Source organism: Lygodium microphyllum, chromosome 23 (genome assembly GCF_053477565.2).
Source record: "Lygodium microphyllum isolate KBCC chromosome 23, Lygodium_microphyllum_v1.1.10, whole genome shotgun sequence".
Classification (NCBI taxonomy): Eukaryota; Viridiplantae; Streptophyta; class Polypodiopsida; order Schizaeales; family Lygodiaceae; genus Lygodium; species Lygodium microphyllum.
In genome coordinates this window covers 5,043,469-5,187,647 of record NC_141157.1, presented here as the reverse complement: position 1 = coordinate 5,187,647, position 144,179 = coordinate 5,043,469, and the positions used below count along the sequence as shown (strand labels likewise).

The following is a 144,179-nucleotide window of genomic DNA, read 5'->3' as shown; positions in this document are numbered from 1 at the left end:
CTGCCCCTTCCTATTGTACCCTGAAAATTGAAATAAACACTCAAAATAATGCTTCAATACCTATAAAGGAATGCCCTAAGGGTTCCCAAATGGGTCCAGGTAGGTGCTTAAGAAGCCGAGGAGTGATCAGAGCTTGAAGGAGTCACATATGGTTGTCGGGAGAATGCACCAATAGTATAGGGATTCAATGGGATGCTGATGGAGTCACGAACCATGCTTGAATGCTCAAGTAACCATGCTTTGATACCAGTTGAAAAGTGAGAAGGATCGAAGCTTGCACGGGAGAGCTATGGTAAGAGAGCAAGAGCAAGCGAGAGAGAGACTCACAATGTGGGAACTCCAACAGTCACAATGTGTGACCGGCCTTCTCTTTATTCATCTGTCAGTCACTAAAAGAATAAAGAATGAAGTGACGATGATGGGTGCCTGTCACTTGTAGTATGCAAGTGCGGGTACTGTCAGTGTACTAATACACAAGTGGTTAGGCAGAGGTGCTTTTACCCCCAACAAAGTGATCATCTAACAAGTAAGCTTCTTGAATCTCTTTAATCCAATCACTGTGCAATGCTAAAATAGAGGATACTCTGAATGCCCACATCCAAGAGAGTGAATCAGCCACGATATTATCTTTACCTCGAGTGTGAGAAATGTCAAAGTCATAGTTTTGTAATGTTATCACCCATCACCTTTGCTTAGGAGTCAAAGTGGACTAAGTCAAGAAGTATTGGAGGACTCAGAGGTCGCTTTTTACTTGGAAGCGGCTGCCATACAAATAGTGGTGTAATTTCTTAATAGCATGGAGGATGGCCCACATCTCTTGGTCATATACATCCATCTACATCTCCTTCTCATCAAGCTTGCAGCTCTCAAATGCAATCACGCCATGCTCTTGCAACAATACTGCACCAATACCCCTACCACTTGCATCACAATGAATGGTAAACAGCTTAGAGAAGTCAAGGCAGACAAGGATGGAGGCGAAAGTAAGCGCGTTCTTTAACTACTTGAAGCTATGATCACTAATGGAATCCCAAAAGAATGACTCCTTTTTTCATTGATCAATCAAAGGTGCTGCAATGGTGGCATAATGCTTAATAAAGTGTCTATAGAATGAAGAGAGATCAAGGAAGCCACGGAATGAAGTGGTGGTGGATGGAGTGGGTGGGCTAGCCCCTAACACATTGCACCTTTTTCAGGTCACATGTATGCTATTTTTGCTCACAATGTGTCCCAAGTACTCCGTAAATGTTTGCATGAAGGTGCATTTGCTCTCCTTAACAAAGAGTTGATACTCTCTCAATATGTCAGACACCCTTTTGACATGTGCCAAGTGCTTCTTTGGTGACTTGTTGTAAATGAGGATGTCGTCAAAGAAAACCAGCACAAACTTGAACAAAAAGGGTTGAAGGATTTTGTTCATGAGGCTCTGAAATGTGGTGGGGGCGTAATTCAACCCAGAAGGCATCATTAGAAAATGATAAAGCCCAGGATCAGTCCTGAAGGCTATTTTGAACTCATCTCCCTCCCTCTTACGAATCTGATTGTAGCCAAAGTGTAAGTCAATCTTAGTGAAAAATCATACCCCTTTCAACTCATCTAGCAAGTGATCAATCTGTGGGATGGGGTAGCGGTTCTTCACTATGATTATGCCACCATTGCACATACAGAAAGAGTCATCTTTCTTCTTAACTAACAAGACAGGGGATGCATAAGGGGAAGAACTCGATTCAATGAAATCCATCTCCAATAGTTCATTGACTTGCTTTGCAACCTGTTCATGTTCACACTTGGAGAGCTTGTAAGGTGGCTTATTTACTAGCTTGGAGTGGGGCTCTAAATCAAGTGGGTGGTCCACTTGCCTCTTAGGGGGAAGGGTTGTAGGCATCTGAAATAGATCACTATACTCCTCAAGGAGGGCTTGAAAGGCTAAATCATTAGATACTGTAGAGGGCTGACCTAAATTGTCCTTATTCAATTGCAAGACAAAGATTTGTGCGCATTTCTTAAACTCCCTTTTGAGTTGCTTTGTTGTAATGAGTTGAAAATTGGCATGATCTTGAACTCCCTCTAGGTGAATGGGCTGTCCATGCATCATAAACTCCATGTAGAGTTGAGAGAAGTCCATAGCAATTTTCCTCGATTGTTTCAGTCAATCACAACCCAAGATAACATCAATGGGGCCCATATCTAGGGCAATTAGATCAACTAATGCCAAGTAATATTCAACGAAGCATAAGGGGACTGCGGGACATACATGTGTGCTGATTTCTTCTTCTCCATTTGCTACTTGGACCTTCAAGGGGTTGTGTAATTTTCATAGGGGTGCATTTCAACCGATCAATGGCTGATTTATTAACAAAATTGTGAGTGCTACCACTGTCCACAAGGATGAAGACATGCTTTCCATGGATACTTCCTTGAATGCGTAGGGTGTTGGGGCTCCAAGAACTCTCATCCAAGCATCCAAGGAGATGGAGAAAAGGGAAGGTAAGCAGGTGGGATGTCAAATCAAGTGTCTATGATGGGGAAACCCATCCTCTGGGTCATAGAACTGGTCATGATCTACATCCTCAACAAGCTCAACATGGTTGGTGGGTAGATCATCCTCATCATTGTGCCAATTTTCCATGACATGCATGCTATGGACCTTGACCTTAGCTGTCTTGTAAGGGCATTTGGAGGCATGGTCATTCAGTGTACTTATCCCCACATTCAAAGCATAGGCCTTTTTCCTTCTGTTCCTTCACGACATCCATAGAAATGAAGCATTGGCCATTGGAGCCATGGGAAGGTGATGCAGTGGACTATTTATTTTCAGCATACGTATTCTCAGCATTAGAGCCAAATGTTGTCCCAAAAGTGCCCTATTTTCTTTCAACATGGAAGGTGGGGTAGGTTGATATTCTTGGGCCGTTATTAGGCACAGAGGTGCCTTGAAAACCACCTCCATATGGGGCTGATCTTGAAGGGATACGAGGCTATCTAGAACCTTACTGAAAATGTTCATTATTACGGTACTTCCTTCCATATCTCTCAGCCAATTCAATTGCTTCATATAGTGTGGTAGGCTTTTGGGCCATGACATCTACCGATAGGCTCGGTTCCAACCCATAGATATACTTGTGTGCTCTCCACATACATGGTCAAGTTCATAAACTAATTTGTATACTCACATACAGTGAGGTTACATTGGTCAAGAGTGTACCACCATCTTGCCAACTGCTCTTTTTCCATAGAAGACACAAATACTTGGACCATTTGCATTTTAAAATCTTCCTAGTCAATGAGCTGATGATTCTCTCGATTAATATAGCGCCACCATGTGTGGGCAAATCCTTCCAAGTGGAGAGAAGCAAAGATTATTTTCTAATCATCAGTGCGGGGGTCAATATTGAAGTAGAACTCCAACTTGGATGTCCATTCCTCCAAGTCGGATGGTGAGGGAGATTGCCCATTGTACTTAGTGAGAATGATGTTGTCACGTAGATCATGAGGGCCATGATGCCCGTGAAACCCTTGTTGTCCATACATTGCATGGTGGCCATACATACCTTACTGTCCATACATACCATGTGATGCATTTATCCCATGTTTTCCATTATAGCCATGCTACCCATGATTGCCATGCTGGCCATTGGTACCATACTATCCATGAGGGGGCTGATTCATATAGGTTGCATGGGGGCTCCTAGGGAGAGTGGGGAAATTTCTACCAATGGTGGGAAAGAGCCTCAATGGGGTGTTGGCCACATGGTTGATGGGGGAGCTCAACAGAGGCTCATCATGTGCATGAGAGGGTCCACCAATCTCATAGGTAGAAGAGGGGATTACCTTAGCACCAAGTATGCCCTATGGACCATGCAATGGCTCTTGAGGTAATGGACATCTAGACTCATGCCTAGAGTCATTGGCCTTCTCTTGGGATGAAGTTGTAGCTAACTAAGCAACAAGAGTAGTGAGTTGCTCCAAGGTCTGTTGAGTCCTCGATTTTGAGAGGGCCATGTGCTCAATCGTTTCATCAAAACTCGGCATCGTTTGGCAATGGTTGGTGACCATGTCATTATGTTGTTCCATATGGCAAAGCTCATGCTAACATAGGGTGTGATTGAGCAGGTTATGGGGATCTGTGTCAGACATTTCCTCCTGCAAATCACCATGGTAATCTTGTGCCAAGCTTGGTTCATCATTCATGGAGGTCCTCGAGTCTCTAATCTCCCTCTAGAGTTCCTCATGGGCCTTACTTTGCCTTTCTGGCTAGCCATCTCGATTCAGTCAGGTTCTGCTATCAATAAATGGGGCGTAACTTTTGGTAAGAAACTCCGATTGGTGAGATTTTTGATTCAAATAGGAGCGAACAAAGTCCTCTTTGAGATGAGCTATTAATATTTATGACAAAAAATGATGGAAATTTTTTGCAATGGAATTAATGTGCCTGTCCCGGAGGCCTGTCCACAGTGACCCTAGTGCACAAAAATGGGGATAACTTTCAAAAGGTAGCTCTGATTGGGGAGATTTTTTATTAAAATCCGAGGGAACAAAGCCCTCTTTGAGATGAGCTATGGGGTTTACTCCCAGATGCAATACAAAATTTTCTGTAATAGGATCTTTATGACTGTCCTACTTGACTGTGACCAAAAACATTGCATGTCTCTTAGTGCAAAAGCATTATATGGATGAGTCATATGCTGAGAGACCTGATCAATAACACAAATAGCATCTTGAGAATATTGAGCATTATCCCAAGCAGCATTGCATATCCATCTGCTCTATCATCAATGCAAAAGTGAATTTACTGCCATATATCTCTTTTGATTGCATGCACTTCAATGTCATATATGGGTGACATTAGCATTTAAAGGGTGTCCAAGGGGGATCATTGCATCAGGGGGAGGTGGTGATCATGGAAAATTACATGCATCTACATGCAAGTATCGGGCTCTAGATCACAGAGAGGTGTGCAAAGTTTCCCCCGGGCTGGGTTGCGCACCCCTTCAAGGTCTTAAGTAGTAAGGGAGGGTCACCTCTCTTTTGTCTTACCACCTCACTTGGCATCGGCCTTTTTCCTCAGTCGGAGTATACATGGCATACATTTTTATTAAGCAATCAGCATGAGATGCATTGGAAAGGAGACATTGGGTTGTTTCATGAGATGTAAGGAATGAATAAAGGCTTGGGTAGGGGTTACCTTGGTAGTACAATGACTCATTGGCTGCTACTTACCCAAACTACAAAGGCTATTACTCACTTTGAGGCTTATCCAAGGCACACAAGTCAAGATGGGGGTTAATGTCAACCAATACAATTAATTCAAGATTAGTTATTATGCATGGATGCAAGAGGGATTAAACTACTAAGCCTATGCAATCTTAATCTCTCCAACAATTAAGCTTAGTAAGTGGATAAACTTAAGAGGTTAAAATCTGATTGACATGCCTCTTCAATGCTTGGGGAGATGGTTAAAGCATAGCTCATTATGATGCCCATTTGCTCCATCAAGCAAGCTTGGTTGGTTGGGGCATTCCCATGGAAGAAGACTTCAGCATTTGAATGCTTCCACTGATGATGAGGGCTCATGTGCTTGTTCCCAAGCTTGAACTTCAAAGATGGAAAGATTCAAATGAAGCTTTCATGGCTACCTACAAGAACTCTCTGCATGCTAAGCTCCATGTCTTCAATCCGGGTAAAAGAGATCATTCAAGGGCTGAAGGACTTGTGGGGGCTTGAGCTCTCAAAGATAGGGGGGATTAGGCTGGGTTCCAATGGTCTGAGATAGCTTCAGTTGAAGAGTCCATGCCTGCCCAAACTGTCTAGCTACTCTCCATCTTAGAGGTTGATTCCCGGGGCCAAGAGTGTCAAGAAGGAAGAGAGAGGTGTATTGAGTCAGTGCCCATGAGTGGCAGGAGTGCCAAGAGTCAACAAGCGAGGGAAGGCAGGAGGGCTGGAGCAAGCAGGGTAGCCATTGCAAAATGCATCAAAATTTGCAGGGGTCACAACCCCCCCACTCCATTGCTTGATTTGGAGCTAGTGGGGTCACAAACAAGGTCCCAAGACTAGCTGATGCTGGAGATCATCCTCAACCAAGATCTTGAAGGTTTTTGGGGCAAGCAGCCACGGTAGCTTGCAAGAGAAGAGAGAGAAGGAGGGCTGAGGCAAAAAGTAACTAGGGTTTTTTCCCTCTTCCAACTCTTGGAACTCTAAACTTGGCATGAAACCCCTAAAATTTGCATGAAAAGAAGTGATGACCTGCTATTTTAACCATTTTACCTTCAGATATATCTGAGTCTCCAATCATAGCTCCTACTTGCTCCAAAAAGTTGGGGTTAACTGTAGTCCTTCTTGTTGTACCTGTACCTATAGCTGAGTAACTAAGGTTTTTGGGATTTGAAAATGAAGAAAGGGGAAAGAAGAAAAGAACGAAATCCTGAAGCTCTGATACCACTTGTAATGAATGAAGCTAAGAGGAGAGAAAAAGAGCTGAAGAGAGAGAAAGAGAGCAAGAAGAAGAGAGAGAAAACTAGAAGAGGAGAGAAGGAAGGAGGCAGCCATGGAAACTAAAAATGAAGGTGAAAAGTATGTTCTTGATAATAATTGTTTGCCCTAATCTATGACTCTTACACTTTCTATACCCTAGTCAGTGTGACTGGGTGTCTAACCCCTAGTTTCTATGTATCCCGCTTATTACATTACTGTATATCTTGGTTGCCCAAATGTCATGAGCATTATGTATTGAGTTTGCTTGCTCTTGGACATCCCAAATTCACTTCCAAATGGCAACACTTGTACTTTCTTTACAGAGGTTGGTTCTTTAGAGATAGTAGGAGTCTCTTGCTTGTATATATGCTCAGTTGATCTAGCACACATTGTTCTTGCAGATACTGACTCTAATGGGCTGATTTGGTTTTGAGTACTTGGATACCCTATACCTATCATTCTCAGTGGTTGTCAATGGTGGATGCTTGATACACATTGGTTGTATGCATCTATGTATCTAACACCCTATATATTTTGACAATTCTTGGTATTTAGCTACTACATTGCTAGTTGCATTTTATATATATCTCGATTGCTACCTAGTTATTCTTAGTAGTGGGAGCCTATTCCATTGGTCATTTGCCTATAGATCTATGCTCATTTACTACAATTTTATAAACAACAATGCTGAATATTGTTTATGAGTAGTCTCTTTGAGTATATATGCCTTGTTTGAGCACTCTAATGCCTACCATTTGTGGACAACTATATACTCTTTTGTTTTTCACCTATTTTTCCACTCCCTTTTGGCCCAATTTTTGGGGCTCTTTTGTTGTGATTACAACAACCTATACTCTTTACTTTGTAGTCATTTGTAGACATAATGGCATGTACTTCAAATGCAACAAATGATAATGCCATTTTTAACATTGAAAAGTTGGATGGTAACAACTTTTAATATTGAAAGATGGAAATCAAGGGTATAAAGTTAAAAATTTGAGACAGAGATGATTGGATTGAACTTGATGAGTTGTACATGTATCTACTATCATACTCTCTTTATCTAATGTAAAAAAGCCAAACTCCATGGCCAAAAAATACAAGAAATAGACTCAAAAAAATATAAAATCCATGATCAAGATTATCATAGCCGATAAAGTGAATTATCAATCTGAGGTATTATACAATGAAAGTTATTAATGGCAATAAGGAACTCACCCCTTGCAACAGTGGAACAATGTACTCACCCCTTAACTATGGTGGGAGGTCCACACAAGGAATCCTCAAGAAGGAAGTTTGATTAATGGCAAAAAGATAATGGACATGAGTTTCTCTCAACCTTATATATCCCCCCCCCCCCTTTCTTTACCACTGAGTACAATGCTTTATTTACAAGCCTACCCAACCTAAAGAAGCTTTGTCCTCAAAGCTTAGAATGAAGAGAAAATTCATAATGAATATACAAAAGAGCTTACAAGGAAGTAGATCCATATGAACAGAGAAGGCCATAACTTGAAGAAGATTCTTCATGAAGCATAATGCTGAAGGAAGTGAAAGAAATACAACTATTGTAACTATCCAAACAAGATAGTCAGTAGGAAAAGTGCCATAACTTGGTGGTGTAGACTCGTCCAAATCAATCAAATGACATATAATTATAAAATAAACACCATAAAAAAGCCGATTCTAAGTTAGGCCAACTAATTTCACCATAGAATGTTAATACAATGAGGTGCCTTGTTTTGAAATTCATTGTTCTTCATGTAAAAACCATCGAAAAGAATCAAGATAAGAGGATGGCTGCCAAGTAGATTCTTCAAGGGGCAAACCCCTCATTCAATTTTTAGCTCATAAATGACACTACAAGGGTACAGGGGTATAGCGACGCTACTCTGAAAAAAAAAAGCGGGCAAAACCCGAGCATGGCATTTTGCCACAAAGGGTTGAGAGAGAGTGAAGAGATAGTACTATGGCTTTGGGAAGGAGAGGGAGAGGAATAGAGAAAGAAAGAGAAGGATAGCTTCTTGCCACCGTCATTCATGCGAAGAAGAGGAGGAAGTGCACAAAGGGAAAAGAGGAGACGAAGAATCCATCCTTGGGCCTTTGGGGTGAGTACATTGCCTCCTCTTGGTTTGTTCTTGTTCTTTCTTCTTTTCTTTTGTTTATTTTTCTTGAGAATGAGGTGCATCAAGGGAGAAAGAGAGGAAATGAGAGAGGGAGAAGAAGAAAGGAAAAGGAAGAGAGAACGAGAGAGAGAGAGAGAGAGAGAGAGAGAGAGAGAGAGAGAGAGAGAGAGAGAGAGGGAGAATAAACATGAAATATAACAAAGAAAGAGAGAAAGAGAGAGACAAAGGGAGGGAGGGAGAGAGGAGAATGAGTGAGAAAACACGAGGGGATGAAGAGAAACAAAGAGAGGGGCAAACAAAGAAAGGGAAAGAAAGAGAAGGGGGAGAGAACATGAAATGAAGAGAGCAGAGAGAGGTGGATAGATTGTGTTAGGTTAGTTAGAAAACTAAAGCTACTCTTCGAGGGAAGGGGGTGTTTAAATTGCCCATGGATTTTTTATACAACAAAGTGGTCTTGGTTATCCAAGAGAATTCCATTAAAAATCTAAAATACTAGACTAGGTCAAGTTAGGAATGATCGAATATCGACTATCCTAGTGTGTCATCCTAGATCCAAATCAATGTTACTTTAGGGGGCCTAAGTTAAGACTATACCTTATTAATAAAGTGGTTGATGCATATTACTCCCCATCATTTATCACTCTCTTTAAACCAATGTAATGTTCTACTTAAGTTTGAGAGATGATAGCAAAGTAGTTATTTTAAGCTAATATTAGATAACCATGGTAGGAGACTATAGTCACGATTAAGGCTTGCTTTAGGTTGAGATCCTTGTGGGGTTGAGGTGGAACTTTCCCTACGAGGTAGATTTAAGTAGTTTCAGGTAATGTAGTTTGATTATTACAAGGGAGTTTTAAGCGGAAGTTACATTGATTATCTCTTGATAAATTTGTGCCATTAGGATTCGGTGGATAGGCATGTTACAAATATAGATATGCACCTAGATATGACTATAGTCTCTAGATTTGCAAGGCCATACACTCTCTAGAATTTGGATGAAAAGGGATCAATTTGTGCACACCTTAGATTAACTTCATGGTATTTCTACATTATGAAAGGTGTTGGATATGGAATGGCATGTATTGATTTATCAATGCTGATCATCTTCCCTATATTAGAACTAACCTTAAGTAGATATAGTGGATGGAAAATCTAAAAGTTGTTTAATGTTCATTTTGAAGAAATCTATGGTTAACCATAATATTAATGTATCTAATTTCCATGGGTAAATATTTATAATAGGATTCTTATCATGATGTAATATCTCTTAGCTATTGGAAAAACGTAAATAAAAGATGACTCTTTACCTTCTACTTGTATAAGCTCAATAGCTTCTAAAAAATTATGTTAAATGTAAGAAGGTTTATATGGAATATTTGTAATTTATATTAAACTAGTTTGTTATGTATTGTAAACTAAGACATTTTAGTTGACATTAATTCTATTGAGTAACAAGAGAAGAAATCCCTTCTCGAATAAATTAAAAAAGAAAAAGAGAATAAGAACCAAAACCAGTTGTTCGTCTAACGTAGACAAAATGGAAAATGAAAATGGTCGTGATGTTCAAGATCGCGAGACAGACAACCTTTCGGACCTTCCTCCAATCTTGGAGCCTATGATGGAGGCAATGATCAATGATTGATTGCCATGGATGCCGAGACATCTGATCCACTAAGAGAGGAAGCATCCATACCATTATATGATGGGTGCTGAGTATCTCACTTGAAGACGTTGCTTGCACTCCTAAGTGTGTAAGCAAAATACAGGTGGAACGATGCGAGTGTAACCGAGTTGTTTAGGTACATTCTACATACGCTTCATGGATTTCTTTTTGGCACCATTATAAAAAACAATTGTGCTTTTTCAAGGTGTTTTATGATTTCTTTTCAGGTTGCTAAAGTATTATATATTACCACTTGGAAATACCATGCATGAGTCTCATGATGATGCGCGACATGTTTTACGAAAGCTTGGCATGGACTACAACAATATCCATGCATGTGTCAACGATTGCATGCTGTTTCAAGGAGAGTATGGGACTATGGAGACATATTCAAAGTGTGGTTCTCACAAGTATCGATAGGACTTGCAAGGGCAAACTATCCCTCAAAAACTTCTTAAACACTTTCCACTTATTCCCCGTATACATCACATGTTTCATACATCGGGCACAATGAGCTTGACAACGTGGCATGCACAGAATAGATTCACAGATGGAGTCCAATGAATATCAGTGGATTCACACACATGGAGCCACATTGACTCTACCTTTCCAAGCTTTGCATGAGAGCCAAGGAATCTTTGGCTCGGTCTTGCTATGCATAGTGTGAACCCATTTAGTCTCCGGTCAACTTCTTACAGTGTGTTGCCTATAGTCTTTATTAACTACAACATCCTGCCATGGCTTTCTACGAAGAAAGGACACCTGATCCTTAGCTTGCTCATTCCTAGCCGCTACAAAGTCAAGAATATGAGCGTCTATCTCCATCCATTAGTCAATGAGCTTAAGATTTTGTGGGAGGAGGAGATCATTGTGGAAGATATGAGCAAGCACGATGGTTGACGGTCCACTAATATACGAGCCATTCTCATGTGGACCATGCATGACTTTCTGGGATTCAGGGAATGCTCAGGTAAGTAGGCTTCTATTCTTGTTGGTAATATCTATCATATCTCGTTCAAGTTTGTGTTCACTAAATAGGGGTGTAGATTACCTCAAGTTATCATGCATATCCATTGTGTGGGCCATAGTTAGACTCCGGAAGGTCACGAACCATGAAGAAGATGGTATATCAAGGACATGCCACTTTCTTGTTGGAGGGTCATGAACTCAGCGAAGTTTTTCTTGGATGACCTCCAGCACAAATGAATGCCCAAACTTGGTATGAGTTGAAAATGGTCCACATAGAGTCACATCCAAATACAATGCAACGGTTCTCAATTTTCTACAAGTTGTCGTATTGGACCCACTTACAGATCAACCACTTGTTGGATCCCATGCATATTTTCAAGAATGTGGGCAGCTTACTATGGGACCACATCATAGGAAAGAGAGACACTACATGGGCACAAATGGATTTGAAGGAGGTAGGCAAGATGGAGGCGCTTTTTTAGCCATAGTCGAGTGCTAATGGTCACTTACAACTACCTCGTGCTCCTTGGGTTTTGTCCACAAAAGAAGAGTGCATTGTGAAGCAAATTATCATGTCTATCCACACTCCTATGGGTATGATGCGTTCCCTCATATCCACTTTTTCTAAAGACGACCAACTATCATGGCTAAAATCCCATGATTGGCATAAGATATGTTAGGTTTGTACTAGCCTCGATTATAAGCGGCCTGCGTATTTTGCTATGTTAAGTCTAGTCGGTGTTCGTAATGCTTCTTCATTTGTGGCAGTTTATCCTATCGATCACAATCACAGGATGCCTCACTCCAGAAATACGCAAGGTGATTTACAGGTTGACAAATTTAGTGCAATGGATCTCACAGAAGGAGATCAAGATATCCTCTATTGAATCAGCAAGGTGAGGAGTAGTAGAGATGGTCTATCTCTTTGAGAAGTACTTGCCCACCAACATGCTCACGATACAAACCCTCCTCCTAGTGCACCTTGTAGATGAAGTGGAGATTCTGGGACTTGTCCATATGCAATGGATGTTCTTCTTGGAGCGCTTCATGAAAACCCTGAAAGGCTTTGTGTGACAATGAGCTCAATTAGAAGGTAGCATGGCTAAAGGTTAGCTTGTGTCGAAGGTGTTTGTGCATATTTCATAATGGCTACCATTGGTGGCTTTAGACAACAGTATGATATGGTCGTTGAATGACAATGATAGGCTGACCGGAGATGTAGTGGTTGAAAATGGGGTAGAAAAAAGAATGGATGCTGTAATGGAGGAGAAAGTGAATCATTTTTGTATGTTACACCATACATCCATGGAGACATGGCTCGTTAGGTATGAGCAAGCCAGGAAAGATCAGGAAGAAGCGTGATCGGAATTTCAACGCAATACATGCCATTGACCAATTTGATATCTTGAGGGCATGGAGGAGATGCCACAGTTTATGTCTATGCGATGGGATGAGGTGCATTTGGATTTCTCGAAATAGATTCCGACAAAAGATAGACAGATCTACGCGACACGTTTGTCTTGTCAACCCATTGTGAACATGTGCATGAACTTTTTTTTAAAAAAAATTAATGACACAGATATGTCACAAATGTTGAATCTCTCTTATATGTGATTTTGAACATGTAATTTTCTATCCAAGCTCCTGACAATCTCAATGGTAGTATGTTGTGCCTTCAACTCCCCGAAGTGCAAGGGTGTATGATGAAAGCAATGTTTCCAATGTAGATGAGGACAATATGCAGATGAAGGGGTCAATATTGCAAGGGGTGGAGGTCGAAGATGGCTTGGAGTGTGTAGAGGAGGCAAAATTGGGTAACAATGACTAAAAGACAGGAAGCCAAGAATTCTTTGAGAATGAGGTGAACTCATCCTTTTGTGGTGACCTATCTTTCGACCTTCCAATGTATGTGGAGTTGTGCCAGGAGATTGACATGGGACCATAGGCTACGTCATACTTGCAGCATCCGCCTACTCAATTCATTAATGAATCGCTTATAAGGGTACTCTAGAATATTCATTTTAAGTAACATCATTTTTTTCAGAGTTATATTATCGTGCTTTGCTTGAATCTTTATATTGATTATGCTAACATCACTTTCTGTTTGTGTGCAAGTGACCTTTGATGATATTTGGAGAGCAGGATGAGCCAAGAGATGAGCAACGAGGAGTTGCAGGAGATATTCACACGTATATCTCCAAATCAGATGGCTCAATTCAGAGATACAACGGACTAAGAGCTGTCTCAGAAACCATCAGGCAATTCCATTAGATCTACTTTAGCATGCTCTGATGCTTTAGTTTCTAGTAGACAAGGTTGATGCTCCAAACTAGGCCTGGAGAGAGTGGTTCTGGGGGGTGCTGCAGAGACATGGATGTTGTGAGCCTGCAGTCAACTCAAGATATAGGTGCTACTCCTCACTCTCGTGCAGGTTCGAGAGAGGGTAGCTCAAGTGGTTATTGTGGAGGCACCGATGCAATATCTTTGTTCGCCACCTGTAGGATTTGTCACACCTATGGAGACATCTACTCTAGTGACCCCAGCTTTTGTTCAACCGTCCACAGGTGGCACCCATGGGTGCTACCCCAAGAGATACCACCCCCGTGGGTACACCAGATGCACATGGGTCTCCTAGTTATGCCCAGAAGCGTGGTTGTAGGTGGGAGAGAACACATCTTAGACATACCCCAAAGGGGTATGGATACCTTGTAGATGACAAGACATGAGCTGTGATCATGAATGATGAGGGGAGGAAGGTGATGTCTCGTATGAGAGAGTTGTGCCAACAAGTATTTCGACACAACATCTTGGACCATTAGAAGAAGATATCCAAGGGGAGCAAGGACTACATAGTAGCATCCTTGCATGAGAAGTTTCCAATACCCACTGTGACAAAGAGGTTTTCCACAGGCTGGATGATGGAGTGTATGCATGCATACATGTTACACAGATAATTGGATACACGTAAGGCACTCAAGAGTGGTGCCTCAAAGCCCGAGTGGCTAGACACAAATGACTGGCAGAGACTTAGGGAGAAGGCTACAGATTCTCCAAGACGTTGGCATATAGCAGCAGGAGGTAGCGAGGGCATGACTCGAGGCAAGGGGTGGTCCATCATCTTGGGAGTGGCGGCCACAAGACTTATCTGGAGAACTTTGTAAGTTTTTCTTTTGTTCTTCTTGCTTTCTTATTTGCAATATCGCTTGTACTAACAATTGTATTCTATTTTCTTTGCATCACTCCATTACAAACCGCGATCCCACTGGCCTGGAAACTCGATATGCAGAGAGACACGGTCTCATTACATTGCGATAAGACTATATGTACATGACAGCCTAGTAAGTCACACATCTTTCTTATCCATAGTTACTATTTTTATTAAAATGCATTATGTATGGTGGATTGATGTGTAGTTGTTCATTTTGCAGACTCCGTTCGATGCTCCTTTGCATTGGGACAAGCTTTTGGATGGCAAGGATCTATAACTCGCGCTTGGATTCATGGAGCGCACATCCTCTTTCTTTTTCGTCATGTGATTTATGCATGCATCTTCTATGTACTATGTTATTAGTATCCTTGTATCTTACCATAATTCCATGAGTTTTCATCAGTGATTTTGTATTTATTCTATGTATTAGTCTTGTGGATTGTTCAAGTACATTTTGTGCTCATCTTAATGACCATTGCACACTTAACATGTAATCCATTTGTAGAATATAAATACAGCATATAGTGCCACAAAAAAAAAATTCCTCTATAACTGTCGCTATTAGTGTTGCAAATTTATTGCACGCATCGCTATTGGTGTCGCAATACACGTCGCAAACCGTTGGTATTTATGTCTCAAAACCAACGCAAATTGCAATGCAAATTGTGATGATTTTATGGAGACACTGATACCGAGGCATTTAGCGATGATGGGGGCAATTTTTTGAATGAACATTTTTGTCACTTTGAACGTCAATATGAGGCCTGTATCTTGTAGTGTGATACGACCATCTTCATCGATTGGAGACAACTCTTCCAAAATTATAATGGATGGACCCACAAGAGTTCACTTAGTATCCATAAAAGAGAAAAAGACCACAAAAATTTGTCCATAAATTTAGTATCACGGTTGGATATTATCCTTAGTGGCATTCCATGAAGCTTGAATACACTCTCCATAAATTGATCAGTTGGCTATAAATTGGACTTTAGTAGTGGGGATGAAATGGGCAAATTTTGTCAATTAATCAACGATCACATAAATGCTATTCCAACCATGCTGTGTTGTTGGCAATCCCATCATGAAATCCATACTAATATCACTTTATTTGCCTTAAGGAATAGATAATTTCTAAAGTAATCCACCAAGTAGAGGCATGGAATCTTTATCTTATTGACATATTAGACATTGCATGACATAATATTTGGCATCTCTCCAAATACCCTTCCAATAAAAACTCTTATTGATAGTGTCAAATATCTGATCCACCAAATGTGAAAAATGCATTATTTGCAAAATGTGGTGCATGAAAGATATTTGACACATCAAATAAACCCAACCTTTGTACTACAATAATCCATTATGCCATGCAAAGATTGAATACTCTTCACCTCTTTCTTGCTAAAATGCTCTAATCATAGTGATAGCATTTTCATCAAGCAAATACTTTTCTTGTATATCATGAATCCATTCTTTGTATAAAGTAAAAATAGAAGAAAGTGAACATGCCCAAATCCTTGATAAAGCATTTGCCAAAATATTATCTTTACCTGCCATATAGAATATATCAAAATCATAGCCTTGAAGTGTAGACAACCATTGCCATAGATTTAGCACTCTACGATCGCCCTTAACCTTAAAATGGTTGCCATAGATGTAGTGATCATAGAGCGATCATAAAGTGTTGAAATATTCAGAACTCTATGATTGCTTTTCACTTTAAAATGGTTGACATAGATGTAGTGATGCTACTTTTTGATTGCATGAAGAAAGGCTAGCATTTCTTACTCATAAATAAGGAGTTGTCATTTCTTTTCATCGAATTTTTTGCTCTCAAAAGCAATTACTCCATGATCCTGATATAGAATAGTCACAATACCTCTTCCATTGGCATCCCCACATATAGTGAATACTTTAGAAACATCTAGACACACTAGAATGGATACTAAAACTAACATAGATTTCAACTCATTGAAGCTTTTGTCTGCTATGGAATACCAAAAGAAAGACTCTTTCTTCAACTGATCAATTAATGGACTTAAAATATGAGCATAATTTTTAATGAACCGCCTATAGAAAGAAGATAATCAAATAAAACATCTCAAATATGTAGAAGTCATAGGGATAGACTAATTCTTGATAGATTGCACATTCTTTGGGTCCACTCATTAACATTGTGGCCCAAATATTCCAAGTCATCCTGCATAAAGGAACACTTAAATTCTTTTGCAAAAAATTTGTGCTTCCTCAATGTGTCAAATACCTCCCTTATATGGTTTAAATTGTAAAATCTTATCCATGAAAGCCTGGAAAGTGATTGGACCATTTGATAGACCAAAAGGCATCACAAGAAACTGATACAATCCCCTATCAATTTTGAATGTGTTCTTGTACTTATCCCCCTTTTCATGTGAATCTAATGGTATCTTGAACATACATCAATCTTCATAAAGACCTTGGCATCCTTGAGTTCATCCAAAAGATCATCAATGTGTGGAATGGGATACTACCTAGTTTTAATGATAGACTTATTTAGCTATCTGTAATCAATACACAAGTAGAATGCCCCATCTTTCTTCTTCATTGAAAGTACCAAAGAAGCAAAAGATGACTAACTAGGTTGTACCAAACCCATTTGTAGCAACTCTTTAACATGTCTCTCCACCTCTTCATGCTTAAAGTTTGACAATCTATAAGGAGATTTATTAATGGGCTTGGTATTAAGAACCAAGTCAATCAAGTGGTCAACCTCTCTCTTGAGTGGCAATGAAGATGGGAACCAAAATATGTCTTTATATTTATCCAACAATTTACTTGATGTTGGATTCTTCTTCTTTTGAGTAGGTGTGGGTTGATCTTTGTTCTCTTTAGAAAGAAGAATAGTGAATACATGAGACTTGACATTGATTTTTCTCTTTAATTTCTTCATGGAAATGAGCTCCATGTACTTATGATTCACTCCATCCAAGGTACTTGGCTATTCATCCTAAGAAAATTCCAATTGCATGGCATTTAAGTCTATGGTAAATCTTCCAATTGTTTTTAGCCAATTACATCCAAGTATTATGTCAATGGCTCCCATTTTCAAGGCTACCAAATCAGCTTGTATAGTGCATGACAATAAAATATCAATAAGAGTACATGACCACTCTTTATGGCTAGTTTTAATAGCCCCATTGGCAACCTATACTCTCAATGGCACCTTCATATCATTAGGTATTAGCTTCAACCCTTCCAAAGATTTTGTATTCACAAAACTATGTGTGCTATTTATATCCATAAGAATATAGGAGGCAACCTTGCCATTGATAAGCCCTTTCAGCCGAAGAGTATTTTCACCTCTCCTACCCATCCATGCATCATGAGATATTTAACAAATCACATAAGAATGACCCAAGTCAAAAGGAAACCCATCCATCAGATCACAAAACTCCTAATTTCCAATTTCTTCATCTTCATGTGGCTCCTCTATTGTATATAAAGCTAACACTTGGAAGAGTTTACTCTCATTCATTTCATCATCCAATCCCTCTTCTATGATCATGCTGATTTTTTCCCTTTGACTTGCACTTTGTCTTATAGTCAAGGGTTCATTTCTCCTCACACAATGCATAAACCTTTGCTATGCATCTCTTTCATTTTATCGTTAGATACATGCTTTCCTTTTGAGTTATTTGCTGTAGGTTTTCCTTCAAATTTTATCCTTTTAAAATCTGATTTAAAATTAACATTAGACCTTGGATTCATTCCATGTTTTGTGTCATAAACTATTGAAGATTGATTTGAAAGTGGATTTTCCATGATTTTGGACCAAAATGATAGCATGTCTCCATGATACTTTTGGTTGTTTCATTCAACAAGCTAAATTGCTTCATGAATATTCTTGGGTTCTATTGCACCCACCTCAAAGAGAAATGTAAATCAAGCCTATAGATGTACTTATTCCTCTTGGCTATATCCATGATACCTTCTACATACATGGACAAATTCAAAAATATGTTGGAGTAATCCCATTTGGGCATCCCCCTTTGCTTCAAGTCATACCATTTTCTTTGCACCTCTTCCTCCTCCATTGGAGAGACAAATACATCAAACATTACCTGCTTGAATTCATCCCATGTACCAAACTCTTCCCCAATCCTTTGCATATATCTCCACCAAGTGTAGGCAGAACCTTCAAGGTGAAGGGTTACATAATAAATATTGGATTCATCACTCCTTGGGTAAAGAGTAAAGTACATTTCAAGCTTGTTAATCTATTCTTCCCTTTCCATAGACAAAGAATTATCTCAAAGTTGGTAATATCGATCTTCTCCTTATACTCACGGTCATTGTTTGGTGACTTGGGCAATCCAAAGGATTGTTACCTCCAAGAATCTTTATTCCATGAATATTGCATTTGATAGGGCTATCCATTTTGATTGCTACCAAACCCTTGGTGAGGTGATGGACCATTGCCATGATTAGAAGGACTTTCAAATTATTGTCACTCTCTTGGAGATTGATTGTGCATAGATCTTTATGCACCCTCATATCTATCATCAAGATTGGCCTCTACTCTTCTTGGCATGATAGCAGGATGAGGATAGAATGACTAAAAGAAGAGATCACATCGATGCACATCATCTTCCATGTGTGCGTCCTCCTCTTCATACCTAGTGTCATTCCTTTGGTTGAAATGAGGTCTTGGGTTATGCTTCGACTAATACGTATCTCTAATTTTAGAAGGCTCTCCTCTCTCAAAAATTATGGGATCAAGAAGTGGAGTGGAATTTGGATCCTTTGGGGGTGGAACACTATCAATTGTAGGTTGTGTTTCTTACGTTTTGCTTGATCAAATGTATTGTCCACCATTGACTTGTTAAGCATGTATATATCCCCAAGAATCCCCTCATTCATGCTGCTCAACTCCTTAGGCAATTGTTGGTATCCATTAGAACCTTGAGATGCATTAAAATCTACATTTTTAGGATGACTCAATTGAGCATTAATAGCACTAGTACCATCATCATCTTCTTGGTGTTGGTTTAGTCCAACGTTGGATCCATTAGGCTTAGTTTAGTAATTCTTAAAAGAGCAATGAAGGTCCACAGACCTTCTAATTGGCATCAACGTGTGAAATCACCTTGTGCCTCAAGACCCCATAGTAGGAGTAAAGAATGCACTTGAAATCCTCGTGAATGGTTCCAAGATATGGTCTTTTCTCTTCTTCTTGGCCATCTTGAATGCAAATCTATCTACAGTGACCAGCAGTCACAAAACAATGGTATTTATTGGAGTGTCCAAACGAGATTATTTTTGTCTTGAGACCTTGGCAACAAAGTCTTCTATCCATATATGATCACCTATTTTCATTAGAATCACTTTTACTGATCCTAGAACCAAATCCAATACTCTATCTAAAACTTTTCAAACACTTTTCTAGACCCTATTTGCACTTGTAAGACCACCTATAAGTGGCCTTTCTTGTACCAAAACCTTGGGAATACTGAATTGAACTTGTAGGGTACTTATATGACTTGTATTACCACTCTCAAAAGTGATAGAGTACCTACAAATACTTGTACAAGTCTATAATACTTGTCTAAAATTTCTTATTTAGTCTTATTTGGCTAGAGAAACCACTTGTAAAGGGTAAATACCACCTACAAGTGGTTGTACCAATCTAAGAAAACCCTCTAAAGTGCAATAAATGCCCTATTTTAGCTCTATCAAGTTGAAATCACCTTGTAAAATTTTCAATGCCATGGTATTATCTTCAGTCCTCCACTATGTTGTACATGTGTGAGGGATAAAACGGTGAGATGGGCACCTACATGGGCTCTAAGACTTGGGGGGTGTGCAAGTTTTCTCCCTAACCTGGGTTGTGCACCCCTTTGGGATCTTCGATGGGATCACCTCTCTTTTGGCTCACATCTCACTATATATATATATATATATATATATATATATATATATATATATATATATATATTATATGTTATATCTTTTTTTTTTACTGCTATGCGCTACAGGCACGACAATACTGTGTTTTTATAGATATCAATTCAACTTCTTTTTTTCTATAATCAATAGAATATGATTAATATCATAATGTAAAATTAATGACAAGGGTGGACTGCCAGGTAAACTAACCCCCCCATAAAATATTTTGAAGTGTTTTCAAAAATTCTTATTATAACTAATAAGAAAAAAATATGGTAATAATAAAGGGTTTAGCCTTTTCCGCTATTCCTTACCTGACCATCTTTTTCCCATGACCATTTTAACATGGGAATATCATGCTAGACTAATCAAACACGAGTGATATATAGGGGCAAAAATAAACCTTTGTTTCTTTTAATAAATGCAAGTGAAAATTGGGTAATGGATTGAAATTAAAAAGGAAAAGGATAGGGTTGTTACCCTTTTGCAATAACTCACTACATTATAATGATTTTTTTGCTTACCAACTGCATGATTTTCTCACAAGATACATAAATGGATAAATCAAGCCAAGAAAAGTTTTCTTAGAGCACATAATGACACCATTCAATCAATGTATTACATCAATTAGATTCAAGCATTCCATAGAAATGATAAAAGGAATGAAAGTATTGCTTCAAATAGTCCTAGGTAGATTCTATATGCTACCCAATCATGAAGATTATTCAGAGATTACTCCTAATCCCTCTTTCAGCAACAATTGGAGAGGCAAAGTAAGAGGATTGAAGAGCATTGGACATAATGGTAAGTTTATAGTTAATGAAGATGGTTGTTGAAGCTAAAATGATCAATCCCTCATTGATCATTCATCTCATTGATCCATAAATGCCCTTTGTTGTAAATGATCAAGGCTAATCAAATTCACTAATAAAGAGTGGAATCATTGATTGAAGCCTTCAATGATTACTGGTACGTCATCCCATTCCTTGCTCCAAGCTTAATTTGGTGAATAGGTATCCCAATTTGATGAGATTCTTGCACACTACAGGCTATCCCTATTTTAAGAGAGTAAAGATGCCAATGATCTTGTCATAGAGCAACAATGCTAACCAATATTGAGTTGAATAAGCTGCATCTTACATCTGAGAGTGAAATAGCATAAAAGCCCCATGAATTGAACCTCAATGAACCAAAATTTCATGTATATTTCAAGATACTCTACTATAATGCTATTCATCAAAGAAGAAAACTCATCTAAATTTGATTTAATGATGAGATCTTTGCTACACTTTGAAGCATAATGAGGAAGAGGGTCCCTGAAGTGATTAGAGATCAAAAGCCCATCAAAAATAGGCAAGATTGGACCAAAATATCAGCAAAGTCTCATGCTGCCATGTTTTGTCATAGAAAATTGGGAGATAAATCTTCAAATGATTTGAAGATATTGCTTCAATCTTGGACCATTGTTGAATGTTGAAGCTTCAAGAGAGTATCCAAGTAGAGATTTAGTCAAATGCCCCTTTAAATGGCAAGATTCAAGTAAAAGAATGCTTGCTATCCATAAACTCCATGGCTAGGGTTTTGAAACTTCAAGAAATTTCAAGAAAGAGATAAATCTTGTTCAATGCTTTGGGGGCAATAGATGTAGCCTAAAATGAAAGCTTAATCAAGCTTTATGTGAGCTTCCATGGAGATACAAGGAGTTTTCCACCTTGTGATTAGCTTCAATGCTAAAGAATCAAGCTTCCAAGTTGAATGTAGTCCTTCTTACTTGATGTAGGGACTAACCATGAATCATAATGGAGGGAATGAAGAGAATATTACAAAGACCAAAGCATCAGCATTAGTCATGTTGAAGTCATGGGTAGATCTGTCCCAAAATATCACATGTAAATTGCATTGACGATGGTCAGAATCTCCATGTGGCATCAAGCTTGGTACCGATGGTGCTTAATCCTCTTGGAATGAAGCAAAGAAACATGCTTTGCAAGTCTCTTAAGAAAAAGGAGCCATGGATGAAAGATGTGAACAAAAATCATCCATGAAAGTATGGAAAAAACTTAGAGAAGAAAGGAAGAGTCAAGGTTTTATGAAAAGTAACCCACTGACCACCATTTTGTCTAGGTTACCTCAAAATTAGTCTCCAAAAGGTCATAACCTACTAAACTAGCATCTCAACTACTAGTTCTTCCACAATCTTGTCCTGGTAGCCCATAAAATGACCTCAATTAAGAATGGTAAAGCCTATATTTTCACTTACCTTGTAACCAAAATCCAACTACAGTTCCCTACCTTTAGTTGACTGTAACTAATTGCTGACATGAAAATGAATTGTTATTAGGATCAAAATCCATGCTCTAATACTAATGTAAATGAGCTAGACTCCATGGCCACGAAATACAATAAATAGAATCAAGAAAATAAAAAATCCATTATCAAGATTATCACAGCCTATGAACTTAATTATCAATCTGAGGTATTACACCATGGAAATTGTTAATGGTAGCAACAAGAAACTCACCCCTTGCAATGGTGGAGCAAGGTACTCACCCCTTAGACATGGTGGGAGGTCCACACAAGAAATCCTTGAGAAGGAACTTTGATTAATGGCAAAAAGATCATGGACATGAGTTTCTCTCGACCTTATACACCCCCTTCTCTACCACTAAGTACAATGCTTTATTACGTCTAGACATGTGTATTTCAATATTATTTTGACAATTGGTGGTGCAAATCTTTATGACAAGCAGATTCCTACATCTCAATTACATTGGTTGAAGAAGCTTGTGGACTTTCACATAAAGGAGGGCACCCCTATGTCTACTCATTTGAATGAGTTCCACTCTATTTTCAACCAGCTTATCTTGCAAGACATTAAGTTTGAGGATAACATAAAGTTCTTATTCTTGCTTATCGCACTACTAGAGTCATGGGATACATTGTGTACTGGTATAAGCACTAATCCTCCTAAAGATGGTTTTAAATGCAATGACGTAGAAAGTGCTTTACTTATAGAAGAAGCAAACAAAAAGAATATTGATGCAACGTACACTTCTCCTACACTTACAATTAGAGACAAAAATTGTGGGAATGGTAATAATAATTGTCTCATAGCCCAACAAGGGCAAGTCTCTCCATGATGATGGGCAATCCTGAAGTAAGTTCTCTTTGGCATATCATTATCGTGGATTGTAGGGTGATATTAGGCCATAGTGTCATAAAATGCGCAATGAAAAAGGCAAGGGAAAAGTGTAGGAAAATACAAAGTCCACTGAGATTGTGCCTAAGTCCAACATAAAGATAGAGGAGATAAATGCCTTAGAGTACAATTCCAATAACTACATTCTTGTTGCTTCATCACTTGATGCTACTCAGTTGATCAATGCTTCATCTTCTTACTCTCAGTGTTGGCTTCTTGATTCAAGAGTTTCATTCCATATTAATATGCATTGCCATTGGTTTCATAGCTATCGTACTATTAAAGATTCTGTTAAACTAGGAGATGACACTACATTGGATATCATTGATATAGATACTGTTAGATTATAGTTTGATATTGGTGCTTCTTTTGTGCTTTATGATGTATGTCATGTCTTAGCTTTGACTAAAAGCCTTATTTCAACTAAACAATTGGATAATGACAGGTACCATGTATCTTTTGGTGATTCTTTATAGAAGATCACCTGTGGCAATCTTATTTTTGCTAGAGGTTTCAAGGTTGGCAACTTCTACCCTTTGCTTGTCTCTAGGTCCATTGACCATGTTTTGGTTATGACCAATCTTCCACATGTATCTTTATGCAATTGTCACCTTGGGCATATGTCTTTGAAAGAAATGAAAGTATTGCTACATTTGTAGTATCTCCTACCCTTGGATTATTCTTGTTTTGATTCATGTAAACATAAGAAGTCTGGTTCTACACTTATGGGTGAGCCTTTGGCTCTTATACATTTAGATGTTTATGGCCCCATACCCTACCAATCCTTAGATGGCACAAAGTACTTTGCTACATTCATAGATTATCATTCGCATAAGGTTTGGGCCTGTCTTATTAAGCAAAAATTAGATGTTTTGCCTATGTTTCAACACTTTCTTGCCATGATTGAGAACTAGTCTAGGTATAGGCCAAAATACAGATGGTTTGACAATGGGAGTAAATATGTATCTCTAAGGATTTTGAGCAGCTTTGTGATGAGAGGGATATTAAGCGTCCGTTAACCGCCCCATATAATCCACTCCAAAATGGTTTTGTAGAGCACATGAATAGGAGTATTCAAGAAATACTATGTACTATGCTTAGTCACGTAGGCTTATTGTAGCACTTTTGGACTGAGGTAGTTTATACTATCATGCATCTCATTAATAGATCCCATGGATTGCTCTTGGTGGTAGAGTTATAGAGAAGGTATATAGTCTAGTAAATCTCCCTCATATACACACTTACAAGTCTTTAGAAGTAAGGCTTTCTGCTATATTCCCAAAGACAAGCACAATAAGTTGGATCTAAAGTCTGTTAAATGCATATTTCTTGGATATGTTGATGCATGTAAGATGGCCTATCATCTTTGGATCCACAAGCTTGGAATGTTATCTAGAGCCATGAAGTTATTTTCCATGAAAAAAATATGAAACAAGAGTAGGTGATTAAGATTTGCAAGGTGATCTTTTAAGAGTAGCTTCCTATTACAGTACAACCATCCCCAATGAGATAACCTATATAGATGCTGATGATGTAATGGCCCAAGATCCATTTGTACAAGATTATGATGCTAGATAGAGAGGATAGGATGTACAAGACCCGCATCTAGTTTTAAGATGTTCCACTAGAGCTTTACATCCTCCTAATTGCTATGAGCCCTCCACGGATTATGCCATAATGATAGACTTTATTGAGCCACTTACCTATGAGGAGACTGTGTGCAAAGGTGATTCTCATTCTTGGAAGAGGTGTATCCAGGCTCGATTTGTTTCAGTTCAAATGAACCATACGGGACTAGGTCTCCTTGCCTAATAGAAAGCATGCATTTCCATGCAAGTAAGTGTACAAATTGAAGTGTACCCTTAGTTGCTCTAAGCCAATACATAAGGTCTTATTTGTTGCTAAGGGTTTTAAGCAAGAAAAGGGAGTTGATTTTGATGAGATATTCTCTCCTATGGTCACGATGAGTACCCTATGCTTGGTATTGGCCTCGGTTGCTCGATTGGATTTAGATCTTTATCAAATGGATATTAAGATGCCTTTTTTACTTGGGGACTTGCATAAGGAAATGTATATACTACTAGTAGTTTAAGGGATTTGTGGAAAAAGGCAGGGAGCACCTAGTGTGCAAATTAAAGAAGTCTTTATGGGCTTATGCAAAAACCTAGGGAATGGTACTATAAGTTTGATGCTTTCATGCATTTATAGGGATATTCCCATAGTGATATGGATCTATGTCTATACACGAAGAAGGTCCACAATGGTAGCCTTATTATCTTAAAGCTTTATGTTAACAACATGCTTATTACTAGGAGTGCTCATGCTGAGTTGGATGCTTTAAAGACTTAGCTCAAGAAGAGCTTTAAGATGAAGGACATGGGGTAGGCCTCACATATAGTTGATATGCGCATTATATGCAATCCCTCTAAGGAACTTCTCTACATATCCTAGAAGGAGTACATTCATATAGTACTTAAGTGATTTCATATGCAGGATGGTAAGCCTATTGTTGTCCTTTACCTTCTCATATGAAGGTTAGTCAGGTAGATTGCCCCTACTCAAATGATGAGAGGGCTGAGATGGCTAAGGTTTTGTATGCATGTACATTGACCAGTTTGATTTATACCATGATAGCCACTCGCCCTAACATAGCATTTGTAGTGGGAATTGTAACACATTATGTGGTTACACTTGGCAAACAACATTAGGGCACTCTGAAGTGTATCATGAGATACCTTAAAGGTACTACAAATGTGTGTATTTGCTATGGTAGCCAAGATACATGAATCATGGGTTACATTGACTCATATTATGCATGATAAGCATGGCCTTGTCTACTACCCATGCTAGGTATATTGCAATCATCGAGGCTTACAAGGAGGCCCTATGGTTAGGCCATCTAGTTATAGATCTTGGTATGACTATGACACCTACACTACATTCGGATTTCAATGAGTGCCATTCAATTGGCCCATAATTCAATCTTCCCTACTGATACAAATTCTACATATCTACTCACAAAAAGTCTCCCAGTGGAATCTTATGCCTTTCTTAGGAAGATGATGGGCATAGGATGAGATGATGTCTCTTCCTCATCCTCTTGTACTTCTATGTACACTTTGTACTTTGTCACTCTTTTCTTATTTTCTCCACACACATGCACATTTGCCTTTAAATGGGAGATTGTTGGGGGTTAAAGGTCAATTGTGCCTAGCTACATACATTTACTTGTATATTGTACCAACACACTTGTACACTGCAAGTGTTTCACTCTCGAGATGGATATTAAGAGAATTTGGAGGATAAAGGAATTGAAGCTAGTCCATTGCATCCTATTAATGGAGAAACAATGACATTGCATCATCATGTTTATGATCAAGTCACTTAAGTGTTGTAATACACAACAAACATTTCCAAAATGGATATGCCATTAGACAATATGCTCGTACTACCAATCTATAGAGCCCTATAGATAATGGAACAACCCCCAATTTTTATACAAATGCCATTACATGAAGTTCATGATTAGAACTCTATTGTACTCACATATCAATCATTTTTCTATATAATACGATCTTACTATTTTTTTGTTGTTAAGAGTGAGCAAGAGTTAAAGCAACTAATTAAACAAGAATTCATCAACCCAAGTAACTCACTTGGAGAATACCCATCCTTGTTCAAAAAATCAAAGATGGATTTGTTAAACTTTGTATTGACTTCACATGAACAAAGCAAGTAATGTTATACCTAGAATTGACAAACTCTTAAACCAACTATATGGAGCCAAAGTCTTCTCAAAAATAGACTTGAGATCAAGATACTATCGAATTTGAATTAAGAAGCAAGATATTCCAAAGATGGCCTTTATTACTTGCTATGGTCATCATAGGTTTCTAGACATGCCATTTGAATTTAACTATGTCCCAACAATATTTAACCAATTGATACATGATATTTTTCTTCCCTACCTAGATGACTTTGCTGGTATTCTTTGACGATGCACTAGTACATTTCAAATCCCAAAACAGTCATGAAGTCCAAATAAAAGATTACGCTCCAAATCCTCGGCCAAAACCAACTCTGTAAAAAGAAAAGCAAGTGCATATTCTACCAAACTTGATAATTGGGCTCTACTAAGGGAATATCAATTGATCCACAAAGGTCAAGGACATTCTAGATTAGCCAATTCTCGCAACACCCAAGGAAGTTCATGGATTTCTAGGACTAATGGGATGGCATCGAATCTTCATAAGAGATTATTCCCTTATAGTGGCACCCCTAACTAATCTCCTAAACAAAAATGCTCGTATTGTAGGGATAGTTGAACACCAATAGACTTCGATAAACTCAATGAATGATTGACCTCATTTCCAATATTGAAACTCCCCAAATTAAACTAAGAATTGGAAGTAATCACCAAGATGCAAGTGGACTTTCAATTAGAGGAGTCATAGTGTAAGAAGGAAGGCTTATGGCTTATACTTCATGAAAGTTGAAGCCCTATGAGTCTAACTATTCACATATCTATTGGGAAAGAAGTTTACTCTCATGATGGACCATAGAAATCTTAAGCGAGAGTCTTCATTTGAGCAAATCCAAACATGATTCAAAGAAGATAGATTGAGATGTTTCTTGGAAAATCAAAGAATCAAGGTAGAGAGAGTCAAGGTGCTTGGAATATCCTAAATATTTATCAATGAAAAATTCAAGCTACATGGATTATCAAAAAGTATGATCAGTGAGACTCCAAATTCACCTTGAAAATCTAGACTTGCTTGTTCCAATGCATTGGAACTTAGCTATGCTTCAATACTACTTATCATCCATAAAGACCAATAGTCAAACTAAGAGGGTGGACCAAATCATCAAAGATATCTTAAGAACTTATTACAATAGAGAGTCAAAAAGGTGGATTGACCACCTATCTCTTGTGAAAATTCCCTATAGTGTCACTTACCAACAAATGCTTAAACTTTGTATGGACAAGATCCAAACTCCATTTAATTTTGTAGACCCCACTCTCAAAGTGGAAGTATCTAAAGCTATGCTTGGAGAAATGGACCAACAAATTCAAGCCATGTTCTAAGGTATCAAAGCCGTGCAAGATTGACAAAAGTCCTACTCAAATGCTCAAAGGACTATACGTACCTTTAGGGAAGGAGACATGGTTTTCTTAAGGGTAAGACCCAAGAAGAGCCCATTATCCTTAGAAAAGTACAAAAATCTTAGTCTTAGATATTATGGACCCATTGAAATAATCAAGGTAATGTGAATGCAATCTTATAATCTGAAACTATGGCCACACCTCAAGGTACATAATGTATTCCATGTGAGCTTGCTCAAGCCTTATGTACCTCATCTTAATCCTGTACTACATTATAAAAAATAGAGATGCCAATACAAGGAATTCTCAAAATGCAACCTAAGAATATCTTTGATACAAGTGAGAAATCCCTAAGGCGCCCAATCTTAAGAGAACACCTTATATAATGGAAAGACTAACCCAAAGAGGATGCAACATGGATAGATGAGGCTACCCCTCATAAATTGTACTCCCAAATTCTCTCAATATGAGGATATCTCAATCTCTTTAAGGAGGGAAGGATGTAATGTCCCCATTATGAAATTATTTTTCAATAAACTAGAATTAATTATGGAATAGCTAAATTAAGGTGCAAAAGTTGTCGAACTTGTGTTTCCATTATAGAAAAAATGAAACATTAGCACATTCACACATTTATGCATTATCAAAAGCTAGTGTAAGATGAACTTGTGTTTCCATTTAACTTGAAACCAAGCAAAAGTTTTGCATAGACACAATTATGTCAAAAAATAAAGCAACCTACAATTTTAGGCATGTTAATCTGATACCAAAGCACTTTAGACTAATATTACGAGGAACAAATAAGAACACACTTTTTATGGAATAAAATATTGATTGCTTTTGAGAAAAAATAGTGGGAAGGGTGAAAATCTAATTTGCTTGGGTGAAATAGAAAGAGAGGTGAAAAATACAATTTTTTTTGTGCATGACATGTAAGCCTTAATTCAAATTAAAATTTTCACTTTTTGGAAAGAAAAGCATAAAATAATTGGGAAAAGCATGTCATGCTCCCTCCCCCCTCTTCTCTATATAAACATACCCCTTTAGGCAAGTTCTCATAGGGTGTGAATTAGCATGCAACCTTACTAGAGTTAGAGAGGAGTTCATTAAGAGGTGTAGGATTGAAATCTCATGAAGAATCAATGAATCTCCTCATCTGGTAAAGATCTTTGGGATCCCCACACCAACTAGTCTTAAGAAGCTTGTGGGATTTTGGAAAAACTCATCTCGTAGAATTGAGGTTTCTACACCTTGCATGGTGATGGGTGTGTGCTTTTTTGTGGCTACTCAAGTATGTGCTAGGGCGGCAAAGGACCGAGTGGTTGAGCCCATGCCATATAGAACAACTTTGGAAGAACAAGAGAGCTTAATGGGTCTTTGAGCTCATAAATCTCTTATGATCACGAAATTAATGTGATCATATAGAGACTAACCTTGTGGGGTTGGAAGGTCCCATCCTAGAAGAGACAATTTTGGATACTCTTACGAGAGTGATGGTTTTGTAATAATCTATTTAGTTAATATGTTATTATTTTCTAGAATGTTTATTTTTTTCTCAAAGGTTGTGTTAAGGAACTACGTGTAACAAAGTAACAAAAGAAATGTGCTTTATATGTTCTCATAATGCTTGTTTTGCACTTAAAGGTTATGTTAAGGGATCATCTATAGTGAAATAAGAAAGGAAGCTGATTTTATAATTAGATAACTAAAACAAACATGTCAATGAAAGTGGGAGATCTCATGTCCAATAACTAAGCATCTATGGTTGGGTGCTCTGATAACTCATTTAAATTTTCTACATTAGGTAGAGTTGCTTCAATATGACCCCCTTTTCAATTGGATGGAATAAACTTAACACCATTTTATGAGCATGGAGTGTGGTTGAGTATTGAGTATCCTAGTCTCCATGTATCCTCGTGTGATATTAGCCCACTCTCATCTTTGATTGGTTGTAAAGTGACTCTTTTTAGGTAGGCATTAGAATTATATTTAGGGGTGACTATCCCATGTTTTCCTTGTGAAGTAAAGCTAAAACTCCCATGCCCAATTAAATCAGTGGTTTTCCAAGAGGAGACTAGATGTCGTTGTACATGGATGTTTTGGTTTGTGACAAAAACTTAAAGAATCTTGTATTAGAGATTTCAACATTTTATTCTATTAAGATGAAACCTCTCTCTCACTCTCTCTCTCACTCTCTCTTTCTCTCTCTCTCCACACACACACACATACACACACACATGTAATCAAATCTTTGAATTCCTTGAGTAAATAATGCAACTACTTACAATCCTTGATGAATGGCATTCACCATTTAGCTTGCAATAGTATACTTTAATGTAGTAAATATTACTTTCATGTGCACTCATGGATTGGTCATTCTTGAATGATTCCCAATTTTCTTAAAGAAGCAACCATTGAGATGAAAACAAAGAACATACACTTGGATTAAAAAAAGTTTTGCAAAAGCTACAAGAGACGTTGAATGATTCTTAAATGTTGAAGAAGCAATATAGATAGGCAACATCCACGCCCATGGTTACTACCACACTCATGAACCCTAAAGTTACAGTTCAAGTACCAATACTTCAATGTACTACAAAAAAATATTGTTGTCGTGCTCATTAACCCTAAAAGTTACAATTCAAGTACCAATACTTCAATGTACTATAAAAAATGCAAGAAATAGTAGCTACCACCAACACCGATACTTCAATGGATTACAAAAATAATTCCAACAGTAATAGCATTGACACAAATACTTTAATGGATCACAAAGATGATGCCAATAGTAGTAGAGTCCACATTAATACATCGATACTTTTGTGGACCACAAAAATGCTAGTGCCAACAATTATCTATGGATTGCAAAAACATTAGCAATAACAATAGTTGTAATAGCACGAACACCAAAATTATGGCAACCTTTCTTCTCATAGCATAAATCACTTGACATTTAGCCCAATGCAACTCTATTGAATTATTCCATCAAACCCTAGTTTAATTAGAAAATCCAAATCTCACATGAGAGAAGCCCTAACAACACCCATAGGATGTAGCTAAGGCTTGCAAAAATTGAGAGAGAGAGAGAGAGAGAGAGAGAGAGAGAGAGAGAGAGAGAGAGAGAGAGAGAGAGAGAGAGAGAGAGAGAGAGAGAGAGAGAGAGAGAGAGAGAGAGAGAGAGAGAGAGAGAGAGAGAGAGAGAGAGAGAGAGAGAGGTGCGCTTCAGCTTCTACCTCAACAATGCAACAAACCTCATGTTTGCCTCTACCCTCCTCTCTTCAACATCTTTTGCAGCTTTTGTAAAACCCGAGAGAGAGAGAGAGAGAGAGAGAGAGAGAGAGAGAGAGAGAGAGAGAGAGAGAGAGAGATCATCTTTTTTGGAAGTAGTGGGTGGGGACACACACACACACACACACACACACACACACACACACACACACACACACACACACACACACACACACACATGAATAAAAATGTAGCCCTATAAGGGAGAGGAGAGAGAGAAGTCTCATTTTGTGGAAAAGGGTGGAAGGGAAAGGGGAGGTAATGGTAGAGTTTCCTTTTAATAAACCTTTTTTTCCCTCATAGAATTTCCCAAATGGTAAAATTCTAGGATTGCTAGGTGGCAAGCCCCCCAAAGCTTCTAGTGCCATGTGGTAAGCACTTGAAAGCTTCTAGTAATAAGTACTAGGCATGGAGTTCTCTCAGTGCCTCACGTTGGTATTCTCTTGATGCTTCACATCGGTTAGTAACCATTTGGGCATTTTGTAGTAGTTGAAGGCATGTTGCATATCAATAACTATTAGGGTATTTTGTGGGCTGAAAGCACGCTTCAAATGGTAAAAGGGTTTGCATTAATGTATCATATTTTGGTTTTATGGCTTGCATAACAAATCATACCATATTCCCTCTTGGTCATTACAAACTTAAAGACAAATGGTCGGTGCTATCTCTACACATGTATCAAAATGTGTTCTTCAATCATGAAGGTGCAAGCCATGAGCTCATTAAGTATCATACATAATGTGTAAAGCATGTAATTATATGTTATTCTTAATGTGACAAAAATATATACCCTTTATGTTAAAGGAAAATTTCTCAAAACATTCGGGCTCCTCATCATCAACTGTATTTGCCTCTCCATTGAAATACGCTCTTGACGCGTGCGCTCCTGCTCCACCCCCCCATGGCACCTGTCTTCTCCCGCCTTCTCTTGCGCCCTCCCCCGCCTACTCCCCCGCCTTCTGCTCCACCTCCCTCCCACCTTGTCCATGGCACGACTCCCCTCCCCCCCAGTACTGACCCCGCCTCCTTCCGCCTATTGCTCCGCGCCTCCTTCTGCCTACTGATCCGTCCGTCCCCTGGCGCGACCTCCCCCCAGCCCTGTGCTCGCCTATCCCACGCCCACCTTCTGTTTCCCCCCCCCCCCCCCCCCCGCGCGCGCCAACTCGCCCCCGCCTGAACTCGCCCTGTCCCCTCCTGGGGCTGAGGGCCTAAACCCCAGCCTCCTCCGCCCTGGTCCTCCGCCTCTTTCATACTGCAGCCCGGCCCCGTCCGACAAGCCCAACACCAACACCCACACTATGGCCATTGCGAGTTGGCTTACTTGGGTGCCCAACACTCCCTCCCTTCACTCCAGTTGCTCCCTCCCTTTGCAACAACTTCCCCTCCCCCTTTTATAGGTCAAACCATATTAAATTTGGAAAAAGTCATAGTTGTCGTCAAATTTTTCTCACTATAGTATACAGTTGAGAACCTTATCATTATATTATAAACCAAAAAAGTGAAGTTTTCTTTGCGTGCATAAGTTACAAGGTGTTTTGTTAGTGCATGTGTGTGGGAGTGCAAAAGAGAGAGAGAGAGAGAGAGAGAGAGAGAGAGAGAGAGAGAGAGAGAGCGCTTCATATCTACCATGCTACACACACTTTCACACAATGTTGGTAGAGCACACATAGACCATTAACCACATTGTGTGTGTGTATAAATGTATTTTATAATCCTTTATTTTATATTATAAACATTTTATATACATATATCAATAAGCACATTATTTTTATATATCATTATAAATGTATTATAGGTATATATTTATAAATGATAGTATATAATACTATTATTAAATAAAATTATTATAAATTATAAATATAATAATAATCATAATCATAATTCTCTCTCTCTCTCTATATATAAGTATAATAATACATTATTATTATAACACACACACACACACACACACACACACACACGTGTCGATATATGATATTTATGTATGTAATATCACACACACACACACACACACACACACACACACACACACACACACACACACACACAAATATCGATGGCTCATGTTGTTACGTTTCACTTTCAAGCTCATTGGAGTAAGGAAGTCTAGAAAAATTTTGGCGCAACCTTCCTTTTATACTCTACTTTCTTAGTTGCTTTGCTTTGCATTCTACCTACGAGACAAATGTGAAAGCTCAGCCTTCCTCCTTTGTAGACTCTTTGCAACATGGATGCATTATGAGTAGGAGCTCATAGTTGCATGCGCAAGCTGCGATGTGGCCGTCGGGAAAGCCTTAGAATGGACATGTGTCCCCGCCAAGCTTTTAATAATAATAGTAAGAGATTTATATATAATATGCAACATTTTATATATATATATATATATATATATATATATATATATATACCAACATTAATTTATACATAATATATATGATAAAAAAAGTTTTTATATAATAGATATATTATATATATTATCGAATTGAATCGAATCAACAACTCATATATATGTGTGTGTGTGTATCGATGGCTCATGTTTTGCTCTACACTAATTGTGAGTGACCAACTGCTCATGTTGTTATGAGCTACTTTAAACTTGTTAGCTTTAAAGCTTGTTGTAGTGATGACATGCAAATTTTTATTCGGTGCAGGCTTCCTTTTAAACTCTTCTCTCTCAGTCGCTTTGCTTTGCACTCTACCTATGGGACAAACGTGAAAGCACGACCTTCCTCCTCCCTAGACTCTTTGTGACATGGATGTATTGCGGGTAAGAGTTCATTGTTAGTGCACAAGACACCACATGGCCATCGGGAAGGCCCTCGAATGGATATGTGTCCCACTCACTCGAGCTTTCAATAGTGATAGGAAGAGATAGAAGAATAGAGGATGCCCTTGTGGACAATGCATGTAGGCTGGTGGAAGTTAAAGGGCCTTATGGAAAACTTAGGGCTTTGAAGTTTGATGAACACAGGCTAGTAGGCAAATGAACAATTGTCTTGGACTCGCAATCAACTTGTGCTGACTTGGTGTTTTCGGGAAAGAAGAGAGTTAGCTTTTCTCTTGGAAGTCCTGGTCGGTGGCAGGGAGCGCGCGAACAAAAGGTGTGGCCAGTCTCCTTCTTTCTCTTTCTTGCCGTTCTTGAATTGTTGATGACGCTTCCTTCACTACGGGTTCTCCGAATGATGGTGAGTCGTGCCCGCAGCTTCCCCTAGCGTGTGTTTTTTTGGATCCTCATGAGTAGACCTGCGTGACCTAGAAAAAAACCATTACAATAACATACTGTTTATTGTCTCGTCTCGTTCTTTTCAGCATGTTGCCGGTCATTACAACGCATTGGTGCGTATAGGGACATACCATAATACTCGGTGTTAAAGTCAGATGGCAAGGATGTCTGTCCCTGCCTTGCGTCTACCCTTCAAGTTTAGAAATGTCATTGGTAATGGTGTATCGTCCAGTCATACCCCGTTCTAATTTTGGGCCACATGATGATGCATCATTAGTAGAGTCTGCCGGCTCTTTAACCTTTTGTGCATGAAGACCTCGGTTTTTGAACAGTGCTGCTGTTACAATAGTTCACTTACAAGTCTGGGAAGCTGTGATAAAATGGTTTACTTGGTTTAGAAGTGAGCTAATGTCCCTTAATAGAGGCTCTTTTGAAAAACCAAATAAAACGGCTTTTCATTATTTTTAATTTTTTTGGTATGTATGTATGGGGGCAAAAAATTTCAAGATGAGCTTTGGCTCTTCCTGTGTTGTGTCATTCAAAAATTTGAGCAATTCGGCTAGGAGCATGCGTGCTTAGGTGTATGAATTAATAGCTCTCCATGTAGAAAACAAGTTATGATGCATCACGTGGAGCTTTCAAGCTTAAATTCAAAGACAAATAAGGAAACTATCTTGTGTTTTCTTTAGATATGGACCAAACTTTTTCAACCAGATTCTTTTCAAGGGTGTAGTTCTTTCAAAGAGGTGGGGACCAGTGGATCTGGCACCACAAAGGCTATTATTGCAAGTACTAGGGGCGGAAAGATGAAGGGAAAGCCATAGGCTAAGCAATATGAGGACAAGAAGGATGATTTCAAGGATGAGAAGAAGCCCAAGCGTCCACATTGTGGAAAGGGAACTCATCTTGAGGAGGAGTATTGGTAGAAGTACCCCCATTTGAAGCCTAAGGAGGGGTCAAAGGATTCGAATGATATACCCGTTACCATAGAGTTTGTCTTTGTACACTTGTTTAAGGTGGAGGATACGGCTCTTGCTTCTTCTTTTGAGGAGAAGCCTTGGCTCATGGATAATGGGGCCTCATTCCACACGACTTATCGATAGGATTGGCTTCAAGATATGTGATTCGAAGGGGGATCCATCACCATTAGTGACAGTTTTTTAGTTCTTGTGCATTGAGTGGAGACCATTTCCTTGTTGTCCAATTGGCATTTTTTTCCGGCCAAAGTTCTCTATGTACCAGATTTGGGCTCTAAACTTTTGTTTGTTTATGATCTTACATAGCTATAGGTACTCGAGTCATCTTTACCTAGGATGTAGTTACGATGGAGGATGCATCTTTAGGCGCTGCTCTTTGGACAGGTACACAGGAGGGTGGACTCTACATACTCATAGCCCTTGCTGCGTGATCTTCACATGAGCTTGGACTGCTTTGGTATGCTCGTTATGGGCATTTGAATCTTGATGCTATTTTGCAGGCTTCGAGGAGGAAGATGGTTGAGGGCCTTCCAGATTTTCCTCCCATTCACACACTATGCCCTAGTTGCATTAGGGGCAAGCAACATAGGCAGCCGCATCCACAGGTTGCTACTTGGAGGGCTTGTACATTGCTTGAGCTGATTCACATTGATCTTTGTGGACCTATGGGCACGGCCTCCCTTAGGAATGCCAAGTATCTTATGCTAATTGTTGACGATTTAGTTGTTATTTGTGGCCCTATTTCCTGGAGTACAAGAGCAAGGCATACCCTTGTTTTTGTGAGTGGAAGGTGTTTGCGGAGAAGCAAACCTCTTTCAAAGTTTGCAGTCTTCAAGTTGATCATGGAAGCAAGCTTTGTTCTAATCTATTTTGTGAGTTTTGCAAGGATAAGGATATTCAAGTAGAATATTCCCATCCGAACACACCATCTGATAATGGTGTGGTGGAGTGTGCCAATCGGACCATGCTTGAGATGGCTCGATCGTCGATGTTAGAACATAGGGCTCTTCCCCATTCTTTATGGGGTGAGGCCGTGGCAACATTGGTTCACATTCGCATTAGGTCACCTACTTCGGCATTGCAAGATATGACTCACTACCAGGCTTTCTTTGGGAAGAAACCTTCTATTTTCCACTTTTGCATCTTTGGATGCGAGGCATATTTTCATGTGGACAAGAAGAAAGGATGGAGCATACTGGATTTCAAGTTGAACAAGGTTATCTTTGTTGGCTATAGTACGACCAGAAGGGATATTTGCTCTATGACCCGATGACTCGAAAGATCAAGGTGAGCAGGGATGTGATCTTCGATGAGGCTATGGCCTTTGAGGATTCTATTGATGGTTCTTTTGTTACAAGTGGTTCTTCGTATTCTAAAACCCCCCCATAAACCCAAAACACCATCGGCCCTTCCCTTTCCTTCCAGGTTGCCCCTTGACACCCCTTCTTCATCTGTGACTCCTCTCCCTCTTTCTCCCACACCTTCACCCTCTCCCCTTTCACCTTTGACGACTCCTTCATGGACTACTTCGTCATCAAGTATTCCTACCCCTTCCTCATCTCCTAAAGTTTCCTTTTAGGGGGATTGAGCTATAAGCAGGGTAGCTCTCTTCATCAAGCGAGGATCCACCTTCCCTTACTTAGTGACGGGGAGTCTCTTACATAGACAAGTGCTTTACAGGTACTAGAGGCTTCTCGGTCTTCTTCGAAATGTGATGAGCCTATCACCATTCCTTAGTGGTATCAATGGCTCATGCAGGATTTAGGGATTACTTAGTTCCCTACTATGCCTCTTACCCCACGCAAGTCAACCAAGTTATAGCCTTGGTGGGATAGTTCACTCTATGTGAACTATGCTCTTATGTTTTAGATTCTTCAGGGCCATGAGCCTACTATAGTTGATGAGGCTCTTGTACAGGATGTTTGGTATAGTGCTATGTAGGTTGAGCTCGATTCAATTGAGTAGAACCAGATTTGGGAGTTGGTTTCTCATTCGCAGAGGCAGAAGATGATTGGTGTGAAGTGGGTCTTCAAGCCCAAGTATCTTGCAGATGGGACCTTGGATAAGCATAAAGCACGGCTTGTTGCAAAGTGATTTTCTTAGTGGAAAGGTTTGGATTATTTTTAGACTTTTTGCACCGACAGCTCATATTTCCACTATTTGAGCTATTTTGGCTTTGGCCGCCCATCACCATTGGCCCGTTTATCAAATGGACGTGAAGTCAGCCTTTTCAGATGGTGTCTTGGAGGGGAAGATTAATGTCTTACAACCTCTTGGTTTTCTTGTGGAGGGGAAGGAGGACCATGTTTTCAGGTTGCAGGAGTCTCTTTATGGCTTGAAGCAATCTCTTAGGGCTTGATATTAGCGGATTGATTGATTCTTCTTGGATAGTGGCTCCCATTGATCGGATCATGGCCCCAACCTCTATTACAAGGTTGCAGAGGATAGGGGTGACTTGGTCATCTTGTATGTTGATGACTTCATCATTACAGGGGGTGACATATTGGAGGTTGATCATACTTGATAGATATTGGGCCAGAAGTTTGACATGAGGGATCTTGGGGCCCTACACTTTTTTCTTAGATTGGAGATCTACTAGTGCGGAGATCTATTAGATGGCGTAGGGCATTTTTATCTTGCAGCATAGGTACATCTCCAAGCTTCTTTTGGAGTTTGGTGTGATTGAGTGTTGGCCTATTTCATGCCCCATGGATCCAAAGTCCAAGCTTTTGGCAGTAGGAGATCCCCTTAGTGATGCCACCTATTACAAGTGCCTCATTGACTCTTTGATCTAGTTGATTCATACTTGGTTGGCGGACATCTCTTTTGTGGTGGTTTTGTTGTCTTCTTTTATGAAGACTCCTACTTAGGCTCATTGGCAGGCTCGCCTTGGGCTTTTGCGCTACCTATAGGGGAATCCATCCTTCAGGATCATGTATGGAGAGGGGGCCACTCTTTCAGGATGGATTGACTTGGATTGGGCACGTGATGTGGACTCATGGCAGTCCACTATTGGTCATGCCTTCTCCCTTGGATTGGGAGCTATCCATTGGAGCAGTAAGAAGTAGCTTACTGTGGCTCTTTCATATAGAGAGGCTGAGTACTATGCCCATTCTTCTACCGCTATGGAGGTAGTTTGGCTTCATTGTTTATTGGTGGAGATCTGCCTTCCATAGTTAGGACCTATGGAGCCGCATATGGACAATCAGAGTGCCCTCGCTTTGGCAAAGAACCTCGTGTTTCATGCTCACACGAAGCATGTTGAGGTTCAATACCATTATGTTCGAGAGCGGATTGTGGATTCCGAGCTAGTGGTGGCCCATGTCCTACTGAGGACAATGCAGCCAATCTCTTCATGAAGCCTTTTTCCAAGGCTTTTATGCTTCATCACATGAGATTGTTGGGTCTCCAGACACTCCCAAGATCTGAGAGGGGGTGTTAGCTCATCACTTTTAGTGTTGTTAATTTGTCATCTCTTGGTTGTGAGCTCATGTCAAAGTCCAATGGAGACATGGGAGCTCTAGCATTTTAGCATGCATTTCTCCTGTTTTGGGCCCAATTCTTATACCTGCCAGTTGGTTTTCATCTCGTCAGTCGCATTCTGTCTAGATTGCCATGACATTATTTATGGCATCTTTTTCAGCAGTTGGACTGCATTTATCAGTCCGATTTTGTTTTCAGCAGGTTGGCCATATTTTGGCCCCTATTTTCAGGTCAGCTAGATTTGGGACTGCCCCCTCCCACACTTTGGCCATCATCTTTTGCAGGCTGCTGCTTCGATTGTGGGCACACTCCTTTGACTCCGGTTCTGCTGCTGCTGTCATCATTTCAGGCCAGATCTGGTGCCCTAACTGACACTTAGGGTTGCAAGCAGGGATTGATTAGTCCATCTGTTTGTATTCAACATTTATTTTAGTCAGTGCAAATTTCTTTTTTTCTTCATATTCACACTGTCTTCTTTTTGTGTGTTTGAGTTCCTTCTTTCGTTGTGCACTCTCATAGTACTACCTTTAATATTAGATATTGTGATATGTAAGTCTGTGTGTGAAAGGACCATTGTGGTCATTTGCTTGTTGGGATGTCGGTGGTCTTAGAACCTCAAACCCTACTCTTCAGACTTAGATATATTACTACTAATTGGGTCAAACTATAGATGATGAAACTGTAGATGATCTAGCTTATTAATTTAATTTTCAAAATATTAATTTTGAAAATTAATTTAATAATGAATCTAGTGCTTAGAAAATTAAATCCATTAACGAATAATTAAATTGGTTGGGCCAAATTGTCTTCCAAGTATCCCTGAGTAGTTATTGACTCTTAGATTGGCATTGATTACTTAATTAATGCCTAGTCTCTAATGTCACCATTTACATTAGTGGCCAATAAATTGGTCTAGGCCAAAATCTAACAACAGGTATCTGTCAGAAGTGGTGCAGCAATGGAAGCATAAACACGTGCTGAAATAAACTGCTGAACACAAGACAAAAGAAAAGAAAGAGATAACACAATACAGATGAGAACTCAGATGTATACTCGGGAAATGAAATCCATATACTAAGACATGAGACAATACAGATACAATGTGAGTCACCGGCTGTGGAGGCACTGGCACCTACTCCCTCTCTCCAAAAATTGTCAAGTGATGAATGAATGAATGAATGGAGGAGGGAGCCAGACAATATATAGGCCAAATAAATGCCTAAAATATGTGTGGTCGGCCAGCATTAAATGCTGGCCGACTGGCTGCAAATAATGCCCAAGCCTCAATAAATAATGACAAATAAAATGCCTAAATAATCTATGTGCCCAGCCTGCTAAACCATAAGTCCAGACTCAACCATGAGCTGACTAATCTGCTAACACCCTCTCTCAGATCATGGGTGATTTGATACAATACAATATACAATGATAATGTCGCATCATAGTACATACAACAATGTCCACTAGAGTAGAACCATGGATACCCAAGTAGTGGGTGCGCAAGCCACCACCAAGGTGCCTCGGAGAGAACTTGATGTCGATGTCGATTGTACCAGCTCCTGAAGATAGAGAAGATCATAGTAGCTCTCAATGTATGTCAACAATGTCCCTGATGTAGCATACGTGACCATCTTGTCACCAATGCCACAGTGCATAAATGACCATGAATCCCCCTTCTTTGGCCATATCGCCAAAGTGTCCCCTCATGTGAGCTCCAAACGAAAGCAACCCGCTCTCTATCAAGTAACCAGCCCATCATGAACCGTCAATCCTAGCTGTAGGATTTGTACGTGCCAGACTTCGGTCAATGCGTTAGGGATGTCCCTTTCTGGATCCTGGGCATCTATATAGACATATAGATGAGGCATGCTATAGATGAGGCTGCCCCATCTCACCACCCTCTCACACTCCCTCTCTGGCACTGGAGAGTCGTGAGGGATGTCCGCATCACCACTAAAAAGCAACTTAGGAAGGGGCCACTAAGCCCTTCCCACAATCCGAAGAAGAGGATCCCTTTCGCGCCTTGGACTTCGCCTTGGCTGGAGGATTGGAATTGGAATCTGAGGCAGATAAGGACTCATCGGAGGAGTCCGCATCCCGCTTTGTCTTTTGCTCCTTTTTCTTCCTAGAAGCCGCTAACTCTTTGCAGTCCTTTCTTAAATGACCTTTCTTGCCACAATGATAACACTGGGCCTTCGACTTCTTCGTCTTCGAACCCCTTTCTGAAGCTGCAAGAGCCTCACCTGAACCTCCATATAGCGTATCATCAATGGATGTGCATGGAGCATCCATCTGTAGAGGATTTAGAAGAGAAGTAGAGAAGAGAAGGTACTTGGAGAGGGAACATAGCCAAACCACGAGCACAGATTGCAAAAAAACAAGAGTTCACATACAGTATAACCCAAAATCTGATCAAAAGAAGCCAAAATCTGCTGCACAAAGTAAAAAAATCAGTTCAAAACTGCCAGAAACAGCAAAAACCTGTTTTGCCAGTCGCCCAGCCCAAAAGAGTGCTGAAAACAACAAAACGCAGGCTGCACACTGCATAAACAGGTGTAGGGAACTGTTGCCAGCAGCCTGATGATGAAAACACAGGCAGCAGGAGGTGTTGGACAGCAGGCGATGGCAAATCTGCAGAAAACGTAGGTCAAACAGGTCGCCTGTATGGACCAGGAGCCGCCTGATCAGCAAGAGGGAAAACAGTCCTGAAATCAGCAATAAAACACAACAGAAACACAAAACCTGAAAACTGATACCATGTCAGAAGTGGTGCAGCAATGGAAGCATAAACATGTGCTGAAATAAACTGCTGAACACAAGACAAAAGAAAAGAAAGAGAGAACACAATACAGATGAGAACTCAGATGTATACTCGGGAAATGGAATCCATATATGAAGACATGAGACAATATAGATACAATGTGAGTCACCGGCTATGGAGGCACTGACACCTGCTCCCTCTCTCCAGAAACTACCAAGTGATGAATGAATGAATGAATGGAGGAGGGAGCCAGACAATATATAGGCCAAATAAATGCCTAAAATATGTGTGAGCCAGACAATATATAGGCCAAATAAATGCCTAAAATATGTGTGGTCGGCCAGCATTAAATGCTGGCCAACTGGCTGCAAATAATGCCCAAACCTCAATAAATAATGACAAATAAAATGCGTAAATAATCTATGTGCCCAGTTTGCTAAACCACAAGTCGAGACTCAACCATGAGCTGACTAATCTGCTAACAGTATCACCTAGTGCTTGTTAAGCAGAACTTATTACAACTTTTGCCTTTGGCACCAACTGATATCGACTGGCTGCAAATAATGCCCAAACCTCAATAAATAATGACAAATAAAATGCCTAAATAATCTATGTGCCTAGCTTGCTAAACCACAAGTCCAGACTCAACCATGAGTTGACTAATCTGCTAACAGTATCACCTAGTACCTGTTAAGCATGACTTATTACAACTTTTGCCTTTGGCACCAACTGATATCTTGGGATCCTAGGTTTTACACTGTGAAATAATTGACTTGCATTCCGCATGTCCACGTCACATTAGTACATTTGATTAACTTTTAATTATATGCTAAGCAAAGCAACAAAATATCACGTCCTCGTGATAGATTCCTTGCCTTTGGTCAAACTACTAAAGTGTAGTTGCTTCTTGCTACTCCAAGAAATAACACCTGCACCCAAGGTAAAACAGGAGCCTGTAGTAGACCGCCTGTGTCCACATTGCCAGTCCAATCCAAATCACTCCAACCTCCAAGGACAAGATCGGAAGCACTTGTACCTGGGGGATAGTAAATCCCGAGGTCGGAGGTCCCCCTCAGGAACCGTAGTATCTGTTTGAGCAACTTGCCAATACATCTACTGAGGTTCACTCATGAACCCAGCCAAGAGACCTACAACAAAACATAGATCAACTCGTGTGTTGAGGAGCCAAATCAACGATCCAATCAGCTGACGGTAGTGGGTAGCATCCGCCAAAGGAGAATTTGAGTGTGAAGTGGCCTTTCAGTTTCCATAAGAGTAGAAAGGGACTTGCAATCCTCCATCTCAAAAGTCACCAAGAGCTCTTGTACATCTCTGTTGAGAGATGAAAATCCCTCTCGCAGTCTAATAAATCTCGTGGCCCAAAAAGAAATGTAGTTCTAAATCTGTCATCTCGAACTTTTGATGTAAGGCTGCCTTCGTCTCTTTGACCTTCTGGGCATGGTAACCTGTAACAATCAAGTCATCAACATACAAAACAAACAACACACGACCACCCTCGGAAGTATGCACATAAAGATGTGGATCGGCCTTGGAGCGCCGATATCCCAACTTCTCCTAGAGAAACGAGTCAATCTTCTCATTGCTTTACATAGATCTCCTCCTTCAAATCATCGTTCAAGAAGGCTGACGTCACGTCATCCAATGGAAAGACTGTCCATCTCCGATAACCAGCCAAGGCAAGAACAACACGGATTGTCGTCATACGAGCAGTGGGGGCAAAAGTATAGTAAAAATCAATACCTGGGTGTTGAGCAAAACCTTTAGTAACAAGGCAGGCCGGTGCTTGTCCAAAGAGCCATCACTATGGTACTTGGTCTTGAAGACCCATTTGACACCAATCACCTTCTCATGAGAGGGACGAGGCACAAGGTACCAAGTGCCATTCTGCTCAATAGTCTCCAACTCGGCTTTCATCGCTTTCTGCCAATGATCAAACTGTAAAGCCTCCTTCACAGAGGTAGGTTTTCTATCCTACGTAGCACAAGATATCAAAGCGTAGTTAGAGCAAACAAGCTCCGTAGAATGTGCCTGGTGTCTCCGTGATCTCCGCGGTTCATCCTACAGTTGCCACTCCTCAGGGACCCCCTCGATCCCTGAATCTCGGAGTGTGTCATGGGCCCAATGAGGAGGAGGCTGGATCTCGTCTCATCGCTCGCCATCTGCTGAAGTTTTTGGAAGGTCCACCAACGGCAAAGGAGCAATCGATGAATCCAGTGGCTGGGAACTAAGCCGCTTATCCGAAGAAGAGTCCTCAAGAGGCACAGGCTCCAGAGGAACAATTGCTAGGGCCCAGCTATCATTGAGATATTGAAGAACAGGGTGGTCCTCACCCCCCTTTGGGACGGGAACCTCCACAAACCGAACGTCACGGCTCGTGTAGACATCCCGCTTAACAAGATCATACAATTGATACCCTTGAGACTGCGAGCTATAGCCCACAAACACCTGTCTTTTGGAAGTTGCTTCAAATTTGTCACGGTGTGTCTTCTGGATGTGAACATAGGCATGATACCCAAAAACCTTGAAATAAGAAACGTCTGGCTTAGACCCGAAGTACGCCTCATATGGAGTCATACCAACAATAGCGGAAGTAGGCGAATGATTAAGGATGTAAACTGCAGTTGCCACAACCTCAGCCCATAGACATTGAGGTGTCTGACGATGCTCTTGCATGGTACGGGCCATCTCGATCACATTGTGATTCTTGCGCTCCAAGATGCCACTCTCCTAAGGGGAGTTTGTATTGGCTTACTCTTGGTGAATACCATGATTTGCACAAAAACAAGCAAACTCGTTAGAAACAAATTCTCTGCCCTTATCTGATCGTAAGGTCTTCAGCTTCCGCCCCGATCAGTTCTCCTCAAAGAGCAACCAATCCTTAAAGTAGAAGAAAGCCTCCGACTTCAGCTTCAAGAAATAGGCCCATGTCATCTTGTTGTAATCATTCACAATTAGCATGAATTACAAGCTCCCTCTAAGGGACTCTGTCCTCATTGGTCCACAAAGATCGGTAGAAACAAGCTGCAAGGGTGCTAAAGACCGACTCGAAGCCTTGTTGGGAACAACATCACGAATCTGCTTCCCACGAATGCAGGATACATAAGGCTGTTGGCTCACCAGAATATCGGACAAACCTCAAATAAACTAGCCCTTAGACGCCTTCCGAAGGTAATCATAATTAAGGTGGCCAAATTGAGCATGCCAAAGCTCGGATTGAGTTTGAGAGGTAAGAAGAAGAGAAGTCAAGGCAAAAGAAGACTACAACTTGTAGATTCCATTCTCCTCCTAACCTAAAGAAAGAGCCTGTCTCGATCCTTGATCAAGAATCCGAAAAGAATCCACATCAAATTCAACCAAAAGGCCGAGAGCACAAATCTTGTGCATCGAGAGAAGATGATACCCCAAAGCCACCACATAAAGTACCTCGGATGCATGGGCACCACTATGTCCATCTGGAATAAGATGCATGTTTCTCTGTCCTTGTATAGGAATAGACGAACCGTCACCGATGAGAATTTGGCCATGCAAAGGCCACAAATGAGCAACACTTGCTGAATGAGTCATGTCTCGGGAGGCACCACTGTCAACAATCCACTCCCGAGTGTATGCGGCCGTCAATGTAGCATCAAAAGCTGATCCTTTGAAGATTTCTCCTCCTTCTCTTTGTTCTTCTTGTTGGGGCAATCCTTCTTTGAGTGACCTGTTTTGCCACAAATGTGACAAGTAAATTCCTTATCTTTGTCCTTATTAGATTTGTCCTCCTTTTTTTGGTCCTTCCCCTTCTTCTGAGAGGATTGACCAACCAAGGCCTTAGATTTCGAAGCATTGGTTCCTTAGAGTTGCTTCTCTTGGTCCAAGACCATAGGAACTAACTCTTCTCACTGAAGAGTCTCAAACCGCCCGTAAGCAATCAAGGCGGAATAAAAATCACTGAAGCGGGGCGGTAAGTGTGAAAGGAGAGTTATCGCCATGTCTTCAAAAGTGATCACCTTCCTTGCATTTTGAACTTGCATCTAGAGTTGCCTTAGCTTGTTGATATGCTCTGACATGGACGATACTTGTTGGCACTCATGGTTCGCATTTGCACTTCCAAAGAAACTCGCTTCATGACGGTCATTCGATTACATATCTGATCCAACTCCAGCCATATCTCTCGGGCCACCGTTAAATGCTGAATATGAGAGAGAACATCCATAGTACATGAGAGTAATAAAAATGAGCGAATGTGAGCATTGAGTTTATCCCAATGTGCGTGAGCCTTTGCCAACTCCATCTTATCACTAGAAGAGAGGTTGGAATCGTCTCGCAAAGGAGGATGGATAGCCTCTGTAACAAGCTCAGCCAAACCAGAGGACTCCAATATGGCAAGCATCATGACTTGCCAAATGTGGTAGTTCTCGTCATTGAGCTGCTGATTTGATGGAAGAGCCGGTAGGACGGGCCCTTTCGGTCCATGATCGCCTGTAACCCTGTCTTGGCCTCAAAAGACATCTTCACCTACAATGTGTGCACAAAACACAAAAACAGCCCCCTTTGACTGTGAAAATACAGCCTATTAGGACTATGGTTTTCTTGTCCCACTCCTTCACCCGCTAGAGGCGATGAAAGGTAAAATCTGCACTTGAAGGCCAAAAAGTCAGCCTTCCTTCTCTTGGAACAGCAGCAAACAACAACAACTTCACCAATTTTACTCCTTTCCTGCATGCCCACACTCGCTTCAGCCTTGTTTTGATGCACACCCCTCCCGTTCGCCCTCGAACGGTGGAAATGCAGCCTTGTGTCGCACTGAAATCTCCTCTTCAGAAGGGTTCTTCACTCAATCAGTCCGTCTTCATTGCTTTGATACCATGTTAGAGTGAAACGGTGCAGAAACGTGGAACCAAGATTGAGAGAGTAGGGTGAACATGGAGAGGAGAGAGAGAAAAAGAGAGAGAAGAAGATCTGATGTTTAAATTATGCTGAATACAAAGGAATGCATATATGTACATGGGCACAGTCCGTATCTCTTCGTATCTCGACCTCGACAAAGTCTCCTTGCTAGACACCTTGAAGTCTGCTGCAATCTGCCCGATCTCTGCCCTAAAATTTGCAACTGCATGAACGGAAGAGTGTGCTGGTGTCAGGCTATTTATAGCCTACTGAAAATGCCAAAAAAAGTGTTAGGTCGGATGCAGTCCGACTGCATCCTGTGTGTCTGCTGCTGATGTGGCATTGACAGATGAACAAACCTGCTCCGCATAGTGAAACTCTCTTGAATGGCTGCCCGGCTGGAAAACTGCATATGTATACAGCCTAACTGAGGAAGATGCCTGTCCAGGGGATGACAATCTCTAACACTACTTGGGTATCCATGGTTCTACTCTGGTGGTTCTTTGTTGTATATGATTATGATTGTATCAGATCACCCATGATTTGAGAGAGGGTGTTAGTAGTCTAGTCAGCTCATATGTGAGTTTGGGCTATGCTTGATATTACTGGGTAATTTAGGCATTTTATAGTGGTTATTTTAGTGATTATTTAGGCATTTATTGCTAGCCGACCAGCTGCCATATTTGGCATATTTTGGGCCTATTTATTTAGTGGCTCCTCCTCTCATTTAGTCAGCATTATTCTTTAGGTGGTCTTCTTGTTGGAAAGAGAAGCCAGTGCCAGTGCCTAGGCAGCCAATGACTCGTTGTCGTACGCGTCATTCTTGTATCTTGTGTATGGATTTCATTTTCCGAGCACATCTCTGAGTTCTCTTCCTTTGTAGTCTTCTTTTGTTCTTTTGTTCTTTTGTTCTTTTGACTTGTGTTCAAGAGTTTATTTCAACACTTGTCTATGCTTCCATTGCTACACCACTTTTGACAGATTTTTGTTGTAAACCCTAATTTTTGCAAACAATGTTACTAAATCCCATGTTTGATTCTTTAAGATAGAATTAAATTCAGCTTGTATTGCTGCCACCCAATGCACACTCTGTTGTGCATCCTCAAAACAATCAGGCTTCTCATCATGAAGTGTGTGTGTTGCCATAACAAACTCCATTGTATTAGGATGATGATGCAGATGTGCTTGTCTTCTAGTACGACCAGCAAGAGGAGTATTCAAATGACTCTCTTTTAAAGTTTGCAAGTACCATCTACGCATTTGTCTTGCCTCTTGATTATGTACATTCTCTTGATGAACCTCAAGTTCAGCATCTTGTTGAATATGCAAATCAGTCATAGGCTTAATTTTTGCATTGTTTAATGGAGCAGTTGGCTGAACATTTTGTTCATTTAATGAGACTCCAATTGTGTCACCAAAAGAAATAGGCAGCAGCCCTTAAACACATAGTTTGCGGCGTGATATGTGTCAAAACCAACAAGAGATAATTTTGATTTTTCATGAAAAATCACATCCCTGCTAACAAAGACTTTCTTGGAGACAGGATCATATAGTTTGTACCCTTTGCTCTCATTATTATACCCTACGAATATGCACTTGATAGCCTTGTTGTTTAACTTCTTTCTCAATACTTTAGGAATATGAGCATATGCAAGACACCCAAAAGTACGAAAGTGGCTTTAACTAAGGTTTACGATAGTTCCAAAAAAGGTCATCCGATGTAAATTGGGCAACATTTGTCTAGTTGGTGGTTCCATTTGTGCAATTTTGGGGTGAAAATCAAGGGGCAATTGGTCCAACTTGCTTGCTGATTGTGTGCACAGCAATGGACTTTTGGATTAACAAAGAAGATTGTGGAGTCTCAACTTGCTGTCCATGTATGCAACGTATGGGAAAATGTATCTTGGTTTGGTTGGTAGTATGCAAATTCCTATGCACAACTATATTGCAATGGTTCAAAGTATGCAAACAAGAATTTTTTCTAGTGCATTTGGTGCTCCTAGTGTGTCAGGTATACATGAGGGGCTAGTTAATTGCATGCAATGTCGCGCATTAGTTAAAGTTGGAATTGCCACAATGTGAAATAAATAAAGCATCGCAATGCTCAAGGAGAAGAAAGGCCTACAACCTAGTGGAGGTTTCGAGGTAAGTAAAGTCAAAGCTTCCATATGCTTCTTAGTGAAGCTTCAACATTGTTTCACCAATGGATGTAAAGTGGATAGAAGAGGGACGACTTGGTAGACCATCCTCAAAGTTGTTGCAACTTTACCAAGATGCCTTGTAGCTAGAGCTGACTTTAGTTCGGACTCAGCTAGGTTCAGCAGAGCAGGGGTCTAGAGCATTGCTCGATGCTCAAGAGAAAGGTAGCACTTCCACTCCACTAGTTTTGAATAACTCTTGCATGTAGTGGATCTCGGATGTATTCAGCATGCATCTAAGGTACTGTGCTAACGGTATATCTACCATGAGGTCACTACTTAGTGTACTACAATGTGAGATATATGCAGATGAGTATAAGTTTCACCGGGGCATTGAAACTATATTTTTGCATCAATTTATGATCAATTTGACATGAGCTTTTGCCTCAGTTTCGAGATCAAATTTTGATCAATTTTAGCTCATTTTTTGATTAGTTTGAGAATTGTTTATGGTCAATTTTTGGATCAATTTTGCATCGATTGGAGTGATCACTTTGAGGTTATGTTTGGAGTAATTTGTGATTAATTCTCAGATCAACAAGTGATTAGTTTATGATCAGATTATACTCAATTTTCAATGGTTTACAATTGGTTCCATGGATAGTAGCATGTTAGGCTGGGTTCAGATGAGTGGCAGTAGAGATATATATAAAGGGGTGTGCTTTTGATGTGGCATGCCCCAAATGGTTGAGACTTCCTCCTCTTTTTGTCGGATCCATCTTCTTTCTATCGATCCCCCCTCCCCCAAAGAGCTCTGGTACTAAGGAAAAAGCTATCTTTATCTTCTTGTAGCACACTGTGCCTTTAGCTACACTATTCACACAAAGGAGATGGAAGGGTGGTCATGGTTTGCATTGTTGCCACCTTTGTCTGAACCCAGCCTTAGTAAATGCTATTGATAGTTTCAGCCATGGTTTATGTTGAGAATATGCTTTACCATGGTTGTGGAGTTAGAATAGTTGAGAAACATGAGTTATGGATATACCCAATAGATTTCTTCTAGCAACGGTTCTGGGCTAATTCTTAGTATTATTTGATGTTTATGTTGGTTGGAAATTTTCAGCAAGGTTTGGGGCATCTAGCATGGTTGGATAAGAGTAGCTAATGTTGTGACTACGATGCCTTATAGAAATTGGAGTATAGTATGCTTTTCTTTTGGCACAATGGAGTGCAATTAAGAATGATTGCAAGGACTTCAAGGGGGAGGCTTGTTACGGAGACACGAAATTTTAAGATGCTTTAATCTTGTGATAACATTTGATTAAGATATTAATCAAATGTGCAAGGTGGTTTAGCACATATGATACACATGGTTGTTATTTCATGGTAATAGGCCAAGGATCCCAAGGATGTAGTAGCTGTCATAGACAAAAGTTGTAATGAGTTATGTCAGACAAGTAAGAGGTGATACTCGGTATCAGATTTTGGCCTAGACCAATTTATTGGTCACTAATGTCAGCAGTAACGTTAGAGACTAGGCATTAATTAATTAACTAATTAATGTCGGTCCAAGGGCTACTAATTGCTTAGGGATACTTGGAAGACAAATTGGCCTAGCCAATTTAATTATTGACTGGTAAAATTAATTTTTTGAGCACTAGAATAATTATTAAATTAGATTTTAGAATTAATATTTTAAAAATTAATTTAATAAGTTGGATAATGTTAGAAAATGGGGTTGGAAGGTTGCCACTTGGCAAAACGTGCTCATGCAAGTGAAAAAAACGTTTTTAGGGGTTAGTGGAGTTTATTCTAGCCATTGTGAGAGAGAAGGAGGTTGTTAGAGAGCAAGGAGAGGTTGCTAATGTGATTTACAGCCACTAGGGATGACAACTTTCATGGCTGTTTGAGTAGGGCAGCAGTAGCTTTTTAGTGTTTTTCTCGATGAAACTTTGAAATTTCTCTCTCTATAGCATTCTCTCTCCTTCCCCAACCATCTCTCAAGTTATCTCAGCATTTTAAAGCAATTTTAGTCAACAGAGAAAGAGATTTTAGTCAATCTTTGCTGTAAATCCTAATTTATAGCAGAATTGACACCCACCTTGGGATGTGTGCTCAAAATCGAAGGCCTAGGACTTGAATTTTGTTATAGGTTTGTGAAATTTCGAGATGCTTTATCAAATGTTCAAGGTTATTTAGCACATGTGATGCACATGGTAGTTATTTCATGGTAATAGACCAAGGATCTCGAGGATACAATGGGTGTTAAAGGCAAAAGTTATGATAAGTTATGCCGATTAGGCTTTCGGGTTCAATTGGTGTTAGTTTTAACCCTAGGACAATTATTTGGCCGATAAGTGTTGTCGGTGACACTAGGGACTAGCATTAATTAATTAATTAATGCTAGTCTAAGGGTCAACAGAGGTTGAGGACCACTCTAGGTTGCAAATGGCCCAACCAACTTAATTATGGATGGGCACATTTAATTTTGGGCAAGATTAGAAGGGTTGAAATTAAATTTTCAAGATAATTTAATTTTGAAAATTAATTAAATGACTGGATAATGCTGAAAAATGGTTTTAGAATGTTGCCACTTGGCAAAAATACCCATGCAAATTAAGAAAACATTTTTGGGGGTTGGGTCTTAGCCATTCAATTAGTTTATAGCTTGAGAGAGAGAGAGAGAGAGAGAGAGAGAGAGAGAGAGAGAGAGAGCTGTTGGTCCATTTTTTGATTAAAGAACAGCAATTTGCTGCAAAAGACAGCTATTTGGGGGCCTCAACAAGCAAGGGACGGCAAGGAGTCACCTTTTAGGGGCTAGTAATAGCAATGTTGATCAGGTGACAACATTTTGGAGTTGTGTGGTAGGAGGTGATTGCATTAAATGCAGGCTAGAGGAGGCAGCAAGTAGAATTCAAGGTTTTCTTGCTAAGAAAATCAGATTTCTCTCTCATCTTGGCTCTCTCACCTTCTCCAACCCATTCTTAGGATATCTCAGCATTTCTCAATCATTTTGAGTAGATCTCAGTCAAATTTGGTGGAGACCAGAGCTATAAACCCTAAATTTCTGCATAAATTAGGGTTTGACAGACATCTTGAGACCCGGGCCAATTGGTGAAGGCATTGTATATTGAATTCAGCACTTGAAATTTGTATAATTGTCAAGGAATTCAGATGCCAACCCGTTTATTGTAATTTGGGGCAGCAAATGCTCTGTTTGGTGTTGGTTTTGATGTAAATTCAGTAAGTGCATCCTTTTTTGCAGTAGCCAATGTGTGACAACTTGACACCCAAAGGGGCATCAAAAGACTATGATGAGGGTGGAAAAGTAGTGAAGTTTGAGTCCTTTAGTGGTGCACAAGATAGGCTGAAAGCTTTGACTTTCATTCAACAGTTTGATGAAGCCTATTTAGGGGGGGAACATCATGGAGTCCTCGAAGATTCGAAAGACAGCAATTTTCTTAAAAGGAAATGGGTGGTTCACTCTTCTTATGCAAGGTAGAGCACCGTCAACGTGGGCATAATTCAGGCAAATGTTTGCATCGAAAAGCAGTGAAGTTTGAGTCCTTCAGTGGTGCACAAGATAGGCTGAAAGCTTTGACTTTCATTCAACAGTTTAATGAAGCCTATTTAGGGGGGGGACTTCATCGAGTCCTCGAAGATTCGAAAGGCATTAACTTTCTTAAAAGGGAATGGGTGATCGACTCTTCTTATGCAAGGTAGAGCACCGTCAACGTGGGCATAATTCAAGAAAATGTTTGCATCGAATTGGTTGACAAGTACCTTTGAGGTGGACATTATGACAACTTGGAATAAGTTGGATGTTGAGGAATGCAAGAATTTGGAGCAATATAATAAGAAGTTTTGGGATGCATTGCTGCCTACTACTTTTTATCGCTCTGTACCCCTTCATGAGCAAGTGGAAAAATATGTTTATGGGATGCCCAAAGGAATCAAGGATTTTTGTATGAAATCCATCGTGTCTAGCATGTCTCAGCTCATAGAGATTGTTGCTATAGCTGATGCTTTGCTGTGTGGAAAGGATTCAGGTTTCTTGGAGAGTGGAGAGAAGTTGGCTAAAAAGTTGTTTAAGGCTGAGAAAAGGGGCATGTCTAAAAATCAGCCCGAAAAGAGTCCAAAACAACAAAGAAAGGGTTTGAAAACTTTGGCACAACGTAGGGAATTGATGGCTGCAAATAAATGTTTTATTTGTGAATAGAAGGGTCACATCGCAAGAGATTGTCCCACAAGGTAGTAAGCTGGAAATCAAAAAATCAAGGAGATTCTAAAGGAAAAAAGCCTAAAACATCAGTAGGATTGGTGCCTGATGTTGTTATGATTAGCCCAATGATGATGCTATTGAGTTATGCAGAGCACGGGGCAAAATTGGAGATTAGTTGTAAAGAAATACCCTAACAAAGAATCACAAACAGAAACCGTACGACAAAGCACAGACTGATAAAAGAACATAGTTAGGGTTAGGGTAACTCAGAGACAAAGAACATAGGAAATAAATGAAGTGATATGACTGTTGAATATACAATGCTCATGTGGCAAACACACTATGCAGTGAATGAATATTGAACCTCGAACTCTTGTATCTCAAGGATCGCTCTGTTGTAAATAGCTACAAACTGCAGGTGGGAGGCTTTGGTTAAGATGTTTGCAAAGTATTTGATGAGGCTATTTAGTACCCTCAATGGCGAGAGGCCATGGAGAAGGAGCTAGAGAGTATTGACCGCTTTGGTCAAGATGTTTGCAAAATTATCTGATGAAGGCACAAACTCTAGGTGGATAGTGCGTAGCTCAACCTGCTATTTGGAAAAGTGGAAGTGGACTCCTATATGCTGCATCCATGGTGTGATGATCGGATTGTCCGCAAGGGCAATGATACTCTCATTGTCGTAGTAGACAACGGTGGGAGAGTCGCAAGGAAAATGAAGCACCGCCAATAAAGTCCTCATGTAGGTGGCCTCGGTGGTGCCATCGAAGAGAGCCCTATACTCAGCCTCCGCCGTAGAAGCCGCCATCCTCTCCTGTTAACGACTAGACTAGGAAATGGAAGGCGTACCCAAGGTAAAGAGGTAGCCGCCATGGAAACGTTGGGTGTTAGGATCTGCCCAATCAGAATCAGTGTACCCTTGCAAACATAAACCAGAACCATATGTCAAGCCATAAGAATAAGTATACCGTAGATAACGCAACACAAGCAGACATGCCATCTAATGTAATATCCTAGGTGCTGTGAAATACTGACTGAGTATGCTAACTGAGTAAGCTAAATCTGGCCTAGTATGAATCGACCAAAGAAGTTTCCCTACAACAGACCAATAGGTGTGTGCATTGAAGGGCTGACCTAGGCTATCCTTCACAAGTATAGCTGACCCCCTCTGCAGTAGATCGAACATATAAGTTTAGGACATAAGGGGTAGAATGATATCTGTGAGTATGTAAGAACTCATCCATCCTATGGAACCAAGACTGCAGCACTTACTTCGGCCCATAAAGAGCTTTCTGCAAGTAGAATACCTTATCATGCGGTCTCCCAAAGAAAAGCCCGGTGGCTACTCCACATAGACTTCCTTCTTGAGATAACCATTCAGGAAGGCACTCTTAACATCCATATGATGTATCGGCCAACTATGGTGAGCGGCTGGTGCGAGAAGAAACCAGAAAGATGTCAACTGCGCAGTAGGAGCAAAGGTCTCTTCAAAATCAATACCATGCTTCTGTCGAAAGCTTTGCACTACAAGGCGAGCCTTGTACTTGTCTAAAGTTCCATCAGCTTTTAGCGTGGTCTTAAAAATCCACTTTGTCCCGATGACTTTCTTGTGGCTCGGACGATCCACCAATGTCTAAGTCTCATTTCAGTCAATATTCTCTAGCTCCTTCTCCATGGCTTCTTGCCATTGAGAGTATTGAAGAGCCTTCTGTCATGTATCCAGCCCAGAATGCGCTATATAATCAGCGGTAAATGACGACGCAAATGATGCATGAGGAGCAGGCCGGGCAAATCTTCTAGGTCCCTTCGGAGTGGAATCCAATGGTAAGATCCTTCAATCCCGCATGGTCTGCTGGTACCAGCGAGGTAACGGGTCTCGCGGAGGGGCCTAGGAGTTGAAGAATCTGTAGGAATGTCAGGAGCAAGAAGTAGACCAGGCTCAGTAGGCACAATCTCCGATGATGTGAAGGTGGAATCAGGGATTGGAATCCAATATAGAGGACTGCACGATATCCCTCTCGTAAAAAATGAGATCCCTCTGAACGATCATCTTATTCTTTTGAAGATTAAACAAACGATAAGATTTCGCTTCAGAGGAATATCCGATAAAAATAAGGAGATGAGCTCGGGGAGTGAGCTTTCCTATCTTATCATCAGGCGTGTGTGTGTAGACACGACACTCAAAGACTTTGAAGTGAGATAAAATAGGCCGAGAGCCAAAGAATGCTTGATACGGGGTCTTCTGAGGAAGAGCCGCAGTCGGGCACCAATTGAGAATGTACACCGCAGTGTTAACAGCCTCGACCCAGAGGCGCTCAGGGAGCTTTGCTGCGAACAGCATAGAGTGTGCCATTTTCATGACTGTTCGGTTCCTATGCTCTACAACTCCATTTTGAGAGGGGGAGTTGGTAGAGGTGATTTGACGAGAGATGCCATGTTGTTGTAGAAACTCGGAAAACTCGTGGGAGATAAACTCACCACCGCTATCACTCCTTATGCAATCAACACGACATTTAGTTTGGTTATGAACCATTAGCACCTAAGCAGAAAAATATGTGAAAGCATTTGACTTATGCTTGATGAAGTAAACCCATATGTATCTAGAATGATCATTCACTATCAAAAAGAAGTACAACGCGTCGTTCAAGGCGGCAGTGGATGTTAGTCCACAAAGATCAACATGAATCAATCTAAGATGCACCTTAGCACGATGTGTGGACTGCTGAGGGAAAGGGGTACGGTATTGCTTCTCGAGCTGGTATGCTTTATAGACATTGCGAGCTAGTTTCAGGCGAGGAAGGCCCTCAACCAGCTCACGACGTGACAACTCATAAAGAGAGTCATAAAATCAAGATACCTTAAGCAAAAATGTCAAAGATACTCATTGTTCATAGGCTCTCGAGATGTGGCAAATGCCCAGAAGCTATGGAGCATGGAGCCCTCGGCTGTCAGCTTGGTCAAAAAGTGTGTCATGTGGTATAGGCCACTAGGCTGTGCCTCACCGCGAGCAATCACTAAACCAATCTGAGAGTCAAGGACCTTGACTCTGGTTGTTGTAAAGAAAATTGCTCACCCCAACTGGCAAAGTTGCTGATTAGATAATAAGTTCACCCCAAGTTGAGGAACATGATATACATTGTCCAACGAAGCCAGATTCAGACCCTTGTCAGTGGCAAAATTGACGCAACCTTGAGCCTGAATCTTGACTGAGGAGTTGTTTCTTACCTGGACCCGCCCGGTTGCAGGGGTTTGGGTACAGAAGATGTCCTCTATAGGAGTCATGTGATATATAGCTTCACTGTCCACAATCCAAACAGGAGGTGAAGTGCTCAACTGTGATGAGTGGGCCTTTGCGGAAACCTCGTCAGGAGGCAACTCATTGATATGGACGAGACTCGCATTTGATGTCTCTACGGAGATGATGTGGGCCGTTGCAGACCAGTTAGACAAGCCCTCTGGAGTTGAGAACATTGTCGATTGAGATGGCTAACCGGTGGCAATGTGAGTTTGAGCTTTAAATTGCCCCTTGTCATCACCTTGCTTCCCCTGCTGGGGGTTGCCCGACTGAGGGGTTGGTGTCTGAGACTTAGGTTTTGGTGCTGTGCCTCTTGCCTTTGATCGACACTCGTGGTCAAAATGGCCAGCCTTTTGACAATGTTGACAATACCTATTCTTTTTAGGTACATTTTGCCACCCTAGTTTGAGTTGTGACTGGGAGTTTCCTTGTGATTCCCAGATTGATTTTGTTTTTGATTTTGATTGAAAGTTTGATTTTGTTTGCCCTCCCTTGCTGCCCCTTCTGAGAATGAGCAATAAGAGTCTTCTCTAAGAGATTATTTATATGAAATTGATTGAATGACCGTGCATAATGCAACAGTTGACACTCAAATTCATAGAAAGTAGGCATGGTAGGCTTTGAAACTATACCTTCCACAAAATTGAAGTATTTCATGGGGAGTTGTTTAGAAACAATGTAACCTGATCGTCAGAGGACTTTGGAGTCCTCGTAGTGGAGAATTCGACAAGAAGATGCCAAAACTCAGCCAACTTGACTTTCAAGTCATCCCGGTCAGAGATTTTGAAATTTTGAAGGCCATGGTCAAGATTGATTCGACGGGTCCTATCTCGAGCCGCATAGCGGCCGTTCAAGTGTGCCCATCGCTCTGATGTTAAGTCAAAATGCTGAAGTTAAGAATGAAACTCAGGCAATAAGCCTTGCATCAGCTCGACAATAGTGGAGGCATTCCTAGCCTTCCATGAGCGGATGGCCTCGTATGGAACAAGTGCGGGATCAGGTTGGGGTTTCGATCCCTACACAAGATCCCATATGTTCTGTGAGTCAAGGACATGTCTCATCAAGTTCAACCAAGTGGTAAGTTTTGACCCGTCGAAAGGAGTCTTGTCATTGAATGCATGCTTGGCGGAAGATGAGGTAGAACCATGAGATGTCGGGAAAGTGGGGGAAGATGGATTGGTGAAATAAGATGGTGGTGGCGGTGGAGGGGTTTGATAAGAAGAAGGGGAAAGATGTGGGTAGGTAGAAATGGATTGTGAATGTCCAACGAGTGTCGATTTGAGGCAGAGGCACTGGAACATGAATGTTTCCATAAGGTGCCGGTGTAGGTGGAGGCACTGGGACACGGAAGTCTTGTCCAAAGTTCGGTTGGGGCACAGTAGGATGACCAGAAGGTCTACTAGGTAAGGTCATGGAGGCAAACTATGGTACCAACTGATCCACACTTGGAAGAGGATGGGAAGGATACCCAGGCTACAATGATTGCGAAAGTGTGGAAGAAGAAGGTGGAACACCACCCCCTTGAGGCAAGGATGAGGTCCTAAAAGGTGTGCCTATGTTTCCATAACCCCTCGGTGTGATGTGCAGTGCAACATGAGGTGTTTGAAATGGGAATGTGAATGGTATGAATGGAAGTGGAGAAGCAACGGAAGAAGATGGTAGGATGGGTGGGTTTTGAATTTGTGGAGTGAAAGGTGAAGATGCATATTGTTCATTTTTCCCATTTAATGATTGAAAATGGAAAGATGATGATGAAGATGCACCATGTAATGAAGGAATAGGAACACCAAATTCATTCTGATTTTGAGAAGTAAACTGAAAAGAAGGAAGGGTAGAAGAAAAAGTGGCTGGCTTTTTCTTATAATACCTATGACGTGTGTTAACATACAAGAATTGGTCCTCAAGAGAACCTTTTCCGTAGTCAATAGACTATACTCTTTTTTCCTGTTGTAAATCTGTTTTCATCCTATTGAGTATTCGGGCCCCATACGGGAGAGTGATAAGGGATGGTCAGACCCAAAATCTTCACAAAACAAGCATAGTCTCCCTACCATTATTGGGTGTCGGTGAAGAAGGAAAATGTCTAAGGTGTGGATATAGCAAATAAGTGAAGCAAGCAAGACAAGCAAAGCAAGCAAGCAAGCTAGGGAAAAACTGCCTTGGAGATTGCCATGTGCAATGCTACGAATATGGTGGATCCAAAGTCGACCACTCCAAAAGATCAAAAAGGGATAAATGCGCACAGATGCATGTTTACATGAAGAGAATGCCAATGTATGAGGTAATGCAAAGGGAGATGCAAGATGCCATGCTCACGTAAAATGCTATGCAACGATGCCACTTGGATAGTGCCCTCGCAAGGGAATTGTTCACTTGTCTAAGCGCCCTTTTACAATCATATCATCTTGACACTGCGGATGAAGTTACAAATGCCCATAATACAATACAAAAGATTAAATAAATGTCTAAAAAATTTTAAGTATCATCACTGTCACTATCAAAAGAAAAAGCCGCTCCCTCTCAAACTAGAAGGAAAAGCAAGAGGGAAGCACTCTCTCCTCGTCAATCTGAAAAAGTAGGGAAGGGTGTACCCAAGCTGATCTTGGGTAGCAGGTACTGAAGAACCAGTTGGTTGACCGCTTTGGTCAAGATGCTTGCAAAATTATCTGATGAGACCATAGTTGCGAAGGACGGGGAACGGAAACGGGAGCCCCTAGAATAGGGGGAACACCCAAAGTTAGGGAACGGGAATGAAGGGAACGACACACACACACACACACACACACACACACACACACACACACACACACATATATATATATATATATATATATATATAGAGAGAGAGAGAGAGAGAGAGAGAGAGAGAGAGAGAGAGAATCAACACTTAAGTCTTAGAATCGAGAGAGATATTATATCAACCATAATTCGTGAAATTAGAGATATAATAATCAAGTTTCAATAATAATAAAGATTCAAAACATTGTAATTAGCAAACGGATTGTCGCATTCATGATCCATCATTGTAATCAACAATGTCGTATAAGTCCAACAAGTGTGCATTGCAAAGACAAAATATGCACTAAACTTTAAAGTCTAAAGATCCAAGTTACAAGAGCCCCAATTTCCAAGTCAATACTCTAAGGCGTCAAAAGGCTAGCCGCTAAGTGCTCTGATTCATGGAAGATGGCTCCATTGTGCCTGAATGCTCATCCTGCTGACCATCACCATCACCATCACCATCACCATCACCATCATTGTCGTCATCTTTTTCCCAACGTATAAAAGAATTAGCCTTTGCAACTGATGTACAAGCTAGCAAGCAAAGATTGGAGCTCACGTAAACTAGGTCATTTGCCTTCATTGTAGCAAGATGATTTCTCTTCTTTGAGTGAATGTGATTGAATGGGCTCCATAGTTGCTCTAAACAAGAAGAGCTAATTGTTTGGCTAAGAATACGAATAGCCAAACTCTACAACTCTGGAGCTTTTGCCCCGTAGTCCTCCCACCATAAAGCAACCCAATATTTGTCCTGACCTCTAGTGCATCCTCTGTGTCAAACATCCCTAATGTTTGCCAATACACAAAGAGCTGATTTTTAATTTTGCGTTGCATTTCACGGCTAGGATAAAGCCTTGCAAGTAGTGTGTTTCAAGCCTTGACCACCTCCCTCAAGGTCTCTTTCTTGCATCTTTCCTTGAAACTCAGGATCAGGCACATATGTTGTAGCATGCATAGGAGAGTCATACTCATTCCATTTGCTGATACATAACTCCTTGATCTGCTCATACATGTCTGCATTTGGTGATCCAACCTCTCAATCATGCGATCCGTACCTTCATAGATATTTTCAATGCATGGATCCATGCCATCTGCAAGCCTCAACATGTGCATAATAGGATCAACCATTTGGTTGGTGCGATTCACCTCATCCAAAAAATCTCTATCAAAGACATATGCATTACATAACACAACAGTAGCAGTGGCAGCCCCAGTTCAATTTTCATACTCATCACTAGCAAATAGCTCCCTAATTGCACCTTTGCAATACTGCAATTGACCAAGCATAAGAAAGCTATACGCAAATCGTGTATTTGAGTATTTGAGAAGTTCTTTGTCACTTCTCTTGCAAAACTCAGCATGCAAGTATTGATGATTACATATAAATGTGATAATCTTGTTGCCTTTTGCAACAAAAGATGCAATCCATGGCAAGTCCCCAATATCCTTCAACAAGTTATTCAAGCAATGCGCCATGTATGGGCTGAAGGTGATATGTGGATACATTGCCATTAAAATGTTTCCTGCTGCCTTGTTTGTAGGTTCACCATTTGCCACAAATTGCACTACATTTTCTTCCCCAACAACCTGCTTTGCCTTGCACCACTCGGATGCCAATATATCTGCACGCTTTCCAGTCTCTAAAGCATCATGACTACCTATGAAGTATACATCCCCACGAGAATATGCGACGCCACCATGTATGGACCTATGGCGTGTGTCACTTCATATCAATATCACTCCATTTCTTGCCCATTGTTTGCGAATATTTGCTGTTGCAATCTCTTTGACTGCTTTCTCCTTCTGAAGCAATGTAGTCCTAATAGTTTTTGATGAAGGCGGCTTATATATGGATCCATACTTTGCAATCTTTGTCACCATATTTAAAAAATAAGGTGACTTGGCTGATTTGAATGCAATATGGTCATGGTAAAAAAAGCGTGCCACTGTTGTATCTGTTTCCTCTTTTTACTTTGGTTCCCATGAAGTTTTCAATGATCTCTGTCTAACACCACGACTTGTTGCCACTGATGACCCAAAAGAAGGCTGCGTAGCCACTAATCTTGGTGGTCTTCTGCATGAAGCACCATGCCCTGCTCGCCTTGGAGTCCATGTTGTTGGATCCATTGCTATATTTGGTGCCCTCCTCGCATGTGAATTCCCTATAGAAGTGGCTATGCGGTCAAGTAACTCTTGCCTTTTCTCAATTGATACATTGGTGCAAAAACGCACCTCTTTTCCCTCCTCATGTAGAAGATGGGCTTTCACTTTATTAGCCCCACTAGTGTGAGCATAAGGGCAAAGTTTGCATTTCCAAGGGTGAGCCCCTCCACCCCTCAATGGCACCCTTGCATCTACCTCATTCCACCATGAGCAAATAGTGCTTCGACTTCAAAGTACCTGCTGAGGATGATGAAGATCCCATAGATGTCAATGTTGCCATCTATATAAAAGTGACAAATAATCAGTAAAGTTCAATGAAATTGTAGAAATTTGCAGTCAAAATATCAACATGCATGTGTTAAATGTTTGCTAAAAATGCCCGAACTTTGGTGCTACTTTAGCTTGCATTCTTTTTATTGAAAATGCCACGAATTTGGGGCATTCCAGCCTGCATTCCCTTGCTGAAAATGCCCCAAAATTTGGTGTATTTACAGCTCCCAAATTTGGGGCGATGATTGATTCAAAATGCCACAAATTTGGGGCATTCCAGCCTGCATTCCCTTGCTGAAAATGCCCCAAAATTTGGCGCATTTTCAGCTCCCAAATTTGGGGCAATGATTGATTCAAAATGCCCCAAATTTGGGGGCTCTTTTACATCTTGGGATGATGGATCCTAATGCCCCAAATTTGGGGACATTGTAGCCAAATTTGGGTCCCAATCCTTGAGAAAGCTCCAAATTTTGGGGCAACTGCCAATAATTGAAGTTTGATACAAAATGCCCCAAATTTGGGGGAGGTAACGATCCTCACTTGATCGCGGGCGGGAGTCGGGCCAAGCAAGAGAGGCGGGCCAAGTAGGCGGGAGCAGGTAGGCAGGTCGGTAGGAGCAGGCAGGTAGGGCAAGCGAGAGAGGCGGGAATCGGGCGATTGAACAAGCGACATCAGGCCAGCGAGTCACGCTCGTTTAAACAATTAAAAAGAAAAAAAGTCCGTTGTTGGAATGACCGTTCCAAACAAGGAACAACCCTGGAACGGCTAGGGAACGGCCCGAAACGGGAGGGAATGGGACAGGGAACGGATTGGAACGTTCTGCCAGCGTTTCTTGAGCTTGGACCTCTCGAAATGCGTTAATTTGTTCCTATGTGTCGGAATAAGTGTTCCCTACGATTAAAAAGAAAAAAAGTTGAGTAGCTAATCTAATAAGCTATCCTATAGAGTTAGTGCAGTCTAACAAGAGGAGATTATGAGTTAGATGAATGAGCTGTTAGAAAAAGGGCTGATTCAGTCTAGCTCATTTTCTTTTTGTTCTCTAGTACTTTTGGTGCAGAGAAAAGATGGTTCATGGCATATGTACATTGATTATTGTGCTCTAAATAAGATCACATTAAAGAATCACTTTTTGATTGATCGGATCGATGATGTTATGAGTAGATTGCAAGGAATAGTCATATTCAGCTGTATAGATTTGAAAAATGGATATGATCAAATATGCATTAGATCGAAAGATTTACCTAAGACAGCTATCAATGGCAAGAAAAGTGAAATTTTTTTGCATAAAATTTACTTTTTGGGGCATATTGTATTGGTTGATGGTATTCACATGGACCTTGCAAAGATTTAGGCAATACGATTATAGCCACGTTTGAGAAATGTGCATGAGATTGCAGCTTCTTGGGTTCATGTTCTTATTGCAGGAAGTATATATGCGGGCTTGTTGAAATTGTCTCTCCATTGCATGCTTTGCAAAAGAAGGATGTTCCATTTAGATGGATAGCGATGGATATTTCAGCATTTGAAAAGCTAAAGGAAAGATGACTTTAGATCCTGTGCTTGTGTTGCCTGATCTAAGGAAGTCATTTGTAGTTTAGTGTGATGCATGTGGTAATAGCATTGGGGTTGTTCTTATACAAGACGACCAAGCTGTGGCTTATGAGAGCCGGATTCTCCACGGTGTAGAAAAGAATTTGCAGGTCTATGAGAAAGAGCTCTTGGCTGTAATTCATACATTGTCTACGTGGAAACATTATTTGTTGGGGATTGATTTTACAGTGTAGATAGACCATCAAAATTTAAGGTACTTTTTAATGCAAACAAAGTTGTTAGATAAGTATATGAGATGGGCAAATTTTCTCTGTATGTTTCATTTTCAAATTGTACATATTGATGGTAAAAAAAAAATTGTGGCTGATGTACTGTCACGTAAGCCACAAATTTCAGCCGTCAACATGGTTTATCATATTGAGTTGGATGCCATGAAAGAGTAATATATTGCTGATTCAGACTTTGCTAATGTTTATGATCAGCTTTGCAATGGCCAGAGGCATGAACGACTATGTGTAATAAATCAGTTAAGACCTAGAGTTATCACTGAAAGTCATACTTCTCCGTATGCAGGACAAAGAGGTATTGATGCCACGTATTGGAGCTTTTCTTTTATTGGCTAGCTTTGAGACATGATATAGAACAATTTATCAGGACATGCATCATATGTTAGAAGGTAAAGTATGATAGGCAAAAGATGAGTCATGCTTTTCCATATGCAAGACATAGATATTGATGTCATGGTCAAGGCAGTGAAACATTTTTTTAATTGGCTAGCTTTGAGGCATGATGTAGAAGTTTGTCAGGAAATGTGTAGTATGTTAGAAGGTAAAGCATGATAGGCAAAAGATGCCAGGTTTATTGCAGCCCTTGCCTATTTCAGATAGGCTTTGGTAGAGTATTGCAATGGACTTTATTTTTGAGCTTCCTAGGACATTTGTAGGGAATGATGGGATATGGACTATCATTTGCAGGTTTAGCGAACAAGCCCATTTCATTTCGATGACGAAGAAATTAAAGGTTGATTATCATATGACACGATTGTTTTTAGCACATCTTTAAGTATTATAGTATGCCAGAGTCGATTGTTAGTGATCGAGACCCTCAGATGGCTAGTTTATTTTGGAAGGGATTGTTTGAGAATATGGGTATCACGCTGAAATTCTCATCATCCTTCCATCCGCAGAGAGATGGCTAGTTTGAGGGAGCAAATTTCACAGTGTTAGATATTTTGAGGTGCTATGTTTTAAACCACAAGACACAGTGGGAGCAATATTTACCCTTGGTTGAGTTTGCTAATAACAACATAATATATAGTTCCACTAGCAAGGCTCCATTTAAGGTGGTCGAGGGTGGCAAGAAGGTACCACCTGTCTTATAAACTAAAAATAAGATTTTTGAGGCTGACCGTATAGAAAACTTGGATGTAGCCTATTCAAAGATAATGTATGTGTCACCAGGTGGTGATACTTTTTGCAGTTGCTTTTTTATTTACTTATATAAATATTTTATTTTTCTTTCCTTTAGTTGCTGTTGCTTTTTATCCCCAGAGTTCTCTTGGATTAAGCTGGGATCTTTGCATGGCCAGAAGAGATAGCCATTGGGACAAATTGGACTAATGGTTTGTCTGAGCCTTGGGATCGATTCCATATTGAATGGGCACTGAAGAATAGAATGCCAGTGGTTTGGGATTGCGTGCTTAGCCATTGGAGATGGTGTAGGACAATGAGCCTGGCCAAGACACAAGATGCACATGTGAGAATGCTTATGGAATAAAAGTCATCGTAATTGAGCCACATTACACTTTTTGATGTGGTTGCAATGATAAAAGTTGCTCAAAACAACTTGAGGAATGCAGGGGTCACCATCCCTAAAATTTAGGGAGTTACTATTTTTGGACCTCGGAATCTGTTTGCGTCATTAACTTCGTTTTTGCACGAGGATTAATTCTTTGGTCTGTGCCGAGGTCAAATTTTGTACCGATCATGGAGAATTTTAGACCAGAAGGTTTAAATGGGAAAATTGTTACATGTATGCCATGTGTCACAATTTGGGCACAAATTCCCAAAAGAGAGAGAGCATTTAAAAAAAACGTAATAGGCAGGAGGGGCAGATCTGAGCGTGAAGTTTTCAGGGGTTGAGGGCAGATTGGTGCAAGTACATGAGCTATGGAGAGTACTTCTTCGTCTCTGACTCATGTACAGAGGTAGAGCTTGCTTCCTCTGGTCAACTCTCTCTCTATTCTCAGAGGAAATGCTTTGTATGATGGGTTGATTCCATCGAATGTATAGTTCTGTATTTTCTTTGCACTTTTATTGAGGCAAGAGCCTCAATGTCTAGGTTCAGGAGCAGCTGATTGCTTCTCCAATGTAGGAACTAAAGAAAGTGATGACCATGCCATACGGGACCATGGTTTTCAGCTCTGATTTATTACTGTTTGTGGGATTGCTTTATTGCTGGAATGATGCCAGGGTCGAAGGGTTTGTAACCCAACTGATATGGAACAGATCTGGAATGGAATAAGGCTGAGAACATGTCAAGAAGCAGGTGAAAAACACTAAATACAAAGTTTTGTAGATTGCAATTTTACACTTGAATTATTGAGTTTGCACACATATTTCTACTTGGGATGTTGTTTTGGATATGTTGTACTGTCTTTATGCAGCTGAAATTTACTCAGAAAAGATGAAAGCTAACTGTTCACAGGTTTTGTGCTTTGGAACATGTTCACATGTTTTGTACTTTGGAACATGTTCACATGTTTTGTACTTTGGAAATTTCTTTTTTTTTTTTTTGGTAACCTTCCATCTTTTAATTGCTAAAGAAATACCGAGAGAGGCACCAATCTTCGGGGCCAATTTGGTGTTGAGCGAGGGAGTGAGGTCTCTATTTATGTGTGTATGTGAAAAGACCAGGTATTAATTGAAGGAACTACCGCTTTATGTGAGTCATAGACCGGTTTCAGCATGTATTTCAGAGATCACAAGAAAAACAAAAGAGGGTAGCTGATCTTCATAGATATGCTTTGCAGTTTGTAGAGGGTGATTATGTATTGCTGTGTTTTGAAAAGGCAAGGTTGAAAAAGATGAAAGGAAGAGAAAGATTGTATCCAAAGTTGAGTATGATATACTATGGGCCCTTCTAAGTGTTGGAGAAGATCAACAATGTGGTATATCAACTGAAATTACCTCCACATTGACAAATACACAATGCTTTTCATGTTAGTTTATTAAGGCTCTTTCATGATGATGTGCTAGAGGATATGTTTGTTAAAATTCAGTCTAAGGTAGATAGAGGAGTTGGATGAGATTTTGGTATCTGAGTAGATTTTGGTACATAAGGAAAGAAAGGTCAGAGGTAAGGTTTTCAAGAGATAGTTGGTGAAATTTCAAAATTATTCACCAATGGATGCCAAATGGATGGAAGATGATGACTTGGTAGACCATCTTCAGTTGTTACAACTTTACCTAGAAGCCCTTCAGTTAGAGTTGACTTTAGTTCAGGCTTAGTTGGGTTCAATAGAGCAAGGGTTCGGAGTATCGTCTAATGCTCAAGGGAGATGTAGCACTTCCACTCCACCAGTTGTGGATAGCTTTTATATGTAGTGGATCTTGGATGTATTTAGTACGCATCCAAGGTACTGTGCTGACAGTATGTTTACTATGAGGTCACTACTTAGTGTATTAGTCACTGTGAGATGTATGCTAATGAGTATGAGTTCCAACCTAGCATTGGAACTATACTTTTGCATCAGCTTATGATTAGTTTGGCATGAATTTTGCCTCAATTTTGAGAGAAAAGTCTGATTAGTTTTAGCTCAATTTTTAATTAGTTTGAGAATCGTTTACGGTCACTTTTTGGGATTAAGTTTGCATCAATTTTTGCATTGATTGTTGGTTAGTTTTTGCAATGAGTTTGTGATTGGTTTGAGGTCACATTTGCAGCAGCTTATGATTAGTTCTTAGATTAGCAACAAGTGATCATAAACAGATTATGCTTAGTTTTCAATGGTTTATATCTAGTTCCATAGACAATAGCATGTTAGTAAATGCCATTGATAGTTTCAGCCATGGTTTATGTTGCATTGATGGTTTTCTATGGTTAGTCAGAATAGTTGAGAAACATGAGTTATAGATGCATCCAATGAGTTTCTAGCCAACAGTTCTGGATTGATTTTCAGTTTTATGTTATGTATATGCTGGCTTGAAATTTTCAACAGGTTTGCAGTATGTAGCATGGTTAGACAACAATGCGCAATGTTATGATTGTGATGCCTTATGGACATTCTAGTGGTTTTTTTTTGGCACAATGCAATGTAATTGAGGACGATTCCATGGATTTCAAGGGGAAGGTCTGTCATGGGATTGTGAAATTTTGAGATTTTTTAATCTTGCTGATAACATTTGATTAAGTTATTGATCAAATGCACAAGGTTATTTAGCATATGTGATACACACGACAATTATTTTATGGTAATAGGCCAGGGACTTTGAGAATGCAGTGGGTGATAAAGATAAAAGTTGTGATAAGTTATGACAACTAGGCTTTGGGGGTCAGTTAGTGTTAGTTTTGACCCTAGGATAGTTATTTGGCCAATGAGTATTGGTGGTGACACTAGGGACTAGCATTAATTAATTAATGCTAGTCTAAGGGCCAACAGAGGTTGGGGACCACTCTAAGTTACAAATGGCCCAGCCAATTTAATTATGGATGGGCACATTTAATTTTGGGCAAGGTTAGAAAGGCTGAAATTAATTTTCAAGATTATTTAAATTTGAAAATTAATTAAATGATTAGATAATGCTAATAAATGGGTTTAGAACGTTGCCTCTTGGCGAAAATGCCCATTCAAATTGAGAAAACGTTTTTGGGGTTGGTTGGGTCGTAGCCATTCAATTAGTTTAGAGTTGGAGAGAGAGAGAGAGAGAGAGAGAGAGAGAGAGAGAGAGAGAGCTAGCTGCTGGCCCATTTTCTGATCGGTGAATAATAATTTGCTGTAGAAGACAACCATTTGGGGTCTTCAACAAGTAGGGGACAGCAAGAAGTCGCCTTCTAGGGGTTAGTAATAGCATTGCTCATCAAGTGACAGCATTTTGGAGGTGTTTGGAGCATGGAGCAGGTAGAATTGAGGGTTTTCTTGCAAAGAAAATCAGAATTCTCTCATCTTGGCTCTATCTCACCTTCTCCAAGCCATTCACAGGAGATCTCAGCATTTCTCATCCATTTTGAGCATATCTTAGTCAAATTTGGTGGACAACAGAGCTGTAAATCCTAAATTTCTACAGAAATTAGGGTTTGATAGCCATCTAAAGACTTGTGCCAATTGGTGAAAGCATTGTATATTGAATTCAACACCTGAAATTTGTGTAAGTGTCAGGGAATCCAAATGTCAGCCCATTCATTGTAATTTGGGGCAACATTTGGCCAGTTGGAGGTTCCATTCGCACAAGGCCTAGATGGAAAATCAAGGGGCAATTGGCTCAAACTGATTGCTGATTGTTGCTACAGCAAAGAGGCTTTTGGAACGACAAAGGAGATTGTAAATCTTGCTTGTACTCATTTCATTAGCAATCAAGTTAAAGAAATACTGAAAGGGGCGCAAGTTTTTGGGCCAACAGGGTGTCCGAGGTCCAAGATTATTAAGGTAATTTGAGCATTTTAAGTTATGTTCATTTGCCGATTGTTGTAATGAAGTACTTAATCATGCAATTACCACCCTTTCCAAGAAGGCAGATTGGTTTCAAATTGTGACAGCCGAAATCGAGGAATTTCAAGGAGCTTTAAGGGGCCAGCCAACCAATGTTAAATTTGGGGTTAAATTTGTCTCTCAAGGAGCAAGGTGAAGGTAGTTTCCAAATAAACTAAGGGGCAAATTGGTATGGAGGCTTGCTTGTTAATTTGGATAGCAATAAGAGGTACTTGGATTAGCGGAGGAGATCAAAGGATCTCAGTTGTATTCCTTCCATTTGCAATATAAGATAAAGAAATACCGCAACAAGCGGTGCCAGTTTTGAAGCCAACCGGGTATCTATTATCCAAGGTTGTTAAGACAATGTGTCCATTTCAGTTTATGGTCAGTTATTAATTGTTGTAATTATGTGCTTGATCAAGTTTTACCACCCTATGTGAAGAGGAAGTTTGGTTTCAACAACTGTGTTGTTATATCCCTCGATATCCGGATGGATGCTAGTAGCATTGGTCATAGTGGTTATGAAGTGACTTAGTACGAAGGCATTAAGAGCACTTTGGGGTTAGGGCAGCTGAGTCCTATAAATAGGACTTAAGGCCCTATTGTGCACATTCATTGTGTGATCACCACTCTTGGACACTCTTGGCTTTTTGGTAGACACATTTGTATGTTGGGATGGTTATATGGGACACCAACCCTTGGGATGTGGTTATGACTTGGAGCGTTGCTAGCTTCCAAGCTCGGGGGTGAGCCCGTTTGGCTCTATGGGTGGGAGACGAGTCTAATATCCAATCTCTTTTATGTTGAGTTTGGCTTGTGTCATGTCTCATGTGCAGGTTGGATCGTGGGGGGATGTTTCACCTGTCTTCATCGCCATGCTTGGAAGCATTATCCCAACCATAATGAGGCCATTTTCAATGCATCTTCTTCCTATCTATTATTACCTTCTTTTCTCTTGTCTACCCTCTCTACTTGAAGTAGAACTTGTCCAATTGAGCCTCTTCAATCATTGGCATGCTCTTCCAGTTAGACACAACCCTTTAGCAAATCATGATGGTGTTCATTTGTCTTCCTCCAAAGGAAGTAGTGTGCTAAGTATTTGATGAATTTATGAGAGGAGGAAGCATATAGAAAAGGAGATACATCAAAATAATAGGCTGATCAGCATTTAATGTGTTTGTGAATGTCATTCAGCTATATTTCATGTGTCAGGGTTGGAATCAAAATGAGCTCTACTTAGGGGTTTCAACATGCAAGATAAACACTCCGGCACCCAAGATATGTATATTGCTAACAAGAAAATAAATCGATGTACTAATCATTATGTTTTTGTACAGCTAGGTATGGATGCTTATATGAGTATCGACTATTGTAACTTTTGGACAATTGAAAAATGGTGCTAATAAGAACATGTTTATGGCAGCAATGGATACACATGTTGCTCCAGGTCATTTGTATTAAATGCCAATATTTTGTTTGATATGCAGTGTAGGGTATTGAATGCATATTTGTCTTCTTTGAATGCTTTCTCATGCTTAGGATGTTTCTTCGGTGTGAATGAATCTCTTTGGATAGCCATTGGCATTTTGTGAAGCACCAATGATCCTTAGGATGGATATGGTTATAAGTCTTCTGAAGCAACCATGGATACGAGCAGAAGTCTTGTGAAGTAGTCGTTATGGGTGATTAAGGCATCTAGTGGAGCATAGTGTTTGTGAATGCATCATAGTGTGATATGTGGATATTGGGTTTCATATGAGGTTGCTTTGCTTGTGAACCATGGCTAAGCTTTTTGGAATGTACATGAAGATTGTGCTTCCATTTGTGTTGTTGGCAAATGCATGCTTGTATATTATATGACTTTGAGATGGCCACAAGATAGAGCTATGGCATTAGGATATGGATTCCTATTGGTTAGGTAATTATGGCTTGCCACAACCTTTATATCCATGATGCTGCAAGATTTAGTCATGAACTTGTTGAGGGCTATTTTATATGCCAGTTGGTTGCTTTAGTACACCGTCTATTAATCCTAGCTTTGAGAATGATTGTACAATTGACATGGAAGTGGGTGAATCTCTCGTTGTGACAACTTGGTTTTTTTCGATCTCTTAGGTAAGGCATATGCTATGCTAAATTTTGTTGGGTGTAAAGTCCCTTCGTTTTTGTGTAAATAGTCTTACGGGTGTGAACACACCCTTATTGTACCTTGTACCCTAACATATAAATACATTCTTTTTTTCTTTGTGTACCATCACAAACGGTACACCTATCTCTGCATTCACTCTCTCTAACTCTTAGCTTTGCTCTTCAGCACGCCTTGATCTTGCACTCCATTGTGCACACTCTCCCCTTCAAATTGGTATTAGAGCACAGAGTGCACACTTCCCGAGGTCAAAGGCAGACGTGGGGCAGACAGTCGATGGGAGTGTTGACTGGCGGGTGCCAGGTATAACTAACTAGCGCACAGGAACTGCACGTGACGAAGTCCAGGTCGAGTGAGCAGCTGATGGGCACTGAGGTGCTCCAGGTTGAGTGTGTAGCTGACAACCAGCGCAGGCGAAGGATTGGACGTGATTGGGCGAGACTGCTGGTCGACAACTTTGCGACAGTCAACAGGCGACTGGATGGCAGCAGGCGACACGTGACTGACGGGCCAACCTGTGCAACCTGTGTAACTGACAGGTGTAACCTGTGACTACAGACGTACGCGCGCAACTTGTGACTACTGACGGGCGCAACCTGCAGCGTGCGTGACTGACGGGCCAAAGGACAGGATGTGACTCGCAGGTCAATGGACCTTGCCATGTCACTTTTCAAAGGACCATAAATTTATTTTTTTTCTCTTCAAAATTCTCCTTGAATTTCCCCTTGGCCTGACGGGGTTTGCGTGCATAAGCACAAAATTCAGATTTGTGCATATTTATGCCCAGAAATCTGGGGTATTTCAGATTGAGTGCTACTCATGCAAAATTGAGGCATCTGCATCAGAAATTGGAGACGTTGTGCGTGTTTGAATTGGGGATTTCGCCAAACTTACTGAAATTTTACTCATTTGAGTGAAATTTCTCAACTTTGGACCCATAAAATTTGTGGCTTTTGCTGTATTGGTGAAATTTTGTTCAACTGAGTTAGATTGGCCGACATTGGTGCTCAATTGAGCCCGAGAAATTTGGGGCTTTTGCAAAATTTCATGAAATTTTACTAAATTTGCCCATTTTATGCGTTCGGGAACATGTGTTAATGCAATCGGGGCAGATCGGTTAGTGAAATTTTGGGGCTTTTGTTGAAATCTGTGGATTTTGGCAAAGTTAATGCGTGAAATGCACTTTAGGAATATTGCTGAAGCAATCTTGTGGTTATAAGCAGAGTAATTTGAGCATTTTTTAACCCCCGCTTGTGCTATTTTGGAGAAATTGCAGAGATTTCTTAGTGTTTTGGGTATCAAAAGATGATACGAGCACATACGTATGCAGTACACATGTTGGACAGCTCCCATTGAGTTGATTTATTGCTAATTATTCATGTTGCAGTAGTCTTAGTGATCATTTGCAGATCTGGGATTGGTGCAGATGTATTTTTGGTGATATTGCTGAAGTGGGAGTTATCTGGCAGTGATGTATGTTCTTAATGTATGCTGAAATTGCAATCATACTGTTGAAAGTCATTCGTTCTACTGCTGTACATGTACTTGGACTGAATCTTGCTATTATTTGCTGAAAAATTGGGCTGAAATCAGCTGAATATTCAGCTCATTTTTTGTTGTCATAAATTGCAGCATTGAATTTCTGGTTTATTGTTGAAAAATGGCTACAAATGCTTCTAGTAGCAATGACACTAAATCCCTCTTTGAAATCAACAGGTTTGATGGCACTAGCTTTGACTTGTGGAAGGATAGGATGCAAGGCATTTTGTTTCTCAAGGATTGTGAAGATGCTCTCTTGGAGACTAAGCCTGCAGCTATGATAGATGTGGATCGGGCTAGACTTAATAAGAAGGCCATTGCATACATTAAGATGGTAGTGTCTAATGATGTACTTACAGACATCAAGCGTCTTGATACAAGTTATGCTATATGGAAAAAGCTTAAGGATACTTACGAAAATACAACTCGTGTGAATCAAGTGCATCTTATGCATAAACTTGTGAACATGGAGTTGGATGAGTCTAAGCTAGCATCTGAGCATTTGAGTGCTTTCACAGGGGTTTTTGAGTCAATGCAGGACTTTGGTTTGACAGCTTTCGATAATAAATTAAAAGCTATTTTCTTACTGATGACTTTGCTTGACAGCCGGGAATCTTTGGTTGTGTCACTTAGTAACAATCCTGCTTTGACTTTTGATGGTGTAAGAGGTTCAATCCTTAATGCAGAAATGAGAAGAAAGTCTATTGATGAAAGCAGTGGCTCAGCTTACCATATGAGAGGCATGTTTGAAAAGAGGGGTAATGCAGCCAGTAAAGGGAAAAGCAAAAGCAAAAGCAAGAGAAAACATGAGGATGTCACATACTATCAGTGTGGGCGTAAAGGGCATAAAAAGCTCGATTGCCGGTACTTCAAGAAATAGCAAGAAAGAAAGAAACAACAGGGCAGAAAAAGAAGGATGATAAGAAAGATGATGATAACTCTTTCTCAAAAGAAGTTGCAAAGGTAAATGTTGCATCTAGTGTGAACTTTGAAGAGTTTTCTAACACTGAAGAGATACTTGTTGTAGCCTCACGTAATGATGCAGACATTATGGCAGTAGTAGGTGATATGCACATCACAAAAAAGGAGGTAGTTGATGCCACATTGGGAAGCAGTGAAATGTATCTTCCAATACTTGAAAGATACACAAGAAAAGTGTATATGCTATGGAAAGGGTACACTAGAGTTGCAGGGATTTTGTGATTCGGACATGGCATGAGATCTTGACACTAGGAAATCTACCAGTGGGTATGTTTTTACTTTGGTTGGTGGGGCTATTTCTTGGTGTTCAACATTGCAGAAAATTGTGGCATTGAGTACTACAGAAGCTGAATATGTTTCAGCCACTGAAGCTTCTAAGGAAGCTATTTGGCTTGGCCGTCTGGTCAAGGATTTTGGTCTTTCTTCACGTACTCCAGTGCTTGGTTGTGATAGCGAGAGTGCAGTATGTCTGGCTAAGAATGCTGTGCTCCATGCATGTACCAAACACATAGATGTTCGGTATCACTTTATTTGACTGGTCTTGGATGATGGTCTTGTCACACTAACTAAGGTCAAAACCCAAGATAACCCTGCAGATGTTCTCACTAAGTGTCTTGCAAAGGCTCAGCATGAGCATTGCATTCGTTTAGTGGGAGTTGGTTAACTTAAAGGTATTACTTCAGGCCTTTAAGTGGGAGGTTGTTGGGTGTAAAGTCCCTTTGTCTCCGTGTAAATAGTCTTATGGGTGTAAACACACCCTTATTGTACATATAAATACATTCTTTTATTCTTTGTATACCATCACAAACGGTACACCTATCTCTGCGTTCACTTTCTCTCTCTCTTAGCTTTGCTCTTCAGCATGCCTTGATCTTGCACTTCATTGCGCACTCTCTCCCCTTCAAATTTGACAGTTGAATGGTGTGGATTCTTAAAAATGCATTGTCGTCTTTGGTATAATAGAAGTTATGTTTTACAGTTGTAAGGCATTGAGGTACTAGTGCTACTGAGAAAGCATATTTGAGACAATAAATCCATGCTTTTGTAAGGAATTTCCATTGCTTGGATGAAGCTTGTACTGGTACTAATGTAAGTTATAGGGATGTGGCACTTTTGTCATATGAGGTCTCTTTGCTTGTGAACCATTGCTAAGCTTGTTGGAATGTACATGAGGATTTTTCCATTTCTTGAATGAAGCTTGTACTAGTACTTATGTAAGCTATAGGGATGTGGCATTTTTGTCGTATGAGGTTTCTTTGCTTGTGAACCATTGCTAAGCTTTTTGGAATGTACGCGAGGGTTTTGCTTCCATTTGTGTTGGTAAAAAATGCATGCTTGCATATAATATGACTTTGGGATGGCCAAAAGATAGAGTTATGGCATTACGACATGGATTCGTGTTGGTCAGTTTATTATGGCTTGCTACAAGCGTTATGTCCATGATATTGCAAGCTTTGGTCATGGACTTGTTGAGGGCTATTGTTTATGCTAGTTGGTTGTTTTAGTACGCTATCTATTAATCCTAGCTTTGAGGATCATTATATGATTGACATGGATGTGGGTGAATCTCACATTGTGACTACTTGGTGTGTTTGGATCTCTTAGAGCTAAGGCATATACTATGCTAAGTTTGACAGTTGAATGGGGTGGATTCTTAAAAATGCATTGTTGTCTTTGGTATCCAAAGTTGTGCTTTACAGTTGTAGGGCATTGAGGTACTAGTGCTATTTAGAAAGTAGTTTTGAGACAATAGATCCATGCTTTTGTAACGAATTTCCATTGCTTGGATGAAGCTTTTGGGTTTGTTGCATCCTTTTACCTTTTGTAGATAGTAGTCTTTTAGACTTCTATGATTGGTGTGGCAAACACTAGTGTTTCTATAATTGTGCTTGCTTATGTACATGTTTAGTAAGTACAACTTTGACAGCTGTGGATTTGTACATTTGTGATTGGTTGTATGCTAGTGCAATGACTATCGTCTTGGACAACTTTACATTGGCAATACATGGAGTAATAGTAGTACTTGGCTGGTTTAAAACATGTATACCAATTATGCATTTGGTAGTGCATGCAATACCTTCTTCTTGAAAACATTCATGAACATATGTACATTGTCAATACATGAATAAGAATAGTGTAGTTAGTTACTGGAAAACATGTATGGACAATTGTACGTTGCAATTGTACGAGTAACAACAATGAGCTTGGTTACTTGGAAACACGTATGGACAATTGTACATTGTGAGTGCATAGAGTAACAACAGTGTGTTGGGTTACTTGGGGGCCTGAGAATTAAGTTATAACTTACATTGAAGGTTTTCCCCAACGAATAGCCTCTAAATGCCAAGTGAATCCGTTGTGCTTTCAACAATCAGTTACCTTGCCATTAGTGTAACTTGTGGCATTTGTAGGAGATTAATGTGTTTAGCAAGGCATATGCTTTCATTTTTAGCTCTTGTTCGCACTTCTTGGTAGTCTGCACTCTCATTCTTGGTTGTTGGGATCAATTTGCTGCAATTCTTCCTTCCTCTCTCTCTCTCTCTCTCTCATAGCTATGGAGAATGCAAGAATATGTGGAGGTCGGATCAGCATTGTTTCTTTTTCTCTTTGCTTGGGAAATCAACTAGGCAGCTTTATGACTCCATTATTAGTAGGTATTGCTTCTGTTTTTGATTTAAATATAAATGCTCTTGTTATGTACGCACCCCTAGCTATGCCAAGGGAGGTGATATTTGGAAGTTGCTTGGATGCCTTTCTTGAATAGCATCGTTTAGGTCCCATATGATCTACAGACTTAGCTGGTTTGGTGACTTCCAAGTCTACCTCTTAGCAGAATGTCAATGGCCCTTACATGCCATACGATCTTCTCCCATGGTTCCAATCTCATCCCCTCTAATGCCTTTGCAGGCCACCATGTTTGTGGAGATAAAGTTGGCTCGTGTCCCATTATCAAAGAAGATTAATGCATATCGATCTTTGATTTTACCGCTTGCTTTTCATAACTTAGTAGCATTGTCATTGGGTTGAACAACATCTGGCACCAAACCAATGGATGTTTTGGGCTTCTTTCCCTTGTTGGGATCCTCTTAATTTTCTAATTTCCCAACTTGTTGTCTATTGGGACAGTCCTTAGCCATATGACCATCCTATTCACAAACAAAGCATTCATTTGCAGCCCTTAATTCCCTCTGTTATGCAATTGCCCTTGCTATTTTGAACTCTTTTCAGCCTGATTTTTAGATTCGCTCCTCTTCCCAACCCTTGAAAACTTCTTATTTGGTTTTCCATCCATGCCTTGGAAACCCAGATCTTTTCAATGGAGCAATAGATCAACTGTACTAGTTGTTTCTGTGAGTTGAGAGATGCTAAATACGTTGGATTTGATGTAAAATCTGCGATTCCTTTAGGCAACCCACACATTTTTTCACTTGCTCATGAAGAGGAACTAGACGATAAGAAGTCGTTGGTAGTCTACAATAAGCTATCTCAAAACTCTTTATTATGCTATTTCAAATTATTACATTGCGTTGCGTCAAGCTTATTCTAAGCTGTCATAATGTCCACTTTAAATGTACTAGTTAAGGTTTGTCATGAGGATTTGAAATTTTGATGCTTTGCTTAGCATTTGGTTAAAGAGGACAACCCAATTTTCACGGGAGTTGGAAATCGAACGCATATACCCATGTTGACAGCCGTGAGCTACTACAAGCCGAGCTACGCTCCTGACGTCACAAATGTGCAAATGTGATTCATACATGTGAGGTATAGGTTATGTGGGACCTTGAGATATTAGTTAGTGTGAAAGGCAAAAGTTGTAACGAGTTATATTGGATAGGTACTAGGTGGTACTTGGTGTCAGAATTTGGCCTAAACCATTTAATTAGCCCTAAGTGTTGATGATGACACTAGAGGATGTTATTAATTAATGCTAGTTCCAAGCTAATGAGTGCTCCACATCACTTGGGTGATAAATTAGCCTAGCCAATTTAATTTTTGGCCATTTAGATTATTTTTCCTAGCCATAAATAATTAGTTAATTAAATTTTAGAATTGACATTTTGAAAATTAATATTAATAATATTGAAAATTGTTTTAGAAAGCTTCCACTTGGCAAAACATGCCTATGCAAGTGGGAAAAAGGTATTTATAGGCTAAGGAGAGAGAGAGAGAGAGAGAGAGAGAGAGAGAGAGAGAGAGAGAGAGAGAGAGAGCAGCCATGGCTTGAAGCGAGTGAGGCGACTTGCATAAACATGCCTTGTGGAACCAACACGATCTTCAAAGCTGAGGACTGCCATCTAAATTCTTGTGTGATCTTTAAACTAGCGATGTACCATGTAGACCTGTGCAGTTTGCAAACCTGAGGTCCTGCATGTAAAATTTTAGCGAGCGAGCGAGAGAGAGAGAGAGAGAGAGAGAGAGAGAGAGAGAGAGAGAGAGAGAGAGAGAGAGAAAGAGAGAGAGAGAGAGGTAGGTTCCCTCACCTTGCCTCGCACAACGGAGGGCAGCTTTTGTGCATCTGACTTGTGACAGCATGTGCATTATACATAGTTCCTATCTCGACTGCTGTCTACCTTATCCTGACTATTGTTTGCCCTTTTTGCAGACACACAGAGCAAGAGACTGGGTGAGTAAGCGGTGTGGATATAGAAGCAATATCCCACCTCTGGGCTGATTGGTAATTGTGCCCAGACAAACCTGTCGCAGTCAGCTGAGAGTTAGGTCTACAAGTGCCTAGCATAAATTGGTATTACACATTCAAAATAGGGAAAGCGAACCTTTGTCTAGAGCTTGTGGGGACTTGTAGACCTATAGAGCTACAACAAAGTTATTGAGAGAGAGAGAGAGAGAGAGAGAGAGAGAGAGAGAGAGAGAGAGGTTGCTGTTCACATTTGCAGTTTGGACAAGAGTGGATTTGTCACAGACTCAGCATGTTCGATCTCAATACGGCATTTATAGACCAGGTAGTTGATGCTTTGGGGCCTGATTCAGAGGGCGGGGATGAGATGGTATTGTGCACGGAGGAGATGGTTGAGGAATTGACTCCAAGCTTTGATGCACAATGTGCAGTGAAACGTAGTAAGCATAGTGAGGATGCTCCCATGAAGATTGTTGATAGCTCGGCACCTTTGGAATGTCCGTTGCGTTCATATGCACAGGTTGCCAATGATTCTGATGATTCCCCAGAATTGGATTGGGACCATCTTCTAGAGTTTGTTAACTCTTTACTCCAAGAACATGTTCAACACAATCACAATAATCTTCAAAATTGTGATGAACAGGACATTGTGGATGCACATGTAGATAACTAAAAGTGCTTTGACCTTTCTCTGCATTTTATGAACGTGGCATTATATTTTTCTTCATGGGTAGGATCCAGGTGATCCCTTGGAATTGGTGATGGTTGGCTTCCATTCTTAGGTGTGATTGTGTTGATGAGGTTTATGCGGGTACCAAGGATTTGTATGAGGTCATGCTCACATCAGCCATACACAGAGATGATCTTTTGGGTAGGCTGCCCCTCTTTTAGAGATGGAGAAGACCATGTTTTGATGAGGGAGGGAAAAGTCACTTTTTAGGATTAGGATTAGTCTGTCCTATTGATGTGGCAATTAGGAGTAGTGGAGCATAAAGTAGGTATGTAATATCACATGTGTGGGTGTTCAAAAATATGAATGGATTTTAAGGGCCTTCAAGCAAAAAAGTGTATAGAAAATGAGTATTTCAACTTGCAATATGATTGGGTGCCTTTCGAAAAAAAGAAACTTATTTCTTGTAAAAAATTTTAAAAAGTCATTTTTTGGGATTGGGACAAATATAGATCCGAATTGCTGATGTGGCACTTTTGGAAGAATGGTGGTCCCTTCTTGGAGGATGAACTGATTTAGAAGGTCTTTAATGCAAAAATAGATAGTTGGTTCATGCTGTAAGCTTGTTCCGAGATTAGGCATTGCATTCTTTCCTTCATTATGTGCATTTTCAGAATGAGATGCATCATCACTGCTTGATTCCATCTCACTGTAAGATGACATACTTGCTGTAAATGCTCAACTGAATACAATTTCAGCAGTTGAGCAAGTGGCTATAGGATGAGAGAGAATGCTATAGAGAGAAATTTCAGAGTTTCATCGCAAGAACGGTGGAAAAGCTGCTACTCATTTCTCCCACTTGCATGGGCAAGTTTTGTGAAGTGGCAGTCTTCTAAACTCATTTTAGCACCGAAAAAAATAAATCCACTAGCCAATAATTAAATTGGTTGGGTCAAATTGACTCCCAAGCACCCTTGAGCAGTTATTGACCCCTAGAATGTCATTAGCTAATTAATTAATGCCTAGTCTCTAATGTCGCCAAATTGACATTAGTGGCCAATAAATTGGTCTAGGACAAAATCTAACATTGGGTACCACCTAGTACTTGTCATACGTAACTTGTTACAACTTTTGCCTTTGGCACCAACTGATATCTTGGACATTGTAAAAATATTTACCTTGCATTGCCCATGTGCAAGTCACATTTACACATTTGCACATTACCACTTTTAATCAACTACTAAGCAAAGCAATAAAATTTCATGTCCTGGTGACATTTTCTCTGCAAACCCTAGCATATTTTCATAGGGTCTATTATATGAAGTGTTGTAGTGAAAAAAACTGTAAATACAAGCACGATACAATTTGGAAGATGACTGCTAAAGTGCAGTTACAAATTGACTGATAAATCATATTGTGGCTTACTAGGCATTTGAAGGGTCTTGAAATTTGTTTGATGTGTAACACTCTTGGAACTTTCTGGTTGATGTTTGTTTTTGCTGAAAATACGTTCCCTTCTACCTTTCATTTTGTTCTTTGTGAAGGCGCTCTATGAATGCACATTCAGCATAATTTTTCTAATTTTTCTTGGCAAGCCCTGTGCTATGCAACATGATATATATTGACAAGTGATTCTGTTCAAAGTGAATATTTGGATGTTATGGGCAGAACAAGTTTCTACTAGTATACTACATTTAACTTTTGTATGTGAACAAATATTGCAAGCTTGCATAAGGTTTGAGCTGAAGCATATTCTGCTTAGCATTTGCAAAAATTGACCATGGTAACCAAAGTGGTGACGTGTGATGGATTAAAACCTGCAAAGTAGGAAATGTGTATGCATGCAAAAGAGTTTTAACTCTATTAGAGGTTAGTGTTGATGCTGTTTGTGTTACAACATTTTTACCTAACATTGCTGTCCATTTCATTTAAACATTTATCAGTTGCTTAGATCCAGCATGTCACACACATTGTTACTTTGAACTGTCTTTGTGCATTACACAGATAGGGCTTTTGCTGTGATTCAATGGCCCGTTTGCCTCCTCATGTTATTGGAGGAAGGGTACCATTGCCTGGAGTTGTGCCTTCACCAGTCATATTGGAGCAAAAACTAGCAACTCAACATGCTGAAATTCAGGCCCTTCTGAATGAGAATCAGAGGTTGGCATCCACTCATGTGGCTCTTAGACAAGAGCTTGCAGCTACACAACAGGAGTTACAGCGAGTGCAACAAGCATTTACTCTGTTGCAAGCAGAGAAAGAGCAGCAAGTAAGAGCTCTAGTAGAACAAGTAGCAAAGCTGGAAGCAGGTGTACGTGCAACAGAGCCTCTCAAAGCTGAGCTGGAGAATGCAAAAGCTGGGGCACATAAACTGCTTGCAGTAAGGCAAGATCTTAGCAACCAAATAACACAGCTCACAAAAGAACTGCAGGCAGCTCGTGCAGAAGCAGAAGAGGCTTCTGTCATGAAGGCAGAAATGGACAATCTTCGAGAGGACATGCAACGTGCCAGGTGCAGTTGAAATTTGTTTTGATTCCAACTATTCTTCATGATGTATCAGCATACCTTTTTTTTTTTGAGATAAGACCCAGAAACTCAAATGCATGCGGGGGGGGGGGTCTCCCTGTCAAATTTTAGCTAAGAGAGTGGGTAAGAGCCATGCTGGCATGTTCCTACATGCAGATAGGATAAGCCTGCAATACAAGCGAACAATGGAGCTTGATTGCACTCCCTATCAAGGACCAGCTGAGTGCCCGAGCCCAAACGCCCACAAGGGCGGGGTGCCTTCCCTTTAAATATTAGTTAAGAGAGAGGGTAAGAGCCATGCTGGCATTTTCCTACGTGCAGATAGGATAAGCCCGCATTACAAGTGAACAATGGAGCTTGATTGCACTAGGGCCACCTCCTTGGTGACCCTACCAAGGAGGACCAACTGAGTGCTCGAGTAGGCAAGAGCCTGGACTTGCACGAAGACACCATATGAAGATAGGTGTCCAATCAAGTGATGCACTTGGCAAGACTTGAACCCACAACCTCACAATTATGAGCCCAAGTGCTAACTGCTGCTAGGATTGCTTTTGGGATCATCTATCAGCATACTTCACACAGAGGCACTCTAAAAAAGTTTAATGGTTGGTTTTACTCTGCCAATATGAACAGGACTGCCTTTGAGTATGAGAAAAAGGCAAATTCTGAATTACTGGAACACAGAGGAGCTATGGAGAAGAATCTTGTCTCAATGGCTAGAGAGGTGGAGAAGCTACGTGCTGAACTTTCAAATGCTGAAAAATTAACTCGTGGTATCTGCATTTTCTTTGCTTTTGCTCAAGTATATCCTTTTTTGAAATTAAACTTGAGCTGAATATCATCTGGTTTTGCTACGTAGTTGGGTCCTACTCCAGCACTTATGGTGCAACAGGTTCTGCTTATCCCTCTGCAGGGTTGTATGGAGATACCTATGGCTTGTCACAGGTTTGTAGGTGGTAGGAAGGTTCTGTATTGTTTTCTCTCATCTAGGTGAACATCGTTGAGACGTTCTTTCAAATCTAACCCTGTCATTTTTCAGATTCCATTAGCTGCAGATAAAAGCATCCCATATGGTTCAGGTTCAGCGGCTGCTTGGGGAGTGTATGATTTGCAGCATGCAAGTGGAGCTCATCTAAGAAGATAAGCTGAAATTATATCGTCCAAGTTGTCCTGTCACGAGTAAACTAGGGTTTTCACAGATGCATACTGAAACTTCAGTTGTGTGTATCCATGATTCACTGTTTTCTGGTGCTAAGCTCAGTCTAAATTCAGAACTTGCTTTGTCTCAAGCTCTGGGGCATCAAGTTTGATGCAATGTTTTCTGGTTATGTATCACAATCAAGAATTCTAAGTTTTTGTGCATTATAGCTCGAGAGGAAGCACATACTTATGCCTTGTGTATGTCTGAAGGTTGACAGTGAGAGTTGCAGCTCTCTTAAAGCCTGCCAATTTTTGGTCATATTGTCAGTGGAAGTACTTTCGTCCAGGTAATTATAGCTCAAAATCCTATGGCAATACTCCTCTTAAGCTTTTACTGTTAAGCTGGTCGTTGACCCTTGCACCAAATACTCTTGTTTTCATGTGCAATTGAAAATGTTTTGGTTATCACACATAAACTGCTAGCTTCTCTTGAAGTTCTCTTTCTGATGGATGCAACATTTTACAAAGCATTATAATAATTTGCAAGATATCATCTAGAAGTGTTTGCAGCTTCTCTTGTTGAAAGATGTGTGTTTCATAGTCTCTCCTATCTATTCTGTTTTGGCTATGCTAAGAAGCTGTTTGTAGAACACTGCATCTTGGAAATATGATGTTCCGGCAATGCATGTGAAAAGATGCAGGCTGTTTCTAGTGGAAGGAAGTGTCATGTATGAAAGAGAGAAGTAAAGTTGGAAAGAATATGTCGCTCATGGGATAGGTGGAAAACATGATAGTTGTTGATGTGTCTTTGCATTAAACAAAAACTTGACCAATAATATAAGCTTTGCATTGCTGATGGGTTTGGTTGAATAAAGTTTCCCCCCAATGACCAATTTGCTTCTCTAAACTAATTAATGCAAACTCAGAAGATACAATTTGCAAATGCTAAAAAGAAAGGGATTAAAGTAATCTACAGGAAGCAAGTTTCCATGACCCAATTGTAAAGAGGCGTAGAAGATGTTGGTTATAATCTGGAAGATCTTGGAGCTTTTGCATAAGAATTTCTAGACATTTTCAATAGCTCAAAATAGTTTTGATGAATGCTATTTTGATGGCCTTTAAAGCATATCTGATCCATCCGTTGCAAGCGTTGGTTGGAACTTAACTTTTGATCATACTCATATAGATCTTCATGGAGTAAAGAAATCTAACTCCATTAATGTAAATCACCATCGGTACATGTAGTCACTAGCTCAATGCATTCACTACATTCTTCTTTTAAGACTCAATCTTGAAGGTGAATTGAGACAAGAAGTGTCACCAATCCAACCTTTGACGAGTCATATCCAATTGTGACTAAGTGAGAAGATAGCATAAAGTAGAAGATAGTGTAAAGCTTGCTAATCAAACTTAATATGAAAATGTTGCTTGATTAAATAGTATCTCCATTTTGTAAGACATAAAATGGCAACTAGTTTTGAGTTTGTGACTTTATAACATAGTGGGTGGTTGCTTTGTTGCAACACGACGCCTACACCTTAGTTGGCATCACAAATCACCATAAAAGGTTCATATGAACTTGATCCATCTCCCATACCCACATCCAATGGAGCTCTTGACTTGTGGCATCCAACCTCATGCTCATATATTGCTCTATAAATTTGCAATAGAATATGGTCAATCCCAATAGCATGTGCATCTTTGATGCATATTTAGGACAAAGCCACTCCATTGTCACTTTAATATTCTCAAGAATGACAGGAAACACGTTTATAGAAATGATGCCTCAAATAAAAGATTGACACAATGTAGAATTCACACTTTTTCTTGTTTAAGAAAAAGCTAATTCTCCTACAACTACAAGCCCCTTTGCAAGTGATCATGATGCTCCTCTTGGGACTTACTATAGACCAATATATCACGTAGGAAAAGAATAACACACTTCTTGGTTGCAATACTCCATTGGTGAGTTTAGAAAAGTATGTAGGTGCATTAGGTGGCCCAAAAGGAAGCATCATAAACTCAAATAGCCTAAGTGGGATCCAAAGTGAAATCTTTAGAATATTTTTTGGAGGAATTTGAATTTGATGATTACTAGGATTCAAGTCCAGCTTTGAGAAAATCGTTGGGTCTATTAGTTGATCCAACAACTCATTTATCTACGGGAAGGGAAACTTGTTTTTGATGGCAAGCTTATTGAGTGCCCTATAATCCAGATGCAGATGTGATGTCCCATCCTTTTTTCAAATCAACAAGATTGGAGCACCAAATAGGCCACAATTTCTCGAATTAGCTCCTAATCCAAAGGTCCTCAAGATTGAAGCATCAATTGGGCCATAACTTCTTGAATCAACCCCTGTTCCAATACGCCCTCAATCCATGCTTGAAGCTTCTTAGCTTCTTGCCCTTTTGGTAGGGTGCATTCGAGGGAGGCATTGCTCTTGGGACATCATGGCTTGGCCACCCTTGACCAAGTCCTAACCCAAGTAGGATGGAGGGTACGTGATGATCTGCCAAGCCCCTTTAGTCATAGAGCCACGATTGTGCTAAAATCATGTATATGTTGAGGAGGGAGTCACCTTCAAAGTACCTTAGACCTCAAAATGTTCTATTAGGATAGCTACATCGTCCACTTACTCCCTTAAGTGGTATTTCTTAGCTTTCATCTTTCTCTTAGGCCAAAAGGCGTGCACCACATGCTATGCCACACTAGTTGAGAACTATGGGGAGATGATATTTAATGAGAAACTTGTCTTGGATCGAATTCTAGGATGCTCCATCATCCACCAAGAAAAATGCAGGATGGCTCATGACCCTCGTTTGCACGAGCACAAGATCACAATGCCCCAAGGAAGAAGAGTCCACATCTCCCAAGGGTGCTATCTTAAGGATAGAAGTTGTGATAGAAATGTGAAACATCTATTCTCTTTATTTAGCTTCTTTTGCTCCTTTTGAGCGATTGTCTCCTTGGAAGTATTTTTCCACTACTTGTGGACTTGCTCTTCTCTTTGGCTTTAGTAATAGTAGATTCGTTAGATTGATAAGAATTTGGTTAGATTGACTCATGTTCTTGCATTTCTCCCAGTTCTCATGAATAGTAGCGAACTCCATGTTTTTGCATTTCTCTCACTTCTTACGGATAGTAGCCAACTCCATGGCCTCCTCCCAAGAATTTGGATGTTGCACTTGCACATAACCGAGATGGTATGCAAGCTATCCATGAACTTGGAAACAATCTCGTCCTTAATAAGGGCAAGTGTGAATGACCCAAGTGTAGACAAGCTTCTTGTCCTGCTTGCCATTGGATGTTAGAATGATTAATTTCTTTGCTACCATTGTTGCCTATTTCTTGTTGAGAGAGGTGAAAAGACCCATTGAATGATTAATTTCTTTGCTATCATTGTTGCCTATTCCTTGTTGAGAGAGGTGAAAAGACCCATTGAATGGTTAGGGATAGATGCATGCAAATAAAAATGCTCAGGGTGGCCCAAGCACCCCATGGAGAACGATTGAAGGTATTGAAAACATTAGTACAAGTAGGCAAGAGCTCCTATTTGGCGTGTTTCGATCCTCCATGTGAACTTGGCAATGGGGATACTCAAAACAATTTCTAAACCTCTTGTTGCTAGTTTGTAGAGAGTGTAACTTGAGCCTACCATGCTAAATCTTGTCTATTGAATCAAGGACCAACCACCACTCTAGCAGCTCCAATCTATGCTTCATATGATGTACATGTTGACAACCTCTGTTGAAAGGTGGGAGACCATCAAATGCAAAGGAGTCATCTAATTTTGGAGAATTGTGAGCTCTTGGTGAAGTGATACTACCTCTAATTAGGTTGCCTCCACCAATGCTTGTGCTGCCTCCACTTACATCACAAGGATTGTATACAAAGCGTCTTCGTACAAAGCCTTTGTTGTTGGAAACCACAAATCCCTATAACCTATTGCAAAGATGGAAAATTTTAGAATTTTTCAAATTGATCACTTCTCACTCATTATTAAGAGAGTTGGGCTTTGATGCCAACTATAAGACTCATAGTCCTAATGCATAACTCAAATAGAAGAAGAGAGAACCTAAGAAAGGTCCAAGAGATCCTCAAATCTTAATTAGAACATTTTAATAGGGGCTTGCATAAGTATTAGCTTCGAGAGCCCAAGCATGAAACAACACTTCGAATATGCAAAGTGCCTTAAATATCCTATTTAGGATAACTCTTCATTTTAGTCTCAAAGAGTCATGCCCATTGTGGCTCACCTCAATCTCATGCCTCTTCCAACATGCAGGCAACACAACTTGGTACGAACAAAAGGAGAAGAAGATGTGTTTATTGATCCATGATCCTCCATGATGTTGTTCATGACTTGCATGTTGCTTTTCATCAAATCTTAACAAATGTGCAGACCAGATAAGAAAAAAACTTGATACTTTCCAATTGTCCAAAAAATGTCTTCCTGTGAGATCACTACTTTAGTCCAACTTTAAAAGTGGCACATATAATTAATATTTGAAAGGCTAGGTGTCTTTTTGGAAAAATGTAGACCCTAGCCTTTGAAATATGTAACTATTTTCTACCCACGTAATTTGTTGGTGGTTGCACGCGTCTCACCTCTTGCATGATCCTTCTCTTGCCCACTCCTTTGGCCATGCCATTCACCTCCGCCTATGCCATTTCGTGCTTGATGTATGAGCACATGCATGTGGGTGGTGCTCAGGTCATTCACCTCTGCCTTTCCCATTCCTTGCTAGATGTCTAAGCACATGCATGTGGATGGTGCTCAGGTGCATTGCAATCATGGCCTCTTGATTTGTAATGGAACTTTTACTTGGCATAATGATGCCAAGCGTGTTGAGGGAAATTAGTTTGTGATAGACTTAAAGAATGATGTTTTAAATAATTCATATTTAAAGGCCATCTAACACAATTTGAATTGAAGTCTTGTTTGACAAATTAGTTTACAAGGTACACCAAAGCATGGCATGGTATCAACTTCTCTACTACACCGTCTTATTATTGGTGTTGCATTATGCTCATTAAAAATGTAATGCACTTGGGCATCACCCATGTACATGGGCTTAAAGAGCATGGATTCATGCTTGGGCTCTTGAAGCCAATGCTTGTACAGATTTTTGTTATTTGTTAAAATAAAGATTTAAGGAGCAATTTTTCCTTTTGTTGAGTTGTGCAAATAAGACAGCGAGTCTTAGAGTTGGTATTATAAGGCAACACTCGATGAGGGTGAGCAATGATTGGATCAAAGAATTTCAAAAATTTCACTTCTCCACATGAGGTAGGGGTTTGCTTTTTTTTATTATGGATGCTTTGTGCATGGAACTTGTGATGCAAGTGGAGGTAGCATGAGTGGTGGTGAAGGTGACACTCATGGAGGTGGTATCACTTCACACTGAGCTCATCATTTTGCAAAGCAATATGACAACTTCTTGTTTGATGATGTCTTGCCTTTGAGGGGAGGCCACCAACATGGAGTGATATATGGAGAAAATGTTGGAGCAACTTAAGTAGTCAGTGGTCCCAAATTTAGTGGATGAAGAGTTCAATATGGTAGGTTTGTGCCACAACTCCCCATCGGGTTTAGCAACGAGAGGTTCTAGTGTCCCCAACATCAAGTTGATGAGGAGGATTGTAATGCATTAAGTGAGAGTGCACACTTACTGAACTACTTCTACTTATGTTTAGATACTTTCACAACTGGTTTTGCAAGTGGTGCCTCAAACCATCCCAAACATTTTTGTCCACCTTTTGTTTCTATCCCTACTCGTTTATTGGGCCGTTGCAAATAAATTAACCATTTGAAGTTCAATGGCAAGCAAAACATGTGTTTAGAAGAATATTTAGAATGCAGTGGCTTTTTGGCAAAAGTTGTATCTCAAATCACATGCAATGGAGTGGCTCTATGGTGAAAGTTGTACCTCAAATCACATGCACTAAACACTCGGGTTTGATGTGTTTCGGCCTTTCTTCAACACTGTACTTCGACGGACTATGAGATAAAAAAATAGGAGTGGGAATTATTTCCAAATAACTTGCACACCACCATTTCAACTAATGTAGAGGCACAATGTCCAAATTATTAGGGCAAGTAGTTAATATTTGTATAGAGTTGGATGATGAATTCATAATCAATTGGGTGTGGTTCCTAAATTTTCTTTTGAAGTTTACTACTTTGTTAAGTTAATTTAGAGTTGGACAATCTATCTTAAATTGATAATTGTTAAATATTTTTATTTTTACAATATATTATAATTAAGAAATTCTATGCTTTTGAATATTTTTTAAAAAATGAGTCCTACATGAACAACATTTTACATTTTCCCCATGTGTGGGATACCTACTACTCATTTTTGCACTTTGACACTCAAGGCTATCAACATATCTATCTTAGAAACACCCCCATAAACCCTTACATTTCATCCACCTTCTTTGTGAATGAGCCATGTGATAGGTCATGAATTTCTTTGCATGTATGGATTTCCTTGGAGAATTTGTCTTTTGTCTTCTACAAGATATTAATCACCAAGGCGGTTTGACAACTAGACAATGAGAATTGTAGAAAGCAATTCTGATTATTAACCATCGATTTTGTATTGTTACTTAATTAAAGTGGGGATCTCCTCGTCGTGAACAGTGAGCAACAAAGCCCATGTAGATGGTGTTATCATCAGAGACATGTACGATTTGGAGTCCACAATAGTAGATTTAACTAAGGAATATGTTGAAGTTGATGCGATGCAAGTAGCATTGGATTCAATTATGGTGGGGAACTATTGTTGTAGTAGAGTGTATCTTGGCTTCCACACTTATTAATGAAGATGGGAAGTGATTATTGTATTGACAACTTAAGTGAGATGTTCCTTAGTAGCAAGCTTGTTTCCCTATGTGACTTGGAAAGGCTAGAGAGGATGAAATGCTAGCAATCACCCATTCTTACTTGCATCAACACATGAGAGAAAAGGCTATAAAAAATTGAAGTTGTAGGATATGTAAAGAGTACCAATTAGGGAGATGAAGCTAAGATTCAAAATGGATAAAGCTACTCAAAATAGAAAATGGAGAATTAAAGCATAACTCGACAACTTGCTAAATAAAATTTGAGTCATTTTGAACTCCAAAAATGCAAATATTTTAAGTTTTAGAAGCATGAGAATGGATATGATGTAAAATTTGAGAGTTGGACCCAAATTACAAAATGCCGTGGGCATGTCGTGAAGGCCGTAGTCCTAGAGCTAGGTCAGGTTAGATGAGAACCTCATGCATAAAAATCCGGAAATGAAGGAAAGAGCTCATTCTTGTCTCTAGTAAATTTGTGGAGGAAGTACTCCTCATTTTTTTCTCCTCCCTTCTTTGCCATAGCTTAAGCTTGAGTGAGAGTGAGCTTGTGTGTGTGTGTAAAGAAGGATGTAGTTAACTAGAAGCATATAAATACAAAGTGCCAAAATTATTTTGGAAAGAATTACTTTTTGTATTGCATTATATTATTTTATGCATAGTCATTTGCAATGTGTGTGACTATTATACTTGCACTATTGTTTTTGTAACATTATTTGAGAGTTAGGCTTAATTCTGTGCAAATTGTAAAATTTCCTAGAGTTAATTATTAGGAAAATCTGCAACAATGGGAGATTGTGGGCATGAATCTTCTATTCACTTTAGGTAAAGTAGTCCAATTAACATAAGTTTATGCATATGTTACAAAGGACCAATCAAGAGCCTAAAAAGTGGGTAGGGTGCTCCACTTATGGGAGGGAATCCTAAACCCAGCCCTATGTATAAAGGCCAAAAAGAGAATAGAGGAGCTCATTCTTGTGTGTACAACTTTGAGAGAAACCCTTCTTCTTACTTCCATGTTATCTTCATGTGCACCTTATTGCAAGTGAGGTAGAATGAGAATGTGCGTGAGGGACTTGGAGGGATGAGAGCTAGAGTGTGAGGTTGGGAACACTCTTGCTACTTCTTCTTCTCTACATTTCTTCTTTTTGTTGAAGCATTGAAGGATTGGATGAATTGCGATGGAGTAGTGGGAGTGGATTGAAAGGTGATTCTTGAATTGCAAGGCCATCAATGATGGGGGCTTAATTGGGAGGCCACCAATGAACCTTGAAAAAAGTATGCATACTACAATGTATGAAGGTGAGTCTACTACAAAATCTTTAATAATTTGTTTTCTTGCTTGCTTAGAACAGTGAGAAGCAAGCAAATAGCTTGGATATTGGAATACGAGCAAACTATGTGAGAGATGGTCATGTTGATAACCATTGAAACTCTTAAAAAATAAGACTTTGTCCAATGTTCCATATTGAGCATAAGTGCCAACATTGTTGTTTCTTTTGCTAGGACATGGGACACAATTAATTGCTTAACGATCCTTGCATTCCCATCGTGTGGTGAAATAGGAGGCTCATGTATTTGAGAATGAGATGGAGAGGGGAGGAATTGATCTCTTGTTTTTGCACCTTGCTAATAGAAGATTGTTTTTGAAACTCCCATAGCTAGATGAGAAAATTGGATTAGAGAGGAATCGGTCCAATGTTTGTGTTTAATTGTGTAGGCTAGAGTAGATTAGGATAAGAAGTTAAATAGATAAGAAGAAAATGGAAAAAATATGAAAAAAATTTACAACCCACAATCTTTTGTTGGCAGAAATTACAGCTGCATGATCAATGAATGCTTTTCTAGTTTACTTGTACTTAATTAGTTTTGCAAATGTTGTTGTGTGTTAAAGAAAACCTAGTAGCCTTTATTTAGAATTCCCACATTTGAAAGACATCACTGAAGTGTACTTGAGCTCCACTTGAGTGCACCCAACTCCACTTGAGTCAAATGCCCCCACTTGAGTGTGCAACCTTGCACTTGAGTGCCATCTTCCCCTTGACCACTACTACTTATAGAACTCTTAAATATGAATACATGTAGTGGTTGGAGTCGGAGGAGAGGGCGGGATGAGATAAGAGAACCACACACGATAATACTATGCAAATCATGTAGTTCAACCTATTGGTAAACTTGAGCATCAGCTCCTTGAGGAAATGGTAAGTGTTGCTGAGTTGGAGGAGGAAGGAATCCAAATCAAAATCAAGAGTAGACAAAGGGGAATTACTTTGCACCATTGAGTGAAGAGGGTGGAATTACATGAAAGAGAAGAAGGAAGGAAGTGCTCATGTTATCATGATTGGGTAGGAGAAGAGAGAAGGAAGAGATTTGGTCCATCTTCTTTGTTATCACTGTATTGCTTGCAACCCTAACATATGTATCATCATATATCCTCCACCTCAATCCAAGCCCTTGACAATTGGGGCACTTGACTCACATTGTTTAGGTCATTGGCTAGCAACACTACCCTGTTGCAACCCAACTAGAAAGTAGTCACTTGGTGCCTTGGGTCCAAGTATGAGCTACATTGCTGCTAGTTAATGCAAATCAATCGCCACCCCAACCTCCAATAACCAACAAGTTTCATCAAACTACCAACTCAAGCTCACCAAAATCCATTGGATGCTTGAGTGGTCAGACATTTGAGCCATTGGACACTCATTGAGTCGAGTGTCTTGCATGCCACTCAGAATAGATGTCAAGCGGGTCCATTTATCATATTGACATGCTAGAGTGTGGATCCACAATCGAATGGTGATAGGGATTTCGATTTTTCACTCACCTTCACCCTGCCTCGATTTTGATAACTTGATGTGATGTTTCGACGTGCTCTTGTTATTTGTGTTAGGCCATGGTCAATTACAACAAATACTCCTACTGTTAGTCGACTCCGACAAAGAGGTTGTGAGATGTAGTAATATAGTATAAAATAAAATGACTACTCTAGTAAGCAAATATTAGACTAGAGTGGTTAACCAACGGTCTAATCGAGGCATACTAACGAACTAAATGGGAACTAACACAAACTCAACTAATTGAGGACTAAGCTAACACTTCCTCAACTAACGCTAAGACGAATAATCGAAAAATAATTAGTTTGTGCGTATCCTGGAACGAAAAGAGCCACATGACGGGCTTTAAGAAAGAAGCCTTCCGGCGAGCGCTACAGTAAGAAGCCCCCTCGCTTGTATTTGGGATGAGTACATGGCAAGGCCTGTGCTTTGCTCGAGTTTTTTAATAATCATCGCATCTCAGACCATCCAAGTACAATAACATACCTTCATTCACAACTACTTCGATGCATGCGCTTGCTACAATGGATGTACTTTTCTGTAGCTCTCGCCCAAACTCAAAGATAAAGTTGAACCACGTACATGATGCAAAATTCAAATTATATTATAGCCTTTTTTACTTGCAGCGAGGCCACGTTCTCTAAGTATCTACTCTCATGTACTGAAGTACTGGTAGCCACAACCATGCTCATCAGGCACATCAGCAAACGTCCTTGGAAGGGAAGGTATGCTTTTGTTGTCTTTCCTTTGTACATTTGAATTCTTTATTCTTAATATTGCATACATTCGTCTTCTCTTCAATCTTTGCTAATACTTGGGGTTTGTATATCTCCTTGCTTGACACTATTGCACCTTGCTTTTGCAAGGTCTTTAAATAAGAGCTCAGGATATGGAGCAACAAGTTAATGTTGATGGAAAGGACATTTTGATTGAGGCCACTAAACTCGTATAGAACAGGGTTGTGGACGTGTATCACCTCAACCTTGCAGTTCTTCAAGTGTCGTCATCAACGTAGGGTGATATAACCTATCAATTGCGAATGATTAAATTTATAGCCTTTTATTGATGGCCATGACATAAAGGCATGTACAACATTTATGGATACTAAAGTCTCGATCTTATGGTGGCTCTGTCTATTAAGGAGTTTAGTTTAATCTATGTATTTATCGTAGCACATGCACATGCACACGCATAGTACACATCCTCTATATGTATAAATAAAGTTTAGTTCAACTCACAAGTTAAGTTGAAATGAGTGCTCTTTTGTGTTTTGTTATGGCATTTATGTGTGAGAGAACTTTAACACTAGTCTTGTGATTTGCCACAAAAGTAGTTGCAAGCCACTTTAGGGGCTCAAGTCCTATTTCAATATCTTTGAAATAGCATGTGTATATGATACCCAAATTGGTTGGGTCTTCACCAACATTGTAAGATAATATAGTAAAATATTTAAAACAAGTTTTGAGAGAAAATTCATTTTCTACAACAAGTAGATTTTTAAAAGTGCATGAAAATTGGCCAAAACAACACTCAGCAATACTATTTGGAGCTCCTAAAAAATTTGACAATCTTCATCTAATTCCAAATCTCTTAATGGAAGCACACACTGCACATATCAAAGTATTTATCATGAGACTTTAGCCTGAGTTTTTTTTTTATAACATTGTTTTGATTAGAAACACTAAAAGTTTTCGATTTTTTGCAAAAATGGTCTTAAGGATGGACATAAAGATATTCACTCCTTAGTTTTATTTTGATCCTTCCTATTTTTTGTCAACTACTATCTTATGTTGATCACATTTTCCTAAAACCATTTATTCTTAATATTTCTTATTTATGAGAAATTGAATTTTTTGTCGATGGGAATATAAAGTAAGGAAGGATCAATTGCAAGCCTTATAAACAATTTTGAGAACAAATTCTTAGTAAGAGACATGTGTGTTGGCTTTGGGGATATCAGTTTCAAGCCTCATAAACAATTCTGAGAACAAATTCTTAGTAAGAGACATATGCGTTGAGTTTGGGGCCATGTAAAATGAGTGTTAGAGCTAGAAGACAATGAAATGAGAGAAACTTCAAAATGCATCTCTTGATCATGAAGGCTAATAATGTCTTAGGAAAACAAATGGGCTAAATGAAAAGGAAATGATAGGTTGATAAACAACAGCCAACTCAACAATAAGAGTGTGTCTAATACGACATGTATATGTTAGAGTGCACCTTGCATCCCCGTGATATTCATTCTTCTATGATTGGCCAACTCTTGAGTTAGGTTAGCACGTGGCAATGAATCATGGCAACATTTCACATGCACACAAATGATGAATAAATAGGGACTACAACACGAAATACTATACTTGCATTCCACGTAAAGAATTACATGAACATTAGCGAACCTCTATAATAAATAAGACACTCGACAAAAAACACCTTAAGATACAAGAGAATATTTAAAACATTGGAAAACCTCTATGACAATGAAATAAGGACAATGAAATGTGAGAGAATACATAAAGCATCTCATGATGTTTAATGCTTTGAGTCAAGTCCGACACGGACATAAAGCATTAGTGGTCAACTCTAGTTGAGAGCATGGATGTGTTGCCATGTCCATTTTGGAGATCCTCATTTGCTACAAGGAAACCTTTGTTCGAGCCAAATGGAGGGCATCGGACTTTAAATACACATCGTTTCTTGCATGCATGGTAGCCTCTTGATATTACTTAATTGACTTAGAAAAAGGATATTCATAATGCTAGAAAGGGTACTTATCCCATATCTCCTTCACTTTTGTGAACATGGCAAACAATTCCTATTCCCATTTGCATGTCTCTACCATGTGACCACTCTCATCACCATCTTGCAAGACAAAGTAGAAGTTAGGATGCAACATTCAACTACTTTTAAGAAAAACATCACATTGAAACTCACTTGGAGCAAGAAAATGTGATAGTGACATAGAAGTATCCAATATTGCGCGGTTGTGTTCACTCACATTTACAAAACCATGACATGCATAAAACAATGTCAATACCCTATTGCAACCCTACAATTGTTGTGTAAAGGTGAAAATTTGCATGTTGGCCTTGCATATGTATCTTTGTACATATCCAAGGATGCAGCTAGCAATGTGATAGGCTCAAAGCCATGGAAGATCAACACTTGCAATTGGTGTTTGCATATGTTTCCCTTTATTTCCCATTCGCACTAGCAACATGCCCACTTGCAATTGGCATTGAGCAATGTATACCAAGCATCGGCCTTGCTTTGGCTCTTCACCTTTGCATCTTTCTTGTCATTTCCCAAGAATTTTACATGCTCCTCGAGAAACTTCTCGGCCTATTCATAAGAGTTGATTACTTGAAACCTACCACTTTCAATATATCTTGATACCAGTAGAGAAAGAGTGACATGGACCAAGAAGTTTTTGCAATAGCCAATCCATACGACATCCACGAATTCTCTTCCTCCGAATTACAATTGAGGCTACATGGGACCCTAATATATTAGTTAGCGTGAAAGGCAAAAGTTGTAGCAATTTATATTGGACAGGCACTAGGTGGTACTTGGTGTTAGATTTTGGCCAAGACCATTTAATTAGCTCTAAGTGTTGATGATGACACTAGAGATTTCTATTAATTAATTAGTGCTAGTTCTAGGCTAACGAGTGTTCAACATCACTTGGTAGATAAATTAGCATATCCAATTTATTTTTTCTAGCCAACTCAACAATAAGAGTGTGTCTAATATGACATGTATCTCTTAGAGTACACCTTGCATCCCCTTGATATTAATTCCTCTACGATTGGCCAATTCTTGAGTTAGGTTAGGGCATGTGGCAATGAATCATGGAAACATTTTACATGCACACAAATGATGAATGAATAAGGAATACAACACCAAATACTATACTTACATTCCACACAATGAATTACATAAACATTAGCAAACCTCTATAATAAATAAGACACTTAACAAAAAACAACTTAAGATACAAGAGAATATTGAAAACATTGGGAAACCTCTATGATAATGAAACAAAGATAATGAAATGTGAGAGAATACATAAAGCATATCGTGATGTTTTATGCTTTGAGCCAAGTCCCCAAGTCCAACATGGACATAAAGTATAATTGATAAGGTCTAGCTAAGAGCATGGATGTGTTGCTATGTCCATTTTGGACATCCTCATTTGCTACAAGGCAACCTTAGTTCGAGCCAAATGGAGGGCACAATACTTTAAATGCACATCATTTCCTACATGCATGGTAGCCTCTTGATATCATTGAAATGACTTAGAAAAATGATATCCATAATGCTAGAAAGGGTACTTATCCCATATCTCCTTCACTTTTGTGAATGTGGCAAACAATTCTTGTTCCTATTTGCATGTATCTACCATGTGACCACTCTCACCTCCTTCTTAGCAAGACAAAGTGAAAGTTAGGATGCAACATTAAACTACTTTTATGAAAAACATCACATTGAAACTCACTTGGAGCAAGTGCATGTGATGGTGATGTAGAAGTATCCAATATTGCAGGGTTGTGTTCACTCACATTTACAAAACCACAAAATGCATAAAACAATGTTAGTATCCTATTGCAAGCAACCCTACAATTAATGTGTAAAGGTGAATATTTACATGATGGCCTTGCATATGTATCTTTGTACATATCCAAGGATGCACCTACCAATGTGGTAGGCTCAAGGCCATGGGACATCAACACTTGCAATTGGTGTTTATGTATGTTTCCCTTTATTGCTCATTCACACGAGCAACATGCTCACTTGCAATTGGCATTGAGCATTCCATACCAAATATTAGCCTTGCTTTGGCTCTTCACCTTTGCATCTTTCTTATCATTTCCCTAGAATAATACATGCTCCTCGGGAATCTTTTTGGCATGTTCATATGAGTTGATTGCTTGAAACCTATCTCTTTCAACATATCTTGATACTAGTAGAAATAGTGACATGGACCATGAAGTTTTGCAATAGCCAATCCATATGGCATCCTTGAATTGGCTTCCTCCCAATTAGAATTTAGGTTATGTGGGACTGTCAGATATTAGTTAGTGCAAAAGGAAAAAGTTGTACCAATTATATTGGACAGGTACTATGTGGTACTTAGGTGGTGTTAGATTTTGGCCTAGACCATTTTAATTAGCCCTAAGTGTCAATGATGACACTAGAGATTGCTATAAATTAACTAATTAATTAATGAACGTTACTTCCAGGTTAATGAGTGCTCAATATCACTTGGGTTTAAATTAGCCTACCTAATTTAATTGGTGGCCATTTAGATTATTTTTCCTAGCCAACTCAACAATAAGAGTGTGTCTAATATGACATGTATCTTTTAGGGTGCACCTTGCATCCTTTTGATATTAATTCTTCTACGATTGGCCAATTCTTGAGTTGGGTTAGCACATGTGGAAATGAATCATGTGAACATTTTACATGTGCAAAAATGATGAATGAATAAGGAATACAACACCAAATACTATACTTGCATTCCACACAATGAATTATATGAACATTAGCGAACCGCTATAATAAATAAGGCACTCAACGAAAAACACCTTAATATACAAGAGAATATTGAAAACATTGGAAAACCTCTATGACAATGAAATGCAAGAGAATACATAAAGCATCTCATGATGTTTAATGCTTTGAGTCAAGTCCAACATGCACATAAAGCATCATTGATTGGCTCTAGCTGAGACCAAGGATGTGTTGCCATGTCCATTTTGGAGATCCTCATTTGCTACAAGGCAACCTATGTTCGAGCCAAATGGAGGGCACGAGACTTTAAATGCACATAATTTCCTGCATGCATGGTAGCCTCCTGATATCATTTAAATGATTTAGAAAAATGATATCCATAATGCTAGAAAGGGTACTTATCCCAGCCATCTTGTAAGACGAAGTGGTAGTTAGGATGCAACATTAAACTAATTTTATGAAAGACATCACATTGAAACTCATTTGGAGCAAGCAAATGTGATGGTGATGTAGAAGTATCCAATATTGCAAGGTTGTGTTCACTCACATTTACAAATCCATGACATGCATAAAACAATTTTAGTACCCTATTGCAAGCAACCCTACAATTGTTGTGTAAAGGTGAACATTTACATGATGGCCTTGCATATGTATCTTTATACACATGTCTAAGGATGCACCTAGCAATGTGGTAGGCTCAAGGCCATGGGACATTAATGTTTGCAATTAGTATTTGCACATGTTTCCCTTTGTTGCCCATTCGTACGAGCAACATGCTGACTTGCAGTTGGCATTGAGGACATAAGCCTTGCTTTGGCTCTTCACCTTTGCATCTTACATCCTCCTAGAGAATCTTCTTGGCCTGTTTCATAAGAGTTGATTGCTTGAAACCTACCTCTTTCAATATATGTTGATACGAGTAGAAAGAGTGACATGGACCAAGAAGTTTTTGCAATAGCCAATCCATACGGCATCCTCAAATTGTCTTTCTCCCTATTATAATTAATGTCACGTGGAACTTTGAGATATTAGTTAGTGTGAATGACAAAAGTTGTACCAAGTTATATTGGATAGGTACTAGGTGGTACTTGGTGTTAGATTTTGCCCTAGACCATTTTAATTAGTCCTAAGTGTGGATGATTATACTAGAGATTGCTATTAATTAACTAACTAATTAATTAATGCTAGTTTCAAGGTAATGAGTGCTCAACATCACTTGGGTGATAAATTAGCCTAGCCAGTTTAAGTGTTGGCCATTTGGATGATTTTTTCTAGCCAACTCAACATTAAGAGTGTGTCTAATATGACACTTATCTATTAGAGTGCACCTTGCACCCCCTTGATATTAATTCCTCTACAATTGCCCAATTCTTGAATTAGGTTACTGCATGTGGCAATGAGTAATGGCAACATTTTAGATACACACAAATGATGAATGAACAAGGAATACAACACCAAATACTATAGTTGCATTCCACACAATGAATTACATAAACATTAGCAAATCCCTATGATAAGACACTTGACAAAGAACACCTTAAGATATAAGAGAATATTGAAAACATTGGGAAACCTCTATCACAATGAAACAAAGATAAGGAAATGCGAGAGAATATATAAAACATCTCGTGATGTTTAATGCTTTTAGTCAAGTCCACCACACATGTAAAGTATCATTGATCAGCTCTAGTTGAGAGCATGAATGTGCTACCATGTCCATTTTGGAGACCCTCATTTGCTACAAGGCAACCTCCGTTCGAGCCAAATGGAGGGCACGAGACTTTAAATGCAAATTGTTCCTTGCATGCATGGTAGGATATTGATATAATTTAAATGACTTAGCAAAATGATATCCATAATGCCAGAAAGGGTACTTATCCCATGTCTCCTTCACTTTTGTGAACGTGGCAAATAGTTCCCTTTCCCATTTGCATGTATCGACGATGTGACCACTCTCATTGCCATCTTGCAAGACACAATGGACGTTAGGATGCAACATTAAACTACTGTTATGAAAAATATCACATGAAACTCACTTAGAGCAAGCAAATGTGATGGTGATGTAGAATATCCAATATTGTGGGGTTGTGTTCACTCAAATTTACAAAACCATGACATGCATAAAACACCCTATTGCAATCAACCCTACAATTGTTGTGTAGAGGTGAACATTTACATGATGGCCTTGCATTTGTATCTTTGTGCATATCCAAGGATTCACCTAGCAATGTGGTAGGCTCAAGACCATGGGAGACAAACACTTGCAATTGGTGTTTGCATATGTTTCCCTTTATTGCCCATTCGTATGAGCAACATGCACACTTGCAATTGGCATTGAGCAATATATACCAAGCATCAGCTCTACTTTGGCTCTTCAACTTTGCATCTTTCTTGTCATTTGCCAAGAATATTACATGCTCCTTGGGAAAGTTCTTGGCCTGTTCATAAGAGTTGATTGATTGAAACCTATCTCTTTCAACATATCTTGATACTAGTAGAAAGAGTGGCTTGGACCAAGAAGTTTTTGCAATAGCTAATCCATATGGCATCCATGAATTGGCTTCCTCCCAATTAGAATTGAGGTTTATGTGGGACCATGAGGTATTAGTTAGTGTAAAAGGAGAAAGTTTTAGCAAGCTATAGTGGACAAGTACTAGGTGGTACTTGGTGTTACATTTTGGCCTAGACCATTTTAAATAGCCCTAAGTGTCGGTGATCACACTAGAGATTGTTATTAATTAACTAATTAATTAATTAATGCTAGTTCTAGGGTAATCAGTGCTCAACATCACTTGGGTTATAAATTAGCCTAGCCAATATAATTGCTGGCCATTTAGATTTTTTTTCTAGCCAACTCAAGAATAAGAGCGTGTCTAATATGACATGTATCTGTTAGAGTGCACCTTGTATCCCCTTGATATTAATTCCTCTCTACGATTGGCCAATTCCAGAGTTAGGTTAGAGCATGTGGCAATGAATCATGGCAATATTTTACATGCACAAAAATGATGAATGAATAAGGAATGCAACATGAAATACTATACTTGCATTCCACACAATGAATTGGATAAACATTAGCGAACCTCTTTAATAAGACACTCGACAAACAACACCTTAACATGTGAGAGAATATTGAAAACATTGCAAAACCTCTATGATAATGAAAAGTGAGAGAATACATAAAACATCTTGTGATGTTTAATGTTTTGAGTCAAGTCCAACACACACATAAAGCATCACTGATTAGCTCTAGCTCTGAGAGCATGGACGTGTTGCCATGTCCATTTTGGAGATCCTCATTTGCTACAATGCAACCTCCATCCAAGCCAAACAAAGGGCACAAGAGTTTAAATGCACATTGTATCCTGCATGCATGGTAGCCTCTTGATATCATTTAAATGACTTAGGAAAATGATATTCATAATGCTAGAAAGTGTACTTATCCCATATCTCCTTCAGCTTTATGAACGTGGCAAACAATTCATGTTCCCATTTGCATGTATCTACCATGTGAGCACTCTCATCACCATCTTGCAAGGCAAAGTGGAAATTAGGATGCAACACTAAACTACTTTATGAAAAACATCACATTGAAACTCACTTGAAGCAAGCAAATGTGATGGTGACATAGAAGTATCCAAAATTGCAAGGTTCTGTTCACTCACATTTACAAAACCATGACATGCATAAAACAATGTCAGTACCCTATTGTAAGCAATCCTACAATTGTTGTGTAAAGGTTAACATTTACATGATGACCTTGCATATGTTTTTTTGTACATATCCAAGGATACACCTACCAATGTGGTAGGCTCAAGGCCATGGGACATCAACACTTGCAATTGGTGTTTATGTATGTTTTCCTTTAGCGCCCATTCATACAAGCAACATGTTGACTTGCAATTGGCATTGAGCACTATATACCAAGCATCAGTCTTGCTTTGGCTCTTCACTATTGCATCTTTCTTATCATTTCTCAAGAATATTACATGCACCTGGTGAATCTTCTTTGCCTGTTCATAAGACTTGATTGCTTGAAACCTACCTCTTTCAACATATCTTGATATGAGTAGAAAGAGTGACATGGACCAAGAAGTTTTTGCAATAGCCAATCCATATGGCATCCTCAAATAGTCTTCCTCCCAATTAGATTTGAGGTTATGTGGGACCTTGAGATATTAGTTAGTGCGAAAGGCAAAAGTTGTAGCAAGTTATATGGGATAGGTACTAGGTAGTACTTGGTGTTAGATTTTGGCCTAGATCATTTAATTAGCCCTAATTGTCAATGATGACACTAGATATTGTTATTAATTAATTAATTAATTAATTAATTCTACTTCTAGGCTAATGAGTGCTCAACATCACTTGGGTGATAAATTAGCCTAGCCAATTTAACTGTTATCCATTTAGATTATTTTTTTCTAGCCAACTCGACAATAAGAGTGTGTATAATATGATGTGTATCCGTTAGAATGTACCTTGCATCCGCCCCGCTATTAATTCTTCTATGATTGGCCAATTCTTCAATTAGGTTAGCAGATGTGGCAATGAATCATGACAACGTTTTACATGTGCACAAATGATGAATGAATGAGGAATACAACACCAAATACTATACTTGCATTCCACACAACATATCACATAAAAATTAGCAAACCTCTCTAATAAATAAGACACTCAACAAAAAACAACATAAGATACAAGAGAATATTTAAAACATCGGGAAACCTCTATGACAATGAAACAAAGGCAATGAAATGTGAGAGAATACATAAAGCATCATTGATAAGCTCTAGTTGAGAGCATGTATGTGTTGCCATTTCCATTTTGAAGATCCTCATTTGCTATAAGGGAGCCTCCATTTGAGCCAAATAGAGGGCATGGACTTTAAATGCACATTGTTTCTTGCATGCATGGTAGGCTCTTGATATCATTTAAATGACTTAGAAAAATTATATCCATAATGCTAGAAAGATTACTTATCCTATATCTCCTTCACTTTTGTCAACATGGCAAACCATTCCTATTCCCATTTGCATCTATCTACCATGTGACCACTCTCAATTTCATCTTGCAAGAAAAGTGGAAGTTAGTATGCAACATTAAGCTAATTTTATGAAAAACATCACATTGAGACTCACTTGGAGAAGCAAATGTGATGGTGATGTAGAATTATCCAATTTTGTGGGGTTGTGTTCACTCACATTTACAAAACCATGACATGTTGAAAAAAATATTAGTACCCTATTGCAAGCAATCCTATAATTGTTGTTTAAAGGAAAATAATTACATGATGGACTTGCATATGTATCTTTGTACACATGTCCAAGGATGCACCTAGCAATGTGGTAGGCTCAAGGCCATGGAGCCTCAATGCTTGCAATTGGTGTTTGTGTCTGTTTCCCTTTATTTCCCATTCACACGAGCAACATGCTGACTTGCAACATGTGGTAGGCTCAAGGCCATGGGGCCTCAATGCTTGCAATTGGTGTTTGTGTCTGTTTCCCTTTATTTCCCATTCACATGAGCAACATGCTGACTTGCAATTGGCATTGAGCCTTGTATATCAAGCATGAGCCTTCCTTTGGCTCTTCACCTTTGCATCTTTATTGTCATTTCCCAAGAATATTACATGCTCCTCGGGAATCTTCTTGGCCTGTTCATAAGAGTTGATTGCTTGAAACCTATCTCTTTCAACATATCTTGATAATAGTAGAAAGAGTGACATGGACCAAGAAGTTTTTGCAATAGCCAATCCATACGGCATTCTCGAATTGTCTTCCTCCCAATTAGAATTGAGGTTATGTGGAACCTTGAGATATTAGTGCGAAGAACGGAAAAAGTTGTAGCAAGTTATATTGGAGAGGTACTTAGTACTAGATTTTGGCCTAGACCATTTAATTAGCTCTAAATGTTGATGATAACAGTAGAGAATGGAATTAATTGATGAACGCTAGTTCTAGGAGAATGTGTACTCAACATCGCTTGGGTGATATATTAGCCAAGCCAATTTAATTCTTGGCCATTTAGATTATTTTTTCTAGCCAACTCAATAATAAGAGTGTGTCTAATATGACATGTATCTGTTAGAACACACCTTGCATCCCCCTGATATTAATTCCTATATGATTGGCCAATTCTTGAGTTACATTAGCGGATGTGGCAATGACTCTTGGCAACATTTTACATACATAAAAATGATGAATGAATAAGGAATACAACACGAAATACCATATTTTCATTTCACACAGTGAATTACATAAACAATAGCAAACCTCTATAATAAGACACTCACACGAAAACACCTTAAAGTATAAGAGAACATTGGAAACATTAGAAAACCTCTATGACAATGTAATGAAGAAAATGAAATGCAAGAGAATACATAAAGCATCTCGTGATGTTTAATGCTTTGTGTCAAGTACAACATGCACATAAATCATCATTGATTGGCTCTACTTGAGACTAAGGATGTGCTCCCATGTCCATTTCGGAGATCCTCATTTGCTACAAGACAACCTCCATTGAGCCAAATGGAGGGCACGAGACTTTAGATGCACATAATTTCCTCCATGCATGGTAGCCTCTTGATATCATTTAAATGATTTAGAAAAATGATATTCATAATGCTAGAAAGTGTACTTATCCCATATCTCCTTCAGCTTTATGAACGTGGCAAACAATTCCTGTTCCCATTTGCATGTATCTACCATGTGAGCACTCTCATCGCCATCTTGCAAGACAAAGTGGTAGTTAGGATGCAACATTAAACTACTTTTATGAAGAACATCACATTGAAACTCACTTGGAGCAAGCTCATGTGATGGTAATGTAAAGGTATCCAATATTGAGGGAAAACCGTGACATGCATAAAAGAATGCTAGTACCCTATTGCAAGCAACCCTATAATTTTTGTGTAAAGGTGAACATTTACATGTTGGCCTTGCATATGTATCTTTGTACATATCCAAGGATGTACCCAGCAATGTGGTAGGCTCAAGGCCACGGGGCATCAATGCTTGCAATTGGTGTTTGTGTATGTTTGCCTTTATTGCCATTTCACACGAGTAACATGCCCACTTGCAATTGGCATTGAGCAATGTGTACCAAGAATTAGCCTCACTTTGGATCTTCACTTTGCATCTTTCTTGTCATTTCCCAAGAATATTACATGCTCCTCAAGAATCTTCTTGGCTCTTTCATAAGAGTTGATTGATTGAAATTGACCTCTTTCAACATATCTTGATACCAATGGAAAGAGTGACATGGTCTAAGAAGTTTTTGTAATAGCCAATCCATACAGCATCCTCGAATTGTCTTCCTCCCAATCAGATTTTAGGTTACATGGGACTTTGAGATATTAGTTAGTGCGAACGTCAAAAGTTTTACCAAGTTATATTGGACACGTACTAGGTGGTACTTGGTGTTAAATTTTGACCTAGACAGTTTTAATTAGCCCTAAGTGTGGATGATTATACTAGATATTTTTATTAATTAACTAATTATTAATTAATGCTAGTTTCAGACTAATGAGTGCTCAACATCACTTGAGTGATAAATTAGCCTAGCCAATTTAATTGTTGGCTATTTAGATGATTTTTTCTAGGCAACACGACAATAAGAGTATGTCTAATATGACATGTATCTCTTAGAGTACACCTTGCATCCCCACGATCTTAATTCTTCCAGGATTGACCAATTCTTGAGTTAGGTTAGCACATATGGCAATGAATCATGGCAACATTTTACATGCACACAAATGATGAATGAATAAGGAATACAACACCAAGTAGTATACTTGCATTCCACACAATGAATTACATGAACATTAGCAAACCTTTATAGTAAATAAGACACTCAACAAAAAACAACTTAAGATACAAAAGAATATTGAAAACATTGGGAAACCTCTATGACAATGAAACAAAGGCAATGAAATGTGAGAGAATACATAAAGCATATTGTGATGTTTAATGGTTTGAGTCAAGTCCAACACGGACATAAAGCATCATTGGTCAGCTCTAGTTGAGAGCATGGATGTAATGCCATGTCCATTTTGGAGTTCCTCATTTGCTACAAGGAAACCTCCATTCGAGCCAAACGGAGGGCACCAAACTTTAAATGCACATCATTTCGTGCATGCATGGTAGCCTCTTGATATCACTTAATTGACTTGGAAAAAGGATATTCATAATGCTAGAAAGGGTACTTATCCCATTTCTCCTTCACTTTTTTGAACATAGTAAACAATTCTTGTTCCCATTTGCATATATCTACCATGTGACCCTCTCATCACCCATCTTACAAGACAGATTGGAGGTTAAGATGCAACATTAAATTACTTTTATGAAAAACATCACATTGAAACTCACTTGTAGCAAGCTCATGTGATGGTGATGTAGAAGTATCCAATACTATGGGGTTGTGTTCACTCACATTTACAAAACCATGACATGCATAAAACAATGTCAGTACCCTATTGGAAGCAAACCTACAATTGTTTTGTAAAGGTGAAGATTTACATGATAGCCTTGCATGTGTATCTTTGTACATGTCCAAGGATGAACCTAGAAATGTGGTAGGCTCAAGGCCATTGGGCATCAATGCTTGGAATTGGTGTTTGCGTATGTTTCCCTTTGTTGCCCATTCGCACAAGCAACATGCGCACTTGCAATTGGCATTGAGCACTCCATACCAAGCATCAGCCTTGCTTTGGCTCTTCACCTTTGCATCTTTCTTGTCATTTCCCAAGAATATTACATGCTCCTCTGGAATCTCCTTAGCATGTTCATCAGAGTTGATTGCTTGAAATCTACCTCTTTCAACATATCTTGATATGAGTAAGAAAGAGTGACATGGACCAAGAACTTTATGCAATAGCAAATCCATACGGCATCCTTGAATTGTCTTCCTCCCAATTAGAATTTGAGATTCCAAAATTAAGTTAGTATCTAAATTGCGATGTGGTAGTAATGTGGTGGCACAAACCCACAATTCTAAAGATGCATAACCCAATGCATAAGGGCCCAAAAATGCATTTCCATGCTAGTATCACTATCACACTCAACATGTCCCTTACCTAAACATCCAAACCATTGCTCCTTTGAAGCATGAAGGCATCTTGAGTTTTGTACTTCTTTATGAAAGATAGAACAAGTGCAGAAGCCACTTGTTGATTTGTTCTGCCCCCATTTCATGTGCATATGTTCATGATGTTCCCCAAACTTCGAAACATCTTAGCTTGAATTGGTGGATCATGAACCTTTTTAATTAGTTGGTTAAGCCAACAATGTCGAACATGCCATATACAAAGATAAATTGGAATCCCAAATACCTTCTTGCATGCACTTAATTGCAAAGCTTCAAAGTTTCAAAAGAAATGACGGAAGAAAATGGTAGCACACACTTGATTGCGCATTGTTTACCATAAAGGCATCTAGTTCCCAAGATTTGTTGTAAGTCAAGGATTCAATTTGTGAGTTCCGTCAACCAATCCTTTAATGCAAAGTTTTAATAAACCATGCATACATGACCTAGTCTAAGGCTTTGTTTGCAGTATGTTTCTTTGCCTTGTTTGTTCCATACAAAGAGGCTATGGTGGATGTGATTGCACATTTCTCAACACCCCTCCTCAATCACAACCAAAAAAGACACTGAGTATACAGAGGCTGTCATGAGTAGAACCTTGCTAAGTGTAGACATGGAAGAAAAAGACAACCATACAAAGCTAGAGGCTGTTACAAGGCCTCGCTAAGTGTGTAGAGGCTGTAATGTGCAGAGGTTGCATGAGGAGTATAGGAGCTTATGGTGGGAACATTAGGCAAGTCCACATTTGTGACCTTTTAAAAAAGCCTATCAGAAAATGAGCTACAAAAGAGGGACTAGTGAGTCCTATCCTTTTGTTCTTGGGGTTATTCTTCTCCTTCTTCTTTAATGTTGTCTTCATCTTCTTTGACTTTAGCAAGATATGCTCATTGAGATCTTTTCTTAGCAGTAGAAACATTTCTCAATATGCCTAGTTTTCTTACAAAAATCATAGACTATGCTCTTCTTCCCTTTTACATAGAGGAGTTGTTGGTCTCCTCTTGGGATGCTTGTTTTTCCCTTGTTCTTGATCTTCTTTTCCTCTTCCAAGAGAGAGGCTTTGATGTCCACAAGTTTCGGCTTTGGCATGTTGATTAATGTGGTAGACACATTATCAAACTCAGGTCGAAGGCTCTTGAGAAGCACTCCAATGCAAATGTCTTCATTCATCTTCAAGTTGATTCCTACAAGTTGTGTCAACAAGCTTTCCATATAATTCAAATGATTTGCAAGTGAGGTATTGCTTTGCATGTCGAGCCTAAAAAAATTAATTAGTAAGCCATATTTGGAGAATTTTGAATGAGCTCCAAACAGGGTTTCTAATCAATCCCATGTCGTATAAGAGGTTTCACAATCATCAACATGATGAATATAGTTGTCATCAAGTTCGAGCCTGATAATAGCTTGAGTCTTATCATCATTTTTATCCCATACGATTGAAAGTGTAGCTTCCCTTGGTTTCTTCTCTTGACCACTTGTGATTGACCACAAACCTTTCTTCATCAGAATCGGTTTGATCATGGTTTGCCCCATGTATGGAATCCAACACCATTGAATCGGGATGTTGGTGAATCTTTGCCCATGTTGAGATTGCAAGATCATCAGCAAATCAGCTCCAAAAAATTAAAATTTCAGTTGAGCACAAGTGCCAAGAAGCACTAGGTGATTAGTATCAAGAGATAGTAGGTGATTTCGTGACTAGTATGCCCTTGAACTTGGGATCTTCAAGATCTTGCAAGTCTGAGTCTTTCCCTCCTTGATTTGATGCTGGAGTAGCACAAAAAACTTAGGTTTGGATTAGAGGCAAATCAAAGGCAAAGTTGATTGTGTTAGATAACATAAGTGCTAGATGAGTGTCAATGGACACTGCGATTGCTTGCAAACCTGTCAAGATCTTCCCTCCTTGCTGGTAAATTACTTGAATGCTTGCTGAAATGAGGTTGTGATTGCTGAAGACTGAGTAATTCTCAGTAGCAAGGACTTGAGTACTCTAATGAGAGAGAGAATAAAGTGGAAGATGAAGCTTAGCTATGGAGTTTGTGATTAGGGTTACCAGACCCGATTGGTTTTTCCATTGTTGCAGCGCGTACAAGTGATTACAAGTCACAATATTTGATGGGGAGATAGCTTACATAGTAAGCTTCTAAAGACCTATGATTTTCAGAAACATTATAGGGCACATGGGTTGAATGCAGCATATGACTGAGGCACAGGTGTAGAGGCCGTGGGCTGAGGAAAATGCAATGTTGGAGCATGGGGAGGTTAATGTCATCATGCGAGGTGATAGGCAGCTGCGCCTGGAGTCGAGGAGCATTTTCCTAGAATAGAGCAAGGCTTGAAACAGCCTGGAGAGGGAGATTCAAGTCCTCCACTGAAGGTGGGTATCTATGGAGGTAGGTGAGAGATTCATGGGAAAGTGGAGGGAGCCAAAAATTCAAATTGAAGTGACCCAATGACTCATTACCTTGAAAGTGGCTCTGATACCATGTTAAAATATTAAGAATGCATGCTATGGAGGATCACTGAAGAGCAGATAGACAATCATAATGAAGCATAACCATTGACAAAGAACAACTAATATTATCCAAGCATAATGCAGTACAACTAATGGAATGAGTGTGGGGATGAGTGCCTTTTATAGGCGTATAGTAGGTGGAGAAAAGCGGAAAGGGACCATGGTAATCACCAACCATGGTTTTAATAAACCATGCATACAGGACCTAGTCTAAGGCTTTATTTGCAGTATGTTTCTTTGCCTTGTTTATTCCATACAAAGAGGCTATGGTGGATGTGATTGCACATTTCTCAACAAGGATGGCTCCCATCATCAGCCTGGCCATAGTGCAGCTATCTATGCTGGCATTCAAATCTAAGAATAGGGGTGGTAGGCAGCATTTAAGAAAAACCCTAAGTAGCCTAAGGTAGTTACATGTTGTTGTGATAAAGGCAGGATTAGTGCGGGAGGAGAATTGGCTAAGGAAGTGGGAGATTGAGGGTCCTAAGTTGTTTTCAGAGAATACAAGTGTTGCCTATGACTCAGTAGCATTTACGTTGTAGATTTTAGGGAAGTCATATCGACCATGGATATCGCGGTTAAAGTCCACCCCTAGCCTTCCTAGATATGGCATGTACATTGGGTTGTTTCTTTCATAGGGCAGGGTGCTGTAAAATGACATCCATGCATCTACATTCCCGTCCCAGATTCTCACCTCCGTTTTGGCTATGATTCATATCCTTTGACAGTCCTGGGCACCTCCATGACCTGTCTTTCTATGCTCCACTGCTCCCCAAGCCTTTTTCCCATGTTGATCACTTCTTCCACCACTTTAGGGGATAAAACCCTGCTTAGTGTGGGTGGGCATCAGAAGGTGAATTTGAAGGGTTTGTTCTTGTTCTCCCACTGCTCCCATACTACAAGTTCTAGGTTCTAGTTGACTGGAAAGCATTCTTCTCTTTGTGGAATGGGGGCTTCTAGGGTTTATAGGGGTTGTTCTTGCTCTAGTAGCCTCTTCCTTATTTTCCTAGCCTCCTATTTTCTTTTAGCTATTGCATCCTCAAGTTGTATTTCTTCCTGCTGGGCTTTCGATCTTGGAGAGGGTGGTTGGGGGACTTGTTCCTCATCTTATTACCTTAATTCAAGAATTTTCCCCTCTTCTGGTGGCGATACTTGTTGCTCTTCCTCTCTTATTGACTCTTGCGGTCCTTGTTCCTCCTTAAAGCCTAATAGCTCCACCTCTTGGATGGTCAGCCCTGTCCTTAGCAGCAGATGCTCTCATTGCTCCTGTTGGCTCATCAATAGGTTGGTTCCCACTCCTTGTGGTGGGACACATAGTCCATGCCTTATGGCTCTACATGCGATCTCTAACTTCCTCTTTAGAGTTTCAACGGCCTCCTCCTCTTCTTACTATGTGATGTCCAATATGGTACTTAGGAAGCCGCGTTGTTGGGCTCCTGATCTCGGATTGGCAGCCTCTACCACCCTGCTTTTTGCTAATACTATGTCACCTTTTGCACATGATAGATGGCTTGCTAGGTCTTTTACTCTTCCTTCACTCTAGGTGACCCACACATTGGCCTTCTATTTTATCTCCTCTAGGCTCTCACTTTGCCTTTGGGCTATGGCCGTTATCATTGGCTCTTGGTCTCTCCACTTTTGAGTCACTTTTTCCTTCTCCTTCTCCAAGTACTCGATCTCTCTTTCTAGCCTTCCTTGCTCCTCTATCTCCATTAGCAGTCTGTACCTCATTTCCTCCATTTCTCTTTGATGCTATTCTCCTACCTGAACTTTCTCTACTTCTCCTATTGCAAGCTAATCCATGGCTTCTTGAACCCTTCTCATCCACCCTGTCAAGTCTTTGTGTTGCATGATTAGCAGCTTGTACTATCTTTGCAATCCAATTAGCTCTTGTGCTTCTTCTATGAGCCTTTCTTGCCACATGTCTTCATCTCTTTCTTTGGCCTTGAGCTCTGCCTTCAGCTCTCATATCTCTTTTTGATAACCAACCACTTGGTGAGTCCTCTCCAGCTGAAGGGCTGCCAGTATTTCTCTTTCTGCTTTTAACTCGGCCACTGCTATTTTCTTTCCTTCCTTGATCCTCTCTATGTGTGAAAGAATCTCTTTAACGTACTCATCGTAGCCCACGGATGGCAGTACTGCTGTAGGAATGGATGTTGTGGATGCCTCTATTTTTTTCTTCTTTGGGTCTTATCTTGACTCAGCATCAGCATCTATCGGTCTCTTTGTTCTAGTTGTTGAGGCTACCTCTTGCACCTTATTTACCAGGAATTGCACCCATGCCATGAGATTGCTCCCATCCACCGTGGTTGAGGTGCCTTGAGTGGATGTGGCAGCTAGGGTAGTGGGCACAAGAACAATTAGGATCGGATATAATAGGCTCTTGCCCCCTCGCCTTCTATTTTTCTAGTGGTGCCACAGTTTTTGGCACTTGGACACTAGTGCTTGGGCCTTCTTTGCTGGACTATTCTTACTCTCATGAGGCGATGTCCTCTCGGGTGTCTCTCCTACTTCTTCACCCACCACCTCTCCCATTGCCTCCTAGATGAGGCCCATTAATACTCCATCGAACCCTATGAATGAAGCTTTTGAGGCAGGTTTCTTTCTTTCTATTCCAGCTTTTGATGTTGGGGATTCTATGTTAGCTAGCTTGCTTCTTAAGGCCAATGCTCTAGTCGACAGATTGGTCGATCCTCTTCTTCACATAGCCATTCCAGTCAATCTCATTGGGCAAATGGGCTGCCAGACTCTCCAACAGAGGCACTTCAATCCTCTGCATGAGCGAGTTGTACCTCTATCTTGAAAATAACATATGGATGACCTTGTCCTGGAGTCTCACTTCAGAGTTAGGGATATCTTGGATGCTGATGCCATCGTTTGTTAGGACTTGATCCTTATTCATGTTGAGCAAGGTATAGACATTTCTTTTCAGTCTCCTCTCCACCTTGTGTGTTAACCCCATTGCCTTCTCCGCCAAGGCCTTGCTGAGCTCTACCTGCACTTGTTTGGCCTCTTCGCCTCTGCCCATAGTCATGGTGCCACATGCTCTATCAGAGTCATAGGTTCTCAAGAACTCTACACACCGGTTGTGATCCTCCTCCTACCCAAACTTCTCAATGTACTTTGCAAGGTTACATTGTTCTATGATTCTTCTAGCTACTTCCTCCTCGGCCACCACATTGTTGACATTATGGATGATCCCAAACTTTAGCTAATTATAGGCCCGATTCTCAAGGGCGATGCTATATCATCTTCTCTCTTCTTCTGTGGTGAACGTAAGTCAATGCTCATGGTCTTGCTGCCTTGCCACTTTCTAGCTCTTATTATAGTGCAACAAGCTTCCATTAGTTCATTTGCAAGATTGATTTCTCCATAAGAAGACAAAGGGATTGCAACACAATTTCCACTTCAAGGAATTTATTTATTCCAAGCAATAATTTCCTACTTATTCTTTTAAAGTATAAAATCATTTTTCTCTTCTTTCCACTTTTAGGTTTCAACTTTGAGGTTCTCTTGTTGTTTCTTTTCCTTTCCGTACTTGTTTTCTTTGCTTTTTGGTGTTTTGACTTCCAATTGGTGGGTATTTTGATTTCCAATTAGTTTCCACCTTATCCCCTCCCCCTTAGGAATGATGTGAATCCTTCCAAGGATTATAGGTTGAAGGGTTAAGGGCATTTAGCGCCGCATGCTCGGGGTGCTTGACTTTCGCATGAGCCAAGCGTAGAAGTGAGAATTGTACTCCAAGTTAGTGTTGCTTTCCATGTTGAAAGGTCGGATTCCTACTTGATTGGTGTAGGTGAGGACATTCGTTAAAAAGTCACTAGAGTCGATTCAACTGGCAATGTGTAGCTCTTCCTTCAGTAAGGATGTGATCTAAATAGGGGTGGGTCATGACATGCTCTTCTAGAGGTCGGTTGCAAGTAATGGCCAATACCCTATAGGAGGTGGGAGCTACATAAGTTGGGTCATACTTAGAGGTTTTGATTGCATGTCTTTGCTCAACGTTGGTCATAATTTGGTAGCCCTCTTGCTCCCATTGAAGTCAGAGAGCATACCATTTTCATAAGAAAGAGGAGTCATTGTCGATTAGATTTTTCAACTCTTCGATTTCCTGGTTTGTCATAGAGGCCATGCTCTTATCATAAGATGTGATGACTCATTGTTTGTGCACTTTCTCGTGAGAAATTTCGTTGGAAATTAATGCTTCAGCTACTGTGGGGACCTTAACGAACACAAATTCTGATTCCTCCCAGGGGCAAGGTAGTGTGTACACACTCCTTTTGCTAAAGGCTATTCTAAAAGACCTAAGTCTAATCGCTCATAGCTTTTAGCAAGAATGGTAATGTAGCATCCAAATGTCAAATGTGAGTGACCAAGTCATCCCTTGTATTTTTAGCTAAGTTAGAGGAGGCCAATGTAAGGATGGATTGTTGCTCATAAGAGGGTTTAAGGCATGCAGGAGATTGGGTTTTGACAGGACTAGACAGCTCAGTGGACTGGTGTCTGCGACTTCAGTTGATCTTAAGGGTGCGGTTTAGCCTCTTATACGAGAGGCGTGGTTTGCGATGCTGATGTTATGTTGGTCGATGCTTGTGATGCCCTTGGGGCACTAGTAGTGCTAGGTTGAGGCGCGTTGGAAGCAACAAGCTACGGTTTCTATTGGTAGAATTATTGAGGCTTTGCAGGCTTAGCGATTTTGGGCTTTATAAGCTTCGTAGCTTGAGTCTCCTGTGGTTTCGGGTCCTTAACTATCATGTGGTCTTGTGTTGTAGGAAAGTTCAAGGGTGGTGCTTGAGTGGTGCCCTTGGAAATCTTGGCTTTAGGTACCCATATCTAGGTATTTCCCTAATAGTACCCTTGTGCTTGCAATAGGGTTTTGGGGACCCATCATGGCTTGACCGTTCGTCTATGTCTATAATGTCTTCTCTGCCCCTCCTAGGACTTGAGTATGAGTTGCTAGCAACATGAGGTCATTTTTCTACTTATTTCTAGGTGGCGGCTTGGTGCTTAGGCACCCATTTGAACTTCGGTTCATTGGCCTTGGTTACACTCTCGATGGTTTGTGGGCGTTGAGGCTTGGCAGGTTGTGACGAGTCATGACCCCCTCCTTAGATTTGGTTGGAGGTTTATCCATTGGTGGCTTTGCGAGCTTTGATGGAGCCTTGTTGCCCTTATTGAAAGTTGTCACTATGTATGTGTTGCAATGGCAAGGTGAATGCATTGCAACTTGTAATCGACACATTGCAATGTGCCCACTTCTTAAATGCACATCCTAATAATGTTTCCTTACCAATATCCTTTGTGTTTGGAAACACATTAAAGACCATGGGTATGCTCTCAGACTTGATAGAGATAGCAACTTTTCACTTTCCCAAAAGCACATTTGATTGACCCCAAATGGATTGAGTTTAGCGTTCATGAGTTGTAGTTATGGTCGACCAATGAGAGTCCAATGATCATGAGTTAAGATATTAAAGTCAGTCCCCCCTCATCAATCAATGCATCAAAAGTATACGTTTATTGGGTGGTGAAAATTATGTGTAGGTAAGTAGGTGCTATTGCTTCCTTATCTTCATCCTCAATCTTTGTAATTGTGGAAACTTATACGTTCATAGGGGATTCTAGCATTGGAGGCTCATGTAGTGGATGCATGGGAGGATAGTACTTCTTTATGCGGCTACCATTGAAGAAGCCTATGCCTTCTTTGTCTAGGGTCTCAAACTCTACATTGCTGATTCGACTAATGGTTTCCTTGGTCAAAGTCTCGTTGCTTGACATGCTTGTCAAACTAACTCTTACATTGTGCCTTCTCACAAATAAGTGCATGAGTAGCTAGAAGCTGAGTCTTTGATAGGCATTCTAGCTCAACTAGGGATTCTAGCTCAACTAGGCATTCTTTCCATGCCTTCTTTCCACCCCATCTCTCTTGGATGGCTACTCTCATGCTAGGGAAAAAAAATTCCACTGGTAGAATATCTTCAGTGCCGTAGGTCAACTTAAAGGGAGTCTGTCCCCCCACAGCCATTTTATAGGCTGTTCGCCAATAGGCCTATAAGGCTACCATCAGCTTGTTGTCCCAATCACTAGGCAAAGTAGAGACTGCCTTGGTCGAGACATTTACTAAGATCTTATTTGTGGATTCAACTTGGCTGTTTGCTTGAGGGTAGTAGGGTGAAGATTTCCTATGGATGATTAGGAAGGTAGACAAGAGGTGGGCAATCACTTCATTGATGAAGTGTGTGCCTTGGTCACTAACTAGTTTAATGGCGCAGCCGAATCATGAGATCACCTGCTTCCAAAGGAAATTAGTCGTGGTCCTAGCATCATTTTTCCTAGTGGTTTGTGCGTTTGCCTAGTTTGTGAGATAGTCTGTGGCAACTATGATATACTTGGCCTATGAGTATTGTGTTGTTGCAGGACTAATCAGCCCAATGAAGTCAATCCTCCATTTTGCGATTGGTTGCATTGTGATGATTGGGATTACCTCCATCCTATCCTTACTAATGGGGACCTTGGTCCGCTGGCACTCATCACAGTGCATTACAAATTGTGCTGGAAAAGCGTGGACCACCACAATTGAGACTGCAACACCTTGCATGCTGTCATGTCTTCACTGAAATGTCCTCTAGAGATTCCGCCATGTGCCTCCCCAAGTACGTCATGCATCTCATGTTCACACACACCGTCGTAGTAAGCCATCTTGCCCTAATCTATAAAGCTGACTAGCTATCATTTGATAGGGTTGTATCTTGAGGACAAGTCGCCTAAGCCAAGCCTTCTTGATAGGTCTTTTGGGTAGTCCGTGCTCTAGCACTTGGACCATGTCGTCTGCCTAGTATGGAGTCAAGTCGGATCTGAATAAATCCTTCTCGCTAGACTGTCTTAAAAGATGCACATCTGGTAAGTCATCTACGATACCCTATGTAGCGGCTTCTCCCATGGGTATGTGGGACATGTGATTGGCCATGTAGTGCTACTTTCCCTTGTGTACAACCACAGAGAAGTCAAATTCTAGTAGAAGTAGCCACCTGTCTATGCATCTACTAGCATCAGGTTTGTTCACGAGATATAACATAGCCTCATGGTCTATGAAGAAAGTGAAAGGCGTAGCTAAAAGATAATGCCGAAATTTCTTCCCAGCAAACACCATGGCCAGACCTTCTCTCTCAGTTTTGGAATAGTTCATCTTGGTATCCGTGAGTTGTTTGCTAGCAAAGCTCAGTGGATAATCTGGGTTGTGTTCACAAGGCTGGCACGAAACAGCTTCCGCAAACTTTGAGGCATCAATATGTACATGGAAAGTTATGGTCATTTGGGGCTCTTAGGATGGGTGCAGTTGTCAGAGCCTTCTTCAACTCTTTGTATGCACATCGACATTCCTTGATCCATTCGAATACCATCAGTAGTTTGTAGAGTCATCTAGCAATTAGCACATAGCTTAACATGAATCACCGATAGTACCCTGTATGTCCTAGGAATCACTAAACTCCCTTGTAGTTGGTTTTGGTGGTGGAAGGTGGAAAATAACCTTGACTTTTGAGAAGTCGGTGGCAATGCCATTCTCGGACACCATGTGCCCCAGGAGGATGCATCCATGTTTCACCCAGAACTTGCACTTAAGGATGTTCAACGAGAATCGATATAATCTACATCATTCAAAGATTGCACGGAGTTTGTCTAGGTGTTCCCTTAAATTTGAGTGAATGCACAGATTGTCAATGAACACTTCTAGCTTGTGCCCAAGCATGTCCTTGGAGATGGCACACATGAGCTATTAGAATGTGACTGGTATGTTTGTCAGCCCAAAGGGCATGACTATGTAGGCAAAGACGCCCCATTCGGTAGCAAGTGTGGTCTTATACCTATCATCAGGATGCACTTGCACCTGATTGTAACTTGAGAATCCATCCAAGAAACTATAGGCTTCTTTTCCAGCCACTCTTCGAGCATATGCTTAGTGTATGGTAGTGGTGGATAGTTGTCTCTCTTTGTAGCAGTGTTGAATTTCTTATAATTGATGCACACTCTAATTTTTCCATTCTTCTTTAAGATGATTATGATGCAATCCTCTATGTGCTCAATTTCATAGATGAATCCAACTCTTAATAGCTTTTCTATCTCCTCCTTGACTGCACGAGCATGCTTGGGATACATCAGATATGGTTGTTGCTTGACCGGCATTGCGTTTAGTGTCATGGGAATATTATGAGTCACTACATTTGAATCTACTCCTTTCAGCTCGTCGAGGGACCAAGAGAATATGTCTATGTACTCTTGTAGGAGTGTAATGAGATTTGCTTCTTCCTACTTGGGCATCATCTATGAAGACATGTTGGGGCTTCTCCCCTTCCCTAGCCAGGTCAGTTTCCTTGACTTTGGTAGGCCCTTCTACGGGTTCATTCACTTGTCCTTGCCTCTTGGCACCCAGCAAGATCACTACTCTATCGCCCTTCTTGAATTCTGTGAACCGCTTTGGTAGATCTTGCAGTTTCTTTTGCTCCTGAGCTTTTGACTTCCTAGGTTGTCTCTTTCTCTCCTCCCTCAACCACTTGTGCCTTTGGTGGTGGAGCCCCAAGAGGAACACCAAGGAAAATGGAATTCTCTTGCAAGAAAATCTATCTTGTAACATCAACAAGCTTGTTTATTATGTTTCATATGATCACAATGAAGAAAAGGACACCAGGCACAACAAATCTTCTTATAGCATCATGTAGATCTCCCACGGATTTGATAGAATCAATCATATTCTTCAATATCTTCACAAAATCCATCAATAGAACAAAGAAAGCAAAGGAATACACCATCTTTGAATGGAAATACATCACATAGTATTCATCTTCAATATCTTCATAGTCTTCTCTCTCAATCTCTCATATACAATCACTCTGGTTGAGTAGAATTGGCTATCTCTGTCTCTCTCTCTCTCTCTCTCTCTCTCTCTCTCTCTCTCTCTCTCAATAATACATCATATCCTCACTACAATCTCTCAAAATCACTCTCAATAATCCCTCTTAGGTCGTGGATACCCCTCCCAGGTGGTATGTCTGATATGAAGAGTCACCAGAGCCACTACAGTGTCCTTTCATAGCTCACTACTGTCACTTCACTCTAGTCTTCACTTGAGTCTTCAGCAGCTACTTCTTCCACTTCTTCCAGCTCTTTTGCACTTGTATTCACCTCTTTCCAAGGCTAGAAAACTTTCCCAAGCTACACTCTCATCCATCACAACACATACAGAAGCATACAGAACAGTCACAGAACAGTACCAGAACAGCTACAGTACAGAACAGAACAGAACAGAACAGAACAGAAGCTCTACAGAAGACCTACAGAAGGTCATCAAAACCTCATAACTCATTCTCAAACCATTCCAAACTCTCACAAACCATTCAATAAACTTTCACAAGATCTCAATCTTCATCAATCAATACTCCATCCCTCCCTACAGAAGACAATCAGAATAAAACAGAGCGAAACAGAAGGTATACAGAACCTATCAGAACCTATCAGAACATCACAGAACCTCCAATAAATATCATGATCTTTCAAAACCCAATCAATATCATCCAAAACACTCTCAAACCACTTCCAAACCAATCAATCATCTCATAAAATCAACCATTCAGCTCTCAAAAACAATAAAAAATCAGCCAAAAAACAAGTCATTTCAACACTCAACATATCCCCACACTTAATAAGGAAGCGTCCTCGCGACCCAGGAAAAAGGGAATACAAGTTCATTGAAAAGCGCAACTTGGATCGTCAATATCTCTTCAAAAATAATGCATCCACCACGACCCCAACTTATAACCTGTATCTGAGATAAAAATACAAAGAAAGGAAAACTCTTTATACATTAACACCGCTTAGCAAACTAAAAATCTCAACAAATTTATAAAGGGTATAAGAGTTTGCTTCTTCGTTATCAGCATCAACTTCAATTCTGCAACCACGACCCCATCACCACAAATCTCCAAAATGTAGCTCGTACACAAAATCCAATCCAATAGGAAACCACCACGTTCGGTTTACATAAATGAACTCACAACACAAACACTAATACACAACACAACCATCTGAATGACTCCTCCAAAAAGAGAGATTTTCATTAAAAAGCATCCACCATACATTGGAAAGGTATCAATGAAGATGATCCCTCTTGAAAGATTGATGTTGTCGGAAACGATCCATAGACAAGGATTTATCTACAAAGTTTTTGGGAGGATTTTGAAAAAACTGGAGACATCACATCCTTTCCAACAGGACCAAGTATCTGCTAGGCAAACAAAGGGCATGAAAATACAATATCTCCAGCTGCTGGGAATCAATGCTCACATTGACATTCATGCACAACTTTGGAATAGGCTTGGAATCATTATGAGAGTGCCTATGCATATACGCCAGGTACCAAGCAAAGTGAGCATTTAATCTCACTAAGGGATCTGCAGACTGTGAATACTGCTGAGCAAAATGAACATAGTTCTGATAAGCTTGACTGGAAGTTGTCCATTCTCCTGGAATTACTGGCCAATTGATCTGAGGTCCTGTAAGGCAATCATCCGAACTCCATCCCCGTCTTCTAGAAATCTGATTATCAAACCCATCACAGTCACTAACCAACTGAGGTGGTTGAGATATAGAAGTGTTAGGAGAGGGTAGTGGAATAAGGAAGAGTGGATGAAGGGAGGGATAGGAAAAATCATAAAAGGAAGAAAAGGTTAAAGAAGGAGTGGCAGAAAGTTGGAGGGAATCACTAAGGAAGGGTGTTAACTGATAAATAGGAAATGTGGAGGGTACATGAATGGAGGGAGAAGGACAGGACGGAGAAGGGGAAAATACCCTATCCTCAATAAAGGAGCAGTATGTAAAAATGGGAATTTGAGGGAAAGATGAAGGTTGGAAAAGAAGGGGTAAAATAGTTGTGGAATTAGATTGACAAAGGGAAAGATATATAGCATAGCGGTGAGCCATTTATTGGTAATAGAGGAGGGTAGGAACAGAAGGTCCTAAGAGAGATCGTCTATGATAGGCATCAAAGAAGGTAGCATCAAATGGATTATGTTTTGAAATATAGGCTAAGAGATCCATCCTCGGTTGATTAGTACTCTGGGCAGAGGTAGGAGCTGTGTTTTGTCTTTGATTTAGGACCACATAATCAATCATGGGATGCCACGAATTATCATGACAATCAGCCACTTTGGAGGAATAACTCTGGAACATGTCAGCTATGCGCAACTCCAAATGATTGACATACAAAATAGCCTGTAAGACCACATCCCCCACATACCATGCCATATCCACTTCATCTGGAATTAACAAGTCTCCTCGTAGATACATGTAGGACATCAACATGGTATTTGGCGTGATAGAATCTTCAAACACCATCCTGACTACCTCTGTCAATAACTCAGCAGACCAAGCCCCACTCCATCCATCCTCTGGAAGAGGTAAATCCATCGTGGAAAGCTTCATGTAGAAGACCAACTTCTGTAAGTGGTAGTGGACAAAGAAAGAATGGTCTGGGGAGACATATTCTTGAAACTGCTCAAATGTAGACCATAACAAGTCCATTCTGGACTGCAATCTTTCTACTTTATCTTGGAATAGAGGGCACAAAGTAGCCTATCTCTGAAGAGCAGCCAAGTCCTGCTGTGAAAGAGAAGGAATCAAGGGAACATTAGGGCTTGGAGGAATAGAGCAGGACTTTGCAAGTTGATCTTGCAACTGCTGGATTTGGGAGGCTTGGGATGCCACTGTGTCATTAGCAATCTGTAAAGCGGAAAGTTTGTCATCTAAGATAGCTTGGAACTCCTGCACTTCTCTGGACATCCTCTCCTTCTCCTCTGAAAGGCTAGTAACCTGTGATTGAGCCTCTAGTAACTGGATCTTCAAAGAAGAGATCTCATCGCTTTGGGTGGCAACCAATTGGGTTTGCTGGTCCATTTGCTTAAATAAATCTGCTAGGGTATCCTTAGCAGAAGCTAACTCAGATGTTGCCTTATGCAACTGGTCCTTAGACTGCATGAGTTCTTCATAAAAAGATGCGTACAGCTGTTGAACACAGGCTGTCACTGACAACTCAATGGAGGTCTGAATATCTTTACAAAGAAAAGGAATTGCATCTCCTGAGACTAGACTGTTCAGGGAGGGAACTGAGATGTCCAAGGATCCTTCGCGATGTGCTCTAAACAGGTTATTACAAGTGAGATATCCAGGGAGGTCACTGCCAGAGGTAGCAGGGATGGAAACTGAAGGAAGTACGGAAGGAGCTTTATCCGATACCCGCTTCAAGCGTTTGCGTTGTATGACCAGGGGAGGCGGAGAATCATCATCCTCTATGTCAATAGGTTCTGACTCATCTGAAGGTGGAGGAGGAGGTACTGGATCTGATGGAGGAGGTGGAGGCACAGTCTTCTGTAAACCTGAATAGGTCAAGAAGGCAGACAAATATGATCCATATGTGACATTGGTAACATTACCCTTGGTGACTTTAACGAAATGCTGATCCATTTTAGTGAGGAGGTAAGTGCTCCAATCAATAGCAACGCCTTTCAACACCATCCTGGAAGCTGTAAAAAGCTCTTTGGACAAATATTGGGATGGATTTTTGGCAGGCATAAACCTGTCCTGGAGAAACTGACAGATCATCTTCCATACGAGATCAGTGATCATAGAAAAGGAAACTCCTGAAGAGTTGATCACCTTCTTAACATCCAGCATTTCCCTTGTCTGCTTTTGCAACAGCTTCAGAATCTCTTCATTAGAGAAAAGCTGACGAGTGGTCACAAAAAGTTCACCTTTGGAGGGTAGAGACAGAGCCTTCCCTAAGCCTCGAGGTGTCAAAGTCATAGAAATTCCCTGGACTAGACCTGTCTTCTTGCTGTAAGAGGCCAGAAACTCATCACATAACGACGGATCCTCTGGAAGCAGGGGAAAAGAAGTAGCCACAAAAGCAGCAAGGCCCGCCTTCATGAGAGGCTCAAAAGTAAGTAGGGAAGAGTAATCCCTACTAACTAATGGGACGTACTGGATAGGAGGAGGAGCATGAGAAGGCGCCATTCAGATGATTACACACACACCACAAATACAGACAATCAAGGAGAATGCCTGCAAAGCAACATACAAAAAAAACCAAGGATAAGAGAACAACCAAAACAATAAAACGTGACTCGACCAACTAACCCCAAGCAAACCACATCCTAGAAAAAATTCGACATGACCTTGAGACATATGCGACCGAAAGCTTCATGCGATAAATCAGACAAATACCCAGAACCCTGTATCAGGCAAGAAAAGAAAAATCTGCATACCGTACCCTTAACCGTAACAAAGACAGTAAACCAAAACAATACCATATCCGACACATATCAAGACTATATCGTTGATAGACCAGTGTTTGACTATGGAAATAACTCCAATGACTGTGCATATCCATCCCACGAAACGGTTCATTAAAAAGGGGAATTAAGTGCAGTGAGGGGGAATTAATTTAATGAAGGGTTGATTTTAATACATTATTAAGAATGGGTGAATTTTTATTAGGTGATAAACGTTAGCAAGAAAACGGCGGTTCCTTATTATAAATTAAATGACCAATTATTAGGTTAAAACGGCGCTTTAAGTCGAATCCCGGACTGCGATACCCAGACGGGGTCTCTAAATGCAAGTTCATTGATTACAAATTAAGGCGATGTGGAGCACTTTTTTTGCCAGCGCGTGCTCATGTGACGGCTGGTTCATTTTAATTAAAAATTAAAGTGCCTCTGTAGCGCACGTAGCGCGTGCTAAGTGAACGGCGGGTTGATTTTAATTAAAAAGTATGTGTGTGTTGAGCGCGAATGCGCGTGGAAACGGTGGGTGAAGAAAGAGTTCATTTTAACAATTAATTTGTGATTAAGGGAGAAATGAAAATAAATAAAGCACATAAAATAAATACTTGGAAGGGGTGTGTATGTAATGCAGAAATGCGCACGGAAGAGTCCCCCAAAAGAAGTGAATCCAGTAAAGGAAAAGTAAAGACCACTGAGGAAACAACAAAGACAACACCTTAGTGGATGGGTTGATTTGTTTTTTTGGTTGGTTTTTGTTTAATTTTTGTAATTTGGGATTATTTATGGTTGGTTTTTGTTTGTGAGGTTATTATGTGTTGTGGATGTGTTTTGTTGTTTTTTGTTTGTGTAGTTTGTTTTTTGTTTTTGTTTTTGTTTTTTTAAATAAGAATAAAAATAATAATAGGAAAATCAAGATGTATAACACATGAATATGGAGGAAATATCCACAATGGAGTGGATGCAAATAAAATAGAGAGTGTTAAGGGAAATTTCCGTTTATTGGTTTGTTGGTTTTTTTAAAAATAAAAAACAATAGGGGTACCATGTATGATAATATTTTAAAATAAAAAATAAATGAAAAATGGGCAAGGGGAGTGAGGGAAATTTTGTATAGTTTTTTAGAATTTTTTAAGAATGTTTTACTATTTTTAAATGAATTTTCTACATTTGTTGGAAATTTGGGGGATAAATTAGGAAATATTTAATTTTTATGTTGAGTGTTGAAATGACTTGTTTTTTGGCTGATTTTTTGTTGTTTTTGAGAGCTGAATGGTTGATTTTATGAGATGATTGATTGGTTTGGAAGTGGTTTGAGAGTGTTTTGGATGATATTGATTGGGTTTTGGAAGATCATGATATTTATTGGAGGTTCTGTGATGTTCTGATAGGTTCTGTATACCTTCTGTTTCGCTCTGTTTTGGTCTGTTTTGTTCTGATTGTCTTTTGTAGGGAGGGATGGAGTATTGATTGATGAAGATTGAGATCTTGTGAAAGTTTATTGAATGGTTTGTGAGAGTTTGGAATGGTTTGAGAATGAGTTATGAGGTTTTGATGACCTTCTGTAGGTCTTCTGTAGAGCTTCTGTTCTGTTCTGTTCTGTTCTATACTGTAGCTGTTCTGGTACTGTTCTGTGACTGTTCTGTATGCTTCTGTATGTGTTCTGATGGATGAGAGTGTAGCTTGGGAAAGTTTTCTAGCCTTGGAAAGAGGTGAATACAAGTGCAAAAGAGCTGGAAAAAGTGGAAGAAGTAGCTGCTGAAGACTCAAGTGAAGACTAGAGTGAAGTGACAGTAGTGAGCTATGAAAGGACACTGTAGTGGCTCTGGTGACTCTTCATATCAGACATACCTCTTGGGAGGGGTATCCACGACTTAAGAGGGATTATTGAGAGTGATTTTGAGAGATTGTAGTGAGGATATGATATATTATTGAGAGAGAGAGAGAGAGAGAGAGAGAGAGAACCAATTCTACTCAACCAGAGTGATTATATATGAGAGATTGAGAGAGAAGACTATGAAGATATTGAAGATGAATACTATGTGATGTATTTCCATTCAAAGATGGTGTATTCCTTTGCTTTCTTTGTTCTATTGATGGATTTTGTGAAGATATTGAAGAATATGATTGATTCTATCAAATCCGTGGGAGATCTACATGATGCTGTATGAAGATTTGTTGTGCATGGTGTTCTTTTCTTCATTGTGATCATATGAAACATAATAAACAAGCTTGTTGATGTTACAAGATAGATTTTCTTGCAAGAGAATTCCCTTTTCCTTGGTGTTCCTCTTGGGGCTCCATGTTTTTGGTGCGCAGCCGAGGAAACTTGCCAACAACAAGCACCAGAAGAGGCTGAAAATGAAGGAAATGGCATTGCCAAGAAGAGAAGAATTCAATGGATGTTTGTAAAGTTCCTTCTTCCACTGAAGAGTTGGAATTCCTCATAATCAAAGCCACTTTTCACAAGAAGTTCATCCCACAATGGCGGAAACACATCACCATCATGATGCATGCTTTATGTGGTGGACAGTTTCCTCTTCCTATTGAAGCAGCAGAAACTTGCATCTTGGTAGCAAACTGTTTGGGAACAAACTGAAGAGCAGAAACAGAGAGAATGACCATCCATGGAAGATTTGGCATTCATTGAGAAGTTTCCAGACAACATCAAGTGGGAGATTGTGAAGAAGCTTCAGGAGTCTTGGTTTGTAGAGGTTCACAGGGACAAGAAGGAAAAGAGTTGGAATTTGTTCGTGGATGCTCAACAGCAAGATACATGGGATGCTTGGTGTACTGATAATCTTTTGTTTGTTCAATTAGCAACCCACTGGAAGTTGGTAGACAGAGTGTTTTTCACAACATACACTGTTGAAACCATCAGAAGCTGGCATTACTATGATGATGGCACCACCACAATGCTCAGACGTATGCATTTTGACACCTTCAGAACCGAATACCTTCCTCTGTGCAGTGGCATGAAAGCAGAATTCAGGGACGTTGAAAAGAAAGAAGTAGAAGAAATGTTGGCAAGAGAATCCTCCAGAGACTGAAGCCTTTTGTTAACCCTCTGTGGAGCACTAACAACCTAGTGGAGCCAACCCCCTGATGAATGATGCAATAAAGAGGCAAGCGTTAGAACGAGTCCAGAGGTACATGAGAAGAGAGAAAGCAAAAATCAGAGCCGAGAGCGAGCTCGCAGCAGAAGCCGCCTTTGACGCCCTTGCGGAACTCTTTACAGAAGTCCCAATGGCACATCAAGCCCTTTCTCCTCCTACTGGAGGTCCACTTCCAAGCCAGATCCGTCCTGGAAATATTGATGACAGGCCAGTGAATGTAGTCCCATTGCCAGTTTTTAAGGGAGAGTACAATGAAGACCCCGATCTTCATGTAGCAGAGTTTATAGTAGCCTGTGTGGCTAACAATGCTAGAACCCCTGAGCATTGGTTAGCGATATTCCCCGCCACTTTCAAGGGCGCGGCGTTTCAGTGGTATGAGAGACAAGCAACAGGAACTTTTGGCACATGGGACGACCTGAAGTTGGCCTTCCTCACTAAATTCAGGCGTGAAGGTTTTGAAGAGCGGATGAGAGAGGAATTTATGAAACTAAGTCAGTCTTCTGGGGAAAGAGTGGAAGCTTATGTCTCACGAATGGAATCCATCCTGAAGAGATGGACTAACCATAATCTAGATGATGGCATTCAGAAGGGGGTGTTTCTCAGAGGATTACAACCAGAAGTCCGTAAGTTTGTGGAGCTGCAAAGACCAGCCACACTGCAAGCTGCAACAGAAGGTGCAAGACTGTACGATGAAGTGGAAGCTAGATTAGCGATGAATACAGGAAGAGGAGTCCTACCTCCTCTGATGCCAGGAATGATGTATCCACCAAATGTAGTTCCAGGGACTGTTCCCTATCCCTACCAGCAGATGCCCCCAGTATCACAGTACAGTGCACCAAATCCACAGTGGCCACAATCCATGCCTCAAATGGTGGTTCAACCACAACAACAATGGTCCCAACCAATTTCCTCAATGCCAAATCAACAGCAACAGTGGAACCCTACCAACTGGAGTCAACAGCCAACAGTTCAAACAGGAGCTCTGAATCAGAACCAGAACAGAGATCCCTCTGTACCAGCCCAACCCGTTTATGCAGTGATTACAGAGACTCCTCAAAACCCTACTGCCAGTACGTCCGGAGGAGAAAGCTTGAAGGATTAGTTATCCAACTCAGTTGCCAACATAAAAAAAGAATTGATGGATGTGATTACAGAGCAGCTACAGACGTTGAAAGTGAACACCGCGAGCACATCCAATGTTGCAGGAGCAGGAAGAGATGTGATGCGGTCAAATACTTGGTGTGGTAAGTGTCATCAAGCAGGCCATTTAGCCACTGAATGTACACGAAAACCAACTATTCCTGGGGCCTTCTGTTCCTACTGTTTGCGGAAGAACCATACAGAGGACATTTGCTCTCTGAAGGAGATGCATGATAGGAGAAGAAAGGAAGAAGACGTAAGATTCAACTTGTTGGAATCCAAAATGACAACACAAGATATTGGACCCAAGCCTAGAGAGTTTGGTCCTAATTTTGGACCCAGAAGATTTCCCTCTCAAAGTTACAGAGGAAGACAGTCTGGCGGTGGTCAGAGATCAGAAGTGGAATGTTACAGATGCGGAGAAAAGGGACACATCTCACCAAATTGTCCAAATCCCAGAAGGTCAGTGGATTACAAGCCCTTATGCAGTCGATGCAAAGGAGAAGGCCACACTGCAAAAGACTGTCCAAGCCCAGTCCCAGCCGGCCAAGGGCCAAGAGCCTACCTCCAATTTGGTGGAATTGGAAGTTGCTGCCATCACACGTGCAAAGCAGAAGGAACCACCTATCCAGAAAGAAAATAACCCTCCTGCCAGAACAGTGAAGTTCAATCTTCCACCAGAAGAACAGAACAGAACAGAGCCTAACACTGCCGTACAGAGCACTACAGTGCCATAGAGAGTTACAGAGACAGTGACAGAGACAGGACCGGAGGTCCAGGAGACAGAAGAGGAGGATGTGCCACAAGTGACAGAAGAAGTTCCCATGATGCCTCTGTTGGAAAAAAGAGGGAAAATGAAAATGGGTGTTGCCCCATTCCCTAACCGGTTAGAGAAGCCCGTGGATCCTATTAAGGAATACGATCTGGTCAGAGATCTAGATACCTTTAAACCAACCCTCACATTTCGACAATTATTGATGTTGTCCCCCAGTTGCCGGAAAAGGTTCAAAAGTATACTAACAAGAAGATGTGGCTTAAGGATTGCTCCCTCAACAGCAACAAAGTCCAACAAGGCTCCAGAGCCTGTAAAAGAAGTGGATGTGGCTAATGCTTTCCTAGATCCAGGTACTCCAGAGACTGGCGTGTGGATAGAAGGCTGCTTCATTGCAAATGCACTGATTGATGGAGGTTCATCAGTGAACATTATGACGGATGTTACAATGAAGGATCTAGGTCTACAAGGTGTGCAACCCACCCAATGGCTCATCAGACTGGCGGATCAGAGTAGAATCAAGCCTTTGGGCATTCTCCCATATGTGAAGACTACAGTGGTTGGAAAAGATTATTGGCTAACCTATTTGGTGGTGAAGCCAAACTCTTATGGTACATCCTATCCTCTGTTACTGGGCAGACCATGGCTTTTTGAAGCCCGAGCAAGGACGGATTGGTTCAAAGGAACCTTGACTTGGGTAGAGGGCTCAATAAAGTGGTGTTGAAACTGTATGGTTCTCAAAAAGGACATGGATCTACCTCTTTGGAATTATCTTCTGACTCCCCTAATGAGGCTACGGATGGAACATCAGCAGACGAAGATGTTGTCAAACAGATCCTTCCCAAGAAAACAGTGGCACGTTCCTTAACAGTGGATACTGTAGGCCGACTTCCAAAAGATGCAAAGCCATTATCAATGGGTGAATACTTCCTGCCTGAACCAGGAATGACTTCTGAAATCACTTCTGACAGTGAGATAGAAGCATGGATGTATTGCTCTCCCTGTTACATGGCCATAGCAGAAGCCAAGATAGAGGCAGAAGATGAAATAGAGAATCTGTTCTTCTGTTACAGAGCTCCTACAGAGACAGAAGAAGAAGCAGAGACAGAGGCAAAGACAGAAGCAGAGACAGAGGCAGAGACAGAAGCAGAAGTAGAAGCAGAGACAGAAGAGGATGGATATGATATGGACGAAGAAGATTATGAAAGTGAAACGGAAGAGTCTATTCCACCCGAAGAGGATATATATAAAGAAGAAGTTCCAGAAGCTTTAGAAGCAGACGAGCTCATGCTATGGGACAGAATGGTGATGGTACCATTTGGTCTAGTAAATGGATCTTCTCATATGCAAAATTCTTATAAGACGTGGGTTAAGAAGAACAAGCCATCTTTTAGCAGCGGCTCATGCCGTCCTAACCCATCCTTGCCGAAGAAAGATGATGATGATGCACCGTGCCAACAAGCACCAGTCCCACAAACCCAATAGAAATCAGAGGGTCCCTGTTATGTGACATTCCTGGATGTGTCTTCAGAAGAGGAGTCTTCAAGCCAAGAGGTAATTAATCTTGAAACCAAACCCGAAACGGCTCTAATCCCATTCCAACATCTCAAGGAGCAAATTAAGTCTCCACCAAAAGAAGAAGTTGGTTCTAGTGGGACATCAGAAGAGGACACCACTCCCTTGAAGGAATCGGATCTGTATCCAGAAGCAGTCCGTGGGACCTTCATCCGTGAAGTAGAAGGTGAAAGGCAGTTAACCTTTGTGGATGCAGAAGGCACTGAACGCCACTTGAAGGTGGGTAGCAGCCTCCCAGAAGAGGAGTTGTCAACCTTGTACAACTTGTTGAAAGAGAATTTGGACGTGTTTGCATGGTCTTACAAAGACCTAAAGGGGATTGATCCCACAATATGTCAACATCATATTGACTTGGAGCCTGATGCCAAGCCAGTACGGCCCGACAGAGGCGAATGAACTCGAATTATTCCACATTGGTAAAAGCGGAGCTGCTGAAGCTTTTGGAAGCCGAGTTCATCTATCCAGTGGCAAATAGTGAATGGGTTTCACCCATCGTGGTTGTACCCAAGAAGAATGGCAAATTGCGAATATGTGTGGATTTCCGAAAGCTTAATTCCAAGACAAAGAAGGATCACTTTCCTATCCCTTTCACAGACCAACTGTTGGACACAGTGGCAGGACATGAGCTTTATTCCCTTTTGGATGGATTTAGCGGATACAACCAAGTGCAGATCGCAGAAGAAGACCAATCCAAAACAATCTTCACCACAGAATGGGGGACCTACGCTTACCGAGTGATGCCGTTTGGGCTCTGCAATGCCCCTGCTACTTTCCAACGAGTCATGATGGCCGCATTTCAAAATCATCTGCACGATTTCATTGAAGTATATTTGGATGACTTCTATGTTATAGTTTGATCCGTGAACATTGGGAGCACTTGGAACAATGCTTTGACCGATGCCGGGAGTATGAAATTTCCCTCAACCCCGACAAATGCATCTTTGGGGTCTCTTCTGGAGTTCTGTTGGGCCACATTGTCTCTGCACAAGGGATAACAACAGACCCTGCAAAGATTGAAAAGATCGCAGCTCTGATAGCACCCACCAACCTCAAATAGTTGAGGGGATTCTTAGGCCATGTGGGTTACTACAAAAGGTTCATAGCCCATTTTGCAACAAAGGCAACCTCCTTGCACAAGCTTCTGAGGAAAGATGCAGAATTTACTTGGACGGAAGAATGTGACAAAGCCTTTCACACTTTGAAGTAGTGTCTCATAGAGGCACCCATTCTGCAACCTCCTGATTGGACGAAAGAGTTCCATGTACACACTGATGCATCAATTGAAGGCTTAGGTGCTGTCCTCTGCCAGAAGGGCTCCTCGAAGTTGGATCAATTGATCTATTATGCAAGCCGAAAAGTCACTGATAGGGAATGGAACTACACAGTGACAGAGCTGGAGTGCTTGGCAATGGTGTTTGCCCTAGAGAAGTTCTGCCATTACCTCCTATCTACCCACTTTAAATTTTATGTGGATCATGAGACCCTGTCCTTCTTGATGAACAAAGCGGATGTGAAAGGACGAATGATGAGATGGCTCCTTTTATTCCAGGAGTTCGATGTTGAGGTGATTACTAAGCCTGGTCGTTCCCATGTTTTGGCTGATCATCTGTCGCGTATCCCAAAAACTGCAGACGAGGAGCAAGATGATCCAGACCTCCCTGATGCTTCCTTATTCTTGGTAGAAACTGTCACTCCCTGGTATGCAGACATTGCCAATCTGCTGGCAACACAACAGTATCCTCCTGGTATTTCTAGTCGGGAGAGGAAGAAGCTTATGCTAGAATCAGCCCCTTACACCCTGTTAGGCGGTGCACTGTACAAGAAAGGCAAAGATGAAGTGCTCCGAAGATGTGTTGCAGGAAATGAGATTGGGATTGTTCTGAAGGCTTGCCATGACGAGCCATGTGGAGGTCACTTTGCAGGAGAAGCTACAGCCAGGAAGGCTCTGCTAGTAGGATATTGGTGGCCTACAATTCACAAAGATGCCTATGATTACTGTAAAAGATGTGATGCTTGTCAAAGAATGGGGAAACCCACGAAGACAAGTGCCATGCCACTGCAACCTATCCTTCCCTTGAAGCCGTTTGAGAAATGGGGCATCGACTTCGTAGGTCCGATCGATCCTCCTATCAGAAGGAAACAGAACCGATACATCCTCGTATGTACAGATTATGTTACAAAGTGGTGTGAAGCTAAAGCCCTAAAGCGGGACGATGGTAATAGCGTGGCCCTGTTCATGTACGAGAATATCATCACCCATTTTGGCAGTCCCTTAGAGCTGGTAAGTGATAGAGGCACTCATTTCCTTAATAAAGTCATGGAAGAGTTGACAGAGTTGTATAAGATCTGCCATCGCAAGTCCACTCCTTATTACCCCAGAGCCAACGGCCAAGTCGAAGTCACCAATCGCATCCTCTGTTCGATTCTGACAAGAACGATTGCCGCACATCATCGTGATTGGGATGATCGACTTATAGAGGCCCTCTGGGCGTATAGAACCTCCCATAAAGCAGCAACAGGACAGACACCCTTCCAGCTGGTATATGGTACAGAAGCTGTTTTTCCTGTTGAACTGGAATTACCTTCTTTGAGAGTGGCTATCAAAGAGCGTTTGGGGGATGATGATTCACTGCAACGCCGTCTCCTGCACCTGGAGTGTTTGGAAGAAATTCGTAGGATGGCTCTCCAGTGCATGGAAGCCACACAAGCTCGACGCAAGGCTTACCATGACAGCTTCATCAAGCAAAAGGCGTTCAAAGAAGGTGATTTGGTCCTAGCCTATGATTCACAATTTGGCAAGTTTCCTGGCAAGCTCCAACAGCGGTGGATGGGCCCCTATAAGGTACTTGCCGTCAACCCTAATGGCTCTGTCCAAGTGCAGACCGTTGATGCCTCTGATGATCCCTTTCTGATTAATGGATATCGCCTGAAGAAGTACTTCCCTCCTTGGGGATCTTGACAATTACAGACACTTGATCCTTTCCCTCGTTGGCGCGGCACTGTACTTCTTATGATGCTACTTCTGATAGCCGTTCTTCAGTCACTCCTGATGAAATGGATGCAACCCTCTGTCCCCTCAAACCCCCCTTCCAGCCTTGATCTCTTATCCGCTATTTTCCACCAGCGACAGTGGCGAGGTTGGTTCTGACAAATGGTAGTTCTACCATTCCCTTGCTCAATTCAAAAAAAAAAAAAAAAAAGAAAGAAAGAAAAAGAAAAAGAAAAACAAAACATATCGGTCATGTGAGAAAAGGACTAGGTCCCTGTCATGCCGACCTATTCTTCGGAAAAAGGTGGAAACACCCTCGGGAATAGGGGAAAAACATGAGAAAAAAAATGAAATGAAAAAAACAAATCTGTTATGAGAGAAAAGGAAGAAATTCCCTGTCATAGCAGGCCTCGTTCCAAGAAAAGGTGGTAAACACCCTTGGGCGGGAAGCTGGCTGTGGAAAAGGTAGTAAACACCCTTGGGTGGGAAGCTGGCTGTGGAAAAGGTGGTAACACCCAGCAGTCCAGAAAGTGGATTCATTAATTGATATTCCCAGGATCCAATTCCGAAGCTGCCTCCCTTGGTACGCTGTGTCCTGGGTCTCTCTACAAAGTGACTACCTGTCCTCTAGCAGACGACATGTTCCTGTCCAATACAACGTTTGATTTGATGGCTACCTCCCTGGGTAGGCCTCTTCAACAACTGACGACGCGATCTTCATCAACAAACAATCAAGTGACGTGAGCTTTCATCCTAACCGGATGGGGAAGTGAGTATAGGCTGCCCTTCTGTATTTATCAACAGAGCGTGAGACAGAGGGTGGGCCGAGAGACCAGTCTTTTCCCTTCAAATCAAATGAGAGGTGAGAAGTGTGAATGAAGTGTTGCACCCACGGGATGGGCCTCTCAATGCACAAAGCACAATTTGTTTCTGTGCACTGCCCTATAAGGCTCCCTGGCCTTCCTTCTCGCACCGTATGCCGCCACAGGGCGGGATGCACAGTTGCACCATCAAATGCGCACAAGGCATACAACCTTTGCACAAGTGACTGTGAGGATTATATCAATGGGTTTCAGGAAAAGGCTGCCCTTCTGTATTTATCAACAGAGGGTGGTCTGAGTGTGACTGGAGTTTCTTCAATCAAGTACCGAGAGGTGAGATTGAGGGACGTTACGACACTTGGATTTAGGTATGTTTCCGTTTCCCTGTGCACCCACGGGATGGGTCTTTGCCCTCATCACAAGACACATCGCCCTGTTCTGTCCACCGCACTATAAGGCTCCCTTGCCTTCCTTCTTGCACCTATGCCAGACGGGTTGGACGCACTAATGCACCATCAACTGTGCACCCTGGCATACTCCTTCTGCACCATTCCCCTTGTCGATTCCTCAACCGGGTATGCGATATGGGTTAGAGTTAGAGCCTAACTAGGGTTAGTTAGGGTTAGAGTTAAGTAGCCTAACTAGGGTTAGTTAGGGTTAGAGTTAAGTAGCCTAACTAGGGTTAGTTAGGGTTAGAGTTAAGGAGCCTAACTAGGGTTAGTTAGGGTTAGAGTTAAGGAGCCTAACTAGGGTTAGTTAGGGTTAGAGTTAAGTAGCCTAACTAGGGTTAGTTAGGGTTAGAGTTAAGTACCCTAACTAGGGTTAATTAGTATAACTAATGTTAGGTTAGTTAACAATGGGGAATGGTGCAGAAGGAGTATGCCAGGGTGCACAGTTGATGGTGCATTAGTGCGTCCAACCCGTTTGGCATAGGTGCAAGAAGGAAGGCAAGGGAGCCTTACAGTGTGGTGGACAGAACAGGGTGATGTGTCTTGTGATGAGGGCAAAGACCCATCCCGTGGGTGCACAGGGAAACGGGAACATACCTAACTCCAAGTGTCGTAACGTCCCTCAATCTCACCTCTCGGTACTTGATTGAAGAAACTCCAGTCACACTCAGCCCACCCTCTGTTGATAAATACAGAAGGGTAGCCTTTTCCTGAAACCCGTTGATATAATCCTCACAGTCACTTGTGCAAAGGTTGTATGCCTTGTGCGCATTTGATGGTGCAACTGTGCATCCCACCCTGTGCGGCATACGGTGCGAGAAGGAAGGCCAGGGAGCCTTATAGGGTAGTGCACAAAAACAAATTGTGCTTTGTGCATTGAGAGGCCCATCCCGTGGGTGCAACACTTCATTCACACTTCTCACCTCTCATTTGATTTGAAGGGAAAAGACTGGTCTCTCGGCCCACCCTCTGTCTCACGCTCTGTTGATAAATACAGAAGGGCAGCCTATACTCACTTCCCCATCCGGTTAGGATGAAAGCTCACGTCACTTGATTGTTTGTCGATGAAGATCGCGTCATCAGTTGTTGAAGAGGCCTACCCAGGGAGGTAGCCATCAAATCAAACGTTGTATTGGACAGGAACATGTCGTCTGCTAGAGGACAGGTAGTCACTTTGTAGAGAGACCCAGGACACAGCGTACCAAGGGAGGCAGCTTCGGAATTGGATCCTGGGAATATCAATTAATGAATCCACTTTCTGGACTGCTGGGTGTTACCACCTTTTCCACAGCCAACTTCCCGCCCAAGGGTGTTTACTACCTTTTCCACAGCCAGCTTCCCGCCCAAGGGTGTTTACCACCTTTTCTTGGAACGAGGCTTGCTATGACAGGGAATTTCTTCCTTTTCTCTCATAACAGATTTGTTTTTTTCATTTCATTTTTTTTCTCATGTTTTTCCCCTATTCCTGAGGGTGTTTCCATCTTTTCCCGAAGAATAGGTCGGCATGACAGGGACCTAGTCATTTTCTCACATGACCGATATGTTTTGTTTTTTTTTTCTTTTTGTTTCTTTTTTTTTTTTTTCGAATTGAGCAAGGGAATGGTAGAACTACCATTTGTCAGAACCAACCTCGCCACTGTCGCTGGTGGAAAATAGCGGATAAGAGATCAAGGCTGGAAGGGGGGTTTGAGGGGACAGAGGGTTGCGTCCATTTCATCAGGAGTGACTGAAGAACGGCTATCAGAAGTAGCATCATAAGAAGTACAGTGCCGCGCCAACGAGGGAAATGATCAAGTGTCCGTAATTGTCAAGATCCCCAAGGAGGGAAGTACTTCTTTAGGCGATATCCATTAATCAGAAAGGGATCATCAGAGGCATCAACGATCTGCACTTGGACAGAGCCATTAGGGTTGACGACAAGTACCTTATAGGGGCCCATCCACCGCTGTTGGAGCTTGCCAGGAAACTTGCCAAATTGTGAATCATAGGCTAGGACCAAATCACCTTCTTTGAATGCCTTGTGCTTGATGAAGCTGTCATGGTAAGCCTTGCGTCGAGCTTGTGTGGCTTCCATGCATTGGAGAGCCATCCTACGAATTTCGTCCAAACACTCCAGGTGCAGGAGACGGTGTTGCAGTGAATCATCATCCCCCAAACGCTCTTTGATAGCCACTCTCAAAGAGGGTAATTCCAGTTCAACAGGAAAAACAGCTTCTGTACCATATACCAGCTGGAAGGGTGTCTGTCATGTTGCTGCTTTATGGGAGGTTCTATATGCCCAGAGGGCCTCTATAAGTCGATCATCCCAATCACGACGATGTGCGGCAATCGTTCTTGTCAGAATCGAACAGAGGATGCGATTGGTGACTTTGACTTGGCCATTGGCTCTGGGGTAATAAGGAGTGGACTTGCGATGGCGGATCTTATACAACTCTGTCAACTCTTCCATGACTTTATTAAGGAAATGAGTGCATCTAGGGCTTTAGCTTCACACCACTTTGTAATATAATCTGTACATACGAGGATGTATCGGTTCTGTTTCCTTCTGGTAGGAGGATCGATCGGACCTACGAAGTTGATGTCCCATTTCTCAAATGGCTTCAAGGGAAAGATAGGTTGCAGTGGCATGGCACTTGTCTTCGTGGGTTTCCCCATTCTTTGACAAGCATCACATCTTTTACAGTAATCATAGGCATCTTTGTGAATTGTAGGCCACCAATATCCTGCTAGCAGAGCCTTCCTGGCTGTAGCTTCTCCTGCAAAGTGACCTCCACATGGCTCGTCATGGCAAGCCTTCACAATAATCCCAATCTCATTTCCTGCAACACATCTTCGGAGCACTTCATCTTTGAGTTTCTTGTACAGTGCACCGCCTAACAGGGTGTAACGGGCTGATTCTAGCATAAGCTTCTTCCTCTCCCGACTAGAAATACTAGGAGGATACTGTTGGGTTGCCAGCAGATTGGCAATGTCTGCATACCAGGGAGTGACAGTTTCTACCAAGAATAAGGAACCATCAGGGAGGTCTGGATCATCCTGCTCCTTGTCTGCAGTTTGTGGGATACGCGACAGATGATCAGCCAAAACATGGGAACGACCAGGCTTAGTAATCACCTCAACGTCGAACTCCTGGAATAAAAGGAGCCATCTCATCATTCGTCCTTTCACATCCGCTTTGTTCATCAAGAAGGACAGGGCCTCATGATCCACATAAAATTTAAAGTGGGTAGATAGGAGGTAATGGCGGAACTTCTCTAGGGCAAACACCATTGTCAAGCACTCTAGCTCTGTCACTGTGTAGTTCCGTTCCCTATCAGTGACTTTCCGGCTTGCATAATAGATCAGTTGATTCAACTTCGAGGAGCCCTTCTGGCAGAGGACAGCACCTAATCCTTCAATTGATGCATCAATGTGTACATGGAACTCTTTCGTCCAATCAGGAGGTTGCAGAATGGGTGCCTCTATCAGACACTGCTTCAGAGTGTGAAAGGCTTTGTCACATTCTTCTGTTCAAGTAAATTTTGAATCTTTCCTCAGAAGCTTGTGCAAGGAGGTTGCCTTTGTTGCAAAATGGGCTATGAACCTTTTGTAGTAACCCACATGGCCTAAGAATCCCCTCAACTGTTTGAGGTTGGTGGGTGCTATCAGAGCTGTGATCTTTTCAATCTTTGCAGGGTCTGTTGATATCCCTTGTGCAGAGACAATGTGGCCCAACAGAACTCCAGAAGAGACCCCAAAGATGCATTTGTCGGGGTTGAGGGAAATCCCATACTCCCGGCATCGGTCAAAGCATTGTTCCAAGTGCTTCCAATGTTCACGGATCAAACTATAGACACAGAAGTCATCCAAATATACTTCAATGAAATCGTGCAGATGATTTTGAAATGCGGCCATCATGACTCATTGGAAAGTAGCAGGGGCATTGCAGAGCCCAAACGGCATCACTCGGTAAGCGTAGGTCCCCCATTCTGTGGTGAAGGTTGTTTTGGATTGGTCTTCTTCTGCGATCTGCACTTGGTTGTATCCACTAAATCCATCCAAAAGGGAATAAAGCTCATGTCCTGCCACTGTGTCCAACAGTTGGTCTGTGAAAGGGATAGGAAAGTGATCCTTCTTTGTCTTGGAATTAAGCTTTCGGAAATCCACACATATTCGCAATTTGCCATTCTTCTTGGGTACAACCACGATGGGTGAAACCCATTCACTATTTGCCATTGGATAGATAAACTCGGCTTCCAGAAGCTTCAGCAGCTCCGCTTTCACCAATGTGGAATAATTCGAGTTCATTCGCCTCTGTCGGGCCGTACTGGCTTGGCATCAGGCTCCAAGTCAATATGATGTTGACATATTGTGGGATCAATCCCCTTTAGGTCTTTGTAAGACCATGCAAACACGTCCAAATTCTCTTTCAACAAGTTGTACAAGGTTGACAACTCCTCTTCTGGGAGGCTGTTACCCACCTTCAAGTGGCGTTCAGTGCCTTCTGCATCCACAAAGGTTAACTGCCTTTCACCTTCTACTTCACGGATGAAGGTCCCACGGACTGCTTCTGGATACAGATCCGATTCCTTCAAGGGAGTGGTGTCCTCTTCTGATGTCCCACTAGAACCAACTTCTTCTTTTGGTGGAGACTTAATTTGCTCCTTGAGATGTTGGAATGGGATTAGAGCCATTTCGGGTTTGGTTTCAAGATTAATTACCTCTTGGCTTGAAGACTCCTCTTCTAAAGACACATCCAGGAATGTCACATAACAGGGACCCTCTGATTTCTGTTGGGTTTGTGGGACTGGTGCTTGTTGGCACGGTGCATCATCATCATCTTTCTTCAGCAAGGATGGGTTAGGACGGCATGAGCCACTGCTAAAAGATGGCTTGTTCTTCTTAACCCACGTCTTATAAGAATTTTGCATATGAGAAGATCCATTTACTAGACCAAATGGTACCATCACCATTCTGTCCCATAGCATGAGCTCGTCTGCTTCTAAAGCTTCTGCAACTTCTTCTTCATATATATCCTCTTCGGGTGGAATAGACTCTTCCGTTTCACTTTCATAATCTTCTTCATCCATATCATATCCATCCTCTTCTGTCTCTGCTTCTACTTCTGCTTCTGTCTCTGCCTCTGTCTCTGCTTCTGCTTCTGTCTCTGTAGGAGCTCTGTAACAGAAGAACAGATTCTCTATTTCATCTTCTACCTCTGTCTTGGCTTCTGCTATGGCCATGTAACAGGGAGAGCAATACATCCATGCTTCTATCTCACTGTCAGAAGTGATTTCAGAAGTCATTCCTGGTTCAGGCAGGAAGTATTCACCCATTGATAATGGCTTTGCATCTTTTGGAAGTCGGCCTACAGTATCCACTGTTAAGGAACGTGTCACTGTTTTCTTGGGAAGGATCTGCTTGACAGCATCTTCGTCTGCTGATGTTCCATCCGTAGCCTCATTAGGGGAGTCAGAAGATAATTCCAAAGAGGTAGATCCATGTCCTTTTTGAGAACCATACAGTTTCAACACCACTTTATTGAGCCCTCTACCCAAGGTCAAGGTTCCTTTGAACCAATCCGTCCTTGCTCGGGCTTCAAAAAGCCATGGTCTGCCCAGTAACAGAGGATAGGATGTACCATAAGAGTTTGGCTTCACCACCAAATAGGTTAGCTAATAATCTTTTCCAGCCACTGTAGTCTTCACATATGAGAGAATGCCCAAAGGCTTGATTCTACTCTGATCCGCCAGTCTGATGAGCCATTGGGTGGGTTGCACACCTTGTAGACCTAGATCCTTCATTGTAACATCCGTCATAATGTTCACTGATGAACCTCCATCAATCAGTGCATTTGCAATGAAGCAGCCTTCTATCCACACGCCAGTCTCTGGAGTACCTGGATCTAGGAAAGCATTAGCCACATCCACTTCTTTTACAGGCTCTGGAGCCTTGTTGGACTTTGTCGTTGTTGAGGGAGCAATCCTTAAGCCACGTCTTCTTGTTAGTATACTTTTGAACCTTTTCCGACAACTGGGGGACAACATTAATAATTGTCGGAATGTGAGGGTTGGTTTAAAGGTATCTAGATCTTTGACCAGATCGTATTCCTTAATAGGATCCAGGGGCTTCTCTAACCGGTTAGGGAATGGGGCAACACCCATTTTCATTTTCCCTCTTTTTTCCAATAGAGGCATCATGGGAACTTCTTCTGTCACTTGTGGCACCTCCTCCTCTTCTGTCTCCTGGACCTCCGGTCCTGTCTCTGTCACTGTCTCTGTAACTCTCTGTGGCACTGTAGTGCTCTGTACGGCACAGTTAGGCTCTGTTCTGTTCTGTTTTTCTGGTGGAAGATTGAACTTCACTGTTCTGGCAGGAGGGTTATTTTCTTTCTGGATAGGTGGTTCCTTCTGCTTTGCAGGCATGATGGCAGCAACTTCCAATTCCACCAAATTGGAGGTAGGCTCTTGGGCCTTGGCTGGCTGGGGCTGGGCTTGGACAGTCTTTTGCAGTGTGGCCTTCTCCTTTGCATCGACTGCATAAGGGCTTGTAATCCACTGACCTTCTGGGATTTGGACAATTTGGTGAGATGTGTCCCTTTTCTCCGCATCTGTAACATTCCACTTTTGATCTCTGACCACCGCCAGACTGTCTTCCTCTGTAACTTTGAGAGGGAAATCTTCTGGGTCCGAAATTAGGACCAAACTCTCTAGGCTTGGGTCCAATATCTTGTGTTGTCATTTTGGATTCCAACAAGTTGAATCTTGCGTCTTCTTCCTTCCTTCTCCTATCATGCATCTCCTTCAGAGAGCAAATGTCCTCTGTATGGTTCTTTCGCAAACAGTAGGAACAAAAGGCCCCAGGAATAGTTGGTTTTCCTATACATTCAGTGGCTAAATGGCCTGCTTGATGACACTTACCACACCAAGTATTTGACCGCATCACATCTCTTCCTGCTCCTGCAACGTTGGATGTGCTCGCAGTGTTCACTTTCAGCGTCTGTAGCTGCTCTGTAATCACATCCATCAATTCTTTTTTTATGTTGGCAACTGAGTTGGATAAGTAATCCTTCAAGCTTTCTCCTCCGGACGTACTGGCAGTAGGGTTTTGAGGAGTCTCTGTAATCACTGCATAAACGGGTTGGGCTGGTACAGAGGGATCTCTATTCTGGTTCTGATTCAGAGCTCCTGTTTGAACTATTGGCTATTGACTCCAGTTGGTAGGGTTCCACTGTTGCTGTTGATTTGGCATTGAGGAAATTGGTTGGGACCATTGTTGTTGTGGTTGAACCACCATTTGAGGCATGGATTGTGGCCACTGTGGATTTGGTGCACTATACTGTGATACTGGGGGCATCTGCTGGTAGGGATAGGGAATAGTCCTTGGAACTGCATTTGGTGGATACATCATTCCTGGCATCAGAAGAGGTAGGACTCCTCTTCCTGTATTCATTGCTAATCTAGCTTCCACTTCATCGTACAGTCTTGCACCTTCTGTTGCAGCTTGCAGTGTGGCTGGTCTTTGCAGCTCCACAAACTTACGGACTTCTGGTTGTAATCCTCTGAGAAACACCCCCTTCTGAATGCCATCATCTAGATTATGGTTAGTCCATCTCTTCAGGATGGATTCCATTCGTGAGACATAAGCTTCCACTCTTTCTCCAGAAGACTGACTTAGGTTCATAAATTCCTCTATCATCCGCTCTTCAAAACCTTCACGCCTGAATTTAGTGAGGAAGGCCAACTTCAGGTCGTCCCATGTGCCAAAAGTTCCTGCTGCTTGTCTCTCATACCACTGAAACGCCGCGCCCTTGAAAGTGGCGGGGAATATCGCTAACCAATGCTCAGGGGTTCTAGCATTGTTAGCCACACACGCTACCATAAACTCTGCTACATGAAGATCGGGGTCTTCATTGTACTCTCCCTTAAAAACTGGCAATGGGACTACATTCGCTGGCCTATCATCAATATTTCCAGGATGGATCTGGCTTGGAAGTGGACCTCCAGCAAGAGGAGGAAGGGCTTGATGTGCCATTGGGACTTCTGTAAAGAGTTCCGCAAGGGCGTCAAGGCGGCTTCTGCTGCGAGCTCGCTCTCGGCTCTGATTTTTGCTTTCTCTCTTCTCACGTACCTCTGGACTCATTCTAACGCTTGCCTCTTTATTGCGTCATTCATCAGGGGGTTGGCTCCACTAGGTTGTTAGTGCTCCACAGAGGGTTAACAAAAGGCTTCAGTCTCTGGAGGATTCTCTTGCCAACATTTCTTCTACTTCTTTCTTTTCAACGTCCCTGAATTCTGCTTTCATGCCACTGCACAGAGGAAGGTATTTGGTTCTGAAGGTGTCAAAATGCATATGTCTGAGCATTGTGGTGGTACCATCATCATAGTAATGCCAGCTTCTGATGGTTTCAACAGTGTATGTTGTGAAAAACACTCTGTCTACCAACTTCCAGTGGGTTGCTAATTGAACAAACAGAAGATTATCAAAACACCAAGCATCCCATGTATCTTGCTGTTGAGCATCCACGAACAAATTCCAACTCTTTTCCTTCTTGTCCCTGTGAACCTCTACAGACCAAGACTCTTGAAGCTTCTTCACAATCTCCCACTTGATGTTGTCTAGAAACTTCTCAATGAATGCCAAATCTTCCATGGATGGTCATTCTCTTTGTTTCTGCTCTTCAGTTTGTTCCCAAACAGTTTGCTACCAAGATGCAAGTTTCTGCTGCTTCAATAGGAAGAGGAAACTGTCCACCACATAAAGCATGCATCATGATGGTGATGTGTTTCCGCCATTGTGGGATGAACTTGCTGTGGAAAGTGGCTTTGATTATGAGGAATTCCAACTCTTCAGTGGAAGAAGGAACTTTACAAACATCCATTGAATTCTTCTCTTCTTGGCAATGCCATTTCCTTCATTTTCAGCCTCTTCTGGTGCTTGTTGTTGGCAAGTTTCCCCGGCTGCGCACCAAAAACATGGAGCCCCAAGAGGAACACCAAGGAAAAGGGAATTCTCTTGCAAGAAAATCTATCTTGTAACATCAACAAGCTTGTTTATTATGTTTCATATGATCACAATGAAGAAAAGAACACCAGGCACAACAAATCTTCATACAACATCATGTAGATCTCCCACGGATTTGATAGAATCAATCATATTCTTCAATATCTTCACAAAATCCATCAATAGAACAAAGAAAGCAAAGGAATACACCATCTTTGAATGGAAATACATCACATAGTATTCATCTTCAATATCTTCATAGTCTTCTCTCTCAATCTCTCATATATAATCACTCTGGTTGAGTAGAATTGGCTATCTCTGGCTCTCTCTCTCTCTCTCTCTCTCTCTCTCTCTCTCTCAATAATACATCATATCCTCACTACAATCTCTCAAAATCACTCTTAATAATCCCTCTTAGGTCGTGGATACCCCTCCCAAGAGGTATGTCTGATATGAAGAGTCACCAGAGCCACTACAGTGTCCTTTCATAGCTCACTACTGTCACTTCACTCTAGTCTTCACTTGAGTCTTCAGCAGCTACTTCTTCCACTTCTTCCAGCTCTTTTGCAGTTGTATTCACCTCTTTCCAAGGCTAGAAAACTTTCCCAAGCTACACTCTCATCCATCAGAACACATACAGAAGCATACAGAACAGTCACAGAACAGTACCAGAACAGCTACAGTACAGAACAGAACAGAACAGAACAGAAGCTCTACAGAAGACCTACAGAAGGTCATCAAAACCTCATAACTCATTCTCAAACCATTCCAAACTCTCACAAACCATTCAATAAACTTTCACAAGATCTCAATCTTCATCAATCAATACTCCATCCCTCCCTACAGAAGACAATCAGAACAAAACAGACCAAAACAGAGCGAAACAGAAGGTATACAGAACCTATCAGAACCTATCAGAACATCACAGAACCTCCAATAAATATCATGATCTTCCAAAACCCAATCAATATCATCCAAAACACTCTCAAACCACTTCCAAACCAATCAATCATCTCATAAAATCAACCATTCAGCTCTCAAAAACAACAAAAAAGCAGCTAAAAAACAAGTCATTTCAACACTCAACAGGTGGACTCGTAGGTTCCCCTTGGTGCATTTGGTCTTAGGTGGGTGGTCGGGGTATTTTAGGATCACTATCTGAACTTACTTCCAACTCAAAAT

At 40.7% G+C, this 144,179-nt stretch overlaps 1 protein-coding gene across 3 annotated transcripts; it reads left to right on the top strand.

The window, feature by feature from the left end:
* Positions 1-34,897: 34,897 nt before the first annotated feature.
* LOC148015829 (protein FLX-like 2) lies at positions 34,898-83,510 on the top strand. Of its 3 annotated transcripts, none has more exons than XM_087663713.1 (5): positions 34,898-35,054; positions 81,373-81,879; positions 82,528-82,667; positions 82,754-82,839; positions 82,934-83,510. In XM_087663713.1, exons 2-5 carry the CDS (start codon positions 81,395-81,397, stop codon positions 83,036-83,038), a joined length of 816 nt encoding a protein of 271 aa, XP_087519839.1. In that variant the 5' UTR covers positions 34,898-35,054; positions 81,373-81,394; the 3' UTR covers positions 83,039-83,510. The 3 variants fall into 3 exon arrangements, with proteins under 3 accessions (XP_087519839.1, XP_087519840.1, XP_087519838.1); XM_087663714.1 differs by having other exon boundaries at positions 34,982-35,138; positions 82,528-82,664; XM_087663712.1 differs by having other exon boundaries at positions 34,982-35,138.
* The last annotated feature ends 60,669 nt before the right edge of the window (positions 83,511-144,179 follow it).

What these genes read in the sequence shown, in the direction of transcription:
- LOC148015829 (XM_087663713.1), top strand. Translation starts at nt 81,395, where the DNA reads ATGGCCCGTTTGCCTCCTCATGTTATTGGAGGAAGGGTACCATTGCCT. An exon ending in GAGGACATGCAACGTGCCAG is followed by an intron (nt 81,880 to 82,527) that starts GTGCAGTTGAAA and finishes CAATATGAACAG; the next exon opens with GACTGCCTTTGAGTATGAGA. An exon ending in TGCTGAAAAATTAACTCGTG is followed by an intron (nt 82,668 to 82,753) that starts GTATCTGCATTT and finishes TTTGCTACGTAG; the next exon opens with TTGGGTCCTACTCCAGCACT.